Consider the following 115,983-nt stretch of genomic DNA (forward strand, 5'->3'; position numbering starts at 1 on the left):
CTTGTGCTTATATCAAAGCCAAAGCCTCAGGCTAATTTGGGAACTGATAGGACTCTGCTGATTCCTTACATAAATACAGGATCTGCATCTTGGCCTTCCAGGTCAGGGTCTTGGATAGACATCTGGAGCCTCCATTTGCCTCTGAATTTTCTGGAACCAGATTGCTTTTTTCTCTCATTTCAAGGTCCTAGGAAAGAGAACCAACAGCAAAGGCCATGTCTGGAAGCAATTTGAGTGGGGGAAGGTGTGTCTTAGGGCCTGCCCAGATCTTTTCACTTTGTTCAGCCTAGGGAATGGAGCCATGACTGCCCACTCAGGTCTCTTTTGTATTAAGTGCCCCCAGAAACCTGACTTCTAGAAAAAGTTAGCTTGCAACACATTCCAGACTCCCTGAACAGATAATGATCAGAAATGACTATTTTTCAAAGGAAGTATTTCAAGAGTGTTTGTAGTACCCAAAGAGCTGACTGCTTGCTTGCCCCTGAGCCCCTGATGAGGAGTTAGAAGAAATTAAGACCCCTGGGATTATGTATGTGACCAGAAGTCACATCAGATTCTGCCACAACTGGCAAGTGTGGCTGATATTCTTCCTACAGCCCCCCTGTTGTTCTCAGTTGGAATTGAGATCCAGACTCTGGGCCCTATGTCCACCCCTGCCACCACCCACAGCACAAAGCTACACTGAGCCACCAACCAGCACGCGTCCCAGAGCAGCCTCGATAATGAGCAGATGGGTCCATGCTTGCTGCTGAAGTGCCAGCACCCACTTCAGACTTTTACATGAGAAATAAACTTTCATTTTGTTCCAGCTGCTGTTGTCTTGTCTCTGTGGCTACATCAAAAGTTCTAATATCGTATATTTTAAAGGTGCTGAGAGAGTAGATCTTAAATATTCTCATCAAAAGAAAATAATTCGTCACTCTGTGAGGTAGTGATGCTAACTAAACTTACTGTGGTAATCGTGGTTCAATATATACATGTATCACATCATCATGTTGGACACCTTCAACTTTACAGTGTTATAACTAATGTGCTAATTGATAGTCAATGATATCTTAATAAAACTGAGGGAGTGGCAGGGGGGAGTTCTGGCCAACTGCGTAAGAAGCAGAAGAATTAGGTTCAAAGAAAGTGCTGCCAGTTCAGCAGTTATCTCTGGAGCCAGAAGGGAAGGGTCCAGGCAGCCCTCTCTCCACATCGCTCTGATGTGGAGCATTCCCCTGTTTCTCTAGTCTTGTCTGCCCGCATAGACCTCCCAGAGTCCAGCTTCCTGAGCTCCTCCAAAACTTCACCTTGGAAATATATTTAACTAACTCTATCTGACCATCAAGCCTATGTGACCTTGTGGGTCCAGGAAAAACAAAAAACAGAAAACGAACAAACAAACAAAAAACAATTAAAAAAACTAGCTACAGACTCCTGACTCTTGGTCCAAATTCTCAGTGGAGAGAAGTAGTCTCTTGAGTTTTGTGCATTGGCAGTATGGTAGCCAATGAGGTTTATCCAAGGCACAATTATTGCTTATTAAGAAATGTTCTCTGGCATCAGTGGATTGATTCCCTGCTTTTGAGTTAGGTGCTGGTATAGTCCTCTCTGGGATGGTAGGGAAACATGTCCACTCAGGGCCATGAGAGAGAAATCAGTTTCTCTAGGAACTGATTTGACATGTCTACCTGAGGAGAGAGAAGGGAAAGGCAAGACAGTTTCAAGGCTCCACATAAATCTCATTGGCCCCTTGGCTTCCTTCCTTTACGTGGCAGCCCAGAGCTCTTCCTGTGTGAACATCTTTGAAAAGACGGCTATCGGGGCGCCTGGGTGGCTCATTGGGTTAAGCCTCTGCCTTCGGCTCGGGTCATGATCTCAGGGTCCTGGGATCGAGCCCCGCATCGGGCTCTCTGCTCAGCACTGAGCCTGCTTCCTCCTCTCTCTGCCTGCCTCTCTGCCTACTTGTGATCTCTCTCTCTCTCTGTCGAATAAATAAACTCTTTAAAAAAAAAAAAAATGAAAAGACGGCTATCATCAGGTAGGCTGGGTGGGGTGAGCTAGGGGAAGGTAGAGGACCAGGATGGGGAAGTGTGTGATGTGGGACGGGGTGGGGGTGGAGGGGCGAACCCAATTGCCCAAGATCAAAGCTAGGGAAATCAAGTTTCATTGCCAAGTCCAAAGGTCAGGGGCAGTGGAAAATCGGACACAAAGCCAAGGTCAGGAGCCAGCAGAACTAGAAAAAAAAAAAAAAAATTGAACAGGGCAGGGAAGAAGCCTAGGCAATACATGGTGGCTGCTGAGGAGCTGGCAACAAGCCCAGCTTCACTTCTCATAATGTTACACTCATACACAGAAGTGTCACAATGAGGAAGACGGAGCCTGCCTGGGCTGAAGCCCTATCGCCGTGGAAAAAGGAGAAACCACTGTTTCTTTTTTTTTTTTTTAAGATTTTTTTTTTTTTTTTTTTTATTTGTCAGAGAGAGAGGGAGAGAGAGCGAGCACAGGCGGACAGAATGGCAGGCAGAGGCAGAGGGAGAAGCAGGCTCCCCGCCAAGCAAGGAGCCCAATGTGGGACTCGATCCCAGGACGCTGGGATCATGACCTGAGCCGAAGGCAGCTGCTTAACCAACTGAGCCACCCAGGCGTCCCAAAACCAGTGTTTCTTAACCCAAGTCCATAATCTCTGTAACTAACACAAGATTGTGTGCATTTGTGCGTTTTTCTGATATTGCTAAAGGGAACAGCGCCCCCAAGAGGGTTATTTGAAGGCCTGATTCCGGTCGTCCCGCGAGAGGGATCACTGCGGGATCTCCCGTCTTGGCACAGGCCTCGAGGGGCTGAAACTTTCGGGTTGCCCTCGAAAGGGGCGGAATCCCTCCCTCCTCGCCTGCCCTTGGGGCTCCCAGCAGCGCGGGTGCCATCTGAGCTAATTCCCCCAGGGAGAAAGAGGAAGAGTTAAGCCAGCGATGGAGGATGGACACACTCACGGAGGGACGAATTAAAAGAGGGGGACAGTGATTGGTGTCCCTCCTAACAAACGCACCCTCGCCCCTCTAGTGGGGTCCGGCTGGAGTCCCGACTCCGCGTTCCTGCCTCTGGGCCGTACAACCGCGCCCCCCAGCGCCAGCCCCCGCCCCCAGCCCGCCCCTCGGGGACCGTGGCGCGCCTGCGTGACGTGGCGCGTGTCTACGGCGGCGCACGCCGAGACGGAAGAGGCGCGGGCCGGGAAAGGAGCGGGCTGGTGGCTGGGGCGCCTCGGTCCCCATGGCGCTGTGGCGCGGCTCTGCGTATGCCGGCTTCCTGGCGCTGGCGGTGGGCTGTGTCCTCCTGCTGGAGCCGCAGCTGCCGGGCTCGGCGCTTCGCTCGCTATGGAGCTCGCTACAGCTGTCGCCCGCGCCCCCGGGACCCGGCTCCCCTGAGGGCCGCTTGGCGGCCGCCTGGGACGCGCTCATCGTACGGCCGGCCCGCCGCTGGCGCCGCGTGGCCGTGGGGTGAGTGCCTGCGGGGGCTGCGTCTCTGGGTCCTTCCAGGAAGTGCGGGTGCTTCGGGCCTCCGAGGGCCGCCTTGGCGGAGTTCGGACGGCTGGGGAACTGGGAGGTAGAACCGCGCGGAAATAGGGCTTCCCAGACGTTGCCGGGAAGGCTTCTCGGCGCTGGTGTCCACGCTGCCTCCTTGGCGAGAAGCGTCGGATGTCAGGGACCTGCCCTGTTCATCACTGATGCAGGGACTCAACAGACTGCTTTTTCCTCTTGCCTGGTCTCTGCGCCCCTCTGTCATCTCGGTAGGACCTAATAGCCTCTGCCAATCCCGCGCAGCCTGACACCCTCCTGTGCCAGTCTCCTTCAATCCTGTTACAGCTCTTTTGACGACTGCTTTTTTGCGGTCAAAGACACTTGGGTCTTAGCACTTTGAAGACACTCGCCCTCTTCTGAACGTCTTGAGTGAGTGGTGTGGTTCACTGCCTTTAGCTACCGACTTTATCTCCCTTGTTTCTCCTTAATACCGTAGTTTGGGAGACCGCCGCTATTGAAACTGCTCTCTCAAAGCTCACTGGTGATTTGTTGATTTTCCAATTCTGCTGCCCTTTTTTAGTCTTCGTTGTCAACCCTGTGCAGTCTTCCACGCGCTGAACGTGCCTTTCTCCTTGAAACTCTTTCCTTCCCTTGACTTCAGTGACATTGCATATTTACTGTTCTCCCAACTCACAGGGCCTCCTTTCTTTGTGTTCCTCATTGTTCCCTTCACACTAACTTTAAACCCTGTCTCAATTCGATTTAAATATCTTGCCATCACCTCAGAAGCATGATACAAAAGCAGACCTTCTATGAAGTACTCTGCTAGTTTTTGTGAGTGCTTGAGGCAAGGGTAGAGCAAAGTTATCCTGAAGATTAAACGAAATAATTGTGTAATCTTGCATGGTGTCTTCTGTAAAGAGCACACAAATGTTAGTATTTTTTTAATATTTATTTTGAGTCACCTCTACACTCATTGTGGGGCTCATACTTAATCCTGCGATCAAGAGTTGCATGCTTCCGGGCGACTGGGTGGCTCAGTCGGTTAAGCGTCTGCCTTCAGCTCAGGTCATGATTCCAGGGTCCTGGGATAGAGCCCCACGTCAGGCTCTCTGCTCAGCAAGGAGTTTGTTTCTCCCTCTCCCTCTGCATGTCGTTCCCCCAGCTTGTGCTCTCTCTCTCTCTGTCAAATAAATAAATAAAATTTAAAAAAAAAAAAGAGTTGCATGCTTCATGTACTGAGCTAACCAGGTACCCCATGTACTCTTTTTTTTTTTTTTAAACCAGCATATAGTTTCTTCAGATAATATTTCCTTTTATCTCTTCTCTCAAGTTCAGGCCCTTTCACCTACTTCCTTATGAGTTTCTTTTGGGTTTTGTTTGGTTGGTTTTTTGTTTTTAAAGATTTTATTTATTTTGCGAGAAAGTGCACAGGTGCAAGCCGGGGGGCCGGGTAGAGGTAGAGAGAGAATCTCAAGCAGACTCCGTGCTGAGTGCAGAGCCCAGCATGGGGCTCCATCTCATGACCCTGAGGTCATGACCTGAGCTGAAATCAAGAGTCAGATGCTTAATGAACTGAGTCTTCCAGGTGTTCCTCCTTATCAGTTTCTTAAGTGTCCTCCCTGGCTTTATGGACATTCAGCAAGTACCAGCAACTATATGGTATGTGTCAGGTCTGTGCTAGGCTCTGAGGATGCAAAAATGGGTGAAGACAAGGTATCCACCTCATTTGTTGAAGACAGATATATTCATTATTAGTGTTCAACCTGACATGACACAATACCACAGACTGGGTGACTTAAACAACAGGAATTTTCTCGTGGTTCTAGAGGCTGATAGTCTCAGAATGAGATCCTGACTAGCAGATGGCCTTCTTCCCACCAGTTACCTGTATGGACTTTCCTCTGTGCATGCACACTCCTGGTGTCTCTTCTTGTTATATGGAGATTATTCCTCTTGGATTATGGCCTCATTTAACCTTAATTATCTCTTTAAATAGTCTCTATCTCCAAAAACATTCACATTTGTGGTTAGGGCTTCAACATATGAATTGATGGGGGACAGGGGTACACAGTGCTGTCAATGACAATTTGAAAAGTGCTTTCAGGACTCATGGTTTAAAAAAAAAAAAGTCAGCCTTTGTGTCCCAAAGGATTATTAATTCTCCATCTAGTTAGATCTACTAATGGATCTAACTAATAGATCAACAGAGGAGTGGAGTAAGATAGGTTTCCAAAGTCAGAGTGAAGCCAGGTACGGGGAATGAACGCTAACTAGATCAACATTCTTACTGTATCCAGACACAGAGTTAATCCCTTCATCTGCATCTTTGCTTGTGCATGCTTCCTGTGAGGGCTTCAGTATCAGAGAAATCTGGGTTTGAACTTAGGCTCTTCCATTTGTGGCCTTTGGAATGGTAGTCAACCCCCAGCTTCAATTCTTCTCAGCTGAAAGCAGTGTGACTACTTCCCTGTCTTACCGCATTTTGCAATTGGTGTGGTCTCTTTGAAAATGCCTGTCTTACATTCAGTGCTTCCTAAATACCAGGCTGCTTTCTTTGTCCAGAGGGCCATCCAGACTTCACCCCAGGGACCACTGCCCTTCCCCTTTGGATTTTTCTTCTCTGCAGTTCTGCATCTTCTAATGATTATGATTACCTACTGCAGTATCTCAGGTATAATGTTAAAAAGCTAGAAAGAACCTAAAGAAACATTTTGCAGATAATGAAGCAGCAGGGAGGCAATGAAAATAACCATTCTTGCCTCTAAAGAACTTACAGTCTAGAGGGAGCACTGAGCCCCCTTCTTCCACCCCCCCAAGAGTCTCTGGCAGTAGGCTTGGAAGCCCAGGCTCCCCTAGCCTTCTAGCCCTTCCCCTTGTTTGGGCATTCAGCATCTGTTGTCTTGCTTTGTTTTCCAGTTATTTCATCTGTTTTCTCCAAACTCACACTATAATCTTAGACATTTCTTACTCAACTGTGAAATTCTGCCTAAAGTCACATGAGCATAATTTTCTCTTCTGGCTCTTTTGCTCCCTTCCTCCCTTTAATTCCCCTGAGAATAAAGTACCATAGGTGAGGTGCTTGTTACATTCTTGGATGCTTTTGAATTGAGGGAAGAGCAGAGGGAGATTCTTGCTCTGATTAAAGTATAAGTAGAAAGCACATTAGTTTGGTATCTGGTATGTAGATGTTCAGTGCTCTTTTTATTATGAAAAGCTACTGAATAAAATTTTTTCCTTTTTAAGTTTTTTTTTTTCCCCTTAGTATTCATGACATGATGAAGTGGGGGGAGGGTAGAAAATATTCCTATGGTAGGTACATATTTTTAACTCAAAATTGGTTCTGCTGGGTTTTGCCTTGTGTTGCAAAATATGTTGAACATTGTTCCTTTCCATTATGGGAGGGGGGTTGGTTTTGTTTTGTAATTTTTTTTTTTTTTTAAGATTTTATTTATTTGACACAGAGAGACATAGCGAGAGAGGGAACACAAGCAGCGGGAGAGGGTGAGGGAGAAGCAGGTTTCCTGATGAGCAGGGAGCCTGATGCAGGGCTGGATCCCAGGACTCTGGGATCATGACCTGACCTGAAGGCAGACGCTTATGACTGAGCCACCCAGGCCCCCCTTGTTTTGTAACTTTTGTAGACTTCCTCCATTCTCATCTTTAAAGACCCAGACCCTGTTCAAGGTCTTAGCGTATCACTGGGGATGAAGGTGATGTGTTTGTGCAAGCTGCTGTTTTCAGATGTGGGCATCCCTCAGTGTCTGAACTTTTGCTTTCCAGACTCCGGACCCAAATCCATTGGAAAACATTTTCTATATGGGCTGTTGGATGGAAATGGTGTCTCTCGCTATCAAAATTTGTATTATCTGAAACTCGGGAACCTACTTGCATCTGAGAGCCAGGGAAAGCTCTCCTATTTAAGAGTCCACCCTTGGGGCTCCTGGGTGACTTAGTCCTTTAGGCATCTGCCTTCGGCTCAGGTCATGATCCCAGGAGTCCTGGGATCGAGCCCCACATCGGGCTTCTTACTCAGCAGGGATCCTGCTTTTCCCTCTGCCTGCTGCCTTCCCTGCTTGTGCTGTGTATGCTCTCTTTCTCTGCCAAATAAATAAAATATTTTTTTAAGTCTACCCTTTAAACATCTAATATTACATCCAGTAGAAATAAAGAACTGAAGAACACCCTATATGGGTGTTCCTATATGGGGTGGAATTGAGACCAGTTTATAAGGTATGCTTGGTTTATAATCAGTAGGGCTGTGAAAGGAACGTATTTTAAACTTATCATTAAGCACCTGCCATATGAATGTCAATGTGTTTTATGCACAAAAAAGCATAGTAACTCTTGATTATGCCTTTCCAATTGATCAGAGTATGTATCTTTGTTTTAAAAGAATAAGAAAATTTGAGTATTTAAATTATGTTTGGTGGGCAGAAATCTTTTTACAAGCATGGGATCCATAGGGGAAAAATTAAAGAATCCTTATGATGTGGGTGCAGTGAGTTTGTGTCATTAGGAGAGATGTGTCTCTTTCTTGCCCTTGTAAACCTTGCTTGAGTGATGTTACTGATGTCTACCCTCCATATGAACCTTTTAAAAATTATTTATTTTTTAATTAACATGTACTATTTGTTTCAGAGGTACAGGTCTGTAATTTATCAGTCTTACACAATTCACAGCACTCACCATAGCACATACCCTCCCCAGTGTCCCTCACCCAGCCACCGAATCCCTCCCACCCCCAACCCCCAGCAACTCTCAGTTTGTTTCCTGAGATTAAGGGTCTCTTATGGTTTGTCTCCCTCTCTGGTTTCATCTTGTTTGATTTTTCCCTCCCTTCCCCTATGATCCTCTGTCTTGTTTCTCAAATTCCTTGTATCAGTGAGATCATATGATAATTGTTTTTTAATTATAAAGGTAATGCATGCTTATAAAAATCAGAAATACATCTAGCAAAATATAAAATTCCTCGCCCTTGCCCATCTCATTCCTCTTAGAGTTGACCACCATTAATGAATTCATGTGTTAATTTCCAGATCAAGATTTTTTTTTTTTTTAAGTGACTAGAAGGGAAATATAGCCATAGTCTACACCAGAATCCAATCGTTTGGGCCTTTCTTTCTTTCTTTATTTATTTGACAGACAGAGCTCACAAGTAGGCAGAGAGGCAGGCAGAGAAAGAGGGAGAAGCAGGCTCCCTGCCGAGCAGAGAGCCCGATGCGGGGCTCCATCCCAGGACTCTGGGATCATGACCCGAGCCGAAGGCAGAGGCTTAATCCACTGAGCCACCCAGGCGCCCCCGTTTGGGCCTTTCTTATGGATGAATATACTTTCTGCTTTTGAAGCTCTCAGAATTACCCTTGGAAGCCCATCCATCCTTATCGCCAGAAGCTGTTTGTTGGCCTGCTGTGAGCTTTGGCCTTCTCAGAAGCTTCCAGCTGCCTGTGTGGTCATCTAGTCCCACTGGCAAAAATGACATCCCCAGTAGGCCGAGGCAGGAATCAAGGTGACTGTGGGGTGGGGGACAGGAAGTCCCTCTCTAGGTACCAAATTATTTGACCCTTCTCTTCTAAGGGATGGCTTTTAGCAAAGTAACACTAAAAACATAAACCAGAACTTTTCTGGCTTATATTTTTATAGACAGGCCGCGCCACACAACCATAGTGCCTTATAATTTGTTTCCATAGAGACAACTAGGTAGTGCAGCACTGGCTTCTCACAGGCCCTTTAAAGGTCTTGGATTGGTCCAGTGAACACCTGCCAAGTGATGAATTGTTACCAGGCTACAGATGTGCCTCAGTCTTTAAGGCACCACTTAACTGTTGAAAAGTTTCAGGTAGGAGTATTTAGACGTTAGGTATTTAGGTATTTAGTGAGTCTTACCACCATCCTAATGTGTCTTTGAAAGGAAGATATCTAATATTTGCCCTTTGACCAAAACTTATATTTTGCTTACTTTGCACCAAGCATTGTTCCTAAGCATATACTAACTTAATCTTCAATACAGCTGTATGAGTCTAACACCCACATTACACCATAAATGAGGAAGTTGAGAAATTAAAGTGACTTGCCCAAGTCACAAAGCCAGTAGGAATCCAGACAGTTTGTCTCTGCCAACATTTTCTCAGAAATGCTGTATTTGTATTATGATAACTTTGTTCTCAAATGCTGAGCACCTGTTTGCTCTTTGTAGCTAGCGTAAAAGTTTGCCACACTGGGGATGCCTTGGTGTCTCGGTTAAGCGTCTGCCTTTAGCTCAGGTCATCATCCCAGAGTCCTGGAATCGAGTCTCACGTCGGCCTCCTTGCTTAGTGTCTCTCTCTTTCTCACAAATAAATAAAATCTTTAAGGAAAAAAAAAAAAAGTTTGCCATCCTGTTGGAAAGATTCCTGTGTTGTGATCTGAAGACGTTTGTCCAGATAAAGGAATCTTCCATCTGCCATAGGCTATTTATTTCCCTGTCCAGATTTCTATCCCACTTCCTTGGTTTTTCTGTTTGGATACAGTTCCTAGAAACATTTCTCTGTTGTTAAATGCAAAGTAACTTCCATGGTGCTGCTTCTCTTTTCTTTCACACTGCCTCTTTCCTCCTTCCTTCCAGAGTCAATGCCTGTGTGGATGTAGTGCTCTCAGGGGTGAAACTCTTAGAGGCGCTTGGCCGGAGTCCTGGGAATGGAAAAGATCACACCATTCTGCATTCAAGGAATGATTTGGAAGAAGCTTTTGTTCACTTCATGGGGAAGGGAGCCGCAGCTGAGCGCTTCTTCAGCGATAAGGAAGCTTTCCATGACATTGCCCAGACTGCATCAGAGCTCCCAGGAGCCCAGGTCTGTTTGGTTCACCAACAGTAAATTAAGATAAGGTGGGGAAAGATAGCTTTTTGTATAAGGTTCCTAGAAGCAACCAAGCAACTTTTCCTCAGCCTCTCTGGAGGGTGATTGTTAGGAATCCAGTTCCGTAGTATTTTCCCTTTCTGTCAAACTGTGTATCTGAACTTTTCATTAACTCCACTGTTTCTAGTCAGTTCAATTCATCCAACATTTAGGAAGCATAGTTACCAAAATTTTGGTCCTAGTTCATCTATCAAATTGCTCTTTTTTCATATTACCCAAGTTGAAGGTAGTAAAGATGCCCACTCTTGTTTGTGGCTGATGATGTGGAATAATCATAATAAACATAATATGGCTGAGTCCTTCCTGAGCAGGAGAATAAAGCCAAACACACAGAGTGCTAGTTGTAGCTTGGTGTAGCTCTGGTGGCCCAGAGCCAGGTTCCTTACCTCAGCAATACTGATGCTTTGAGTTGGATAATTCTTTGTGGTAGGGGCTGTCTGCACAGGTGAGATGTTCAGCAGCATCTCTCACATCTACCGACTGGATGACAGACAATAGCACTCTTTTCCTTCCCTAGCTGTGGCAGTTACAAAGGTCATGCTCAGTTGTTCCCAGGCTGGGGAGAGAAAGGAAGCAAAATCACATTGGTTGAGAAGCACTGGTCTAGATCAGTCATTCTCAGACCTAAAACACAGAATCACTTGTGGGGGGTAGTTAATGAAACAGATTCCTGGGCCTTACTCCCATAGTTCTGATTTAGTAGATGTAGGATGGGACTCAAGAACTTACTTCCCTACTGGGAAGTTTCCTGGGTACATTGATGCTCTTGTTCTGAGGACCTTGTTTTGAGAACCCCTGGTCTACAGGATAGGACCTGTCAGACCTAGGGGTCCCCAAGCCCACACGGTGATCATAAATAAAGACTTAGGGCCCACATGGTTCTGATACTTTCTTAAGGTTCACATGGAGTAAGAGGCAGTGCTGGGCCTGGAGATCCCAGGCCCTTAACTCCAGCATACCTGCAGCTACACATGCTCTCACACCTCTTGAGACTGAATTTTGATTGTTTATTTCAGTGTCTGTCCCCCACGCCCCCCCCCCCCCCCACGCCCCCAGTTCTTCCTACTCACCTAAAATCTTGCCTTGGCTAGTCACATCAGTCTAGATGTGGTTCTTGCTAGGGGAGCTCCTTAATGCCATTTTTAATTGGTACTTTTCATGGGCCATTCTTTATGACCACTTTTATTTTGAGAACTTTCAAGGTTTTAAAGTTCTTTTTGCTTTTGAAGCTTCCCATTTGAACATTAAAGTGGGCATGGGCGTTACCCAGCCAGGTTTGTAAAGCAGACAGCAAGCTGTTAAAATGTCAGCTGCAATCATTTTTATAGCTGAGCTCACTAGTGAGATTCTGATCTTTTATGAAAGTACCTCAGTAGTTCTAACATGATGACAAGTCTGCTGCTAAAAGTCTTTGTTATCATTGTATTTGAACCACTAATTCAATTTCTATTCTCTTCTGCCTTGATCCTGCCTTTTGTTTCATGATGCAAAAAAAAAAGTTTTTTCTATAAAGATAGCTTTTTGATTGTCCAAGTTATTTCTTAAAAGTATGAGGTCTAAAATGCTCTCCTTACCTTCCGTGAGGGCAACACTTCATTTGATGTCTTTTCAAACTCCCTTAAACTATAAGCAGATTGATAAAACAGTAGTTAATAATACTACATGAAAAATCTAAAATCCACTTCATAAAATCTTAATATTTCCCCCAAGATTTTTAGTAAATTCATCTGGCCATAATAGTCAAATAAAAATTCATGCTGAAATGTAAAAGACCAAATTTTAGCCTGTATCTCACAGAAAAGCTTTAAATTTACCTACAGGAAGCGGTTATTGTTTACTTGAATCTGGAGATTGGTCAACAGAAAGCTTAGGATGAAAGTGGTGTCTAGAATCTAGAATTGTTTAGTCTGTGCCTCTGCATGTGGTCGAGGGCTAGAAGGTGAGATAGTGGCGCTCCATCTGAGCAAGAGTATTGATCAGGCTTCTTAGTTTTCATAATGGAGCATCAGCCTTATCCTATTTGTCAGGTGTCCAAAGCATGTGGATCCATCCTTAGTCAGCAACATGGAATACCAGCCTTGAGTCATCTGCCTCTCCAGCACCAGGTCTGCAGCTGAAAGGAGTGGTGTTTTAGGAGACATAGGCCTACGTTAGGACCCTTAGACTTGCTCCTAGGAAAGCCTTTATATTTTCCATTACCCTTAGACTTGCTCCTAGGAAAGCCTTTATGTTTTCCAACACATCTTTCTTGAAATTTAGCAACAAACATTCACTGAGCACTTACTGTTGTAAGAGGAGAGCCAGTCCTGCGTTGAGGGAACTAGTCATGTACCCAGATGACAGTAGCCCAAGTGGACAAGGGCTTTAGTGGAATTCGAGTATAGGGATAGCAAGAGATCTCTAATCCTGTCTGGGAGGGCAGCTGTGGAGGCTGAGGTGGCAGTGGAGAAAGAGGGACAGCAGGCATGGCAGAAGAGGTGCATGCAGGTGATTCTTGAGAAGGAAGTGGGGATTTCCCAGTGCATGAGAAGGGCTGGGCATCCGGGAGAGAGAAAGCACGGGGTGGGGGACAGATAAAGAAAGGCCTGTATGCCTCACTTACAAGTTGAGTTTAGTTCATTGTAGTATCTATTGAATGATTTTTAGGAGGAGAGTAACACAGTCATACACTCATTTCAGTAGGACTGTGACTCAAAAGATAAGATCTGTCCACATTTTTCATGTTTCCTTTTTCTCTTCTAGCTTCCTGAAAGCTCAAGGCCAGATCTGATCTACAGTTAAGGCAGTTACACTAATTTTCATGGTTAATATATTTGGGTTTTTTTAGCCTTTGTTTATAATTCATTGTCTGTGAACCTAGGAGGTTAATATTTTTATTAAAACCTCATCTGTGTGTTATTGTTAAAAAGTAGCCTCAAAATTTTGGGAGGAAAAAGGACTATAAATTTAACAAATTAAAAAAATTACTAAGCTTGGGTAACATGGGTTGCTAAAATACTGTCTAATAACTTTGAAACTGTCTTACAGCACTATGTAGGAGGAAATGCAGCTTTAATTGGACAGAAATTTGCAGCCTACTCAGATTTAAAGGTAGGTCAAATTCCCAGATTAAAATCTGTATCTTTCACTAGTATTTGAATAATTTTGGGAGCAAGAATAAATATTCATCTTATGGACCACCTAGTATGTGCCAGGCCCTAGGTCTCTTGTTAGGAGGCAGTACGGTACTAGTGGGACAGTAGTAATAGCTAGTGTTTCCTCAGTGCTTACTGTGTGAGGACAGTACTTTGCATAGACAAGCTCTGTTAGTCCGACCCACACTGAGGCCAGTTGGTGCTGTGGTTGGTATTGTAATTTCTTGCTTTCCACATGAAGCTTGAGGCATAAAGAGAGTCATAGCTAATCAGAAATGGAGCTTTTCTAACCTAGAACCCTAGCCCCCATATTCTTAAATATTATATCACATGACAGTTGAGAGGATTTGGGCTGTGGAATCAGTACCTAGGACTAGGGAACACACTGAGGAGAGAAAAACATAGTTGGCTGTATTGATGATCCTGGATCCAGAGTGTTGGGAAATGAAGGCCTTTAGATGGAGGTTGATAGGGGAGGGTGTCTTCAGGTCTTAAACCATTTGGTTTAAACCAAATTAAAACTCACTGCTATATTCAAAATAACACGTGAGTAGGAAGGTTCTCTGCTATGAGTTGAATAGGGGGAGGCCAGCAAGGAGGTTTTTGCTCTTGCAGTATTGTAAAATGATTAACATTTGAATTTGAGCAGCCAGAAGGGGAGAAACAGATGTGTCTGAAGCCTAATAAAAATGGACTCACTTGGGGCGCCTGGGTGGCTCAGTGGTTAAAGCCTCTGCCTTCGGCTCAGGTCGTGATCTCAGGGTCCTGGGATCAAGTCCCGCATCGGGCTCTCTGCTCAGCAGGAAGCCTGCCTCCTCCTCCCCTCTCTCTCTGCCTCCCTCTCTGCCTACTTGTGATCTGTCTGTCAAATAAAAAAAAAAAAAATGGACTCACTTGAGGGGTGCCTGGGTGGCTCAGTCGGCTGAGTGTCTGACTCTAGACTTCTGCTCAGGTCATGATATCAGGGTCATGGGATGGAGCCCCATGTTGGGCTCCATGCTGGGTGTGGAGCATGTTTGAGATACTTTCCCTCTCCCTCTGCCCTGCTCCCACCGTGTACTTGTGTTTGTGTGCATGCTCTCAAAAAAAAGAAAAAAATGAATTAAGATAGAATCACTTGATGCTAGACCATACATGAGGACAAAGAAGATAGACTTGACAAAGATGATTCCAGAGTAAACAAACTTGAGAAGTGCAGAATAGATGTGGCTACTGATGACAGTGGGGAATCATGAGTAGTCCTCAAGTTTGTGGGACCTGGTCTGAAAATAGAAATATAGTTCAGGGGCACAGAATCAAAACCCCAGAGATACCCAGAGGTACAGATAATCAGCTATTTGAGGAGGAAAAATGCATATGGAGCCACATTGTACACCAAGAGATAGTTGTGGAGAGCATGTTAAAGTGTGAGCAGTGGCATTTTAATAAGAATTAAAGTTCTTATAAAACATTGGAATCGGAGGGCGCCTGGGTGGCTCAGTGGGTTAAGCCTCTGCCTTCGGCTCAGGTCATGATCTCAGGGTCCTGAGATCGAGTCCCACATCAGGCTCTCTGCTAGGCAGGGAACCTGCTTCCTCCTCTCTCTCTCTCTCTCTGCCTGCCTCTCTGCCTACTTGTGATCTCTCTCTGTCAAATGAATAAATAAATTCTTTAAAAAAAAAAACATTGGGATTGGAAATACAGATTTTTTTGTAGCCACTGTCTTTAAGGTACTAATTAACTCCCAAATAGAGATTGGAAGTTCTAGGACTGACTTTCAGAAATACCACCAGTTGATAGAAGACCAGTTATAAGCTCATTAGAGCCAGGCTCTTCCCATCAGAATCCTGGTCCCCAAAAGGCATTCTCATGACCCCGAGAAGTAATTCTGGCCTCTGAGAGGACCCCAAAAGTTCTGGGTGAATACAGGATTGACCTTTCAATATCGACCTCTTCAGAGGCCAGCATTTGCTCTTGGTTTCTGGAAAGGCCAGGCCTAGGACCAGTCCAATTGGAAGACATCCTGGTAAAGTAAGTCTGGCTTCGGTGGGAGATTGAGAAAAGAAAAGGGATTTTCGACACAGCCCTCATAACAGTCTGAAGAAGTAGGGTATTAAGACCCTTTTGAGCATGAGAAAGGAGGTTAAGCAATGAGCCTCAGGATACCTAGCCTGGAATTAACTGAGCCAGGATTCAAGTTCTGGCTCTCCATGACCTTAAGGACTCTACTAATCTCTTGGATTTAGTTTAACCTGCTGAAATGCTTCTCAACAAAGTGATCGTCTGAGATCAACCAGAGGTTAAGGGCTAGCTAGGTATTTTCCAAAGGTAATAATAAAAATAATAGTTAACACTTACATAGTTCTTATTATATGTCAGGCACTGTTTTTAGTGCTTTGTATATATATGAATTCATTTAACTTTATGATGCCCTATAAGAGAAGTCTTATTATTATCCTCACTTTGTAGATAGGAAAAATGAGGCATGAAGAAGTTGTAACTGTTCAAGGTGGCACACCCAGTAAGGGGTGGAGCTGGGATTTGAACCCAGGTATTACAGATCCAGAGTTCACATTTTTTTTTTTTTTAAGATTTTATTTATTTGCCAGAGAGAGAGAGAGAGTACACACAAGCAGGCAGAGAGGCAGGCAGAGGCAGCGAGAGAAGCAGGCTCCCTGCTGAGCAAGTAGCCCGATGCGGGACTCTATCCCAGAACCCTGGGATCATGCCTCTAGCCAAAGGCAGTGTTTAACCAACCAGGCATCCCCAGAGTTCACACTCTTAATGGCCATGCTGTATTGTGTCTCAGAAGCAGTATAGCAAAGGCAAATTTAGTGGAATGGTAGAATGGAAACTGTGCAGGGGTAGAGAGGGCCTTTAGAAAATGTATTTGTGTTGTTTAGCCAAGAATTAGGAATAGATATTGTATTTCGTCAAATACTGTTTTTGCATCTTTGGAGATGATTGAATGGTTTTCGCTTTTCAGTTTGATATATGGTAATTACATTGGTTTCCAGGTATTAAACCAACCTGCATCCTTAAGATAAACCTCACCTGGTTCAGATGTATTTTCATTTTTCATATTGATGGATTCAGTTTACAAAATTTTGCTTTAAAAATTTGCATCAGGCACCTGGGTGGCTCAGTTGGTTAGGCGACTGCCTTTGGCTCAGGTCATGATCCTGGAGTCCCGGGATCGAGGCCTGCATTGGGCTCACAGCTCTCCTTGTGGAGCTCTCCCTCTCTCAAAGAAATAAAATCTAAAAAAAATTAAAATTGGCATCAATTTCTATGAAGTCTGTACTTTCCTTGTATGTCTGCCTGGTTTTGGTATTGGGGTAATACTGACCTAATAGAATGAGTTGGGAACTGAGCCTGGGTAGCTCAGTTGTTAAATGTCTGCCTTCAGCTCAGGTCACGATTCCAGAATCCTGGGATCGAGCGCCAAATCAGGCACCCTACTCGGTGGGGAGCCTGCTTCTTCCTCTCTAGCTTCCCCGTGCTTGTGTTCCCTCTCTAGCTATCTCTCTCAGTCATAGATAAACAAAAATCTTTAACCAAAAAAAAAAAAAAAGTTGAGAAATATTTCCTTAATTGTTTGTAGAATTCACCAGTGAAACCCTTTAAGCCTGGAGTTTTTGATGTGGAAAGGTTTTTAACAACAAATGTGATTTCTTTAGTAGATATGGAGAAATTCAGATTTTGTTTCAAGGAATTTCAAGGAATTTGTCTATATCCTCTAATTTGGTGAATTTATTGGCATAAAATTGTATTCTCTTATCCTCTTAAGATCTATAGAATCTATAGTGATATCTCTTGTTCTTGATATTGGTAATTTATATTGTCCTTTTTTTCTGGGAAGTTCATCCTTTTCTTGAAGTACAGTTGACACAGAATATTACTTTTAGGTGTACAACATAGTAATTTGATATTTATATACGTTACAAAATGCCATGATAAGTATAATTGTCATCTGTCACCATACAAAGATACTATATTTTCTACTATATTTCCTATGCTCCCCATCCCTATGCCTTATTTTTTTTTTAAAGATTTTATTTATTTATTTGACAAAGAGCATAAGTAGAGCAGCAGGCAGAGGGAGAGGGAGAAGCAGGCTCTCTGCTGAGCAGGGAGCCTGATGTGGGACTTGATCCCAGGACCCTGGGATCATGACCTGAGCTGAAGGCAGCTGCTTAACCGACTGAACCACCTAGGTGCCTCTCTAGGACTTATTTTTACATGGAAGTTTGTACCCTATTCCCTTTACCTATGTTTGCCCATCCCTCTACTACCTTTCCCTCTGGCAGCCATGAGTTCGTTCTTTGTATTTAGGAATTTCATTTTGTTTGTTCTTATGTTTTGTTTTTCAGATTCCACATTGAAGTAAAATCAAATTCACTTAGCAGAATATCCTGTAGGCCCATCCATGTTGTTTTAGATGGCAAGGTTTCATTCTTTTTTATGGTTGAGTAATATCGCATTGTATATATATACCACATCTTCTTTAACCATTCATCTGTCAGGGATATTTAGACTGCTTCCATATCTTGGCTAAAGTAAATAATGCTGCAGTGACCATAAGGGTAGGTTTGTTTGTTTTTTTAAGTAGGCTCCATTCCTAGCACAGAGCCCAACACAGGGCTTGAACTCATGACCCTGAGATCAAGACCTGAATTGAAATCAAGAGTTGGATACTTAACCAACCGAGCCACCCAGGCATCCCATTATTCTTTTAGAATTAGTGTTTTCATTTTTTTTTTTTAACTTTTTTTTTTTTTAAGATTTTATTTATTTATTTGACAGAGATCACAAGTAGGTGGGGGTGGGGGGGCAGGCTTCCCGCTGAGCAGAGAGCCCTATGCGAGGCTCCATCCCAGGACCCTGAGATCATGACCTGAGCCGAAGACAGAGGCTTTAACCTACTGAGCCACCCAGGAGCCCTGATGCAAAACTTTTTTAGATTCATGTAGTCCCACTTGTTTATTTTTGCTTTTGTTGCCCTTGACTGAGGAGACAAATCAAAAAAATACTGCTAAGACTGATGTCCAAGAACTTATTGTCTGTTTTAGGAGTTTTATGGTTTCAGAACTTAGATTTAGAAGACCTAAATGTAACCCATTTTGAGTTTCCTTTTGGATATGATGGAAGAAAGTGGCCCAGTTCCATTCTTTTGCAGGTAGATGTCCAGTTCTCTCAACTAATTTATTGAAGGAACTCTTTTCTCCATTGTATATTCTTGCCTCCTTTGTCATTGATTGGCCATATAAGCATGGGTTTATTTCTGAGCTTTCTGTTTTGTTCCATTGATCTTTTATGCCAGTACCATACTGTTTCAATTACTATAGTATTGTGTAATGTAGCCTGAAGTCTGGGAGTGTGAGCCTCCAGCTTTGTTATTCTTTCTTGAGATTGCTTTAGCTATTCATGGTCTTTTCTGATACCATATAAATTTTAGTATTATTTGTTCTTAGTTCTGTGAAAACATGTTATTGGTACTTCAGTAGGGATTGCACTGAATCTGTAGATTGCTTTGGGTAGTATGGACATTTTTTTTTTTTTTTTTTTTTTTTTTTTTTTTTTTTTTTTTTAAAGATTTTATTTATTTATTTGACAGAGAGAAATCAGAAGTAGGCAGAGAGGCAGGCAGAGAGAGAGGAGGAAGCAGGCTCCCTGCTGAGCAGAGAGCCCGATGCGGGGCTCGATCCCAGGACCCTGGGATCATGACCTGAGCCGAAGGCAGAGGCTTAAACCACTGAGCCACCCAGGCGCCCCTAGTATGGACATTTTAACGATATTAATTTTTCCAGTCCAAGAGCATGGTATATCTTTGCATTTATTTATGTTGTCTTTGATTTCTTTCATCACTGTCTTACGGTTTTCAGAGTACAGGTTCTTCACCTCCTTGGCTAAATTGATTCCTAGACATTTTATTCTTTTTAATGATTCACTTTTTTCTTTTTTAACTTTTTTTTAACATTTTTTAACATTTTATTTATTTATTGTGAGAGGGAGAGAAAGAGCACAAGCAGGGGGAGCAGCAGGCAGAGGGAGAAGTAGGCTCCCCCCTGAGCAGGAAGCCTGATGTAGGACTCAGCTCAATCCCAGGACCTGAGCCAAAGCCAGAGGCTTAACCAGCTGAGCCACCCAGGTATCCTAACATTTTATTCTTTTTTTTTTTTTTTTTAATTTTTAAATTTTTTTTTATAAACATATAATGTATTTTTATCCCCAGGTTTACACATTTCACAGCACTCACCATAGCACATAACCCTACCCAATGTCCATAACCCCACCACCTTCTCCTGGCCCCCCTCCCCCCAGCAACCCTCAGTTTGTTTTGTGAGATTAACAGTCTCTTATGGTTTGTCTCCCTCCGGATCCCGTCTTGTTTCATTTATTCTTTTGCTACCCCCCAAACCCCCCATGTTGCATCTCCACTTCCTCATATCAGGGAGATCATATGATAGTTGTCTTTCTCCGATTGACTTATTTCGCTAAGCATGATACCCTCTAGTTCCATCCACTTCGTCACAAATGGCAAGATTTCATTTCCTTTGATGGCTGCATAGTATTCCATTGTATATATATACCACATCTTCTTTATCCATTCATCTGTTGATGGACATCTAGGTTCTTTCCATGGTTTGGCTATTGTGGACATTGCTGCTATAAATATTCTGGTGCATGTACCCCTTCGGATCACTACATTTGTATCTTTAGGGTATATACCCAGTAGTGCAATTGCTGGGTCATAGGGTAGTTCTATTTTCAACATTTTGAGGAACTTCCACGTTGTTTTCCAGAGTGGTTGCACCAGCTTGCATTCCCACCAACAGTGTAGGAGGGTTCCCCTTTCTCCGCATCCTCGCCAGCATCTGTCATTTCCTCACTTGTTAATTTTAGTCATTCTGACTGGTGTGAGGTGGTATCTCATTGTGGTTTTGATTTGTATTTCCCTGATGCCAAGTGATGTGGAGCGTTTTTTCATGTGTCTGTTGGCCATCTGGATGTCTTCTTTGCAGAAATGTCTGTTCATGTCCTCTGCCCATTTCTCGATTGGATTATTTGTTCTTGGGATGTTGAGTTTGCTGAGCCCTTTATAGATTGTGGATACTAGCCCTTTGTCCGATATGTCGTTTGCAAATATTTTCTCCCATTCTGTCAGTTGTCTTTTGGTTTTGTTGACTGTTTCCTTTACTGTACAGAAACTTTTGATCTTGATGAAGTCCCAATAGTTCATTTTTGCCCTTGCTTCCCTTGCCTTTGGTGATGTTCCTAGGAAGAAGTTGCTGCGGCTGAGGTCGAAGAGGTTGCTGCATGTATTCTCCTCAAGGATTTTGATGGATTCCTTTCTCACATTGAGGTCTTTCATCCATTTTGAATCTATTTTCGTGTGTGGTGTAAGGAAATGGTCCAATTTCATTTTTCTGCATGTGGCTGTCCAATTTTCCCAACACCATTTGTTGAAGAGGCTGTCTTTTTTCCATTGGACATTCCTTCCTGCTTTGTCGAAGATGACCATAGAGTTGAGGGTCTTTTTCTGGGCTCTCTATTCTGTTCCATTGATCTATGTGTCTGTTTTTGTGCCAGTACCATACTGTCTTGATGATGACAGCTTTGTAATAGAGCTTGAAGTCTGGAATTGTGATGCCACCAACCTTGGCTTTCTTTTTCAATATTCCTTTGGCTATTCGAGGTCTTTTCTGGTTCCATCTTAATTTTAGGATCATTTGTTCCCTTTCTTTGAAAAAAATGGGTGGGATTTTGATAGGGATTGCATTAAATGTGTAGATTGCTTTAGGTAGCTTAGCCATTTTCACAATATTTGTTCTTCCAATCCAGGAGCATGGAACATTTTTCCATTTCTTTGTGTCTTCCTCAATTTCTTTCTTGAGTTCTTTATAGTTTTCTGAGTATAGGTTGTTTGCCTCTTTGGTTAGGTTTATTCCTAGGTATCTTATGGTTTTGGGTGCAATTGTAAATGGGATTGACTCCTTAATTTCTCTTTCTTCTGTTTTGTTGTTGGTGTAAAGAAATGCAACTGATTTCTGTACATTGATTTTATATCCTGACACTTTACTCAATTCCTGTACAAGTTCTAGCAGTTTTGGAGTGGAGCCTTTTGGGTTTCCACATGTAGTATCATATCATCTGTAAAGAGTGGTAGTTTGACTTCTTCTTTCCTGATTTGGATGCCTTTAATTCCTTTTTGTTGTCTGATTGCTGATGCTAAGACTTCTAGTACTATGTTGAATAGCAGTGGTGATAACGGACATCCCTGCTGTGTTCCTGACCTTAGCAGAAAAGCTTTCAGTTTTTCTCCATTGAGAATGATATTTGCAGTGGTTTTTTCATAGATGGCTTTGATAATATTGAGGTGTGTGCCCTCTATCCCTACACTTTGAAGAGTTTTAATCAGGAAGGGATGTCATAGTTTGTCTAATGCTTTTTCAGCATCTGTTGAGAGTATCATATGGTTTTTGTTCTTTTATTAATGTATTGTATCACATTGATTGATTTGCGGATGTTGAACCAACCTTGCAGACCTGGAATAAATCCCACTTGGTTGGGGCGCCTGGGTGGCTCAGTGGGTTAAAGCCTCTGCCTTCGGCTCGGGTCATGAATCTCAGGGTCCTGGGATCGAGCCCCGCATCGGGCTCTCTGCTCGGCGGGGAGCCTGCTTCCCCCTCTCTCTCTGCCTCTCTGCCTACTTGTGGCCTCTGTCTGTCAAATAAATAAATAATCTTAAAAAAAAAATCCCACTTGGTTGTGGTGACTAATCCTTTTATGCTGTTGGATCCTATTGGCTAGTATTTTGGTGAGAATTTTTGCATCTGTGTTCATCAAGGATATTGGTCTGTAATTCTCTTTTTTGATGGGATCCTTGTCTGGTTTTGGGACCAAGGTAATGCTGGCCTCATAAAATGAGTTTGGAAGTTTTCCTTCCATTTCTATTTTTGGAACAGTTTCAGGAGAATAGAATTAATTCTTCTTTAAATGTTTGGTAGAATTTCCCTGGGAAGCCATCTGGCCCTGGGCTTTTGTTTGGAGATTTTTGATGATTGTTTCAATCTCCTTACTGGTTATGGGTCTGTTCAGGTTATCTATTTCTTCCTGGTTCAATTGTGGTAGTTTATATGTCTCTAGGAATGTATCCATTTCTTCCAGGTTGTCGAATTTGTTGGCGTAGAGTTGCTCATAGTATGTTCTTATAATTGTTTGTATTTCTTTGGTGTTGGTTGTGATCTCTCCTCTTTCATTCATGATTTTATTGATTTGGGTCCTTTCTCTTTTCTTTTTGAGAAGTCTGGCCAGGGATTTATCAATCTTATTAATTCTTTCAAAGAACCAGCTCCTAGTTTCGTTGATTTGTTCTATTGTTTTTTTAGTTTCTATTTCATTGATTTCTGCTCTGATCTTTATGATTTCTCTTCTCCTGCTGGATTTAGGGTTTTTTTCTTGTTCTTTCTCCACCTCCTTTAGCTATAGGGTTAGGTTGTGTATTTGAAACCTTTTTTGTTTCTTGAGAAAGGCTTGTATTGCTATATATTTTCCTCTCAGGACTGCCTTTGCTGTGTCCCACAGATTTTGAACCATTGTGTTTTTATTATCATTTGTTTCCATGAATTTTTTCAATTCTTCTTTAATTTCATGGTTGACCCATTCATTCTTTAGAAGGTTGCTGTTTAGTCTCCATGTATTTGGGTTCTTTTCAAATTTCCTCTTGTGATTGAGTTCTAGATTCAGAGCATTGTGATCTGAAAATATGCAGGGAATGATCCCAATCTTTTGATACCAGTTGAGACCTAATTTATGACCCAGGATGTGATCTATTCTGGAGAATGTTCCGTGTGCACTAGAGAAGAATGTGTATTCTGTTGCTTTGGGATAGAATGTTCTGAATATATCTGTGATGTCCATCTGGTCCAGTGTGTCATTTAAGGCCTTGATTTCCTTGTTGATCTTTTGCTTGGATGATCTGTCCATTTCAGTGAGGGGAGTGTTAAAGTCCCCTACTATTGTATTATTGTCGAAGTGTTTCTTTGGTTTTGTTATTAATTGGTTTATATAATTGGCTGCTCCCATGTTAGGGGCATAGATCTTTAAAATTGTTAGATCTTCTTGTTGGACAGACCCTTTGACTATGATATAGTGTCCTTCCTCATCTCTTATTACAGTCTTTGTTTTAAAATCTAATTTGTCTGATATAAGGATTGCCACCCCAGCTTTCTTCTGATGTCCATTAGCATGGTAAATTGTTTTCCACCCCCTCACTTTATTTTTTTTTTTAAGATTTTATTTATTTATTTGACAGAGAGAGATCACAAGTAGGCAGAGCAGCAGGCAGAGAGAGAGGGAAGCAGGCTCCCTGCTGAGCAGAGAGCCCGATGCAGGGCTTGATCCCAGGACCCTGAGATCATGACCTGAGCCGAAGGCAGAGACTTTAACCCACTGAGCCACCCAGGCGCCCCCACCCCCTCACTTTAAATCTGGAGGTGTCTTTGGGTCTAAAATGAGTTTCTTGTAAGCAGCATATTGATGGGTTTTGTTTTTTTATCCATTCTGATACCCTGTGTCTTTTTTTTTTTTTAAGATTTTATTTATTTGACACAGATCACAAGTAGGCAGAGAGGCAGGCAGAGAGAGAGAGAGAGAGAGAGGAAAGCAGGCTCCCCGCTGAGCAGAGAGCCCGATGTGGGACTCGATCCCAGGACCCTGAGATCATGACCTGAGCCAAAGGCAGCGGCTTAACCCACTGAGCCACCCAGGTGCGCCCCCCTGTGTCTTTTGATTGGGGTATTTAGCCCATTTACATTCAGGGTAACTATTGAGAGGTATGAATTTAGTGCCATTGTATGGCCTGTAAGGTGACTGTTATTGTATATTGTCTCTGTTCCTTTCTGATCTACTACTTTTAGGGTCTCTCTGCTTAGAGGCCACCTTTCAATATTTGTAGAGCTAGTTTGGTGTTTGCAAATTCTTCCAGTTTTTGTTTGTCCTGGAAGCTTTTTATCTCTTCTTCTATTTTCAATGATAGCCTAGCTGGATATAGTATTCTTGGCTGCATGTTTTTCTCGTTTAGTGCTCTGAATATATCATGCCAGTTCTTTCTGGCCTGCCAGGTCTCTGTGGATAAGTCCATTGCCAATCTAATGTTTTTACCATTGTATGTTACAGACTTCTTTTCCTGGGCTGCTTTTAGGATTTTCTCTTTGTTCCTAAGACTTGTAAATTTTACTATTAGGTGATGGGGTGTGGACCTATTTTTATTGATTTTGAGGGGGGTTCTCTGCATCTCCTGGATTTTGATGTTTGTTCCCTTTGCCATATTAGGGAAATTCTCTACAATAATTCTGTCCAATATATCTTCTGCTCCCCTCTCTCTTTCTTCTTCTGGAATCCTAATTATTCTAATGTTGTTTTGTCTTATGGTGTCACTTATCTCTCGAATTCTCCCCTCGTGGTCCAGTGTTTGTCTCTCTTTTGTTCAGCTTCTTTATTCTCTGTCACTTGGTCTTCTATATCACTAATTCTTTCTTCTGTCTCATTTATCCTAGCAGTAAGAGCCTCCATTTTTTATTGGATCTCATTAATAGCTCTTTTTATTTCAACTTGGTTAGATTTTAGTTCTTTTATTTCTCCAGAAAGGGCTTTTATCTCTCCGGAGGGGGTTTCTCTGATATCTTCCATGCCTTTTTCGAGCCCGGCTAGAACCTTGAGAATCGTCATTCTGAACTCTAGATCTGACATATTACCAATGTCCGTATTGATTAGGTCCCTAGCCTTCAGTACTGCCTCTTTTTCTTTTTTTTATGTAGTGAGTTTTTCTGCCTTGTCATTTTGTCCAGATAAGATTATATGAAGGAACAAATAAAATACTAAAAGGGTGGCAAAGACCCCAGTAAAATGTGCTTTAACCAAATCAGTAGAGACCCCAAATCGTGGGAGGGAGAAAGGGGATAAAAAGAAGTTCAGGAAAAAAAGTTAAAAAAAGAAAACAAATACAGAAAAAATATTTAAAAAGAAAAAAATATTATTTTGGTCTAAGATATATATAGATATAGATATAGATATATATATATATATTAGACTGGTGACTAGAACAGGGTCACGCACTTAATTTTGGGAGTATTTTGGTCTCTTAGAAGAAACTACCTCCCAAAATTTTAAAGAATGGAAAACATATATAAGGGTAGACACAATGAAGGGATGGAATATGCCTATAAAGATAAGAAAAAAAAATTTTTTAATTTCTAAAAAAGGAATTGATAAAGTAAGTTGGTTGGGAGAATAAAGAAAAAGAAAGTGGAGAGAATTTGCTTGGGCTGGAGACTAGAACAAGCCTGGAGCTAGATTTAGGGTATATTTTGTTCTATTAGGAGAAGTTGTACCCCAAATTTTTTAGAAGAAAAAACTCTATGTGTATACAAAAAATATAGTTAGATTCCATGAAGCATAAAATATTACTGTAATAATGAAGGTTCAAAAAAGATTATTATTTTTTTTGAAAGGTATTGTTAAGATAAACTAGTTTAAAAAACAAAAGAGGAAGGGTAAAAGTTAAAAAATTTAGCAGAAGAAAAAAAAATTAACTGCAAGACTAAAGAATCACGGGGAGAAAGCCATGAATTCTTGCTTTCTCTTCTGGAATTCCACTGTTCTCTTTGCTAAGTGAGCTTGGTCTTGGCTGGATTTCTTGTTGATCTTCTGGGGGAGGGGCCTGTTGTAGTGATTCTCAAGAGTCTTTGCCTGAGGTGGAATTACCCCACCCTAACCTGGGGCCAGGCTGAGTAATCCGCTCTGGTTGGCTTTCGGGAGCTTTTGTTCCCTGAACGCTTTCCATAGAGTTCCAGAGGATGGGAATGAAAATGGCGGCTTCCCAATCTCGGATTGGGAGGAGCCGAGAGCTCAGGGCTCCGCTCCTCAGTGCACTCTCAGAGAAAAGCACCCAATTGCTCCCCTCTCTCTGGCCTCAGGCTGCGCTCGGAGCTCATCCAGCCTGTGACCAGTTCACGGTAACCCTGAGTTGCAAGCTTACTCCTCGGCTTTGTCTGTGTAGCCGGTTTGCCCCCTCTAATACCTGCGAGCTCTGCAACACTTAGATACCCCGGATCCTTCTGTCACTCCGCGGGACCTGGGGCCTCGCTGACCCCACGTGGGCTTCACCCCGGTTTAGCCTTTTGAGCGATGTCCCTCAGTGGAGCAGACTTTTAAAAGTCCTGATTTTATGCTCCGTTGTTCTGCCGCTTGCCGGGAACCGGCCCCTCCCCCCGCAGTCTCTCTTCCCATCGCTTTGGATTCACTTCTCCGCCAGCCCTACCTTTCAGAAAGTGGTCCATTTTCTGTTTCTAGAATTGTTGCTCTTCTTCTCTTCGATCTCCTGTTGGATTTATAGGTGTTTGCAATGGTTTGATAAGCTATCTAGCTGATCTCCTGCTACTTGATGTAGTCTCAGCCTGCTACTTCTCTGCCATCTTGACTCCTCCCCATTTTATTCTTTTTAATGCAATTGTAAATGGTATTTTTTTCTTAATTTTTTTTTCTGCTAGTTTGTTTCCATATAGAATGCAACAGATTTCTGTATATTTTGTGTACTGTGACTTTACTGAATTAGATCCCAGTTTTTTTGGTGGAGTCTTTGGTGTTTTCTAAATATAGCATTATGTCATCTGCAAATAGTGACTGTTTTAGTTCTTCCTTGACAGTCTAGATGCCTTCTATTTCATTTTCTTCTCTGATTGCTGTAGCTAGAACTTCCAGTACTGTATTGAATAAAAGTTGGGAGAGATGCATCCTTGTCTTGTTCCTGATCCTGTCTTATTCCTGATCCGTTGAGTATGATGTTAACTGTGGGTTTGTCATATATGATGGCCTTAATTATGATGAGTTGTTTCCTCTCTACCCATTTTGTTAAAAGTTTTTATATTTTGTCAAATGCTTTTTTTGCATCTGTTGATGATCATATGATTTTTAGCTTTCATTTTGTTAATGTGGTATATTACATTGAGTGGTTTGCAGAAATTAAATCATTCTTGCATTCCTGGAATAAATCCCACTTGGTTGTGGTGAAACTTTTTTTTTCCCCCTAGATTCTTGCTTTATTTTCTTGAGTCAGGATTTCTAACTATCTTGCCAGAACATGCACATTTGAACTTTCATTGTTGTTGTTTTCTTTTTTTCATTTTGTTTTATCCATCATTCTTAGTTGTTAGTTTCTTTTTAAGTTTTTATTTAAATTCCAGGTAGTTAACATATAGGGTAATACTAGTCTCCCTAGTCGAATTCTGTGAGTCACCATTTCCATACAGCACCCAGTCTCCTCACAAATGCCCTCCCAATACTTGTCATGCATTTAGCCCATCCCCCTGCCACCTTCCCCAGGCAAACCACAGTTTGACTTCTTCCTTGCCCATTTGGATGCCTTTTATTTCTTTTTGTTGTCTGATTGCTGAGGCTAGGTCTGAATGATCTTTTTAATGTACTTGAAATGCAGTTTGTTAATATTTTGTTGAGGATTTTTACATCTGTGTTCGTCAGTGATACTGGCCTGTAATTTTCTGTTTTTGTAGTGTTTTTGGTTTCCGGGTAGTGTTGGCCTAATAGAATTAATTGGACATGTTCCTTTCTCTCTTTTTAATAGTTTGAGAAAGAGGTTGTAACTATTTTTTAAATGTTTGGTAGAATTCACCTGTGATTTCATCTGATCCTGGACTTTTGTTGGTTGGAAGTTTTTTGATTACTGATTTAATTTCATTACTAATAATTGGTCTGTTCAGGCTGTTTCTTCCTGTTGCACTCTTAGAAGATGGTTTCTAGAAATTTGTCCATTTCTTCTAGTTTGTCAGCAGTCCCCTCTTTTTTTTCTTGATGACTGGCTAAAAGTTTATCACTTTTATGTTTTCAGAGAACTAACCCTTAGTTTCATTGATGTTCTCTGTTCTTTCAGTCTCTATTTCATTTATTTCTACCCTACTCTTTGGTATCATTTCCTTCCTTCTGCTTTGGGTTTTTATTGTTACCCTTTTTCTAGTTTCTTTTGGTCAAGGTTAAATTGTTTATTTGAGGGCCGAGTGGATGGCTCAGTCATTAAACATCTGCCTTCACCTCAGGTCATGATCCCAGAGTCCTGGGATCGAGCCCTGCATCAGGCTCACAGCTCACTGGGGAGTCTGTTTCTCCCTCTCCCACTCCCCCTGCTTGTGTTCCCTCTCTCTCTGTCAAATAAATAAAATCTTTAACAAAAAATTTTTTGAGTTTTTCTTATTTTTTGATGTAGGCTGTATTGCTATAAACTTCCTTCCTAGAACCGCTTTTGCTGTGCCCCAAAGATTTTAAAAATACTGTGTTTCCATTTTCATTCGTCTCAAGGTATTTTTTTAATTTCCCCTGATTTATTTGTTGACCCATTGGTTGTTTAGTAGTATGTTGTTTGGCTTCTACATAGTTTTTTCCACTTTTTTTCTTGGAATGGATTTCCAGTTACCATACCATTATAGTCTAAAAAGATGCTTGATATGATTTTGGTCTTAAATATATTGAGACTTGTTTTGTGGCCGAACATTAATTAGCCTGAAGAATGTTCCAGATGCACATGAAAAGAATGTGTATTCTGCTATATTTAGGTGGAATGTTCTATGTATATCTGTTAAGTCCACCTGGGCTAATTTGTCATTCAAACCCACTTTCCTTACTGACTTTTGGTCTAGATGGTCTATCTGTTGATGTAAATGGGGTGTTAAAATCCCCTACTGTTATTGTATTACTATCAATTTCTCCCTTTATGTCTGTTAATATTTGCTTTATATATCTACATATATAGGTTTCCTATGTTGGATGCATAGATATTTACAACTGTTACATCCTCTTGTGAGATTGGCCCCTTTATCATTATGTAATGCCCTTTGTCTTGTGATAGTCTTTGTTTAAAAATCTGTTTTGGGGGCGCCTGGGTGGCTCAGTGGGTTAAGCCGCTGCCTTCGGCTCAGGTCATGATCTCAGGGTCCTGGGATCGAGTCCCGCATTGGGTTCTCTGCTCGTCAGAGATCCTGCTTCCCTCTCTCTCTCTCTGCCTGCCTCTCCATCTACTTGTGATCTCTCTCTGTCAAATAAATAAATAAAATCTTTAAAATAAATAAATAAATAAATAAAAATCTGTTTTGTCTCATTTAGTATTGCTACTCCAGCTTTTTTGTTTCCCTTTGCATGGAAATCTTTTTTCTTCCCTTCACTTTCAGTTTGTATTTATCTTTAGGTCTGAAGTGGGTCTCTTGTAGGCAGTGTATTGATGGTTCTGGTGTTTTCATCCAGGCACCCTGTGTCTTTTGATTGGAGCATTTAGTGCATTTACATTTGAAGTAATTATTGATAGGTATGTACTTATTATCATTTTGTTCTTGTTTTCTGGTTGTTTTTGTAGTTACTCTCTGTTCTTTTGCTCTCTTCCCTTGTGACTTGATGGCTTTCTTTAGTGTTGCACTTGGATTATTTTTGTGTGTGTGTATCTCTTGTAGGTTTTTGTTTTGTGGCTACCGTGAGGTTCATATATAACATCCCATATATATAGCATTCTATTTTAAGTTGATGGTTGGACACATTTTAAAAGCACTATATTTTACTCCCCCCACATCCCATGTTTTATGTATTTGGAATCATATTTTACATTTTTTAAAAATTCTGTGTGTCTCTTAACTACTTATTATAGATTTAGTTGATTTTACTCTTTTTTTTTTTTAAGATTTTATTTATTTCTTTGACAGAGAGATCACAAGTAGGCAGAGAGGCAGGCGGGGGTGGGGTGGGGAAGCAGGCTCCCTGCTGAGCAGAGAGCCCGATGTGGAGCTCAATCCCAGGGCCCCGAGATCATTACCTGAGCTGAAGGCAGAGGCTTTAACCCACGGAGCCACCCAGGCACCCCTGATTTTACTCTTACCGTCTTTTAACTTTCACACTAACTTTATAAGTGACTACTACCTTCACTATATGTTTGCTTTTTTTTTTTACTTTTTTAAAAATATTTTTTATTAACATATAATGTATTATTTGCCCCAGGGGTACAGGTCTGTGAATCATCAGGCTTACACAATTCACAGTACTCACCATAGCACATACCCTCCCCAATGTCCATAACCCAACCACCCTCTCCCTACCCCCCCAACCCCTGAGCAACCCTTAGTTTGTTTCCTGAGATTAAGAGTCTCTTATGGTTTGTCTCCCTCCTTTACCAGTGAGATTTTTTTCCTTTCATAATTTTCTTCTAGTTTTGACCTCTTCATTTCTGCTTTAAAAAGTCAACATTTCTTAGAAGATTAGATTAGTGGTAGTGAACACCTTTTAACTTTTGTTTGTCTGGGAAATATCGCTCCTTCAATTCTGAATGACAGTTCTGCAGGGTATCCTAGTAATAGTTCTCCAGGGTACCATATCCTTAGTATCTTTGGTCATAGGTGGTTTCCTTTCAGCTCTTTGAATATGTCATAGGACTCCTTTCTGGCCTGCATAGTTTCTGCTCAAAAATCAGCCAGTAGTCTTATAGGTCTTCCTATAAGCAACCAGTTACCTTTCTCCTGTTGCTTTTAAGATTTTCTCTTTAATTTTTGACATTTTAATTATTATGTGTCTTGGAGGACTCCTTGGCTTCATCTTGCTTGGGGCTGTCTGTGCTTTCTGGACCTGGGCTGGCTGTTTCCTCCCCCGGGTTGGAAAAGAGAAGTTTTCAGCTGTTAGGTCTTCAAGTAAGTTTTCTATCCCTTGGTCTCTTCTTCTGAGACTCCTATAATGCTGATGTTATGTCCCTTGATACTGTCCCAGAGGTCCCTTAATCTGTCCTCATTTTTTTTTTCTTTCTTTTTGCTGTTCAGTTTGGGTGGTTTCTACTACCTGCCTACCAGAGCACTGATCCATTCTCTGCAGTCTCCAGTCTGCTGTTGATTTCCTCTGGTGTATTTTTCATTGCAGTTACTGCTCAGCTCTGATTAGTTCTTTTTATATTTTCTGTCTCTTTGTTGAAGTTACACTGAGTTCGTCCACTCCCAAGTTCAGTGAACGTCTCTGTAACCATTAATTACATTGAACTCTATCAGTTCGATTGCTTTTTTCTGTTTTATTTAGTTCTTTTTTCTGAGGTCTTTCTTCTGAACATATTTTTCTGTCTCATTTTGTCTGTCTCTCTCTTTGTTCCTATGTATTTTGTAGTTCATTCACATCTTCTGGTCTTGAAGGTGGTGGCCTTGTGTAGAAGGTATCCTTTGGGGCCCAGAAGTGCAGTCACCGCTAGTCCAGCAGAGTCACTCTGGAGTGTTGCCTCTTGGGCTGCACATACCATCTCTTGTGCTGGGCTGCAAGTGCTGTAGGCACGCTGGTGGTCGGGGTTTGCCTGGCTAGCTCAGAGGCTATGGCTGGTGCAGGGGCCCTGGTGGTTGGGGCTGGCCTCCCCTTCCCGGGGCAGGAGTGGCTTTGGAGAGGTGCAGATCCCAGATGAGGCTGCCCACCAGGTGTGGTGGGGCAAGAGCCACTTTGGAGGGGGTACCTGCCGGGGTGGGCAGGTCTGCAGGGGGATGGCAGGAACAGGGTGATCAGTGGTAGTGAAGTAGATAGAAAGTGCTACAACTTTTGTTCCTAGTGTCAGGCCAGCTAGGCTGAAGGAGGACAAAAAATGGTACGTGCTAATGCTTCTATTCACAGAGGAAGTTCCTCTAGATCCCTTCCCCTCCAGGACACATCCTAAAATTAGTCAGATCTCTTCCATGGCCCAGGTGCTTTTCAAACTGCTGCCCTGCCCTGGGTCTTGGCGTGAGTGAGATTCTGTGTACACCCGGTCAGTAGCAAAGTATCAGTCTACTGTAACCCTGTTGTTCTGTAGAGTTAAGCCCCCCTGATTTTCAGAGCCTGGCATTATAGAGGCTCCTCCTTCCAGTGCAGATCCTAGGGCAGGGGGTGCCCAGTGTAGGGAGTGAACCCCTCACTCCTCAGGACCTTCACACCTGTGCTCTGCCTCCCACTTATGGGTCAGGACTCCAGGGGTTTGGATCCCAGCCAAACTGTGTCTCTGTCCCTTCTGCCCTTCTCAGTATGTCTTTTTCTTTATGTCTTTAATATGGAAGAGTTGTTTTGCTAATCTTCAGTTGTTCTCAGAGAGAGTTGCTCTGTGTATTGTTGCAGGTTCATTGTGTCTGTGGGAGGAGACGAGCTCAGGATCTTTCTGCAGTTTCCCCTTGTGATCTTTTTTTTTTTTTCCTCTATCAGTTTGCTTAGAGTTTTATCAGTTTTACTGATCTTTGCAATAAATAATGAATATTAGGTTTCATTGATTTTTCTCTTGTGTTTCATTAGTCTTGTTCATGTTTAACTTGCTCTTCTTTTTCAAGTTTAAGGTAGAAGCTGAGGTCTGATTTGAGACTACTTTCTGATATAGATCTTTAGTGCTATAAATTTCCCCTTAAGTACTTCTTTAGCTGCATCCCACAGATTTTGATAATTGTAGTTTTCATTGAATTCAAAGTAGTTTCTAATAACCCTGTGATTTCTTGAACTATTTCTTGTGTGATCTCATTTCTAAAGTACTTGGGGATAGCTAAATACTTCCAGATACCTTTCTACTAATGATTTCTTTCTTTTTATTTTAAAAAAGATTTGTATTTATTTATTTGAAAGAGAGATTGAAAGAATGAGTGGGAGGAGGGGCAGAGGAAAGCAGACTGCCTGCAAGCAGAGAGCCCTATGAGGGACTCAATCCCAGAACCCCATGATCATGACCTGAGCCAAAGACAGATGCTTAATCGGCTGAGCCACCCAGGCACCCTTTGCTAATGATTTCTATTTTAATTACATTGTGGTCAGAGAATATACTTCTCTTGATCTGTTCAATTTACTGAGACTTTTTCTATGACCTAGAATGTGGTATATCTTAGTAAAGTTTTTTTTTTTTTTTTTTAGATTTTGTTTATTTGATAGCATGTGTGCCAGGGAGAATGGGGGTGGGGGGTAGAGGAAGAGGAAAAGTATATTCTGTTGTTGGATGGATAGAAATGTCAGGCCAAGTGGGTTGGTAGTATTGTTAGGTCTATATTCTTACTGATTTTGTGTCTATTGAGAAGCAAGTATTAACATTATCATCTATAGTTAACATTCTCATCTATTTCCTTTACAGTTCTATAACTTTGTGCTTCGTGTATTTTTTTTTAAAGATTTTATTTATTTATTTGACAGAGATCACAAGTAGGCAGAGAGGCAGGCAGAGAGAGAGGAGAAAGCAGGCTCCCTGCTGAGCAGAGAGCCGATGCGGGGCTCGATCCCAGGACCCTGGGATCATGACCTGAGCCGAAGGCAGAGGCTTTAACCCACTGAGCCACCCAGGCGCCCCTGCTTCGTGTATTTTTAGGCCCTGTCATTAAGTGTATATCTAACTATTTCTGATTGCTGTATCTTCTTTATGAATTGACCTCTCTGTCGTTGCCAGGGATAAGGAAAATCATTTCAAAGTATTTGCTCTGAAATCTGTTTTGATTAAAATGGCCTTTGTAGCTCACTTTTGATTAGCGTTAGTGTGACTTAACTTTTTCCATTTTTGTGTTTTAACCTATTGGTGTCTTTACATTTAAGTGTATTTCTTGGGCAGTGGGAGGATGAGCAAAATGGATGAAGGGTAGTGGGAGGTATAGGCCTCCAGTTAATGGAATGAAAAAGCTATGGAGATGAAAGGTACAGCATAGGGAATTCTAGTCAATGGTATTGTTATAGTGTTGGTATTGTTATATAACAATTGATTGGTGTTATGTAACAGTGGTATTGTTATCGTGTTGGTGACAGGTGGTAGCTACACCTGTGGTGAGCATAGCATAACGTATAGATTGGTTGCATCACTATATTATACACTTGAAACTAATGTAACATTTTGTGTCAACTATACATCAATTAAAAACAAAATGAGAAGACAGTAGTAATGTTTCCAGATAAAAACAACATACTAGTCTGTTGCAAAGTAAATAAAAAGGTGACTTAGATTTCATAATTAATAAATAAATATTTCTTGTAGGCAGCATATATTTAGGGCTTGCTTTTTAATCCACTTTGACAATCTCCTTTAATTGGACTGTTTAGGCCATTTACACTTAATGTGTTTGTTAATAAATTAGATTGGGTTTAAGTCTGACATCTTGCTCTTTGTTTTCTGTTTGTCCCACCTCTTTATCTTCCCTTTTTCTTCTTTTTTAGTGGTTGCTTTAAGATTTATAGGGTACATTTTTAGCCATCACAGTCTGTGGTCAGTGATGTCATACCTCATGTATAATCTGAGGACTTTATAATAAACAAGTGCATCCATTTCTCTTCTCTGGTCTTTATAGTGTTGTTGTCATATGGTTTACTTCTGTGTATGTTGTAAACCTCATCCTGTGTTGTTAATACTGCTCTTTGAACAGTTGATTATCTTTTAAAGAGATTTCAATAGTAAGAAAAAGATCTTAGGTACTTATCCAGAGTTACTATTTCTGGTGCTCCTCATTCCATTGTTTAGATCTTTATTTCCATCTGGTATCATTTGACTTCTGCCTGAAGGATTTCCTTTAACATTTCTTATAGTGCAAGTCCACTGATGATGAACTCTTTCAGATTTTGTCTATCTGGAAACTCCTTTAAGGTAATTTCATGTGGCATTTGTAGGTCTTACTCAGTTCATTTTTTTCCTGTTAGGAATCACTGTTCTTTGTTGTTGTATCCAAATGTTGTAAAAACCATTGTTTCTTATATTTTGTCTGTTTTTGTTGTTTTGGGGAAAGGAGGGAAAATTTGGCCTGTGTTCTCTCATCTTGAAGGCTGAAGTTCTGACCAGGAATTAGACAAAAGAAGTAAAGTGGCAGCTGTACAAGCAAGCAGTTAATTATCAAGTAAAATGCCTTTGGAAGCCTCTCTCTGGGTGGGGCACATTAAATCCGAAATCATGTTGATCATCTCTGGGAACTTTCCTTTACATCCCTGCCCAAGCCTCATTGTTTGGTGGTTATGAGCAGGTTGGCCTGGCTGTGAGTGGGGTCCAGAGCTGGTGTGGCAGGAGCAGCAGCTTGTGAGGAACATCAGTAGATGTGAAATGACTTCTAGAAGGAATAGGCAGGGAGAGGCCCAGGTTGGAGTTGAAAAGGTTTAGGAAGTTTCAGAGCACCTCCCCTCCAACTTGCTGAATTGAGGTGCTCTTTAATTCCCATCTCTGGAAGGCTATCCTGTTCACATAACAGCCAAATATAATAGGGGCCTGATCCCACAAATTAGGTCCTGTGATTGGGGGCCATATTGTGATCCCGAGGCTCTTTTCTAAACTCTGTAAGATTCAGACAGAATTGTCCTCATCAGGCAAGCTCTGAGCAATTTGCCATCTCTGTTTGCCTACATAGGATGAGTGAGTAAAGAAAAGAAAGGGGGAGTGGGGTGTGTCTTAGCCGTAATAACAAAATGCCATTGGCTGGGTGGCTTCAACAACGGAAATTTATTTTGTCACAATTCTGAGGCTGGAAAGTCCAAGATCAAGATTCCAGCAGGGTCCAGTTTCTGGTGAGGGCTTCTTTCCTGGCATGCAGCCACCTTCTGGTGTGTCCTGACATGGCCTTTCTTCAGTGGGTAAGTTGGAAAGAGAGAGATCTAGCTCTCACTTTTCCTTTTCTTATGAGGCCACCGATCTTCTTGGATTAGGACCCCACCTGTATGACCTCATTGGACCTTAGTTGCCTCCTGAAAGCCCTGTCTCCAAATACTGTCACATCAGCAGTTAGGCTTCAATATAGGACTTTGGGGAGGACAAAAATATTCAGTCCCTTGCAGAGTGTATGAGATTCCACAGCTACGGAGGTATCTAACAGGTATGACTCAGGTCTCTTGTCAGCCCCTCATTTCTGGTGGCCATTCCCTCCATAGGGATATATGTGATAGCAATAGTAATAGCCCCTCTACTACATACCTCCAAACTAAAGCATTTAAAATAAGATTTGGATTCCAGTTTTTGGTTGAAATGAATAGAAGCATCCTGAATGTACCTTTTTGGTCACGGTATAGATTCAGTGGGAACAGGGACAGGTCTCCTGATAGATTTCCTGTGTCTTGTCTCCAGGTTCTTCTTTGCGGTCCAGTTGGTCCAAAGCTGCATGAACTTCTTGATGATAATGTATTTGTTCCACCAGAGTCATTGCAGGAAGTGGATGAGTTCCACCTTATTTTAGAATATCAAGCAGGTAAGAGAAATGAGTACGTAATGGTGAGAGACTGGACAGGGAACTGTGTGTTGTCAGATTGGGGTGTGACTGTGCTAGAAATTGATCTTTGTAAGTTGACAGGACCGTTTCTTTCCTTACGAGTTCCCTGACCTCTTGGTTCTGCTGAGCTGAAACTGGCCATTGTCTCAGAATAGAGAGTAGTGTAAATTGAAGAAAATTCCCAGATCTACAGACAAAACTGATCTGAATCCAAGAGAAGTTCAGCTCTAGGAAAACTGGCATCTTGAATAAAAGTGAGAATGTGTTAAACACACATATAGGAAGTTTTTCTTTATTACTAAGGAAAGAGAAGGGCACTATGCTGGATTCTGCCCTAGGCTTTTCTGGCCAACTGTTCCAAGCCGTTTGGGATTGATTCCAGGCCTCTGGCAAATTTCCTTTGAAGGGTTTTATTTTCCCTGGGGTGTGGTAGTGAAGTGTTTGTATTTAGCAACACTTACATTATTTTCCATTATATAATGTTCCGGCACTCATGAGTCCAAATCCAGCCCACCCAGCGTCACTCCCAGTAGATTTTTTGTCACAAAGACTACAGTTCTGATTCTTAGAGAATCCTAAATACCTAAACACATTTTAACTCTTTAATTCTGTGTATTTGCTGTTGTCTCTTTCCTCTGCTTAGAACTCAGACTCTTGAATGTCTGACTCAACACATGATTAACTCAAAGACTCACACATCTAAACAGACTAATTGGTCCCTTAAAGCACTGCTTTAATAGGCTTCAGTGAGCTGCTTCCACGCTGATTAAGAGAAGCTCACCTGCTAGAGTAATTCATGTGAGACAGGAAGTAGAGTGCTCCTTGAAAATTACGTTTTCTATGTGCATAAAAAGAATTGTTTGTCTCTGGTTCTCTTCGGGGTGTTTATTGGATCAGGGAGTTGGGAAGGGCTAGGTCTGAACATTATGGACAGACCGTTGCAGTAGGCAGTTCACATTTCCTTGTGTGCAAGTTTGGAGTTTCTCGGAAACTCAGAATGATAGCTCTTACTGCTAAGACTGTGGCAAGGGTCCAGAGGTACTGTGCACTCCTTCAGTGAAAGGCATGAACCCGACTGTTGACAGGAAGGGTCTGGAAGAGCTAAAGATGTGCCTTGGAAGTGCTGCTGCTGCCAGTTCCAGATTCCTCTCCCTTGTACCCTGCTGGTGCTCCCCTCCTGACCCGGGGACCTTCCTGGTTCCTAGTTTCTGTCATCTTCCCTGGTGACTGCAGGGTGGAGAGACTGCTCTCTTCAGCCAGATTTTGCTGTTGGATTTGACAGCTGTGCCTCGTGTGGAGGTAAGCAGACAGCACAGCTAATCTTGAAAGGAGACCGTCTCCATCCTTGGATTTATAAACCCCACACTTTAGTTTTTCTTTTCTGTGCCTTATTTTGTTAGTACAAAGCAGGGCCCCCCATTAAACTTTATTTGAAATTACATTTTCACTGACCCCTGGAGGGAACCTAGTCTGGTGGCAGAAGCCCTCGGATCACTTGTCTTCACAGAAATCCATCCCCAGCTTCTGAATAAAAAGAGGATTTGTCACCAATCATTTCGTCCTTTTCCCCTACCAGACTTGCCCAGGGAAGCTTGTTTTCAGGCTTTGGGCTGGGGATCTACTGAGTCACACATAGTGGCCAAAGGGCAGGACGGTAAATTGAGAGAAGGGATCACTCAGAGAAACACATTCCGAGCTCTGCGAGAACAAGGGGGCTTTGAGGTTCCAGACTCGTCCTGTCTGCATTCTAGTCGGTTCGCCTCTCAGGCCTCTCTGTCAGTCCTGTGTCCTGTGGGAACAGTCAGGGAGCAGCTCTCCACTTCCCTTCTCTTCTTTGCCTTGCAGAGGCCTATTTATTTTGCTTCTCTCACTTTTTCCCTGAGGAAATTCATTTACTCCAAGTGCCGTGAAGCTCTCCTGGGTGAATTAGGCAGTGCTTCCCAGCAGCTCACTCCAGAGGGGACAGTCCCAGGTCCTGCCCTCGGGAGGACTCTGATGTGGCTTTCTCCCCTTGTGCAGAGTCTCATCAGTGGGGGAGATGTTGAATTTGGAGTCCTACCCATATTCTTTGTTGTCACAGGCCATCGAAGTCCTCAGTCTTTTCCTCTCGTTCGCTTGTTCCTTTGCCCATTCATTCGTTCACACGCTGCTTGCAGGGATGGTGTGAGGCAGGATGAACTGGTGACGGAAGGCGTGGGCCCGGTGCTCAGCTCACTGCGGGGCATGGGCTCTTGAGCAGAGGATGACAAAAGCATGTGCCCCGTCCTTAAGAAGTACTAGCAGTGGCCCAGGGGAGGAAGCAGCTGCATCTGGTGGGGTTGGCAGAGTTAGGAGATTTGAAATTTCTAATTTCACATTTAGGAATGTGAAATTAGGTCCTGTGACCTAATTTCACAGGGGTGAGGCCATGAAATTAGGAGAGGCTTCGCAGGGGAGGCTGCCCTTGCTTTGGGTGTTTGGAGATAAAACGGGTTCAGAGTGTTGCACTCAGCTGTGTGGACCATTATTGGATGATTGCTGTGGACAAATGATAAGGCGTGGACCAGGAATTAAAGGACTGTGGCATTTTAACCGACATAACCATTGTGTTGGGGATTGTAAGTAGGAAATGTCTTTTTCTGCTTTCAGAGATTTTTATATGAATGACCCACATATAAAATGTTTTTCAGAGGAATGGAATCAGTAAAGCTGAACTCACAGTAAAGGGAAGCTGGGCCCTGCCAGCCTTGACCCTCTTTCCAGAGTAAGCCCTGCACATGCATGCACACTCCCCTTGGAGAGGCAAGGCTTCTGCGCAGAGAGGCCCGTTGTAGGAAGGAGGAAGCGGTTTGCTGATGACAGCACATCAGCCAGCAGTGTGAGGAAACCCTCTGCTGCAGTTTGTCTGCCTTAAGAAAAAACTTTCTGAAGGAGTGTCCAGTAACTATGATAGAAACCAGTGAAAAACGAGCTTTCAGTGTATGAACTCTAATTTTGTAAATGAGATGAATTCTTTACTTGGAGGGAAAGCTCTAGAAACCCAGCTCCTAAGTCTTGCCCCTCAGTCTCTGGCAAAGCCCCCATGCTGGCTGGGGGTCAGGGTAGTCATTTGGGAATTGCCTGAAGTAGATGCAGAATCTAGGTGGCCCTTGCACTGACTGAGTTTCAAGATTTGCTTGGCAGAAGCATGAGTGGTAAGGCTTCTCCAAGTGAACCCGGGGAAGGCCTCTGTCACTTGCCCTGCTTTAAGGACACCTGCCATAGCGCACACCTCTCAAATGCTTGGCCACTGTGGGGTCTGTGGAGTAGTTCTCCACATATGTGCACATCAGGATCTCTGGAGGTGGGCCTCGCCACCTGCACATTTAAAACTCAGCTCCCCAGGAGATTCTGACTCTGATGCGGAGCCTGTGGGGAGAGCCATTCCTGTGGTGGGCACAGATCCCAAACTGCTCCCCCCACCAGAAGACCCACCCACAAGTGGCTCTAGCCTCCCTCGGCTTGGATCCATTGAGCAGATGCTGAGTGGGCCCTCTCTGCAGGGCCTGGGCCAAGTGCTTGGAGAATCCGAGACATACAGTGTTCCCTTCAAGGAGCTGGCATTCTGTGTGGGGAGATGGGGCACAGATGTGAGGGAAGTTAAGTAATGGTCTGAGTACTCATTCAGAACTGTAGAAGAGGTAGTTCAAAGCAAAATGATATTCCCCAAACCATATGAAGGGAAGCCTCTGTGGATGTTCAAAGCAGTGAAAGTGCACCTCGAGTTGGAGCAGTCAGCAGTCACTTAGGGAGGAGGTAGCACTTGAACTTGGTCTTGAGCAGGCATTATTCCAAAGCAGCAGCTCGATCAGAGGAGGCTAGAGCAGCCACACGCTACCTTCTGGATCGAGTGCCGGGAAACCATCAGTGGGCAGCGGGGAGGAGGGGCCGCTGTCAGCTTGACTTGTGGAATTCCAGGCTCCGTGGGGCCCAGCTGTGAGGTGGGAAGTGCTTCAAGAAAGGTCATGTGTCCCATGTGCACGGTGCACACTGGGTGCTGGTATCTGGAGGTTGTGCTGCCGCTCTGTAGCGGGGAAGGGACCCAGGCATCCTGTGTGAGAGCTCAGTGGGCAGTAGAACTTTTCTGGGACTAACTGGCAGCCCCCTGAAAAATGCGTAGCGCACCCACGCTGTGTTTGTTGTTTTGTTGGGTTGGGTTGGGATCCAGTCCTGTTCATTTGTTTCTTAACCGAGCACGGTCCTCTTGGCTGCAGCGCCGTGCATGGCTAGGCCATCATAGCCAGGCTTCAGTCAGCCGGAAGCCAGCCTGCCCAGGGCCGGGGCTCCAGGAAGGCCCCCTCCAGCCCCCTCAGCTAGGAGACTTAAAGCCTCTTCCTTTTCTTCCCATTGTGTTGACTGGGCTTCTCTAGGGGAGGAGTGGGGCCGGTTAAAAGCTCCCCATGCCAACCGATTCATCTTCTCCCACGACCTCTCCAACGGGGCCATGAATATGCTGGAGGTGTTTGTGTCTAGCCTGGAGGAGTTTCAGCCAGACCTGGTGGTCCTCTCTGGATTGCACATGATGGAGGGACAAAGCAAGGAGCTCCAAAGGAAGAGGCTCTTGGAGGTAATAGCACTGTCACAGAATTTCCCAGATCTCGGCTAGCGTTTTTCCTCAGGTTCCCGCTGCTCTAGGCCTCTGCAGCTCGAGCTGCCTGGGCCTCTCTCTGGCCCCCCAGGATGATTCACGGCTGCCGCCACGGGGAGGCACCTCCCAGTGCCCCTTTGGCCACGGTGGCAGCTCGAGTAGGACAGGGCAGAACCTCCTCTTGCCTGAGCCTCTGTGCCCTGCGCTACGCTGAGTGTGGCTCCAGCCATGGTGTGTGTGGTCTGTGTCTTCTGTGTCCTGTGTGTCATCTCCTCACATCAGCTGTGTTGCGGTTCCTCGGGGTAGGCCCCGGGAATAGGCTGCTCCCTTAGTACACAGGGGCGGTTCTTGGTGTCCGGAGTTTGTGACCCTGGCTCCTCCCTGTCAGCAAGAGCATCCCTCGTCCGGAGGCTGTGGTGACCCCCGGGGCTTAGGCTTTCATCATGATGCAAAAAAGGCCATGACCCTTTCTTCCCTCTTGGTGAGTTCTGCTTCTGATGGCACCACTGTGCTCTTCTCTTGGCAGGTCGTGAGCTCCATTTCTGACATCCCTGCTGGTATTCCCGTCCACCTCGAGCTGGCCAGTATGACCAACAAGGAGCTCATGAGGAGCATCGTGCATCAGGTAAGCACAGGGGCAGTGTGTGCGGCCTTCTATGGCCCTCACCCTCAAGGGGCCTCGCAGAGAAGTGCCCTTGTCCAGTGGGGCCAGCTCTTGGGGCTCAGGGGCCGGCTCCCTGAGGTAGGGATGTTCTGTCGCTCAGACCTGTTCCACAGAGATCCAGAGGAGGAGCCAGAGCCGTTGTGGACCAGGACCTCCTACTAGGTTAGAAATGTTGCAGCATCACCAGTGGATCTGTGGGTCCTGTTTCTCCTGGAATGGAGAAGTTGGAGTGAATGGTTTTTGTAGTAGAACCCAAAGGAGAAAACAGAAAGCCCAGCTCAGCTGCTTTCAGTTGAAGTTCCAGACGCTCAGAGGAGAGCAAATTCAGGGGAGCTTCACTTCCTCACCACCAGGCACTAAGGTGTTCGCCTCCTGCTTCTGGAAGGCAGGCGCGATCAGACCCCGGAGTACAGTGCATCTGGACACAGGCTTCAGAAGCTGGGGTTAGAGTGACAGCTTTGCCATTCTCTAGCTTTCTGGACTTCAGCCAGTTATGTAACCTTTTATTTTTTTATTATTTAACCTTTTTAAGCGATTAAAAGCTTATTCATATGGTTCAAACCCCAGTAATACTAAGATACACAGTGAAGTCTCCCACCACCTGTACGCACTGTTAGGAATCTTCTTGGTTTCATCCTTACGCCTCCAGAGTCTCTGTACAGATAGAAGCAAACATGGGAATGTAGCTTTAATGTTTGGTTCCTTTTTACCCCAAAAGGTAGCACAGTGTTCAGAATATAGACTGTTCTGCACTTGGCTTTTTTTCACTGATTGGATTTGGAGGGCTTTTCTCCGTCATCACCGGGGAGCATCCTGCCATTTCACAACCAGGTGATGAAAGGGAGTATGGGGGTCCCTGGGTTATTCACCCTGCACCATCTTGGTGGGCGTCTTGGTTTCTGACCTTTGCTATCCCAGGCGGTGGTACAGCAGAGAACTTCGTACATGACTTTCATTTCCCCTGAGCAGGTACCTGTGTCCGATGAATTCGCAGGAGTACAACTGCCAGGGGCAGCCGAGAAGGCCTTTGTAAGTTTAATGCTGCCAGGATGCCCTCCGCGAGAGCTGTCCCCGTTCACCTCCACTAGAACCCTTTACAAGTGCTCATTTCCTCGTATCTTTGGCACCAGGACGTGATTAGAAACACGCATTCTTTGACCAGTCTGACAGGTGAAAAATATTTGAGAATAGTTTTTGGTTGTTTTAATAGACTTTACCTTTTAGGGTAGTTTCAAGTTCGTAGCAAAAGTGAGTAGCATGTGGTGAGTTCCCAAATAGACACCACGCACAGCCACCGCCTCCCCCGCTGCAGACAGTGTCACCTGCAGTGTCGCTGCCGTGCGCGCCTGCCCCTCACTCACACACGTGGTCACCGCCCACACTCCGCCATTTATGTCAGGGTTCACACTTGGTCTCTCTCAGTAGAGGTTTTAATTTGCATTTCCCCTTTATGGTTACCTTTCCACTTTTTAAAAAAGCCGTGTTTACTTCATTTTCTGTGTATCTATTTAACCTCTCTGAGCCTCGGTCCCCATAGCTGGTAAATGGAGGCGATTCCTCCTGCTCTGGGAGGGTTATGGGAAGAATTGAATGAGCAAAAGCCTGGCACAGCATATGCCCCAAGTGGAAGAGCTCTTACGTTAGCAAAGCCACATGCACCCACACATACCCCTTCCCTTCCCCGTGTATGCGGTGCTCTGGCTCCGAGGAGAGGAGCACCAGGTCAGAGAGCAGGAGGTCGTGGACAGAGCAGCTCCCCTTAAGACTAAAACCGGCTCAGCAGCTCCTATGCAGTACCCCATGCACACCATCAGCTCTAAATACAGCCTTCCCTACCCCCGCCTGCTTAAAATCTTAGCTCTAACAGGAGACCTTTCTCGCTGCTTCTTGGCATGTACCCGGAACCACGTGAGCCTGTGTGCTGCCAGGGCCTTCTCTTTTCCACTGGCCCGGTGCCTGCCGGCGTTCGGGAATATGTCCCACGGGTAGGCAAGGGTCTGCTGTGCCTGCAAAGTCTCAAGCGAGGCGCCATGGACAGAAATAGGAAGTAGGTGCCTCTCTGTCCTTTGAGTGAATATAACAGAAGACCAAGTCCACAGCAGTGTCACTGTCACTTTCTGGATTTATCCCAAGGGATAATGAAGGTACAGTTTGAGGTGTCATGGCCAAAGCAGTACCTGTGACCATCACTTCTGGGACAGGGAGTCTCATGGGAAGGAAGAAGAACACCGTTCTGCCTGCCTTCCCTGACTGTAGTCACTGGCTGTGTCCTCGGGTCTCTTGGGAGCGAGGTGTCCATCAGAAAGAGACCTCCGTTGTGTTTCTGTTAGCAGGTCTTTCCTGCGGTGACTTCTCTTGGCCTGAACGAACAGGAGCTGCTGTTCCTCAGCCAGGCGGCATCTGGCCCTCACTCCTCTCTCTCTTCGTGGAATGGCATCCCCGACGTGGGCATGGTCAGTGACATCCTCTTTTGGATCTTGAAGGAACACGGGAGGAGTAAAAGCAGAGCCTCGGACCTCACCAGGATCCATTTCCACACGCTAGTCTACCACATCCTGGCGACAGTTGACGGACACTGGGCCAATCAGCTAGCGGCTGTGGCTGCGGGCGCTCGTGTGGCTGGGACACAGGCCTGTGCGACAGACACCATCGATGCCAGTCGAGTGTCCCTGCGGGCACCCCGTGAGTTCATGACCTCCCATTCGGAGGCAGGCTCGAGGATCGTAATAAACCCCAACGAGCCAGTAGCCGAGTGGCACAGGGAGGGCATATCCTTCCACTTCACACCAGTACTGGTGTGTAAAGATCCCATTCGAACAGTGGGCCTTGGAGATGCCATTTCCGCCGAAGGCCTCTTCTACTCAGAAGTCCACCCTCACTCCTAGGAAGGTGGCTGTGGGTGATTTTTCCGAAGGAGAGCTACCCGGTTTAAATTACAGGAAACATAGGATGGAGGGATGTCCAAACAGTTTCTAGATCTATTTGAAGGATAGATAGCCAAAGAAACAACAGATTCAACTGTATCAGATACATTCCAGCCTGTTGACGATTACACAGAAACATTTCAGGTTTTAATCAGAATTTAGCTATCTACTAACGAGACTGGATTTGGGGGGTTTTTTATGTTGTGTGTTACAGGGGTAAAACTTGATTGCCGTGTCCCCATTTTGTGCAGCGTTGTCAAGTATTTCGGCCAGACCCCGCTCTGGAGAGCGTGTCTGCTGAAGAAAGCATTTCCCCTGGGGCCCAGGGCGGAAGCGTGCACTTGCTCTCCTGGGCTCTCGGCCCCTGTGGAGCCCAGCACGAGGGTCTCGTGTTCTCTCTCCACTCAGTGCTCATGGGCAGGATCACAATTTCCATTCAGTGTTACAACGAAAATGTTTAATGAGCACACCTTCTTAGTCTTCTGCTCTCAAAGTGCAGACAGAGCCCCAAGTCAGGACAGAACAGTTGTCCTCGTGGCTTCATAGTCACAGCTGAGGCTCTGTGCCGCCTTTGAGGAAGGCCTTCATTTTCTGCCTTTGCTCAGAGGCCTGGCTCGCCTGTGGAGTGGCCTTGGGGACTGCCAGGCCTGCCTTCTGCCCCCCACGGTTGTAGGCTGGTCCAGAGCCCACCATGCCTGGGCCCAGTCTCAGCCCCCGGCTCTGGATACACTTTCCACAGTGGAAGACTGATCTTTGTTCGTTCTGATCGTTGAAGGAATTTGCTTTTACAACTGGAATATGCTCTGCGTGTGTAACAGATCATGTCTGTGTTACATTGACACACCACATGCATTAAAAAGTTTTACCTCATCAGAGCCCCAGAATCATGAATAAATCTGCCATGTTATGTATTTATTTTTTTATAAGTCAAGGAGACTTCTGTGTGCTTTTAAAAATATTAAAAACAATTTACATTTCGGGAATCCTAAGTCTGCTTGTGATTGAGTCTCTCTCTCCCAGCCCCACTCTGGAGCTGAAAAAGTATGATCATTTCTGATCTTGACTAGGACATAAGTTGTATGTTACTCTGCTCCTGAGGTGTTTATCTTTTCCCCACCGCTGAGCCCGAGCTATAGGTCTGTCGTCTGTTGGTTTAAGGTGACAGAAGACAGTGGTACCAAGACAGAGTAGCCAAGCCACTGTGGAACAGCCATTTGGAAGAGTGCGGTGAGCCTTCTCAGCTGTTCGAAGAGCGGTGTGAACATGGCAGCTGCTGGCAGGCTGACTTGGGTCAGGGGTAATCAGTTCATACCTGGCTCTTAGCAGCTTCTGGAACCTCAAAACTACCTCGGGTTCTTCGTGTATGGCCTCCCCTGCCCGCTGTGGGTAAGAAGGAAAGGCTTGATCACTTCAAAGAGAATTTAAACCTAGAGCTTGAAATTCAAAGCAAGTCGCTTATTAAGGGAATTTCTGGCTGCTACCCCATCAGTCTCTGCCTCCAGGCTCCATTAGAAATAATTAAACACCAAGCTCCTAGCCTATTTGTATTAGAAAGGCTGAAGTGGGAAGAGCTTTCTGTTTTTCCAAGAAGAGCTGGAATAACTCCTCACTAATGTTACATAAACCCAAGACAACTGTGAGAATACTGAGGTGTTTCCCACGGGGCTTTTTCTTAGTCTGGCTCCGAGCTGTCTGCTCCCCCTCCCCTTAGTATATATGGTCCCCGGTTTGTATGGGGGATGTCCGGAATGTGTAATCAGCACGTACCGTAGAGCAGTGGTTTTCTAGTCAGTGTGGTGGTTAACACAGAGCGTCCCAGTGCATCGTGCGCGCGGGCAAGTATTCCTTCCCGTCTTGAGAAGCTTTCCTTGTGCCTGAATGAGCTGCACGGAGTCAGGAATGCGCACAGGGGCCCCCCCGAACGTCCCACCTTTTCGAGAAGGCAGCTAAACTTCAGCAGGAAGCTTGGACTCCAGCACTTGGGAGAGGCTTTGCAGAAGTGAGCTGCCAGGATAAGCTGCAGGTGCAGCCTCGGGCCTCCACCCTGCGCCCGGAGCTGGATGGTACAGCGCTTTCCGCGTGGGCCTTGGTTGGAGGTTGGAAAATTGACTGGACTAGAAAAGGGGGCCTGGTGAGAAAGGAGCCTCCCTACAGATGCTATTAACACTCACTCATACTTGCTTGAAATGGTTTAATGCCCGGGGGAAAGCGCCAGCCACGCCAAACTGTTGAGAGGACAGTTTGGCCCCAGATCAATCACCCCCATCATGCAGACTGAGTTTGCATTTTTATTCTGGCTAGTGGGAAGGGGAGCTCATTGGGGGAAACTCGCATTCTGTGCAGGGTGTCGAGAGGCGGTATCATGTGACGCATATGATCCTCCTGAGCCTCACTTCGCTCATCGATGAAGTGGGTGCATGGTGGCCCCTCGGGGTTCTTAGTGTACGTGTAAAGGAGAGTGCTGTGCAAGACAGTACAGTACACGGCATGTGTTTCAGAGCTTAGTAATTATGACTTACAATTCCCAAACTGAACTGGCAATTTTCTGGGTCTCTTTAGTACTATTTTAAAACGTTGAAAAGCTACCACAGTGACTCTGGAGTCTTGTCGTAGGTAAAAATTTTCATACAGTGGAGCTACACAGATGACAAGTGTATCATTTGGTGGTTTTGACAAACGTGTACACCTGTCTAACCCAAATGCCTATTCAGGTACAGAATGTTCCCGTCCCTCCAAAGTGACTGAACCGTTTTACTCCCACCAATGATGTGTGACAGTTCCGGAGGCTTCTCGCTGGCACCAGGATTCGGGGGTGTCCATGCTTAATTGTAGCCATCTTGAAGGTAAGTAGTGGTATTTCACTGTAGTCTAATTTTGCATCTTCCTGATGGTGAATAGTGTTTTTTACATGATTATTGGCCATTCATGTATCTTTGTGAAGTGTCCAAATCTGCCTACTCCTTTATTCCCCCCCCAGCTGGGTGGTTTTGTAAACATTGTTGTTTGGGTGGTTAGTTTTATTACTGAGTTGAAAGAGTTCTTTCTATGTTCCCAGTCTGTAGACAGATACTCATTTTCTTCCTGGCTCACTGGTCCGAAGCATTGGAACTCTTCCTGTCATGCCTGTAGTCTCATTCTTTTCTTCTAAGAGCTTTGCAGTTTTAGGTTTTACACTTCAGTCTGTAATCCATTTTGAGTGACTTTTTGTGGGTGGTGGTAGGTTGGGATCAGATTCACTGTTTTCTACACAGCTATCTGGTTGGTCTGGCTCTGACTTTCCTTCCCCCACTGCATTGCTTTCAGGCCTTTATCAACAATGACTGGATAAGTGTGGGTCTATTTACGGATCTATTTGTCTGTCCTGATGCCAGTGTCACATAATTGCTATTTTGGTCAAGCCCTGAAGTGAGATAGTGAGTGTAAGTCCTTCAGCTTTGTTCAAGATCACCTTGGATGCACTAAGTCCTTTGTATCTTCCTCACACTTTTAAGATTTTTTTTAAATATTTTATTTATTTATTTGACAGAGATCACAACTAGGCAGAGAGGTAGGCAGAGAGAGAGGAGGATGCAGGCTCACGGATGAGCGGAGAGCCCGACGTGGGGCTCGATCCCAGGACCCCGGGATTATGGCCCGAGCCGAAGGCAGAGGCCTAACCCACTGAGCCACCCAGGCACCCCTTCTTTTAAGATTTTATTTATTTATTTGACAGAGACACAGCAAGAGAGGGAACACAAGCAGGAGTGGGAGAGGGAGAAGCAGGCTCTCTGCTCAGCAGGGAGCCCAATGCGGGGCTAGATCCCAGGATCCCTGAATCATGATCTGAGCCAAAGGCAGACACTTAACAACTGAGCCACCCAGGCATCCCCCTTCCTCACATTTTAGAACCAGCTTGGCACTTTCTACCCCAAATCTTGTTGAGCTTGTGATAGGAATCCATAGATCTATTTGGAAAGAATTTTTACCTCAACAAGAGTTAGTTTTCTAGCACGTCAACATGGCCTAGCTTTCCCTCTTGGTCTTTTTCCAATGCTTTGTAGTTTTCAGGGTACAGGGGCTGCATGTTTTAAGTTCATTCCTAAGTATTTCACATCAATAGTTCTTGACAGTTTTGTAAATGGATTTTTTTGAATTTCATTTTCAAACTCTCCCTTGGTGGTATGTAACAGTATCATGGATTTTTGTCAGTTCCAGTTATCCCTTGTTATTTACTTATTTTTAGGATTCCTTGGGTTTTCCTACATAAGCGACCATGTCCTTTGTGAAGTTTTCTGTCTATACCTTTTTATTTCTTGCCTTTGTAGCACTGACTAGAACTTCTAGAATAACGTTGAACAAAACTTACAAGTGGACAACCTTGCCTTGGTCCTGATCTTAGTGGCAGGGTGGTGAGTGTTTTACTACTAAATGTGATACTCACTGCACCCTTTTCCATAGATGCCTTTTCTTAAGTTGATGTTCCTTCCTATGCCTGATTAGCTGTGTTCTTATGACGGCTTTTTAAAAATTGCTTTTTCTGTATCCTACTGAAATCATAGGACTTTCTCATTTATTTTGTTAACATATGAAAGTACTTTGATTTTCAAACAGTAAACCAAGAGTTAATTAAATTTAAAATTATTCTGGGATAACCCCTACTCAGTCATGATGTATGTAGTAACCTTTTTATATTCTGCTAGATTTTATGTGCTAATATTAATTTGCTAATACATTAAGAATTTTTGTACCCATGGTCATGCAGAATAATGGGTATCGTTTCCTTATTGTAATGTCTTTGTCCGGTTTTGGTATCAGGATTATGCTGGCCTCATACAAACAAGTTGGGAAGCTTTTGTTCCTATTCTCTAAAAATTTTTGTAAAGTTGAATTTAGTAAAATTTGCCAGCTAAATCATCTGGGCCAAGAGTTTGCTTCAGATTATAAATGGTTCATAATGTTCCTTGATCTTTCTGATTTCTGTAGGATCTATAATGGTGTTCCCTTCATTCCTGTTATCTTTATATCCTGATTTGTCTCCTCCTTTTTCCTTCATCAGTTTAGCTGGGGATTTTTTTTTTTTTCCATAGAACTTCTAGCTTTTTAGATCTTTAATATTGGTCTGCTCTGTAGTTATTTAGGGTTTATTTTGCTCTTTTAAGGTAGGAACCTCTATCACTGGTTTTCTGCCTTTCTTATGTTCTAATAGAAGCATTTACAGCCATAAGTTTCCTATAAGCACTGCTTTTAGCTGAGTCCTACAAATCATGATTTGTTTTCATTATTCAAAATATTTTCTCTTTTGGTTTCTTTCTTGACTTAAGAGTTATTACAAGTATGTGTTTAGTGTCTAAATACTTAGGGGTTTTCTACATGTCTTTTTAATAATTTTTCTTACTATATTCGATTAGCCAACATACAGTACATCATTAGCTTTTGACGTAAGTGTTCAACGATTCATTAGTTGCGTGTTAACACCCAGTGCTCATCACCACACATGCCCACCGTAATACCCATCACCCAGTTACCCCCTCCCTCCATCCCCTCCCTTCTGTAACCTTCAGTTTGGTTCCCAGAGTCGAGAGTCTCTCATGGTTTGTCTCCCTCTCTGATTTCTTAGCAATTTTCCCTCCCTTCCCTTGTGGTCCTCCGTGCTGTTCCTTATGTTCCACATATGAGTGAAACCATATGGGAATTGTCTTTCTTGGCTTGGCTTATTTCACTCAGCAGAGTCACCTCCAGTTCCATCCATGTCGATACAGAAGTTGGGTATTCATCCTTTCTGCTGGCTGAGTAATAGTGCATTGTATATATGGACCATATCTTCTTTATCCATTCATCTGTTGAAGGGCATCTCGGCTCTTTCCACAGTTTGACTATTGTGGCTATTGCTGCTATGAACATTGGGGTGCAGGTGCCTTTCTTTTCACTATGTCTGTATCTTTGTAGTGAATACCTACTAGTGCAATTGCTGGGTCGTAGGGTAGCTCTAATTTTAACATCTTGAGGAATCTCCACAGTTTTCCAGAGTGGCTGTACCAGCTTGCTTTCCCACCAACAGTGTAAGGGGGAATCCCCTCTCTCCACATCCTCACCGAGATCTGTCGTTTCCTGTCTTGTTAATTTTGGTCACTCTGACTGGTGTGAGGTAGTATCTCATTGTGGTTTTGATTTGAATTTCCCTGATGCCGAGTGATGTTGAACATTTTTTCATGTGTCTGTCAGCCATTTGTATGTCTTCTCTGGAGAAGTGAGTGCTCATGTCTTCTGTACATTTACTGACTGGATTATTTGTTTAGGGAGAAGATACATGCAAATGACATTATAGATAAAGGGCTGGTATCCAAGATCTGTAAAGAACTTCTCAAACTCAACACCCAAAAAAACAAATAAGCCAGTTAACAAATGGGCAGAAGACAATGGACACTTCTCCAAAGAAGACATACAATTGTTATCAATTTCTAATAGAATTTAATTGTGGTCAGGGAACAGATTGTGTAAATTTCAGTCTTTTCACTTTGAGACCTATGGCTGGCCCAGTCCATGGTCTGTCCTGCTGCATGTACTAGGAGCACTTGTGGAGAATGTGTAGTCTGCAGCTGTTGGCTATACTGTTCTGTAAATGTCAATTCAGTCAAGGTGGCTTGTATGTCCTTTTTATACTTATTGTCTAACAACTGCTGAAAGAAGGAGTGCTAACATAGCCAACCAAGATTGTGGATTTAACTATCAATTTTTGCTTCGTGTATTTTGAAGTAATGCTGTTAGGTGCATAAATATTTGTTATGTTTCTTCTACTGAATTGAACTTTTTATTATTATAAAATGTCCCTCTTTATTTCTGGTAATGCTCCTTGTTTTGAAGTCTTCTTTAGCGGACATTAATACAGCTCTCCAGACTTAGACCTGTAGCTTGAATGGTATCACTTTTTCCATCCTTCTGCTTTCAGTGACAGATTTACCCTTTCTCTACTTTTTAATTGGAATGTACAATCCAATTACTTTTTTTTTTTAAGATTTTATTTATTTGACAGAGATCAGAAGCAGGCAGAGAGGCAGGCGGGGGGGGGGGGGGCGGGGAGCAGGCTCCCCGCTGAGCAGAGCACCCGATGTGGGGCTCAATTCCAGGACCCTGAGATCATGACCAGAGCCGAAGGCAGAGGCTTAACCCACTGAGCCACCCAGGCCCTGTTACTTTTTAGTCTGATAATGTTTTAATGTAATTACGGACTTGATTGGATTCACATTAACATTTTATTTCTTATTTTGTCTTTCTCCCATCTTTTTTTGTTGTTGTTCCTTGGTTTTTCCCTTCCTGCCCTTTAGGGGAGGTGGGTACTAATTGAATATTTTTTAGAATTTTAATTTTCAGAGGCACCTGACTGGCTCAATCGGAAGAGTGTGCAACTCTTAATCTCAGGGTCATGAGTTTGAGCCCCATGTTGGGTATAGAGATTGCTTTAAAAAAATAAAATCTTAGGGATGCCTGGATGGCTCAGGCGGGTTAAGCATCCAATCTTGATTTTGGCTCAGGTCATGATCTCAGCGTTGAGATCAAGCCTTGAGATCCAGCCTCATCGGCTCCGTGTTAGGTGTGTTGCTGCTTAAGATTCTGTCTCTCCCTCTGCCCCTCCCCCACTCTTGAAAACAAAATGATTATAATCCTACATCCCGAAGCTTTACTATCTTTGGGATGCAGTTTTGTACTAATTTAACATTACTCTGTTAAAAGGGCACTTTTCCCATACGCTAGTTCATCCTTGCACTTTCCTGCCTCAGTTCAAGTCATCTAAAACCACGTGTGCTGTGATGATGTAGTTTGCCTCATTTTCCTAATTCTGTGAAAAATTGTGACACAAGCAACACCCATATTAGAAATTAGAATAGCTCCTTTCTCACCAGAGTTAAACAAGAAGCTGTGAATCCACATGCCCAAAAGACCAGGCAGTGCGACCTAGTACGGCTGAGCCCCAGACAACGTGGGCTTTCTTCAGTAAATGCATTGGAAGATTTTTTTGGACATCTGTGACAATTTGAAAAAACTCAGATGAACCACGTAGCTTAAGAAATATAAAAAAAATTTTTTTAAGAAAAAGGTTTATCATGAATGCATGGATAACAGGTAAGAGCAGGAGCTCTGCATCCAGACCTGGGTTCAAATCCTGATCCACCATTTTCCTTGGAAAACTCATTTTTACCTCTCAACCTCCACCACCTCCTTTACAGATAGAGGATAATAGTGTTGCTCTTTTGGGAGCGGTCAGGGAGACCAATCCCTTCCTGAGCCCATCCTTCCCTGGCCTCCCCGAACACCACTGTCCTGGGTTTGTCTCTTTGGTCACTGTCACTTGCTTCTGTCTCCTTTGTCAGCTCTTCTGCTTCTCCCTTTAAATACTGGTTTCCCGTTTTTGGTACCCCCCCACCCCGCCCCATCATCTTGTTCCTAGCTTTCTTCTGGGGACTCCTTTCAAATCTATGGTTTCAGCGATCACCCAAATCAAGTTACTCCTGCATCTTTTCCTTCAAGCCAGATTTCACACCTGAAAACTAGCTGTCCCAGTATCTGATATCACCTTCTGGATGTCTTGAAGGCAAACATGTCTACAACTAGACTCCACAACCCTGCACCTGAGTCCCCTCAATGTTCCTCTTCTCTGGTTTGTGTAACTCTCCCCAGCAGCGCGTGCCCCCGCGATGTCTGTTCTCACCTGCTATATCCAGCCCCCTCCTGTTGATTTGACCTCCTGAATCTCTCCCAGAGTCCCCTCTCCTCTTAGCTTATACCCTATTACCTCCCACCAACACCTTCCAGTCACAGGGACACCGGACTCCACATCGAGCCAGAGGTGAGCTTTCTCAGTGGCACAGACATAGACCACGGGTCTGCCACACACTTGCCGAGGGGCACTTGCTGCCGCTATGCTGCCCTGGATCTCTGAGACCCAAGAACCACGGGGTTTTCTGCTCTTGTAGCTGCTGCCTCAATGTCGAAACAGACCCAGTCGTAATACAAAAAACTCCTTAGTTCAGTTTGGCAGTAGGTCTGTCGTCACCTTCAAATTTTGGTGATTTTAGGCCATCTTAAGTGCAAAATGGGGACTGGGCCTCACACAGACTGCTGGCTCACCATCCCTCAGGGCAGCAGCAGAAGCTATGCTGGCCCTAAGCATGAACTTGGCCGTGAGGTGCCTTCTCTAGTTTCAAACTACTTTTGGAAGTAGGGAAGAGGAGACTAATCACAAGTTCTTTTAAAAAGGTTTTATTGTGATTTCTTCTTTTTACACCTAAGTAACAACTTTCCCTAAAGGAATGATAATACATAATCTTTATTCTAAAAAGGACGTGTAGATGATGTATTGATAGCATCTGGACAGGGGTATCATTGATTGTTTTAAATCAAAATTAAGAAACTCTTTTTTTCCCTTTTCATCCTTGGTGCTGATACCAGCCCAGCCCTTCACTCCTGCTGCTTGTACCGACATGATCTGGCTCTCTGCACACTCTGACTTCTCTCAAGAACAAGACACGGGGGACTTGTTCGGGATTCCCTTGGACAGGTGCAGCTCGGAGAGCCAACAGGCTGGGCCTCAACTTAACAGAAGTTTGTTCATCATTTTGTTCCCTCAGACTGTTAGAGCTGGATTACTAATCCAGGATTTGTGTTTGCCTTCAGGGCTGCCAAGCCCCACAGCCTGAGGATCACGTTGGCTAAGCCGAGCTTCGCCATAACCGGATTCCTGAGCATGGGTCTGCCTCAGACTTTCCCTCCACAGAGGATGGGGTCAGTCATCCAGGAGGCCCAAGTCATTTCAAAAGGAAACAGCATCATGTGCCCTGTTGGCATTTGGAGCTACACACACAGAGCCATGAGCCTTGCACTTAATTCTTAAAGGACCTGTCCGGGCTCCATTCTCTTTCCAGGCTGACTGGGCGAACAGGAGGCCATATCGGCTGCAGGTCCCTTGGGATCATTGTCACACACACCTGGTACCCAGGGAACACGCTGGCCTCTTTGCTGCCTGTGTCACGTGAGCTTTCCTAATCTGCTACATCCTCACCAAAGAAACCCCTACTCTGGGGTCATCCTGCTCCTATTTTTCTCTTATTTGTGCTGACGCTTCCGTTGGATGTGCTTCCGTAGTGGGCTCTGGCTCCAGAGGCAGAGATGGTGGCTTTGGGAGCTGGGAGACTCCTCCCACACCTGGTAACAGAACAGGCAGCTTGAGTTCCCACTTCCACAATTTGGGAGGAAATGATTTTTATTGTCAAATTTCAAGAAGAAACCCCATATCTTCTAGGACCAGTGGGACTGTGGCATATCTTTGCAGCTGGGAAGTTAGGCCATAGCCAAGAATTACAGCAACAGTCCAGTTTGCCTTTAGTGACTCACTAAGATACATCCTCAGTTACCTGACCCATGCCGACTGATACAGTCTTGCTGGAATTTTCCCTGCTTTACCATAACAGAAAGTACTGTCATGCATTGCTAACCCTGAATCGTGTAAAGCCCCAGTGTTTTAACCACTCACCTGAGCCTGCCAGTCACTGTTCCCCACTGCACAACTTGCCTTAAGAAAGCACGTGCCAGTTTGGCCAGCATATGGCTTTTTTCCCCTTCCAGGAAACGCAACTTATACGTGTTCTCAGTCTGAAAAGTGTAAGCCTCACTTAAAGCTGTCCTCTCTCTGCTGGCACATGCAGCTTGTACCCCCAAGGACTCCATGAGCTGTGTGGCGCCTCCTACCTGAGGGAAGCTTCCTGTGTGCAGCTGCTGAAGACATCGCCTGGCCCAGAGCTTGATTAGAGCCCAGAGGCTGCTGGAAACCACCAGCTTTGCTGGCTGAAGTGGTTCGGTGCTTTGACTTGGTATCTTTAACTGGTTTCGTCCAGACTAGTGCCTCCCCGACCTGGAGAGCAGCTCCCAGTTTCTGGGCCATTTCTACCATCTTGTGGCCATGTGGGAAGAAAAAAAAGAGCCACAGATATCACTGGCAGAGTCAAGCCTGCCTACTGCTTCCCAGAAGCCTTCCACCTGGGAGTATTCAGCTGAAATTGTGTCTGCCAATACTAGGGTTTGAGAGAGGCAGTATTTATTGCACGGAAATCATTCTCCAACAGCGGAGAATACAGATCCCCTTTAGTGGGCGGCACGGTAACGCACACAGGATCTCAGAACCCAACGATTCAAGGTCAGCACATTATAGGGTCTAATTCATGCCTTTCCCAATGAGGGGAAGTGGGAGGAAGCCGCAAAGAGACACAGACCTCAACTCAGTTCTATTCTATCAATAACATAACTCAGCCTGAATTTCCCCTATTTTCTTGCTAGGAAGGTTTCTCCTCAGGCTGTGACTAACTGAAGATTTCATGCTGCCAGGAACATCAAAGCCAAAACAGGTATGAACCTTTAGAATACCTTGTATCTGGATTATTTGGGCTTGACTCAAAAGTCCCCAGACAGCCTCGGAGCTAATAAAAGACATACCTCAGAGTCAAACTCCAGAGAGCTGCTGTCCTTGAGCAGGTTGACTTTCTTCTCCATCTCCTGGTACTGGGCCAGGGCCCCCTTCTTCTCGCCCTGGTTGTACAGCAGCACGGCATAGTTCAGGTTTACTAAGGGGTTACACCTGTGCCAAACAGGGATTCTGTGAGGCTTGGGATCTGCAACCCATGCTCATTCAGAGATCCTTCCCATTGTACAAAAAAACCCACAAAAAGTGGTTAAGTAGAGACTTCCCCTTCTACTGCAAGGTGAGAACACGTGTGTGTGGGCCTCTGGAGAAGCATCAAGGAAGTAACTGCCCAGCCAGCCAAGCAGAAGGTAGTGGGAGCAGCAAGTCTGACGTCCCAGCCCTTAACAGGGAAACCAGGGCAGGGGATTCCCGGGCCCACTGCTGGGCAGATGCCCATGGAATGAATCCCGGGAGAGTTGTTTATCTCAAACTAAGCTCAGCGCCTCATCTGCTATTCCAGCCAGCCCATGGCTGTCAGCAGCCCAAGCCCACTGCCAGCGCCTTCTCTGGCTCCTAACTGCTGACTCGGGGCTGGAGGCCTTGTCCGTTCCAGCAGAGCCGCCATAGCGTGCTCAGGGCCCACGTCCTTCCACAGCAAGGCAGCAAGAGCAACACCTGGGCTGTGGCGCCACCTGGTGGTTTCGGAGAGTCCAGTCCGCCCCCACGACCACTCCCGACAGAGCAGCTTACTTGTCCAGGCGGACGGCTTCTGCGTAGGCTCTCTTGGCATTCTCCGGATCTTCCAGGTTGGTCAGAGCCACTGCAACAGAGAAAGTGGGCACCGTGGCTGGAGAGCCCAGCATAGAAAACACAAGGAATGTTTCAAGACTACTGTTCATTCATCACCCCCCCCCCTTTGCCATATCAGCTCCTGGGGCCACCACTAGCCCCTGTGTCATCGGCTTCAACGACCCCTGCCCACAGTCAGCAGTGGCTGAGGCCTCCGAATCCTCTTAGTTGCGCTTTCTTTTCTGATACCGTCCTTGTTAAGGTGCAAGTTGTTTCAGGCTTGCCATTTTATCCCCACAGCAGTGTCCCCACCAGCCCCAAAGATCCCCATGTCACCATCTGACTTAAGAATCCTCACTGGTTTGCCATCACCCATAACCATGATCTTTAACTTTCATTTAGCAACAGAACATAATCTCCTTTTTAATCAGTATTATCTGGAAGCCTGTTCAATAAAACAAAGGAAACAGAGCTGTCTGGAAGGCAGGCCCACTCCACCTCCCCACCAGCCCTACATTCACTTCCACCGAACACAAAAGAGGCCTAGGAATACAACTGGAAAACCTCAGCCTCTAAATAAAGGCCAAAGCCCTTCCAAAGGCATTCCACTCATGCCATCTGTGATGTGGCCCCAGACCATCTCTCCTGACCACCCCCTCACTGCGCTCCACACACACCTGCCGCACCCACGCTGCCATTCCGGGCTGCACGACTTGCTCCCGGCTCCTCAGCCACACTGTGCCAGTGAATTCTACTTTGTGAAGTCAGAAATGCTGCTCATGCCTTACAGTAGGGCTGTCTGTTCCCATTCCTGCATCCCCATCAGAATGGAGCTCACTTCATATTCAGGCAACCCACAGTGAACCATTCAATCTGCTTTGGCAACCTTCTTACAGAAAAGAGGAAACCCCACAATAATGATTTTTAAAAACCCACCAGGGGGCGCCTGGGTGGCTCAGTGGGTTAAAGCCTCTGCCTTTGGCTCAGGTCATGATCTCAGGGTCCTGGGAACGAGCCGCGCACTGGGCTCTGTACTCAGCAGGGAGCCTGCTCCCCCCACCCCCTACCTGCCTCTCTGCCTACTTGTGATCTCTGTCAAATAAATAAATTAAAAATCTTAAAAAAAAAATCACCAGAAGACCACACTGTCAGAATATGGAAAGTGCTTTTGGGCTTACATTTAGTAAGTCTTATATGTGGAGAAATACCCCAGAAAGAATATTACTTTAATAACAACAAACCAATTATGTAATGATAATAAAACCAATACTTAATATTCATTGGTTGTTTAATTACGTAATCCTCCCTCTCTACTGTGAGTTCTAACCAGTACGTAGTAGAAGGAGGACCCTTCCTAAAGCCCAAGCTGTTAACACTCAGTGGTATCTGGAACTTAGTTGGACTCCTTGTTTCTCCCTTTCTCTCTCTTTTTGTAAATAAACGGTCAAGTCACAGAAAACAACTGGTAAAAGATGAACTAGGCTTAACCCACTGAGCCACCCAGGCGCCGGTAAAAGATGAACTAGGAATGATCTTGATTTAACCTGTTGGTCTCTGAGTGAAACACCTCCAAGCTAGAAGAAACCAGATATTCTGTCTTTTTCAAGCTCCAGGGCACTCAACTAGGCTCCAATGGGATCTGTGAGGCAATGGCTTCTACGGGACATTTAACCACTGGGCTCGTATGATTCTAGATCATTTTCCATCATCACAGACTATAGGGGGGCTCTCCCCACAAATGTCTCTTACCAGCCAAGAGCATGTAGAGCTCCCCCATCTTTGGCTGGAGGTTGATGGCTGCGCTGAGGAAATGGAAAGCCGACGCATACTGCTGCATGGTCAGGTGGACGAGGCCCAAATTATATAGAATCTTCCAATCGAAGGGAGCCAAGTAGTTGGCTCGCTTCAGGCAGCTGATAGCCTGCAGGGAGAGGGCGTACTCGATGAGCAGCTGGGACAAGCCTGGCAGCCCCAGGAACTGCCTCTATGAACACAAACAAGGACGATGGGGAGACACTCACTGCCACATATTTCTTCTTGCCAAAGAAACACATTCCAATGTTATTCCAGAGTGGAGGACTTTCTGGAACAGCACAAGCTACAACTCTGTATTTCGTGAGGGCAACATCAAAGTCCCCATGGGTCTGCATCATGCTGCCTGCCGCCAAGATGGCCTGAAAACAAAGGACATGAAAAGCTGGTAATTGAGCCATTCCCCAAAGCCTTTCGCAGTGAAGCGGTGGTTCTGGGTGTACTCAGCGGGCCCGTCAGCAAGGACAGAACTCCACACTTCTTCCAGAACACAGAAAATATATTCAGGCTCTCGGGACAGATGCTTGGGAGGCATGTCCCTGTGCCCCCTGGCTTTCTTTGGCACAGTAAAGAGGAAGAAAAAAAAATGTCAGTGACTTGCACTGGCTCATCTGTTCCTACTTCTAGTCCAGGAAGTCAGTATTTCAGAAAGTCAAGGCCCTTTCAGTGAAAACAGCCTTTCATCTGTTCCCCATGGCCCCTGCTTCGTACACCAAATGCTCCAGACAACCCAGAAACTGCTGTCTGGCCACTTAAGGTCCAGCTCCTCTGGCACCACCCAGGGGTGATGCCTATGTCTTCCACGATGGAAGAGATAGGGCCAGGTCTGCGCCCTTCTTCAAAGCCTGTTTTGCTGCATCTCCCTCCACGACGTACATCCACTGCACGATCTCAGCCCCAAAGTCCTATCTGGGCAAGAGTTGTCCTCACAAATTCATGAAGAACCCAGAAGTCACTTCCCCAGAGTCTCCTCGGACAGCAGTGTGGAGACTCTGCTCATTTCCTGAGTAACACAAGGACCTTCACCAGTGTGACAGTTTCACTGTCTGCATGACAGGCCTGTGACAGCAAATGTGCACTCCTAGAAAATAAGAGCGCGAACTTTACCATGTGTTACCATATGTTCATCAAGAAGGGCCATATCTGTTTGTAATTTTTCCAAGAAACAGGTATTTCTCAGGTATCCAAAATGCTTTCTAGGGCCAGATCACCTCTGGCAGCAGTGGGAGCAGCTATGTGAAGGCTCCGGCGTTGGACAGCCTACAATACCTTGTAGTTGGTAGGGTCATAAGTCAGTGCATTTCCAAGGTGTTCAAATGCCTTCTGGTAAATGCCGAGCTTGGAGAAAAAGCAAACCAGAGAATTACATTGGGGGGAGATAGCAGTCTGGCCAACCACACCTCAAACAGCGACACCCAGGCTTTTGGGTTGTCATGGCAAAAAAAAAAGCTACAGATACAAGCTTGAAAAAAAAACTAAAAACCCCCATATTTGTTGATTTGTCCCCTGAAGGTCAAAGTATCTATGCGCCAGAGCCACATCTGGTGCACACTCCGGTGTTCCACAACACTTCGCTGGCAGGAAATGGGCCGGTGAGCCTCAATCCAGGGAGTGGGGGGGTGTGTAGCCTCTAAGCCAAAGCCAAGAATGTCCAGGGTTAAGCTCCTGATTCCGTTTCAAGAAGAACAAAAGATGGAAAGGCCACCCCTGAGGCTGAGCAGAGAACTGGAGGAGCTTGGAGGGGGCAGGACAGGGCGAGAGCCTCAAGGGTCCCCACCAGGCCTGCAGGTGGTACAGAGAAGTGGAGGCGCTAAAAAAAAGCCATTCACATGTGGAGAAACGCAGAGGGTAGAGGAGATTTCTTACTCTAGACAATGCTCTGCCACCTCTTTCCCAGAGGACCTGGCTGGGCAGAGGCAGCAAGGTAAGTGGCCTCCAGCCCTGTGGGTGCTCACCTGCTCCCAGCTTCTCCTGCTGCAACACGATGCCAGCTCCCCGCCCCCCACCAGTTCTCTGCTCTGCCCTTTCCTTACATAGGTAAGAATTCCAACGGCAGTAGCCTCGAACAAACTTATTTGCCTGATTCGAATGCAGAAAAGTGATTCCTTTAGCAAACAAAGAATATCAAATGCGGAGACGGAGGCTCATGTGCTTCCTACGACCTTCAGCAGAATGTGTTAAAGTAAAAGCAAAGCACAGGGATGCCACAATCCATACAAATCCAAAAGCATTTCTAACATCAGTGCATAAATAGAGTTCTCATTACCTGTAAATAGAGTAGTCCTAAAGTTGTGAGAAGTTCCGTATTTTCTGGCGAGAACCTGCAACACATGGACCCACATGGAGCACTCAGAGGGAAACAAGATGCGTATGACACACCGAGAACCCCGCCTGCTGACGCGCCCTCGCGCCGCACCTGGAGACACCCTGGCGCCTTCTGCTCCCCCCGAAAATTCCTGAAGCTGATTTGGGAATTTCCTTCAAAAGTTGGTCCTCTCAACTCCAGCTACAAGACCGACTGCTCAGCAAGAAAGAAACGGGACTTAGAATCCAGACTCCTTTGTCAGGGCCCTTCCTTAGGGCCAAAGTCCTAAGAACCACCTATGGAATATTCGCTGTGACTGTCCTGATTATACTGACACAATTCAAGACTGATGCTCCATGAATCAAGTCCGTCTGAAACACACAGTTGTAGCCAGTTCCCTCTCGGAGGTTTGGGGGCGGTGGTTGCTGTTTTGTTTTTCTGGCCTCACTGTACTGACAATGCCAGCAGTTTTCTGTGTGTTTAACATCCCAGTGGCCCTAATGCTCTGCTCTCCACATTAAACAAAAAATCATACTAAACAACCAAACTAAAAAAAGAGGGAAGATACAAACCAGCTCAAGGAAAAAATTAGCCTTTGGCTTTGGGGAGTAAACACTGACTTAAGTAAAAAATGATTTGCTTCCCCAGTCCCTCACTGATCCTTGCCTTTGTCATAAAACCTAAGCCACACTGAGCTGAGCTGTTCTGTCTGTAGGACCATCAGCAGTTTCAACAGTGAAAATGCCAAAAGGCAAGGAGCAGCGCCTCCTGCTTCTAAGGAATGAGTGGGGCACTGGTTACCTAGGGGGATATCAGACCAGAGGGGCCAAAGCCCCAGCCAGCAGGCACCTGAGCTGGCCAGAGCTTACTCAGTTCAACAGAGTATCTGCCCTTCACTTTCTGCCATAGCAAATAACCACTCTGATCACCTCCCTCCCACAAACCAATTATGTAACTTCTTTGATTTTGGTGGTAACCAAAATGTGGTTACCATCTCCATAGCAATGGGTCATAAACAATGGTCTCCATTTTCAGTGATGTTCCAGATGTTCAGCTGTCCCCTTTTTCCCTTGGGAATTTTACTGACTTAAGTCCTTGATGAGCCCCTGGAAGAATGTCACCCTCCAGATTTCTGTGAGCTAATCGCAAAGAGACAACTTTAAAAGGCAGAAGTTGGGGATCAAGGCTTCCATCCAGCACCACAGAAGCTTAAAATATGCTACAGGAGCTCCTTCCTACATGTCCCTGTAAACTTAGCCTCTTGCTGACAAATCTTTTGTAGCTTAACAAATCAAGTCATTTGTTAAAGAGAAGGAGAGAAAGAGCACGAAGTAGGGAGGGACAGAGGAAGAGAGAGACTCTCAAGCAGGCTGCCTGAGTGGGAAGCCCAACGAGAGGCTTCATCTCACAACCCTGAGATCATGACCTGAGCCAAAATCATGAGTTAACCAACTGAGCCACACACATGTCCCAAACCAAGGGATTTTTATATCTTTTTAGACACAAAATGTGGTTGAAAAAAATTCAGAAGAGTGTTGCAACTGGTATGATCAGAAAAGTGACTGCTATGGTAGAAAACAAAGGTAATTAACAGAATTCTAAGTTTAGTTCAGAGACTAATTATCAGGAATTACACACTGTGGCCACACATCCTGTTAAGTGACAAAACAAACAAGACCCTATACAAAAAAGAAAAGACAGTATGTGTCCCTAGAGAAGAAACATTGAACACCATCCTGGAAAAGGAGTCCATTCCATTATCAACAGGGGTTTGGCCTACCCTCATGATGTTTAAACAAAAAACAAGATATTGGTCTCATGCTAATAAAGGCCACACGTTTATTAGTGAATCAAGAGATTTCTGACTCCAGTGTCTCTGGAAACAAGATCTGCTATAAAGTTTAAAACCACAATGGCAGACTACCAGCTGACTGCAAAATCTATCCGCTCCTTCCTCCTAAGCACACGTGTACCCACCTCCCTTGCAGCTAGTGGCCGCCTCGCCTCATGAACCATGGGATATGAGCAGGAATGAGGTGTGCAACTTTTGAACCATTAAGATACTCTGAGCTGCTAACTCAGTGGTTTCCTCTACCACCACCCTTCACCACAGCCTGGACCATGGATCTACCTTAAGTAGCTTCAACCACACAGGTGAAGGCAACAACTGGAGGAATGGTGAATCCCGGATTGATCTTGTGGAGCAAAGCTCCAGGCAGACTAGCCAGACTGACAGGTGAGAAACACACATCTTCCTTATGTAAGCAAGCCTCTGGGAGCTTCGAACCTTAGCTTGAGTTTTACTCTAACTTACATAACTAGGAATCCATCATAGTAATCCGTACTCAGTCTTAAGCTTAGGGGTTCCTATGTCTGCTCCCACTGATTTTCTCATTGCCTTAAAACAGACACACTTACTCTACTGCCTTCTTGTAGATTTCGATGGCCTTGTCCAAGTCCCCCTCTAGCAAGTGGATCTTCCCCAGCATTATGTAAGTCAGGTCGTGCCTGTTAAGATGGAGGGCGTTGTGCAGCTGCTCTTGTGCCTGACAAGATTGACGGGAGTAAAGAGAACCAAATCACTACCACAAAAGGACAATTAATGGTTTGGTGTGGCTATCAGAAAGAGCTCCCCCTGTACTCAGGCAGGAGCATGACATCTCAGCAAACAGCTCCCACTACCCAAAACCCCTAAAACATACCAAAACCGCTTGCTGATAGGACAGCTGGCAACATAAGGTGTCTGCCTCTGGAGCCATGAGGGAGAGTTTTTTATACAAGATAACCTTTCTGAGTGTCTTCTGCTTCTTGATACCCACACCCATGACTCATACTTCCTAATTCAAAGGAGTGTCAGAGTACAGAATAGAACACTGCCCCGAACTCCATCCCAGCTGCACCGCTGACCAACTCCACAGCCTTCCCCCGGGTGGACCTCATTTTCCTCACCAGTATTTTGATAAATGAATGAACGGACTGTTCTCATTTATTCGCTCAACATGTATCCACTGAGTACCTATTCTAGGTACTAGGGATACCAGAGCTAATAAAACAAACCCCTTGCTCTGGAAGAGCTTTATCCTAATCGATGACCAAAAGAATTTAAGTCATTAACTGATTTAACAAGTATTTACATAATTGTCAAGTATTATATTTGCTCTGTCAGCCTTACAGTAAAATCTAAATATAATTCTCCTAATCAGTACAGGTCTGACCAAAGACCAATCCCACCTCTCCCCTGGCTCAGAATAATCCTATGAATAGAAATGTACTTGCTTGGAATATTCTCTGAGGAGAAAAAACACTCCTAAGCAAGCATGTAACACTGTGGATCTGCCCAGGAAACAAGGAGACCCACTAAAAATATAAGTTCTCAGATGGAAAGTAACATTAAAAACGTTAACTGTCAGAAATCAAATCCACTTAAAACTTACATTCATTTCCAGTAATCTTAAAAACTGAAATCATTTGCTGACAGACAGTAAGATAGCTCACACAATCATGATTACATTTTTAAGACCTAAGGGTTCACTTTTGATATCTAAGTTTTACTGAACATTTGTTTCTATACTGGAAAATCACACTAGGGATGGAAGAGAAGAGGGGAGAGAAGTGATTCGATTGCCATTCCCTCATAATATTTCTAAAGTTTGTCATTTTCTTGCTAAAATCAGAAATGAAAAAAAAAAACTGGAAAAACAGATGGATGAAAAATGAGAATAAATATGGGGATAAACGTATGGCACTTTCAATTTTGGCTGCCAAAACCTCTACAAGCACTTCTCAGGAATACTACACCACAAGTGATGGCGTCCCCTGCAACAGGCGGCCCCTTGGTGGGCGCCCCAGCCCGGCACTCAACCGCCACCACCATTCCCACACATTACCTTACTGAACTGTTTCAGATAAATGTAGCAGACTCCCAGATTGTGACAGATCTCCTACACACAGAAGAAAGTAAAACAGCACAGGTGTAAACTCCACAGTTACTAACAGAATGATACAACAGGCATCTAGGGACTGTTACTGTCCAGCAAAGCTGACATTTTAAATGACACTATAGGTAGTTTTTACTAGATTTCATACTTAAATATATTTAATTCTACAAAATGGGTTAATATTAAAAACTCAGTTTATAAGAGATAAAAGCAGAATAAACAAGTGATCTTCCTGGATCCTAGAGATACATATGCAGCCCTAGGCCTTTCTTCTCTAAGAGCTGCCCCCTGCCCTCTTCTCCAAAGAGACCGCCCATAGCTCCTGCTCCCACCCCTGATGTGGGGGAGAGAGAGAGAGAGAGAGCGCGCGCGAGTATGTGCGCACATGCGCACATTGGTGTGCCAACCAGATTCCTTCTCCTAGGAATCTGGGACTTGACGAGGTGATGTGGGCTCGGGAACCAACATCACCTCTGGAGGCCGCTGAGGCGGAATACATGTCATTGGAGCCAGTCTGCTGAAGTCTATAAACGCTGGCCCACGGGCCAAATCCATCCTCTGCTTTTCTTGTAAATGAAGTTTTACTGGAGCACAGACACAACCACTTGTTACACATCGCCTACAGAACTTTCATGCTTAACTTTAGAGTTAAGTAGCTGCAGTAGAGACTGTATGAAGCCACAACGCTTAAAATATTCACTAGGCCCTTTACAGAAAGTTTGCCAGGCACTGACCTACAGAAAGAAAAACTGAAGCAGAAATGCAGAGTAGCTGGTGACTGACAGCTGTCCAGGTCCAGTTCCCTGTAAGACGAGCCTGCATGTCCTGACCTTGAGTTATACAGAGTCTCTTAAGTTCCCTTGTATTGAATCTCCCTTTATCTGCAGTAGCTTCAGAGAAAGGGGGAAGCAAGGTGAGGAAAGTAGGAAGCAGTGAGGACTTCTTAGTAGTAGTGGAGAGGTGTGGAAGCACATTTAGACCCAGAAGTGTCCCTGATGGAAGAAACACGGACCCCAGGGCTCAGAGACAAATGGTTTACAATGTGTTCTAAGTCCCCTAAAATAACAACAAAATAGGGATCATTGATGGAGTACCTACTTCACATCAGGCTCTGTGCCAGATGGTTTTCATATATTATTACTTTAATTTCCCCAGCAAACCTGAAACACAGGTATAACGACTTTGATATGAGAGGTAAGAAAATTGAAGGTCAGAGAGGTTAAGTAGTTTGCCTAACTTAAGACAAAGTGTTAGTACTAGGATACTTTGTCCTTTTTTAGGTCTAAATCTTCAGGAGAATTTCAACTATACATAAAGGTAGACAGAATCACCATGGATTCATCACTCTGTTCCTTTAAAAAAAAAAAAAGAAAGAAAGAAAGACCTTATCCCTTAGAAATACATACTGAAACGTTTGTGGATGTTCTGCTGGTATTTTGTGAAGTGGGGCAGATGGGAGTATGGATTAGATTGTTGTAGGGACAGAGCCCGATTCAGGGCTCGGTCCCACGACCCAGGGATCATGAGCTGAGCCAAAGGTAGAAGCGTAACAACTGAGCCTCCCAGGTGCCCCAGTCATCACCTTTATATTGTTGACTCCAAAATGTACATCTCTAGCCCGGAACACTTGAGTTTCAGATTCTGTATCCAGGCATGCACTGGCCACATCTCAATTTAGATATCCTACCAGACGCTAAAACTCCTCATGTCCATAATCTTAAAGACAGGATTTAGCTCTGACTGGCTATCATCCTCCTCTCCCAAAACTGCCTTCTCTTCCTTCCTGTATTTCCTGTTCTAGGTGATTGTCCCATAATCCCCCAATCCATCTTTGCATCTCTAAGGCATAGCCCAGTGCCTATCATGTAGCAGACACTCATTTGTTGGAAGAATGACTAAATGAATGAAAGAGTAAATGAATCTTCCCTTATCTGTGGCTTCACTTTGGACTTCAGCCATAAAGTATTGGTGGCTTCCCTGTCTTCAGACCTCTTACAGAAGTGACCAACAAATTGAAACTTCTCAAAAGTAATCATGCCGTAAGAATTGCAGGGAACTCCATGCTCACTCTTCGTACTAACCAATCAAATCCTTCACACACAGGTCTTTCCAAGAGTCCTCAGCTACTTGGGGAAAAAAAAAAAAAAAAGCAACCAACAGCCTGAGAAAGAAGAACCAAAACAAAGAGAGGAAGGAAAAGATAACTCTGGAAGACAGAACAAAACTTCAAGAGTCAGAGACATGGAGAGGCTATGTCCCTGAATGTACAGCAAAAAGACAATGAGGGAGAACACGTGCGATGCAAGTGAAGAGCCACAGGGAACAAGTACAGAACACGCTGAATACAGGGGAAAACAGTGTGGCACCTGCCGCTGCTTAATATGCACTCTCCTTGCTGTCCTTCCTTTAAGACCTGAACTTTGTTTACAGTGTCAATGTGTCCAATGTAAAAACTACACTTCCCATCCCCCCTTAAAGGGGTCAGGGTGGTTGACATCACACAAGTGGCAGTCTGTTGGGAAATTCTGGGAAAGCTATACTTTCCTAATACAGGCCATGTCTTTGTCTCCTTGTTGCTTCCTTTTTCTCCCTGCCTGGAATGATGATGTGATCTTAGAACTGCAGCAGACACCTTGTGACTATGAAGAAAAAGCTTCAGCCCTGACATCCTTGGACCACGAAGCAACTACTCACCTGGATCTGTTTCATGAGAAAAAATAAACCCCTAATTGGTAAAGCCAATGATTAGTCAAAAATTTTATTGCTGATACAAAGAGATAGATAATGGAGGAGAAGGAAAAAAAAAATCAAAGAACTACTCAAAATTTCCCTGACCCCAAAGGGGTCAAGGATCCTTAGAGAAAAGCCAACTGGGTCCACAGATAAGGGGGGAAAAAAGAAAAGAAACACTTTTAGACAACTCTGACTGGTATTTCAGAACTCCAATGATAAAGAGAAAATACTTGAAGCTTCTAGAGAGGAAAGCAGAGTTATCAACAAGAATCAGACTGGTAAGAGACTGCCATAAAATCAAGTAGTAATGTCTGCTAAGTTATGAGGCAACATGATTTTTGATCTTACATTTAGTTAAACCATCAGTCAAGTGTGAGGATAAAATAAAGATAATTTGGGCATGTAGGTATTTAGTAGCTGTAACAAAAGTCTTATGACAAATGGAACCATTAGCACACCACTAATGACAAAGAACTTCAAGTTCTCCACTTACCCAATCTTTCTGGTTAAGTTTAGCTGCTTCATTATAGACTTCAGTGGCAGCTTTATGTTTTCCCAAAAGAAATCTGTGGAAGAGATACATTTTCTGGAATTAACTCGAAGCTTTTACAGGACTAACTCCACTAGTCCCTCATTTGGCTTATATTCCAGCCTTGCAGAGAATTCTGCAAGCCTCTTCCCTATTAGCTAGGACTAATAATACAGGACTAACTCCACTAGTCCCTCATTATGTTCCAACCAGGAGAGAATTCTGCAAGCCTCTTTCCTTTTAGCTGGCTGTGCTATTCTGGCCAATGAAGCTGGCCTATGTCAATAATAGAAGCTCTTTTGGTAGAAGCTGCACTGACTGCTGTCCCAGGCTCTTGGTCTCTACACCAATTTTAGTGAAAGTCTTATGTAATTTATTTTCTGTAATGTACCACCAACATAGAACAAAAAAGAAACAAGCTAAAGTAAATATACCAGTTAAGCAAGGACTGCCAGTCAGCATTCATCACCACCATCTACTTAAGGGACATCCCCTTCCCTTCCAAGATTAAATCTTTTGCCTTGATATTGACCACAATTCTAAAGAGAGGAAAAGGCAATCTGGGCCTCTATGCAAAGACAGTGCAAGTATGAATGACAGTAGGTAAGAAAGTGGGGGTGGGAACCCCATGGGACACCTTAAGGCTCCAGAATTGAAAAACCACCAGTATACCTAACAGCTTATGAAGACTGGAGGTTGCTTGCATCCGAGAGCTGTCAGGGCATCCACTCACAAACACTATGTCAAGTATTATACTACTGTATAATAATATACATAATAAATACTGTATATAATAACGCTGTACACTATATACAACACTACTGTGTTGGAACAGCAGATGCAAAAAATGCTACAGATGCCAGCAGCATAAGGGGACTGAGGGAACAAGATGTCACCACTTATACGATAAACAGTATCAGTCTTCCCCCATCACACTACACCATACAATGTTTGAAATACTCATTGTTAACTCATCTTCTCAAATTTCAAAATCCATCCACTCTTCAAAGTGGGTCCCAGTCTCCCTATTGAGCAATTCTCCCTCTCTGCATCAAGGTGCTCAGGCGGCCAGAAGCAGCCCCTGCCTGAGAACACGCTCCACAGTGTTCTCTGTGAGTGTGCCGGGGCTTGCTGGCAGCAAATACTCACAAAGATCTGGCCACCTGCTTGAGGTTACCGGCACACTGAGGGCTGAGAACCGCACACGTCTGAAAGAGTTCTAGGGATTCCTGGATGTTTCCTTCCAAGCGAAATATTAAAGCTGCCAAGAGACAGAAAACACACGCACAAACCATCATATTCTGGGGAGAAAAGAGTCTGGTATCAGAAAAACTGGAGAAGAGGGAATTAAAAAATCATACCAAAGAAATCCTTTGGATAATTATATCTTTAATACAGTCAGATAGACCTAAACCCTCAGGTAGGCCGAAACAAAATAGCAAAGGGGTTGACAATCGAAAACTTTTTTTAAATAAGATTATCTCAAACCTACCTACTCCTCCATTCCCAGTATCCACCATGCAGATAATGAGGTGCCTTGCAAATTATCCTACAAATTCTTCATAGTAAGGACATTCCTGGGCTTCCCCATCAAACACTCCACTTATCATGATAATTCAGACTTCGGTCTATCAATTTCCAGAGTATACCCAAACAGGGCAAGTGCAATCAGGGAGATTCTGGCTGCGAATGCACTCTGGCTGCAATGCATACTAACCAAGTATGCTAGACTTGGTTTCAGTATAGCAACCACTCTGAACCAGTAATTTTTCCCAGGCTTAAATTTTTGGAAGAATTTATATGTTTAAGTATTATGAGGTGCTGAGAGTCTGAAACTTGTACTATTGAAAATAAAAGAGTTTTGTGGTTTTTTTTGCCATGATGTCCTAGATGTGTCAATATCTTACCAATTACGTCAGAAAACCGTATGTTAATCTGAAGGCTGCCAATCCAGTGAGTGGTAAACAAAATCATTCATCACACCAAAGAATGAAAAGGGGAGTTCCCAGGAAAACTGAAGATGCTAGAGAGTAAAATTTCAGTCGGTGGTTGCTATATTCGGTTTCTGATAAATTTCATCTATTCTCTGCCTTACCCTCTACACCTCTAGGCTTTTTCCCTTCATCCTAAGACCCTTATAAAAAATCCTCAAGCCTTTCCTCATCATTTTTTACTCAGCATTTCTACCTCATTTTTAGCCTGACCATAAGGAGAACTTCCAGAAGCCCCTTCTGGACTTGAAGCTGCTGCCTGAGGCAGAGACCCTAACACCCACTCTGAAAACACTAGCTGGACATTAGAGAATAGGGGGAACGACAGCAGCAAAAAAACAGTCATTTCTGAGGTCAAATCCCATATAAGAATTATGTTCTGATTTCAAACAACATAATACTGAATAAGACCTTTGTAGAATATTTGACTTTGAAGTGTTTATAGGTAGTTTGCTCTTCTTTCAGAACCTAGGCAAAGTATGCATTTCTCTATCAAGAAGAGAAGAAATATATGTCTTACCTTGGACATAGATAGCATATTCACATAAGCCCTGAGTCTCCTGAAGCTGCTCTTTGATAACAGCCTGAAGGAGGAAGAAAAATACTTCTGAGTAGTAGTTCAGTGTCTTGAGGTGTTTTTAAGAAAAGGAAGGTACAGGCTGTGAGACAGGAATCTATCAAAATCCTAAAGGAGAACAGAGGCAGCAACCTCTTTGACCTCAGCCACAGCAACTTCTTGGTAGACACGCCTCCATAGGCAAGGGAAACAAAAGCAAAAATGAACTACTGGGACTTCATTAGGATAAAAAGCTTTTGCACAGCAAATGAAACAGTCGACAAAACTAAAAGGCAACCCATAGAATGGGAGAAGATATTTGCAAATATCAGATAAAGGGCTGGTATCCAACATCTATTAAGAACTTATCAAACTCAATACCCAAAACACAAAAAGTCCAGTCAAGAAATGGGCAGAAGACACGAACACTTCTCCAAAGAAGACATCTAAATGGTCAACAGACACATGAAAAGATGCTCTACCTCACTGGGCATCAGAGAAATACAAATCAAAACCACAATGAGATACCAGCTCACACCAGACAGAATAGCTAAAATTAACAAGTCAGTAAACAATAGGGGTTGGTGAGCATGCGGAGAAAGGGGAGCCCTCTTACACTGTTGGGAATGCAAACTGATGCAGCCACTGTGGAAGACAATATGGAGGTTCCTCAAAGAGTTAAAAATAGAGCTACCCTACCACCCAGCAATTGCATTACTAGGTATTTATCCAAAGGATACAGAACATGATTCCAAGGGGCACCTGCACCCCACCGTTTATAGCAGCAATGTCCACAACAGCCAAACTATGGAAAAAGCTCTGATGTCCCCTGACAGATGAATGATTAAAAAAGATGTGGGGTATATACACAATGGAATATTACTCCGTCATCAAAAAGAATGAAATCTTGCCATTTGCAACGATGTGGATGAACTACAGGGTATTATGCTAAGCAAAAAAAGTCAAAGAAAGACAAATACCATACGATTTCACTTATATGTAGAATTTAAGAAACAAAACAGATGAGGCACCTGGGTGGCTCAGTCAGTTGGATGTTTGCCTTTAGCTCAGATCATCATCCAGGGTCCTGGGATCAAGCCCCGCACTGGGCTTCCTGCTCAGTGGGGAGTCTGCTTCTTCCTCTCCCTCTGCCCCTCCCCACCTCTTGTGCTCTCTCTCTCAAATAAATAAATAAAATCTTAAAAAAAAAAAAAAAAAAGAAAAAGAAAAGAAATAAAACAGATGAACACAGGGGAAAGGAAAAAAAAAGATGAAAACAGAGAGGGAGGCAAACCAAAAGACTCTTAACTGTAGGAAAGCTGAGGAGAGCTGGGTGGGGTGTGGGATAACTGGGTGATGGATATTAAGGAGGGCACTTGATATAATGAGCACTGAGTGTTATATGCAACTGATGAACCACTAAATTCTACCCCTGAAACTAATAATACAGTATATGTTAACTAAACTGAATTTAAATTAAAAATTAAAAAAAAAAAAAAAAGGTAGACATGGCAAGGAGATACGGAAGAAATCTATAGAATACAAATAACTACTAATAATGTTCGTCTGGAATTTTTTTTAAATCTCAACTCTCTTGTGGTTACTTATTATAGAACAGGGGTCAGCAAACTATGGCCCACAGGCCAACTCTAGGCCACACAGTCTGTTTTTGTAAAGCTCTCAAACTAAGAGTAGTTTGCATATTTTTAAAGGGTTATAAAAAAAAAAAGAAATAAGAGAAGATGAAGAACATGAAACAGAGACTGTGGCCTACAAAGCCCAAAATATTTACCATCTGGCTCCTTACAGAAAAGCTTGCCAACCCTCATCTAGAATCTAGGCAAGCTAAAGAAAATATGAAAAGAGTTCCAGGCATCACTGTAGATGCCAGGGACTGTCTGATACCGAAATATAGGCTCGCTCTTCCTCCTGTGACAGGCTAAGCTCAGGATGAGCTAGGAGTTCAGAGAACTCCTGAGTCTAACTTAAGAGAATCAAGGAAAGCCTTCTGGAGTCAACAGTTTTAAAATCCTGTGTTGGCAGGGATTGGAGGAGAAGCTGGGTGGCTAAGAGTGTCAGGGAGAAAAAGGCTTCAAATGCCATGCTAAAAAAGTTGAAAGCAATGGGAGAATCTTGGTAAGTTTTAAGCAGGAAGTAACCTGATTCTACTTGCTTTATAGAAAAGTCATTTTTGGAGCACTGTTGAAAACAGATGGAAAGGAGGCAAGATTAGTAAAAGGATTCTTACAGTAATTTAAACAGAAAATGATGGAAATTAACTAAGGCCTAGAAAGAGAAGAAAGTGGACAATTTCAAGAGATAATAGACAAGGATTTCCAGAATGTAATGATTATTTATAATACATTAGGGAAAATGGGTCAGGGGATTCTGACACAGACAGATGGATGAATGATGGTACCTGTCCCTGCAACAGCGTACAAGAGAAAGAACAGGTCTGGAGGAAAGCAGATTAATTCAGCTACAGAAAAGCTAAACCTGAAACACCTGTGAAGCACCAGTAGGTATCAGCTTGGTCTGAAGACCAAGAGCAAATGTATGAAATGCTCAGAAAAAGGGGTCAAGGATGGGACCTAGGAACATCCCCAGCTCTTAAGAAATAAAGGGGAGAGAAGCCAAAATTAGGAAATGGAAAAAGGAGAAGGGAAACAATAAAGGGACAATATCACAGAACGAAAGAAAGAAACCTTTTAAGATTCATGCTGGTACTAAACATTGCTAGATCTGCCTGCCTCTCACGGTCTCTATCGTTACACTCACTCACCTTGCATGCTTCATAATCCTTCCGGATATAGTGGAGATGTATTAACCAGTTCTGCTTCTCCAAAATCGGAAACTCTTGACCTGGGCAGCATATTTTAGCAAAACAAACAACACACTCGTTATTAGATTTTCCCCTTAAGCATTGTGCTCACATGTAACTACAGACATACTGCAGTATCACATTAAATCCTTCATGCTGCTGCCCACAAGAATATCATCTAAATATACACATCTAAATGTGTAGATTTTTAAACTACAAGATACTTGTCCTACTATTACACATTGAATATATGCTTCTCCTCAGTTTTTGTGGCTTGATGTCAGTTTCTCAGATCACAACTTGGCCTAAAAAAATAAAATCATCCTTTGTCTCTTCTCTCTTTCTCTCTCCCTGGTTATTGAAGGTGAGTAAGATGACTCTCTAAAGGGTATTTCAGGAATATTACCAACATCTAATGTCCCGTCTGATAGATCAGAGGACTAAAAATAGTTAAACACAGTCCTAGCAATAGGAAGGTAAAATATTATACACTGCTGCCCAGGAATGAGAAGGCAACAATGACAAAAAAATCTACCGGAGTCACTGAAAACGATTTATGATAAACCCTAAAATGTTACTATCCCTTTGAATTCAAAAGTTTAAAAATATGGGTAAAAATTCATTAAGAGAGGCGCCTGGGTGGCTCAGTCGTTTAAGCGGCTGTTTTTCGGCTTGGGTCATACATGATCTCAGTGTCCTGGGATTGAGACCCACATCAGGCTCCCTGCTCAGCGGGGAGCCTGCTTCTCCCTCCCCCTCTGCCTGCCACTCTACTTGTGCTTTCTCTCTATATATAAAATAAATAAAATCTTTTTAAAAAATTTATTAAGAAATTACTTTTCTGGGCGCCTGGGTGGCTCAGTGGGTTAAGCCGCTGCCTTCGGCTCAGGTCATGATCTCAAGGTCCTGGGATCGAGTCCCGCATCCGGCTCTCTGCTCAGCAAGAAGCCTGCTTCCCTCTCTCTCTCTGCCTGCCTCTCTGTCTACTTGTGATCTCTCTCTGTCAAATAAATAAATAAAATCTTTAAAAAAAAAAAAAAAGAAATTACTTTTCTGTGGAGAAAAAAGAGAAAGAGAAGGTTTCACACCAAACTCAGAACAGTGGTGAGGAAGGGGGAGGGAGGAAAGTTTTAAAAAGGAGACTTCGGGGGGCACCTGGGTGGCTCAGTAGGTTAAGCCTCTGCCTTCGGCCAGGGTTATGATCTCAGGGTCCTGGGATCGAGCCCCACATCGGGCTCTCTGCTCAGCAGGAGGCCCGCTTCCCCCTCTCTCTCTGCCTGCCTCTCTGCCTACTTGTGATCTCTCTCTCTCTAATAAATATTAAAAAAAAAAAAAAAAAAAAGGAGACTTCGGGGCACCTGCATGGCTCAGCTGGTTAAGCATCTGACTCTTGATTTTGGCTCAGGTCATGATCTCAGGGTCATGGGATCCAGCCCCATATCCGGCTCCACACTAGGAGTGGAACCTGAGTCTCTCTCAGGACACCTGGGTGGCTCAGTCGTTTAGCATCTGCCTTCAGCTCAGGTCATGGTCCCAGGGTCCTGGGATCAAGCCCCGCATTGGGCTCTGTGCTCCACAGGTAGTCTACCTCTGCCGATCTCCCAGCTTGTGTTCCCGCTCTCACTCTCTCTGCCAAGTGAATAAATAAAATCTTCAAAAAAAAAAGTCTCTCTCTCCCTCTGCTCCTCCACAACCTACTCTTTTTTTTTTTAATTTTATTTTTTATAAACATATATTTTTATCCCCAGGGGTACAGGTCTGTGAATCGCCAGGTTTACACACTTCACAGCACTCACCATAGCACATACCCTCCCCAATGTCCATAACCCCACCCCCCCTCTCCCAACCCCCCTCCCCCCATCAACCCTCAGTTTGTTTTGTGAGATTAAGAGTCACTTATGGTTTGTCTCCCTCCCAATCCCATCTTGTTTCATTTACTCTTCTCCTACCCCCTTAACCCCCCATGTTGCATCTCCTCTCCCTCATATCAGGGAGATCATATGATAGTTGTCTTTCTCCGATTGACTTATTTCGCTAAGCATGATACCCTCTAGTTCCATCCACGTCGTCGCAAATGGCAAGATTTCATTTCCTTTGATGGCTGCATAGTATTCCATTGTGTATATATACCACATCTTCTTTATCCATTCGTCTGATGATGGACATCTAGGTTCTTTCCATAGTTTGGCTATTGTAGACATTGCTGCTATAAACATTCGGGTGCACGTGCCCCTTCGGATCACTACGTTTGTATCTTTAGGGTAAATACCCAGCAGTGCAATTGCTGGGTCATAGGGTAGTTCTATTTTCAACATTTTGAGGAACCTCCATGCTGTTTTCCCACAACCCACTCTTAAAAAAGGGGTGGGGGGAGACCTTAGTTCTTTAATGCTTTAATTTCTCAAAAAAAATAAAAATCACTAAAGGATACGTGACTAAATGTTTATATTTATTAAATCTGGCCAGTGAGTACATGGAGGTTCGTATTTTTCTATGCACTTTAATACATATTTGAAATATTCTCTCTTAAAAATGTAAAAGAAAGAATATAGCAGGAAACATGATGGAAATTATTTCTAATTATTTGCAATCATTTGTTTCATAACCTTAGGAGATACATTAATGGAAAACCTAAGACTTATAGGTCCATAAAATGACAGGAAGGAAAAAAAGCCTTACTGTGACCCAGAGTCAGTGGAGCCAGAACACAGTAGGCAATATCAATGGAATTTATAAGATAAAATTATGACAAGAAAGTACGGATATGGTTTTCTATGCCAGAAGGAAGGAAAAAAAGGTAAAATGTCAAGCAGTGGACTCATCTTCCAGTAAGCCATACTCAGGGTGGGACCACCCTTCTAGTCAGCAAGGGCCTATCTGAGGTTCTTCGATTACTTTTGTTTCCTTCCTTCCCTTTCCTCAAGCCCCATCAGTCAACACATCTTAAGCCATTTACATTCCACCTGACCACTTCTAGAATTAAATTTCCTATTAAAGGCCATACAGGGGTGCCTGGGTGGCTCAGTGGGTTAAAGCCTCTGCCTTTGGCTCAGGTCATGATCCCAGGGTCCCGCATCGGGGTCTCTTTTCAGCAGGGAGCCTGCTTCCCTTCCTCTCTCTCTCTGCCTGCCTCTTTGCCTACTTGTGATCTCTTGTCTGTCAAATAAATAAATAAAATCTTTAAAAAAATAAAAATAAAAAAATAAAGGCCATACAAATCACTAAGCTTAGAGGTGGGTGTGGGTGAAGCGGTGTGTGCGCACACACACATGCATGTAAAGTGGGTAGAGAGCTACATTGTAAGTGTAGTTCTGGGATAAGTGGCTCAATGAGTCATCTAGGGCTAAGTCTCATTTGTACAGCCTACCACTCTGTCACCTACCCTCTGAAGGGCAAGAGTAGAAGGAGACACTGAAATCTCTGAGTTCAAAATATCATGAAGTATCACTGCTTCCACAGCTTTCAGCTGTAGAAAAAATTCATAAAAAGCAAATCTGAGTTTTGCTACTATTAAAATCTCACAATGAAAGATGAGTAATTTTCTCCGTTTCCTGGATGAAAATGGAGAAAAAAATATTCAATTTGCAGGGCAGCTTGAGCCCAAAGTCTTATGCAAGGAAGACCTAGAGATTAGAAGAAGGGAAGGCATCATCAAATCCAAAGGCTTAACGGTCATTTCACACTCCTGGAGACATAGTTTGTCTAAATGCTAAGAGAATTTTACCTTCATCAGAGATTTTAGAAATCATTTCAGTGCCCCATAACTGTCCTATTATTGTATGATTTGGGGAAATATACAGTTAACCCATCTATAAAACAGAGAGTCATTCATTCATTCAACAAATATTCACTGAGTATCTACCATGTGCCAGGTACTGTTCTAGGCACTGGGGATACAAAGGTGAACAAAGCTGACCTCCTGCCTTAAATCGGTGGGGACAGATTTGGGGGGAATTCAGAGAGTGCTAGCGGAAGGGATAGATGATAATAAAATAAGTTATATATGAGTGATATTTTTCTATGGAAAAAAAGCAGAGAAGAGGGACAAGGAGTATAGAGTAAGGGGTTACACTTTTAAGTAGGAGGGTCAAGGAATAAAACACCCTCACAGAGTTGCGAAGATTGAAAGACAATATAGAGGTTCAATTTCTGGCACACAGTAAGTCCTACAAGTGTGAACTGTTGTTGCTATTTTTATTATCTGTATTATTAGTTATTTTTCAAAGATGAGGGAATTCTGGATGCCTTAGAAAGAGTCTATAAATCTTGAGTCTATAGTTAGAATTTACCTGTAAATGTGTGAATTGAATTTCTTGTATTCCAAACCATTGCCCACTCCAATTCCCAATTCCATTGCCCACTCCAATACAAACAGGAGTACTGGTTTCTACATGTTTTCACAAGTATTATGAGAATTACCTACACGAATGATTCTCTAAAAAAAGATAGGCACAATAAAGGCAAAGTCAAGCCTCCTCTATTTTACAGTGGAGAATGGCGGTCATTTCTGATGCTACACTTCAGGAGCCTCTATTACCACAGAGATCAGGGGGCCAGCTGCTGAGACGAAGACAAGGTGATGTCTTTCAGCTCTTGTACAAAAACTTCATCCATATCTCCAGTTCCCACACTGCCTTTTCGCCATCACCAAGGCAGTGTGGGTGGAAGGCTGGCAACCTGGCAACCATACTGCCTTGGCCCTTCTCTTCTCCTGATCCCATTCTACTCTTTTGTGACATCCCTCCTCTTTCCCTCCCCCTCTAAGGCTGCACTAGACTTCTATGGGTAACAACTACATAACCAAATAAACGTGACAACTGTAAGAATCCTTCTCCCTTGTAATTTGCCCTAGATGCCAAATTCTCTCAGTAATGGCCCTAACTCATATGTTCTATTACACTTTGATTAATGCTAGGAAATAACATCCTGGATATATGAAGGCTGAGCAGAAAGTTATTGTGCTTTGAACTTTCAGTTGAAAATTTTTCTAAAACGACTAACACTTTTTTAAGTACATCATAAATGAAGCCTTCTTTGATAAAGGATCTCTTCCAGGATGAGCAGACATAGCACATGGTTTTTTTATGTAGAATTCCCATCCCGATTCAGTACCAGCCTTCTCGGGACCTACAGCAAATTATTTAACTTCTCTGGGACTCCATTTTTCCCTCAATAACTTTCAGTGGAGGGCGCCTGGCTTGCTCAGTCTGTTAAGCGTCTGCCTTCGGCTCAGGTCATGATCCCAGGGTTCTGGGATTGAGCCCCACATCGGGCTCTCTGCTCTGGAGCCTGCTTCCCCCACCCCCCGCCCCGCCTGCCTCTCTGCCTACTTGTGATCTCTGTCAAATAAATAAATAAAATCTTTAAAAATAATAATAATTTTCAGTGGAAAATTATGAAAAATCTGAAAGTGGCCATTCAACAAATGCTAATTTCCTCATGTTATAACAGGACTAATAATACTTTTCTACCTCCATATATTATTTGGGACATTGGAAGATACGACAAATCTTCTCCTGAGGCAAGGGAAATAAAAGTAAAAATAAACTATTGGGACTACATCAAAATAAAAAGCTCCTGGACAGCAAAGGAAACCAACAAAACTGGAAGACAAGACAACCTACTGAATGGGAGAAGATATTTGTAAATGACATATCTGGTAAGGGGTTAGTATCCAAATACATAAAGACCTTACACAACTTAACACCCCAAAAGTAATCCAATTTAAAAATGGGCAGAAGAGGGACGCCTGGGTGGCTCAGTTGGTTAAGCAGCTGCCTTCGGCTCAGGTCATGATCCCAGCGTCCTGGGATCGAGTCCCACGTCGGGCTCCTTGCTCATCGGGGAGCCTGCTTCTCCCTCTGCCTCTGCCTGCCATTCTGTCTGCCTGTGCTTGCTCTCTCCCTCTCTCTCTCTGACAAATAAATAAATAAAATCTTTAAAAATGGGCAGAAGAAAAAAAAAAATGGGCAGAAGACATGAACATTTTTCCAAAGACATATAGATGGCTAACAGATACATGAAAAGATGCTTAACCCTACTCATCATCAGATAAATGCAAATCAAAACCACAATGAGCTATCACTTGACAACTGTCAGAATCAACAACACAAGAAGCAACAAGTGTTGGTGAGGATGTGGAGAAAAAGGAACCCTTGCGAGCTGTTGGTGGGAATGCAAACTGGTGCAGCCACTGTGGAAGACAGTATGGAGATTCATCAAAAAGTTAAAAACAGAATTACCATATGATCTAATAATTCCACTACTAGGTATTGACCCCCAAAACACGGAAACACTAATTCAAAAAAATACATGCACTCCTATGTTTATTGCAGTATTTAAAATAGCCAGATTATGGAAGCAGCCCAAGTGTCCATCGACAGATGGATGGATAAAGAAGATGTGGGGTGTGTGTGTGTGTGTGTGTATACATGTGTGCATGGAATATTACTGCCATAAAAAAGAATGAAATCTTGCCATTTGCGGCAGCATGGATGGATCTAAGAAGTATAATGTTAAGTGAAATAAGTCAGTCAGAAAAAGACAAATACCACATGATTTCACTCATATGAGGAATTTAAGAATCAAAACGAACAAAGGGGGGAAAAACAGACAAACCAAAAACAGACTCTCAACTATAGAGAGCAAACCGACCATGCCGGGGTGGGAAAAAGTAAAGGGATTAAGAGTACACTTACCTTGATGAGCACTGAGTAATATATGGAACTGCTGAATCACTATACTGTACACTCGAAACTAATATAACACTGTATGTTAACTATACCAGAATTTTTAGAAAGAGGACAAATCTTGAAACAAATGTAAATGTAAGACATTTTTAATACTATCAATCTGAGCTTTGTATCAGTCAGGGTCTAACAAGGGAACATGAGAACCACTTGAGAATTTAAAACAGAGCGACTTCAATGCAGTGAACAGGTGATGAAAGAAATGAGAGGCCCACCAGGGAATGGTGGGGCAAATCAGAGGTTAGCATGGGAGCAAAAAAATCTACCACTGGAAGAAAAAAGGGGAGGAAATGTGTTGTTACCAGTATCCAAGGCTGAAGTTACCAGGGAGAAACTAAAAACAAGATGGCCTGACTGGTAGAAGCAACAGAAGAGATGCTTCCAGAGACCACCCACTCCTCCAACTTCGCCAAGCAAAAACAAAGGGAGGAAAACCCTGGGTTCTTCTTCCTCCTGCCCTCTAATCTCCTTCCAGTTCCTCTCACTTGCTAACCCAGACAGAAACTGCTGACACAGAGGCCTGTTAAGGAAAGAAGTCTGCAAGGGTCAGCTCTTCACAAGACACAGCAAAGAAGGGAAGGGTGAGGAATGGATCTGAGGGCAAATAGGTCCAGGATCAGCAGAAACATCGACTCTGTTCATAAATGATGATGGAGAAGGAAGAGGACACAAGACCAAGTCAGTACTCACCCCATATAAATGCCAGAAGCTAGCTTTTAAAAAGTTATTATTCTTTTTTTTAAAGTTATTATTCTTAAATTATTTCCTATCTAATTTGTGTGCTTCTTGTAAGCTTAAAATAGATGTGGAAGAAAGAAAAAGTCATATAAAAAGATCAATTATGACCCAAAAAAAAGTCAATTATGGTTTTACTACATATCCTATTTTACTTACTCAAATCAAAATTTAACAATTACATTTATCCTTTTTAGGGATGCATGGGTATGTATGTATCCTCCCATTTATATCAATAAATTCTTATTATTATATATTGATTCATATGAATTACTTATATTCTCTAAGTATACAGAATATATTAGAATATATAATTTATTTACATATATTTCATATATATCCACATCAAAGTGTTTTCCTCCTCTACTATTCCACTGACTGGTCCTTTGAGGCTAGCAAGTTCTATAACTCATGGACTATTCCAACACAGCAGATGAGGAAATTAAGACTCCAGAGGCTAAGTGATTTGCTCACTTTCACCAGCTAATTAATGAATGAGGCAGGGCTATAACCCAAATCTTCATGGTTACTCATTAAACTACATCAAGTTTCTGCCCAACTATTAAAGATTTTCCAATTTTAAAATGTTTTTGTGCTGTCAACTAGAAGTAACTTAGCAACACAAAATTAAATTAGATTTAAAGGTTTTTCTGTGATAGGAAAAGCAGAAGAGAACTTTTTATTTTTAAGGAATTTCTATGCCTATAGAAATGCATGGGGACAAATGCACATGTGTACATGCATACAAAAGAGATTAAACATATCTGGAAACTGCTTATATCTACTGAACCTAAATCTATCCTTCCACTGACCAAGCAATCCTACTCCTAAGTACATATGTATACCCAAATAACTTCATGGTGGTATTATGCATAACACCTTAAAATCAAAGTATCCCAAATGTTCATCAAGAGTAAACGAACAGGGGCATCTGGGTAGCTCAGTCTGTTAAGCATCTGCCTTCAGCTCAGGTTCCTGGGATCAAGCCCCACATTAGGCTCTCTGCTCAGCAGGGAGTCTGCTTCTCCCTTCTCCCACTGCCCCTCCCCTGCTGCTCACTCCCTCTCATAAATAAATAAAAACGTAAAAATAAACAAAGAGTAAACTGAATAAACTAGGGTATAGCCTCACAGTGGAATACTATATAACAAATGAAAAAGATACAAAAAGATATTTTTTAAGTACATACTAAATGATTCTGTTTATATTAAGTTCAAAAGCACAGCAAAACTGATCTACATACTGTAAGTCAGATATAAGTAACCACATTTGGGAGTAGTTAATGACTAGTAGGGAGCATGAGGGAGGGCCTCTGGGATGCTGATGATGTTCCGTATCTTAATCAAAGTGGACCACTTTGATATATCCACATCCACCTTGTGAAAATTTATTGAGCTATACAATTATGATTTATGCACTTTTTAATGTATGCTATATACTGATTTTTAAAAGTCTCATGAATCAAAGCAAATACCTCCTTCACAAAAAGAATTAATTTCTACAATACCAGTACAGAAGAGGAGGGGGCACAAAACTCAGTCTGTGACTAAGGGTAAAATCCTCAAGACACAAAAAGCATTAATCATAAAGAAAAAAAACATAAATCAGCCTCATCAAAATTAAAACTTCTAAAAATTAAAATCATCAAAATATGCATTAAGAAAGTGAACAGGAAAGAATCAGTCGGGGGGGAATCATAATATGTAGAACAGACGAAAGAATTTGATTCCCAGTACAGAATTCTTACAAATCAATAAGAAGAAAACAAATAACCCAATTTAAAAATAGGCAAAAGCCTTGAATATTTCTTTCACAAAAGTGTTCAGTAAGCATTGTTGAAAAAGTGTTCAACATCACCAGTCATAAATTTAAAGCAAATTAAAGTCACAATAAGATACTATAACATATTTACCAGCATGTCTAATATGAAAAAGACTGACAGTATCAAAGATTTTATAGCAACCAGTCTGGCAGGCTCATTTAAAGTTAAAACATACAGTTTATATATGACCCAGCAATTTCATTCCCTAGGTACTTACTGTTGAGAGATTAAAACACATGTCACCCACACACAAAAAGATACATAAATGAATGTTCACAGAAGCTTTTACATAACAGTGAAAAACTGGAAACAACACAAATGTTCATCAATAAGAGAATGGATATGGGCGCCTGGGTGGCTCAGTGGGTTAAGCCGCTGCCTTTGGCTCAGGTCATGATCCCAGGGTCCTGGGATCAAGTCCCGCATCGGGCTCGCTGCTCAGCAGGAAGCCTGCTTCCCTTCCTCTCTCTCTCTGCCTGCCTCTCTGCCTACTTGTGATCTCTCTCTGTCAAATAAATAAATAAAATCTTTAAAAAAAAAAAAGAATGGATAAACTCTGGTATATTAAGACATACAATGGAATATTAGCACTTTTAAATTAAAAACTAAAAAACTGGGGCGCCTGGGTGGCTCAGTGGGTTAAGCCGCTGCCTTCGGCTCAGGTCATGATCCCAGGTCCTGGGTTTGGGCCCCACATCGGGCTTTCTGCTCAGCAGGGAGCCTGCTTCCTCCTCTCTCTCTGCCTGCCTCTCTGCCTACTTGTGATTTCTGTCAAATAAATAAATAAAATCTTTAAAAAAAAATTTAAAAAAATAAAAACTAAAAAACTACTGATACATTACAGCAACATGGATGAATCTCAAAAACGGAGGAAAACAGAACTGAAGCTAAATAGTACGTATTATTCATTCCCCCTGTAAGAACTTCAAGCACAGACAAAATTAATTTATAGGGACAGAAATCAAAATGGGTCCTCCTAGAGAACCAAAGGGAGGACTGCTTGGAAAGGGGCATGAGGAAACTTTCTGGATGACAAAGACATTTAATTTGTTCTGAGTAATGATTACATGAGTACATATGTTTGTCAAAATTCAAGAGTTGGGCACTTAAGGGACACCAGGGTGGCTCAGTCAGTTAGGCATCCAACTCCTGATTTTGGCTCAGGTCATGATCTCAGGGTTGTGAGATCAACCCCATCTCAGGCTCTACACTCAGTGGGGAGTTTGCTTGAGATTCTCTCTCTTCCTCTCCCTCTGCCCCACCCTCATGCATGCATTCTCTCTCTCATTCTCTATCCAAAAAAAAAAGGACACCTGGGTGACTCAGTGGGTTAAACGTCTGCCTTTCGCTCAGGTCATGATCCCAGGGTCCTGGGATTAAGTCTCACATCAGGCTCCCTGCTTAGCAGGGAGTCTGCTTCTCCCTCTGCTTGCTGCTCTCCCTGCTTGTGTTCTCTCTCTCCCCCCCACGTCTCTCTACCTCTCTGACAAATAAATAAATAAAATCTTCAAAAAAAAAAAAGACTTGGACACTTAGGATCTATAGATCTTATTAGCACTTCCATTTAAATGAAAAGTCAGCATTGTTCCTTAAAAAACAACAACAACAACAATAAAACAGAATTACCACATGATCCAGCAATTCCACTATTAAGTATACACCCAAAAGAAATGAAAGCAGGGAGCCGTTTCTGCATTTGCTGCTAAAAGAGTCCTTCCAAAGAAGCTAAGGCCATGTTGGGGCAAAGCCCCCACTTCATCCCGTGAACAGCCTGGCAGCTGCCAGCCCAACACTTTCACCGGCATCTCCTGGGCCCTCCTCCTGCACAATGAGGAGGTGACGGTTACGGAAGTTACAATCAATGCTCTCATCAACACAGCCAAAGTAAATGCTGAACCTCTCTGACCAGGCTTGTGTGCAAAGACTCTGGCCATCGTCTACATGGGAGTCTCATCTGCAAAGGGTGGCGGACCTGCCCCCTTCACCACTGTGGCCTCAGCTGAGGAAAGAAAGTGAACCATAGAAAGAAGAACCTGAGGAGGTTGACAGCATGCACTTTGGTCTATTTGACTAAACCTCTTTTATAACATGTTCAATAAAAAGCTGAACTCTTAAAAAAAAAAAAAGAATGAATGAAAGAAAGAGAAAAGAAAAACAGGGACTCAGACACTTGTACACCAATGTTCATAGCAGTGTTACTGACAATAGAAGGTGAATCAACTCAAATGTCAATCAATGACTGAATGGATAAATAAAATGTGGTATATTATGGAATACGGAATGGAGTATTACTCAGCCTTAAAGAGGAATTAAATTCTAACACATGTACAACATGGATGAACCCTGAAGATATTACTGCTAACTACAATAAGCCAGAAACAAAGGACAAATACCATGATTCCACTTATATGATGTAAACCTGGACTAATCAAGAGACAGAAAGTAGAATATTATTGATAAAGAAAATGTGATACACACACACACACACACACACACACACACACACACACACAGGAATACTATTCAGCCACAAAAAAAGATTCTTTTTTTTCCATTCATGACATGGATGGGCCTAGAGGACATTATGATAAGTCAAGTAAAGTCATACAGAAAGATAAACTGTATGATCTCACTGATATGCAGAAGCTAAAAGGAAAAAAATCAAACTCATAGAGAACAGATTGGTGGTTGCCAGTAGTGGGGGTGAAGGGTGGGCAAAAGCATGAGGGAAGTCAAAAGGTATAAACTTCCAGTTATAAGATAAATAAGTTCTGGGATGTAAAGTACAGCACAGTGACTAATGTAAACAATACAGTAACCATATATCTGAAAGTACTAAGAGATCTTAAAAGTTCTCATCTCACACACACACAGAAATTTTGAAATTATATGAGGATGTTAACTAAACTTACTGCAGTAATCATTTTGCAATATACACACTATCAAATCATCATTATATAATATAATATCATGTCAACTTTATCTCAATAAAACTGGGGAAAAAAAGAAAAAGAGAAAAAGGAAAAAGAAAGTATAATGGTGAGTCCCAGGTGGACTTGCCGAGGAAGGGAGTAATGCGGAGTTATTGTTTAATGGGTACAAAGATTCAGTCTGAGCCCTTTCTGCCTCTCCTGCCGCCACGGCGCCCGTGAAAGAGTTTGTGGCGAAGGGGGGCAAAAAAAGAAAGCAAGTTCTAAAGTTTACCCTTGATTGCACCCACCCTGTAGAAGATGGTATCATGGATGCTGCCAATTTTGAGCAGTTTTCTTAGAGAGAATCAAAGTGAATGGAAAAGCTGGAAATCTCAGTGGAAGGGTGGTAACAACTGAAAGGAGCAAAAGCAAGATTACCGTAACTTCTGAGGCGCCTTTTTCCAAAAGGTGTTTGAAATATCTCACCAAAACACACCTGAAGAAGAACAACCTCCGTGACTGGCTGCACGCAGTCGCTAACAGCAAGGAGAGTTATGCATTATATTACTTCCGGATTAACCAAGATAAGGAAGAGGAGGAAGATGAGGATTACAACTCATTTATCTGGAATATTTTGTATAATTTAAAATAAAATTTAGGAAACAAAAAAAAAAAGATTCAGTTTGAGAAAATGGAAAGGTTTGGACATGGACGGTGGTGACAGCACCTAAACAATGTGAATGTACTTAATGCCACAAAACTATACACTTGAAAATGGCTAAGATGATAAATTTCATGTTCTGTATATTTTACCACAATAAAAAAAATGCCAATGCTCAGCTCAATTTAATCAGTGAAGTGGTAGGGCAAAAGCCAGATTACAATAGACTAAGAAAACAGAGCTGAAGATATGGAGACAATTAAGATTAACTATCTCTTCAAAAAGCAAATCAATAAAAGTCATTCACTATTACAGGCGAAACACTGAAGTGAGATAACTGTTTATCAAAGATGTTGTGAGAGCAATCTCATGTGAACTGTAAAATGAATTAGATAACAACTAAACTACCTTCTGACTCTACAATTCTGTGTACGCAAGAATGGAAACATAGGAAAAGGGAACAGTATTAATGAAGTCAAAAGCACCTATCTATAAAATCAGTACTGGAAACCAAAAAACAGAGAGTAATTACTTTGTAGAACAAATTGTTATACACAGCATAGAAAATGACATATTTCCAGAATATCTGTAACATTCCTAACCTCCACAACCTTTATATTCTTTAATACTGACACATTATGGGGCGCCTGGGTGGCACAGTGGGTTGGGCATTGGTTTTGACTGGGGGTCTGACCTCGGGGTCATGGGTTCGAGCTCCATACCAGGCTCTGGTCTCAGTGGGGAGTCTGCCTGGGATTCTCTCTTCCTCTGCCCCTCTCCCCACTCTAAAATAAATAAATAAACCTTAAAACAAACCTGACACATTAAAAATAGTCTATGGAGGGGCGCCTGGGTGGCTCAGTGGGTTAAGCCGCTGCCTTCGGCTCAGGTCATGATCTCAGAGTCCTGGGATTGAGCCCCGCATCGGGCTCTCTGCTCAGCGGGGAGCCTGCTTCCTCCTCTCTCTCTGCCTGCCTCTCTGCCTGCTTGTGATCACTCTGTCAAATAAATAAAAATAAAATCTTTAAAAAAAAAAATAGTCTATGGAGGGGCAGCTGGCTAGACAGTAGAGCGTAACACTCTTAAGCTCAGGGCCGTGATTTTAAGCCCCACATTGGGTGGGGAGCCTACCTAAAATTTAAAAAAATTTTTTTTTAATTCAAAAGAAAAAATCTGGGCACCTGGGTGGCTCAGTGGGTTAAGCCGCTGCCTTCGGCTCAGGTCATGATCCCGGGTCCTGGGTTTGGGCCCCACATCGGGCTTTCTGCTCAGCAGGGAGCCTGCTTCCTCCTCTCTCTCTGCCTGTCTCTCTGCCTACTTGTGATTTCTCTCTGTCAAATAAATAAATAAAATCTTTAAAAAAAAAAAAAGAAAAAAAATCTCGGGGCGCCTGGGTGGCTCAGTGGGTTAAGCCGCTGCCTTCAGCTCAGGTCATGATCTCGGAGTCCTGGGATCGAGTCCCGCATCAGGCTCTCTGCTCAGCGGGGAGCCTGCTTCCTCCTGTCTCTCTGCCTGCCTCTCTGCCTGCTTGTGATCTCTCTCTGTCAAATAAATAAATAAAATCTTTAAAAAAAAAAAAAAAAAGAAAAAATCTCTATGGAAGCAACCCAAATATCCATCAATAAACTGATAAACAAAATGTGGTATATACATACAATGGAATATTATTCAGCCTTAAAAGGGAATGGAATTCCATACAACATGCTACAACACAGATGAACCTTGAAAACATTATGCTAAGTGGAATAAAAGCAAGATACAAAAAGGCAAATATTATATGATTTTGCTTATATGAAACAACTAGAAGAGGCAAATTCAGAGAAACAAAGTAGAACAGAGGTTATCAGGGCTTAGAGGTGAGGAAGAAATGGAGAGTTATTATTTAATGGGTACATCATGTTTGTATATGGTGATGAAACAGGTTTTGAAATAGTGGTTATGGTTGTACAACACAGTGAATGCAATTAATGCCACTAAATTGTACATCTACAAATGTTTAAAGAGGTAAATTTTATGTTACATATATTTTGCCTCAATAAAAAAAATGTCTTCTATTAAAAAAATACCCTGAAAGCAAACCTCAAGCTGAGACCAAGTTTCTCACAAGTAAATATATTGTCTCAGGTTGTACACAAAATTCATGCTGGGCTATAGCTACCCCCAAATGGAAAAGGCATCCAGTGGAAACTCCTTAAACAAAGGAAATATACCCATGAAGTAAATCAATTCACTCACCTCAATGATGGATAGTGTCCTCAACTGAAAGCCAGAAGAAAGTCACCTGAGGTCATACCACAGGAAAAAATAAGAGGACTTAAGTAGCCCTATGTAGGATATTATTTTCTCAGAACCATCAAGTAATTCTGGTAAACAATTCCAAACAAGAAGTTCCTTGTTCGTGAATAAGTCCAGATATATTTGGACAAAAATCCCAAATGGAAAGTCATTTACCCCTTCTACAGCTGGCAGTCACCATCCTCAAGACCAGAGTCAAATGAGGATTACAAGCCTCTCAGACTGAGGGGTGGATGTCTTTGGGAGACAACATCCAAGTCCAGACTCAGAGATGCTCAGTCAAAATGCCCTCAACTATTCCTTGTTAGATGAAGTCATTCTGCTTGCTAATTCAACATCTGTGTGAACTCTTCATGTTAAATTTATCAGTTTCCTGCCTTCCACCTTCAAGTGTCGTACTGTTTAAACAGAGCAGTGGTTCTCAACTAGGAATAATTTTGGAACTGAGAGATATACGGCAATGTCTGGAGACGTTTGATTATCACAACTGGGAACTACTAACTTGTACTAGGTAGAGGCTAGTGATGCTGTTAACATCCTACAACACAGAGGTTAATCTCCCACCATAAAGAATTATTGTGCCCAAAATGTCAATAGTGTCAAGGTTGAGAAAATCTGAACTACAGGTTAATAAGACACGCAAGGATTTCACAGTGAAAAGTGAAAGCATTTTGTGCAAAATACTACTTTAATCTTTAATTTTTCTTTTTTTTTTTTTTAAGATTTTATTTATTTATTTGACAGAGAGATCACAAGCAGGCAGAGAGGCAGGCAGAGAGAGAGGAGGAAGCAGGCTCCCTGCTGAGCAGACAGTCCGATGCGGGGCTCGATCCCAGGACTCTGAGATCATGACCTGAGCCGAAGGCAGCGGCTTAACCACTGAGCCACCCAGGTGCCCCTAATCTTTAATTTTTCAACTAAAGTTCATTAGTTCTTAAGGCTGATATTTATCCTGTTTTCTTTATATTCTTTATATTTTCCAAATTTCTATGATGAACTTTTGTTGATTTTTCTGATTTTATTTTAAAATAAAATAAATAAAATAAGAACCATTATCCTTTCCTTTTTCTGTAATAGTCTATTTGCCTAAAGACAATTCCTGCAGGTTGGCATTGTACATTTTTTCTACTCACATTTTATTCTTTATTGCTCTGTATGTGGAGCAGTAGTGACCAAAACTTGAGTTTACCGTACCATTTTTTTTTAATTTTTTTTTTTAATAAACATATATTTTTATCCCCAGGGGTACAGGTCTGTGAATCGCAAGGTTTACACACTTCACAGCACTCACCATAGCACATACCCTCCCCAATGTCCGTAATCCCACCCCCCCTCTCCCAACCCCCCTCCCCCCACCAACCCTCAGTTTGTTTTGTGAGATTAAGAGTCACTTATGGTTTGTCTCCCTCCCAATCCCATCTTGTTTCATTTACTCTTCTCCTACCCCCTTAACCCCCCATGTTGCATCTCCTCTCCCTCATATCAGGGAGATCATATGATAGTTGTCTTTCTCCGATTGACTTATTTCGCTAAGCATGATATACTCTAGTTCCATCCACATCGTCGCAAATGGCAAGATTTCATTTCTTTTGATGGCTGCATAGTATTCCATTGTGTATATATACCACATCTTCTTTATCCATTCGTCTGATGATGGACATCTAGGTTCTTTCCATAGTTTGGCTATTGTAGACATTGCTGCTATAAACATTCGGGTGCACGTGCCCCTTCGGATCACTACGTTTGTATCTTTAGGGTAAATACCCAGCAGTGCAATTGCTGGGTCATAGGGTAGTTCTATTTTCAACATTTTGAGGAACCTCCATGCTGTTTTCCAGAGTGGTTGCACCAGCTTGCATTCCCACCAACAGTGTAGGAGGGTTCCCCTTTCTCCGCGTCCTCGCCAGCATCTGTCATTTCCTGACTTGTTAATTTTAGCCATTCTGACTGGTGTGAGGTGATATCTCATTGTGGTTTTGATTTGTATTTCCCTGATGCCGAGTGATGTGGAGCACTTTTTCATGTGTCTGTTGGCCATCTGGATGTCTTCTTTGCAGAAATGTCTGTTCATGTCCTCTGCCCATTTCTTGATTGGATTATTTGTTCTTTGGGTGTTGAGTTTGCTAAGTTCTTTATAGATTTTGGACACTAGCCCTTTATCTGATATGTCATTTGCAAATATCTTCTCCCATTCTGTCAGTTGTCTTTTGGTTTTGTTAACTGTTTCCTTTGCTGTGCAAAAGCTTTTGATCTTGATAAAGTGCCAATAGTTCATTTTTGCCCTTGCTTCCCTTGCCTTTGGTGAGGTTCCTAGGAAGATGTGGCTGCAGCTGAGGTCGAAGAGGTTGCTCCCTGTGTTCTCCTCAAGGATTTTGATGGATTCCTTTCTCACATTGAGGTCCTTCCTCCATTTTGAGTTTATTTTCGTGTGTGGTGTAAGGAAATGATCCAATTTCATTTTTCTGCATGTGGCTGTCCAATTTTCCCAACACCATTTATTGAAGAGGCTGTCTTTTTTCCATTGGACATTCTTTCCTGCTTTGTCGAAGATGAGTTGACCATAGAGTTGAGGGTCCATTTCTGGGCTCTCTATTCTGTTCCATTGATCTATGTGTCTGTTTTTGTGCCAGTACCATGCTGTCTTGATGATGACAGCTTTGTAATAGAGCTTGAAGTCCGGAATTGTGATGCCACCAACTTTGGCTTTCTTTTTCAATATTCCTTTGGCTATTCGAGGTCTTTTCTGGTTCCATATAAATTTTAGGACTATTTGTTCCATTTCTTTGAAAAAAATGGATGGTACTTTGGTAGGAATTGCATTAAATGTGTAGACTGCTTTAGGTAGCATAGACATTTTCACACTATTTATTCTTCCAATCCAGGAGCATGGAACATTTTTCCATTTCTTTGTGTCTTCCTCAATTTCTTTCATGAGTACTTTATAGTTTTCTGTGTATAGATTCTTAGTCTCTTTGGTTAGGTTTATTCCTAGGTATCTTATAGATTTGGGTGCAATTGTAAATGGGATTGACTCCTTAATTTCTCTTTCTTCCGTCTTATTGTTGGTGTAGAGAAATGCAACTGATTTCTGTGCATTGATTTTATATCCTGACACTTTACTGAATTCCTGTACAAGTTCTAGCAGTTTTGGAGTGGAGTCTTTTGGGTTTTCCACATATAGTATCATATCATCTGCAAAGAGTGATAGTTTGACTTCTTCTTTGCCGATTTGGATGCCTTTAATTTCCTTTTGTTGTCTGATTGCTGAGGCTAGGACTTCTAGTACTATGTTGAATAGCAGTGGTGATAACGGACATCCCTGCCGTGTTCCTGACCTTAGCGGAAAAGCTTTCAGTTTTTCTCCATTGAGAATGATATTTGCGGTGGGTTTTTCATAGATGGCTTTGATAATACTGAGGTATGTGCCCTCTATCCCCACACTTTGAAGAGTTTTGATCAGGAAGGGATGCTGTACTTTGTCAAATGCTTTTTCAGCATCTATGGAGAGGATCATATGGTTCTTGTTCTTTCTTTTATTAATGTGTTGTATCACATTGATTTGCGGACGTTGAACCAACCTTGCAGCCCTGGAATAAATCCACTTGGTCGTGGTGAATAATCCTTTTAATGTACTGTTGAATCCTATTGGCTAGTATTTTGGCGAGAATTTTTGCATCTGTGTTCATCAAGGATATTGGTCTGTAGTTCTCTTTTTTGATGGGATCCTTGTCTGGTTTTGGCATCAAGGTGATGCTGGCCTCATAAAATGAGTTTGGAAGTTTTCCTTCCATTTCTATTTTTTGGAACAGTTTCAGGAGAATAGGAATTAGTTCTTCTTTAAATGTTTGGTAGAATTCCCCTGGGAAGCCATCTGGCCCTGGGCTTTTGTTTGTTTGGAGATTTTTGATGACTGTTTCAATCTCCTTACTGGTTATGGGTCTGTTCAGGCTTTCTATTTCTCCCTGGTTCAGTTGTGGTAGTTTATATGTCTCTAGGAATGCATCCATTTCTTCCAGATTGTCAAATTTGTTGGCGTAGAGTTGCTCATAGTATGTTCTTATAATTGTATTTCTTTGGTGTTAGTTGTGATCTCTCCTCTTTCATTCATGATTTTATTTATGTGGGTCCTTTCTCTTTTCTTTTTGATAAGTCTGGCCAGGGGTTTATCAATCTTATTAATTCTTTCAAAGAACCAGCTCCTAGTTTCGTTGATTTGTTCTATTGTTTTTTTAGTTTCTATTTCATTAATTTCTGCTCTGATCTTTATGATTTCTCTTCTCCTGCTGGGTTTAGGCTTTCTTTCTTGTTCTTTCTCCAGCTCTTTTTGGTTTAGGGTTAGGTTGTGTACCTGAGACCTTCTTGTTTCTTGAGAAAGGCTTGTACCGCTATATATTTTCCTCTCAGGACAGCCTTTGTTGTGTCCCACAGATTTTGAACCGTTGTGTTTTCATTATCATTTGTTTCCATGAATTTTTTCAATTCTTCTTTAATTTCCTGGTTCACCCATTCATTCTTTTTTTTTTTTTAAAGATGTTATTTATTTATTTGACAGAGAGAAATCACAAGTAGACGGAGAGGCAGGCAGAGAGAGAGGGAAGCAGGCTTCCCGCCCAGCAGAGAGCCCGATGCGGGACTCGATCCCAGGAGCCGGAGATCACGACCTGAGCCGAAGGCAGCGGCTTAACCCACTGAGCCACCCAGGCGCCCCGACCCATTCATTCTTTAGAAGGATGCTGTTTAGTCTCCATGTATTTGGGTTCTTTCCAAATTTCCTCTTGTGATTGAGTTCTAGCTTCAGAGCATTGTGGTCTGAAAATATGCAAGGAATGATGCCAATCTTTTCATAACGGTTGAGACCTGATTTAGGACCAAGAATGTGATCTATTCTGGAGAATGTTCCATGTGCACTAGAGAAGAATGTGTATTCTGTTGCTTTGGGATGAAATGTTCTGAATATATCTGTGATGTCCATCTGGTCCAGTGTGTCATTTAAGGCCTTTATTTCCTTGTTGATCTTTTGCTTGGATGATCTGTCCATTTCAGTGAGGGGAGTGTTAAAGTCCCCTACTATTGTTGTATTATTGTCGATGTGTTTCTTTGTTATTAATTGGTTTATATAGCTGGCTGCTCCCACGTTAGGGGCATAGATATTTAAAATTGTTAGATCTTCTTGTTGGACAGTTCCTTTGAGTATGATATAGTGTCCTTCCTCATCTCTTATTATATATAGTCTTTGGCTTAAAATCTAATTGATCTGATATAAAGATTGCCACCCCTGCTTTCTTCTGATGTCCATTAGCATGGTAAATTCTTTCCACCCCCTCACTTTAAATCTGGAGGTGTCTTCGGGTTTAAGACAAGTTTCTTGTAGGCAACATATAGATGGGTTTTTTTAATCCATTCTGATACCCTGTGTCTTTTGATTGGGGCATTTAGCCTATTAACATTCAGGGTAAGTACTGAGAGATATGAATTTAGTGCCATTGTATTGCATTTAAGGTGACTGTTATTGTATATTGTCTCTGTTTCTTTCTGATCTACTACTTTTAGGGTCTCTTTTTGCTTAGAGGACCCCTTTCAATATTTCCTGTAGAGCTGGTTTGGTATTTGCAAATTCTTTCAGTTTTTGTTTGTCCTGGAAGCTTTTAATCTCTCCTTCTATTTTCAATGATAGCCTAGCTGGATATAGTATTCTTGGCTGCATGTTTTTCTCGTTTAGTACTCTGAATATATCATGCCAGCTCTTTCTGGCCTGCCAGGTCTCTGTGGATAAGTCTGCTGCCAATCTAATATTTTTACCATTGTACGTTACAGACTTCTTTTCCCGGGCTGCTTTCAGGATCTTCTCTTTGTCACTAAGACTTGTAAATTTTACTATTAGGTGACGGGGTGTGGACCTATTCTTTTTGATTTTGGGGGGGGGGGGGTTCACTGAACCTCCTGGATTTTGATGCTTGTTCCCTTTGCCATATTGGGGAAATTCTCTCCAATAATTCTCTCCAATATACCTTCTGCTCCCCTCTCTGTTTCCTCTTCTTCTGGAATCCCAATTATTCTAATGTTGTTTCGTCTTATGGTGTCACTTATCTCTCGTGGTCCAGTAGCTGTTTGTCCCTCTTTTGCTCAGCTTCTTTATTCTCTGTCATTTGGTCTTCTATATCGCTAATTCTTTCTTCTGCCTCATTTATCCTAGCAGTGAGAGCCTCCATTTTTGATTGCACCTCATTAATAGCTTTTTTGATTTCAACTTGGTTAGATTTTAGTTCTTTTATTTCTCCAGAAAGGGCTTTTATATCTCCCGAGAGGGTTTCTCTAATATCTTCCATGCCTTTTTCGATCCCGGCTAGAACCTTGAGAATCATCATTCTGAACTCTAGATCTGACATATTACCAATGTCTGTATTGATTAGGTCCATAGCCTTTGGTACTGCCTCTTTGTTCTTTTTTTTGTGGTGAATTTTTCCGCCTTGTCATTTTGTCCAGATAAGAGTATATGAAGGAGCAAGTAAAATACTAAAAGGGTGGCAACAACCCCAGGAAAATATGCTTTAGCCAAATCAGAAGAGATCCCAAATCGTGAGGGGGGAGAAAAGGGATAAAAAGAGGTTCAGAAAGAAAAGAAAAAGAAACAATTAAAAAAAGAAAACCAGGGACACCTGGGTGGCTCAGTCCGTTAAGCGGCTGCCTTTGGCTCAGGTCACAATCCCAGCATCCTGGGATTGAGTCCCACATTGGGCTCCTTGCTCCGCGGGGAGCCTGCTTCTCCCTCTGACTCTGCCTGCCACTCTGCCTGCCTGTACTCTATCTCTCTGACAAATAAATAAAATAAAATTTAAAAAAATCTTTAAAAAAAAAAAGAAAACCAATAAAGAAAAAATATAAAAAGGAAAAAATATATATATATTTATCTATATTAGATAAACTAGTTAAAAAAACGTTAAAAAAGAAAAGGGTAAAAGTTAAAAAAATTTAGCAGAAGAAGAAAAAAAAATTGAAAAAGAAAAAAAAATTAAATTAACTGCAAGGCTGAAGAATCATGGGGAAAAAGCTGTGAGTTCCGTGCTTTGCTTTCTCCTCCTCTGGAATTCCGCTGCTCTCCTTGGTATTGAAACTGCACTCCTTGGTAGGTGAACTTGGTCCTGGCTGGGTTTCTTGTTGATCTTCTGGGGGAGGGGCCTGTTGTAGTGATCTCAAGTGTCTTTGCCCCAGGCGGAGTTGCACCGCCCTTACCCGGGGCCAGTCTGAGTAATCCGCTCGAGTTTGCTTTCGGGAGCTTTTGTTCCCTGAATGCTTTCCGTAGAGTTCCGGAGGGCAGGAATGAAGATGGCGGCCTCCCGGTCTCCGGCCCGGAGGAGCCGAGAGCCCGGGGCCCCACTCCTCAGTGCGCCACAGAGAACAGCGCCCAATTACTCCCGTCACCCTGGACTCCGGCCGCTCCGAGCTGACCGAGCCTGCGACCGGTTCGAGGTAACCCCAAGCTTAGAGCTCACTCCTAGGCTCTGTCTCTGTAGCCGGCTTCCCCGTTCTAATACCTGTAAGCTCTGCGACACTCAAACACCCCCGATCCTTCTGTGACCCTGCGGGACCTGAGGCCACGCTGACCCTGCGTGGGCTTCACCCCGGTTAAGCCTCTGGAGCGGTGTCCCTCAGCGGAACAGACTTTTATTTTATTTTTTAAAAGATTTTATTTATTTATTTGACAGACAGAGATCACAAGTAGGCGAGAGGCAGGCAGAGAGAGAGAGGAGGAAGCAGGCTCCCTGCTGAGCAGAGAGCCCGATGCGGGGCTCGATCCCAGGACCCTGGGATTATGACCTGAGCCGAAGGCAGAGGCTTTAACCCACTGAGCCACCCAGGCGCCCCGGAACAGACTTTTAAAAGTTCTGATTTTGTGCTCCGTTGCTCCGCCGCTTGCCAGGAGCCAGCCCCTCCCCCCGCAGTCTATCTTCCCGTCGCTTTGGATTCACTTCTCCGCCAGTCCTACCTTTCAGAAAGTGGTTGATTTTCTGTTTCTAGAGTTGCTGTTCTTCTTCTCTTCGATCTCCCGTTGGATTTGTAGGTGTTTGCAATCTTTAGATAAGCTATCTAGATGATCTCCCGCTACCTGAAGTAGTCTCAGCCTGCTACTTCTCTGCCATCTTGACTCCTCCCCCAAGTTTACTGTACCTTCTTAACTGGAAGCCCAATTTCATATCAGAATTCAAGAGAAATTACTGAGTAATATTAAAGCAAGTTTTATACAAAACAAACTATTTTCTGATATTCTATTTTTCAGAGTCAATCATTTTACAAACCCGTACAATATTAAAATGTGTGATTCAGATATTTACACTATTTAAAATGTTTTTGTTGGGGCGCCTGGGTGGCTCAGTGGGTTAAGCCTCTGCCTTCAGCTCAGGTCATGATCTCAGGGTCCTGGGATCGAGCCCTGCGTCGGGCTCTCTGCTCAGTGGGGAGCCGGCTTTCCTCTCTCTCTCTGCCTGCCTCTCTGCCTACTTGTGATCTCTGTCAAATGAATAAAATCTTTAAAAAAATAATAAAAAGTAAATTAATTAATTAAATAAAATGTTTTTGTCATAAAAGGCAAAAGAAAGGAAAAGAGAAGTAATCAGTAGCAGCAGCACTACAAGCAAAGAGACAGAATAAACAGAAAGAGAAAAACAGAGATGATGCAGATAATGGAAAGAGAAGCAAGCTCAGCACTAATGATTCCTAAAACACTATGCCAGAGGGAGGACAGTCTGACAGCCTCGCCTGCAGCCTCATTTATATATCCATATACCACTTACATGTTTGTGCTCTGCAGCCAGCAATGATTACCCTGACTCCTCAAAATTCACTCCTTATCAATTGATTACATTAAACTAATCATGGTCATCCTATCTCCCTTGCCCATGACTCGCAGGCCTATCAATCTGACCCAATGAAAAGAGTATTCCTAAGAGGTTCTGGGGAAAAAAAGGCCTTTCTTATTTTTAAAAGAGAACCATAGGAAGCCAGATCATATCTCTGGCATTGAAACGACAGATGCCTAATGCTAATGGCAGCTTTAATTCAGGAAAAAGCAGGCATCGCAGAGCAGAGTGGAAAAGCAGAAATAACTCAGGGCTTTATATATCATTGAATTGTGTGACCAATGCTAGAGCCCATTCTAATTCTGGACTTCTCTTATATTAGCTGAAAAAATTTCTTATTATTTAAGCCACTTTGAGTTGGATTTTCTGTTATTTACTACTGAAAATATAGAAAGGAACAACAAAAAAAATTAAAACCTCACATGTTCACACTACTCACAGATAATCATGATATTCATAATTATGGTTATCAATTTATTGTATTTCTTCCTAATCCTTTTGTATGTGCATTTTAAGAAAAATATTTGTCTGTAGACAATTCTAAATCCTTTTAAAAAAATAAACATTATATGGGGCGCCTGGGTGGCTCAGTGGGTTAAAGCCTCTGCCTTCGGCTCAGGTCATGATCCCAGGGTCCTGGGATCGAGCCCCGCATCAGGCTCTCTGCTCAGTGGGGAGCCTGCTTCCTCCTCTCTCTCTGCCTGCTTCTCTGCCTACTTGTGATCTCTGTCAAAAATAAATAAATAAATAAAAATAAAAAATAAACATTATTTTAAATAGCTACTTAGTATTTATTTGCATGAATGAATAATCACTTAGCTTGTTTTATTGGTGAATATGTAGATTGTTTCCAATAAATCACTACTATCAATAATTCTGTAATGAATATTTTGCTTAAGAAAAAAATTACAGGGCGCCTGGGTGGCTCAGTGGGTTAAGCCACTGCCTTCGGCTCGGGTCGTGATCTCAGGGTCCTGGGATCGAGTCCCGTATCAGGCTTTCTGCTCAGCGGGGAGCCTGCTTCCCCCTCTCTCTCTCTGCCTACTTCTCCGTCTACTTGTGATCTCTCTCTGTCAAATAAAAAAAAAAAAAAAAAGAAAGAAAGAAAAAAAAAGAAAAAAATTACATATGTGATGAGGATACTTTGTTAGGATAGATTCTTAGAACAGGAAGTACTAAGTTAAATAATACGAACTTTTTTACAGTTCCTGATACTGACAAACTTTTGCTCAGAAGTATTATGTCAATTCACACATATTTCTCTGCACACAAGAGGTGCCTTGATAATTTTTAAATATAAAAAACTTGCTCATCACTCCAGTTCTACATGACACTAAAGAGGAAAAAGAGGACAATGCTTAGCTAAAACTTTACCTCCAAAATTAAATCAAGACTAGACTTTTAATTCCTTTAAATCTGTCTTTCTTTTCAGACTGAAGAGAGAGAAAAAAATGTTGGCTTTTTTAAACTAAATGGTACTGTATAAATGGCTAACGACACATGAAAAAAATATTCATCATCATTAGCCATCAGGGAAATTCAAATCAAAACCACACTCAGGGCACCTGGGTGGCTCAGTTGGTTAAGTGACTGCCTTCAGCTCAGGTCATGATCCTGGAGTCCCGGGATCGAGTCCCACGTTGGGCTTCCTGCTTGGCAGGGAATCTACTTCTCCCTCTGACCCTCCCTCTTCTCATGCTCTCTCTCTCATTCTCTCTCTCAAATAAACAAATAAAATCTAAAAAAAAAAAAAAAAACACACATACTGAGATACCACCTCACACCAGTTAGGATGGCAAAAATTGACAAAGCAAGAAAAAACAAATGTTGAAGAGGCTGTAAAGAAAGGGGATCCCTCTTACACTGTTGGTGGAAATGCAAGGTGGTGCAGCCACTCTGGAAAACAATGTGGCAGTTCCTCAAAAAAAATTAAAAATAGAGCTACCCTATGACCCAGCAATTGCACTACTGGGTATCTACCCCAAAGATACAGATGCAGTGAAAAGAAGGGCCATGTGCACCCCAATGTTCATAGCAGCAATGGCCACAATAGCCAAACTGTGGAAAGAGCAGAGATGCCCTTCAACAGACAAATGGGTAAAGATGTGGTCCATATATACAATGGAATACTACTCAGCCATCAGGAAGGATGAATGCCCAACTTTTGCATCAACATGGATGGGACTGGAGATTATGCTAAGTGAAATAAGTCAAGCAGAGAAAGTCAATCATTGTATGGTTTCAGTTATTTGAGGAACATAAGGAATAGCATGGAGGACATTAGGAGAAGGAAGGGAAAAATGAAGTGGTGGAGATTCAGAGGGGGAGATGAAACATGAGAGACCACAGACTCCGAGAAACTGAGGGTTTTAGAAGGGAGGAGGATGGGGGGATGGGTTAGTCCAGTGATAGGTATTAAGGAGGGCACGTACTGCATGGAGCACTGGGTGTTAATATGCAAACAATGAATCATGGAACACTACATCAAAAACTAATGATGTACTGTATGGCGACTAACATCACATAATAAAAAACCGTACTGTATAAGGTTCTCAGAATCAAATTTTTAAATAAAATCCTGAGATAACTGAAGCAAATAACTTAAAATAAAAAAAGAAGACATGAATCAATCACTAATAAAATAAGTCAATAACCTCAAAAATTACCTCAACAACAAAAAGACAACTCACTGTAGAAATGGGTAAAGCATTTGATGGACAGCTCTACAAAGAACAAATCCAAATGGCCAATAAGAACATGAGAAGAAATGCCCAATATCTTTCATCATTATGGAAATGTAAATGGTAACCACAATGAAATACTACTTCACACCTACTAGGATAGCTATGTTTAAAAAAAAAAAAAAAAGGCAGCAGAAAAAACAGTGTTGGCAAGGATGTGGAGAAATTAGAGCCTTTGCAAATGCAGCTGTTGTATTAGACAATCTGGCATTTCCTCAAAAAACTAAACATAGAATTACTGTAGGATCCAGCAATTCCATTCCTAGATACACACCCAAAAGTAATGAAAGCAGAATCTCACAATGTTCACTGCAGCATTATTCACAACAACCTAAAGTTGAAAACCACCCATGTCCGTTAAAAAATGAATGGATTAAAAAAATGTGGATTATCATTCAGCCTTAAAAAAGAATGAATTCTGTATAACCTGTTGCAGCACAGATGAACCTTTAAAACATTATGCTAAATGTAATAAGCTAGACACAAAAGGACAAATATTGTACGATTCTGAGTATACCAAATATCTAGAAGAGGTAAATTTCATAGAGACAGAAAGTAGAGGTTACTAGGAACTAGGGGGAAGGTACAACAGAAAATTATTGCTTAATGGGCACAAAGTTTCGAATTTGGGATGAAAGTTTTGGAAATAGTGGTGATGGTTGCACAACACCGTAAATGTAACTAATGCCACTGGACTGTATGCTTAAAAAAGGTCAGGGGCACCTGGGTGGTTCAGTGGGTTAAAGCCTCTGCCTTTGGCACAGGTCATGATCCTGGGGTCCTGGGATCGAGCCCCACATCGGGCTCTCTGCTCGGCAGGGAGCCTGCTTCCTCCTCTCTCTCTGCCTGCCTCTCTGCCTACGTGTGATCTCGGTCTGTCAAATAAATAAACAAAATCTTTTAAAAAAAACTTTTTTTTTTTTTCCTGGGGGCACCTGGCTGGCTCAGTTGGAAGAGCATGCGACTCCTGATCTCAGAGTTGTTAAATTCAAGGCCCATACTGGGCGTAGAGATTACTAAAACTAAATAAACTTTTAAAAAAAGATGTTTTTCAGGGCGTCTAGGTGGCTCAGTGGGCTAAAGCCTCTGCCTTCGGCTCAGGTCATGATCCCAGAGTCCTCGGATCAAGCCCCGAATCGGGCTCTCTGCGCCACAGGGAGCCTGCTTCTTCCTCTCTCTGCCTGCCTCTCTGCCTACTTGTGATCTCTGTCAAATAAATAAATAAAATCTTAAAAAAAAAAAAAAAAGATTTTTTTCTGCTCCAGAATCATCTAAGACCATATGTTACAGTTAGCTGTCATGTCTCTTTAGTCTTCTTTAATTTTTGTCTTCCATTACCTTGACATTTTTCTTTTTAATGCAGGCTAGTTATTTTGTAGACTCTCTCTCAATTTGGGTTCATCTAATATTTCTTCAAGATTTTTGGCAAGAATACCACAGAAGTGATTTAGAAAGCATAGGATACTGATGTGCTCCACCACTGTGACGTTTAACTTACATTATTTGGTCAAGGTAGTGTCTGGCAAATTTTTCCACTATGAAGTTATTACTACTTTATAATTAAAATGTATCTTATGGAGAGATATTTAAAGACTTAAGTAAAGATCCTGTTTCCCATCAAACTTTTACCCACTAGTTTAGATCCACTGAGTTTTGCATGAATCGATTATTGCTATGATGGCTGCCAAACGATAATTTTCTATCATTCATTCTACCTTACTAGTTATCATTCTATTTTAAAAGAGTGTTTCCTTTTCCGTATTAGTATACTTCTATCAGTATGCACTGGTGCATTCTTATTTTATTCCATGTGTTATAAACCACTGCTATATTGCTGAAGGCTTAAATCACTCCAGAACTAGCCAGTGGACAGAGAAAGCCCTTCAAACCCACTTCTGCGTCCTTCTGACAAACTTTCTGACACAAGATATCCCAGGTTCATCTTGTACTCTCCTAGCCTTACTTACGGAATTAGGTAGAATTTCTCTAAGGAACCCTGGTTCTTTTTACTGGAAAACACTACATAGAAACTAAGATCTGGGTGCTAAACGTGCTCATAGCTACTAGGATGTCATTGCTGCTAACCCTTCTCAGTGGACAGAAGTAGGAAAAAAATATATTCTATTAACTATGTATCTATATTAAAAGCCATGTTGCAATACTGATATCTTCGATTCCAATCTAATCCATTAGGGTTTAATCTCACCCCTCCCTTTTCTGTATTATGTAACCCCCTACTCCAACAATAAGAAAACTTGACTCTAATAAACCATAGCATATTTGCTTTTGCTCGCATTTTATTTTTAAGATTTTTGTTTTTTGGGCGCCTGGGTGGCTCAGTGGGTTAAGCCTCTGCCTTCGATGCCCCTCCCCTTCTTTCTTATAAAAATGTAGTATACAGCAACTTCTCCTTTATACTGTTTTGTTTTTTTTTAAGACAATTTATCTTGGGGCGCCTGGGTGGCTCAGTGGTCCTGGGATCTCAGTGTCCAGTGATCTCAGGGTCCTGGGATCGAGCCCCGCATCGGGCTCTCTGCTCCGTAGGGAGCCTGCTTCCCCCTCTCTCTCTGCCTGCCTCTCTGCCTACTTGTGATCTCTGTCAAATAAATAAAAATAAAATCTTTAAAAAAATAAAAAATAAAAAAAAAATAAAGAAAATTTATCTTGGAAATCACTCTATATCAAATCATATTAATCTTTTTTTTAAAGATTTTATTTATCTTTAATAAATAGTAATCCAGCAATCCTGTTCCAAGACACTTCACAAATGAAATAAAAATATGTTCACACAAAACCCTCTAGGCAAATATTTCTATAGCAGCTGTATTTGTAATAGTCAAAAACCCAAATGTCCTTTGGTGAATGGATGGATGAACGAACTGCAGTATACACACACAACTGAATACTACTCATCAATAAAAAGAAACTCATGGGCGCCTGGGTGGCTCAGTGGGTTAAGCCGCTGCCTTTGGCTCAGGTCATGATCTCAGGGTCCTGGGATCGAGTCCCGCATCGGGCTCTCTGCTCAGCAGGGAGCCTGCTTCCCTTCCTCTCTCTCTGCCTGCCTCTCTGCCTACTTGTGATCTCTGTCTGTCAAATAAATAAATAAAATCTTTAAAAAAAAAAAAAAAAGAAACTCAAACACAAAACATGGATAAATCTCAAAAATATTACACTAGGTGAAAAAAGCCACTGAAGAGGTTACATAATGTATGCTTCATTTAAATGATATTCTCGGGGCACTTTGAGTGGCTGAGTTGGTTAAGCATCTGCCTTAGAGTAAGGTCATGATCTCAGGGTTCTGGGATAGAACCCTGTATCCAGTTCCTGGCTCCTCAAGGAGCCTGGTTCTCCCTCTCCCTCTGCCTGCCATTTCCCCTGCTTGTGAGCTTGCTCCTACTCTTTCTCAAATAAATAGAATCTTAAAAATATATAAATAAATGATATTCTCCAAGAGACAAAACTATAGGTAGAAAAAAATCAGTGATTGCCAACAACTGGAAGTGGAAGAAGTGGTTTACTACAAAGTCAAGGTCAATTTTTGAGAGTGATCAAGCTGTTCCACACCTTAATAGAGGTGATAGTGGTAGTCACATGACTATTTTCACTTGTCAAAACTCCCAGAACTTTATGTTTAAAAAAAAAAAAAGGTGAATTTGACTGTATGTAAACTACGCATTACCATACAAACACTAATCAAAGCAAAACTGGAACAGCTCTATTATCATCAGACAAAGCTGACTTCAAATAAGGAATATTATCAGGAATAGAAGAGAGACATTCCATAATGATAAAAGAGCCAATTCACCAAGGACTCAAACAACCCTAAATGTTTTTGCATCCAACAACAGATCTTCAAAATGCACAAAGTAAAAATTGATAGGTTTTTTTTAAATTTTTATTTATTTGTCAGAGAGAGTGAGCACAGGCAGACAGAGTGGCAGGCAGAGGCAGAGGGAGAAGCAGGCTCCCTGCTGAGCAAGGAGCCTGATGTGAGACTCGATCCCAGGACGCTGGGATCATGATCTGAGCCAAAGGCAGCCGCTTAACCAACTGAGTCACCCAGGCATCCCAGAAATTGATAGATCTTTAAGTAGAAACAAACAAACCCATAATTATATGTGCCTACTTCAACACTTTTCTCTCATAAAGGGTTATCAGTATCTTCTCGATAAGGATATTAATATCTGTATCAATAAGTACAAAGATGAACATTATTGAACAACTTGACCTGACATTTATAGATTACTCCATCCAACAGAACAATACACCTTTTTTTCAAAGCACATGGAATATTCAGCAACATAGACCACATTCTGGGCCATAAAACAAATCATATATAAAACAAGTATGTTTTTTAACAATAACTAGAATTAAACTAGAAACCAGTAACAACAACAAAAAAAAATATCTGGAAAAATCCCATATTTAGGGAAATTAATCAATACTTTTCTTCATTGTACATGGGTTAAAGGGGAGCACAAAGGAAATTTTAAAATATTTAGAAGTTTATAAAAGTCAAAACATAACATTTGAAATGTATATGAACCAGTTAAACAGTGTTTAGCAGGAAATGTAAAGCACTAAATGCTTACAACAGAAAAGAAGACCTCAAACCAATAATCTAAGTTTCTACCTTAAGAAACTGCAGAAAGAAAAAAGAAACTGCAAATTAAACACAATATTAGATAAGAGCAGACATCAATGAAATTGAAACAGAAAAGAGAGAAGAAAAAATAAAATCAAAAGTTGCTTGTTTGAAAAGATCAGTAAAGTGGATAAACCTCTAGCCAAGCTGACCAAGAAAAAAAAGACAGTAGACATAAACATCAAAATCAGGAACAGAGGGACTACCACAACGCATCCTAAAAGGAAGGTCTAAAAAGACATTAAAAGAAAAATACAGGAGTATCATGACCTTTATGCCAATAAATTTGATAACTGAGATGAAATGGACAAAATTTCTTTGAAAGAAAAACATTACCAAAGCTCTCCCTGAAGAAATACATATAATCTGGGGCACCTGGGTGGTTCAGTGGGTTAAGCCTCTGCCTTCGGCTTAGGTCATGGTCTCTGGGTCCTGGGATCCAGCCCTGCATTGGGCTCTCTGCTTAGAGGGGAGCCAGCTTCCCTTCCTCTCTGTCTGCCTACCTCTCTACCTATTTGTGATCTCTATCAAATAAATAAAATCTTAAAAAAAAATACATACAATCTGAATAGCCCCATATCTATTAAAGAAACTGAGTTTGTACTTAAATGCCTTCCAACAAAGAGAAATCCAGACATAGACTGCTTCACTGTCACACTCTAGCAAACATTTAAGACACAACACCAATTCTATACGAAATCTTCCAGGAAAGAGAAGAGGGAATAGCTCCCAACTTGTTTTGAGGCCAGCATAACCCTGATACCAAAAAAAGACAAAAGCATTGCAAAAAAAAAAAAAAGAACAATAATAACAAAGCCCTCATGAACAGAGCAAAAGTCCTTAACAAAAATTAGCAAATTGAATCTAGTAACATATAAAAAGGTTAATACATCATGACCATGTGGGGTTTACCCCAGGAATTCAAAAGCTAGCACAACATTCCAAAGAGTCAATGTAATTCACCATACTGACAGATAAAATCTTGGGCTGTGGAACCCAGAAATTAAGGAAGGTTAAGAGGTATACCCTCGATATTTTAGGTGCCTGTGACACTTCTCTGCACAACTCCAAAGGTATCATTTACACTGTAGTCATCGTATTCTACATGAATGATACCCCTCGAACTGTAAAATGTAGTGGTATTGCAAATGTGTAAAACGGGTGACCAAAAGGCAATTAGACTTTGTGCTGGACTAAAAGAAATAAAAGATCCAGATGAAGAGATTTTTACCTTCCAGACATTCCACTTGGTCTTGTTCACACCTGAAATATTCTGTTTAGTCCTGACCTTTATACTTACAGGGGGAACAATGAATTTCACCAGAGAACCAAAGCAATAATGGCAAAGAGTTCTAGACATTTCATACAAAAAGAGTTGAAAAAACTGGAAGGCATACACTACACTTCAATAATTTGCTTATATCTTCTATGTCCTGAAGACTGCCAATCCCTGAGGGCAGAATCCATGCCCTATTAATCTTTGTATTCCTGATACCTATCACTGGTCCTGGAACTGTTAAGTACTCATGTATGAAGGATTCAAGAACAGGAAAAACCAAATTTTTTTCAAGAACAGGAAAAACCAAAAAAAAAAACACACAGAAATCAGGAAGTGGGAAGAAAGGATTAGATGGGGCACTACAGCACTGTTACTTCCTTCTTATTTTTAAAAATTTTTTTAAATTAACATATAATGTACTATTAGCCCCAGGGATACAGGTCTGTGAATTGCCAGGGTTACACACCTCACAGCACTCACCATAACACATACCTTCCCCAATGTCCATAACCCAACCACCCTCTCTCCCTCCCCTCCCCCGCCAGCAACCCTCAGTTTGTTTTGTGAGATTAAGATTCTCTTATGGGGGGCGCCTGGGTGGCTCAGTGGGTTGGGCCTCTGCCTTCGGCTCGGGTCATGGTCTCAGGGTCCTGGGGTCGAGCCCCGCGTCGGGCTCTCTGCTCGGCGGGGAGCCTGCTTCCTCCTCTCTCTCTGCCTGCCTCTCTGCCTACTTGTGATCTCTGTCTGTCAAATAAATAAATAAAATCTTTAAAAAAAAAAAAAAAAAAAGAGTCTCTTATGGTTTGTTTCCCTCCCAATCCCATCTTGTTTCATTTATTCTTTTCCTACCCCCCCAAGCTCCCCACATTGCCTCTCAACTAGCACTAGCACTGTTACTTCTTATAGCATAACGTGTCAAATGTGACCCTTTACCCCACAGCTATCAGCTTTGTATCTCATTAGCCTGAATTGGGGACAGGCCAATTTTTTACTGGTATATACTAATTAGAGCTCTCCTGGACTGGGAGTCAGTCAAACCATGGAGTCTGACTCTGGAGGAAGATGGAAAGAACACTGGAGAAATAATCATAATACCCACTAGCCCCTACCTACCTAACTAGCCAAATACATCAGCATTTAAACGGAGTGAGAAACATCACAGCAAGATGGTTCTCATGTCCAGAAATGATGTAAAAAATATTAGCAACTATGTTAGATATTAGAAGAAACACCTACGCTTCACAAATAATCTAAATTATAGATGTAATGCTCTTTCAATGAAAGAGGTATTCCTGAAAAACTCTGAAAACAAATTCTGAAGGCAATCATACGTTCCAACAACTTGTATTATAATTTCAGAGGAACAGAAATTCCCCAAGTAAGCTAAACAATTTACTGGCAAATGAAATTTAAAAATCTTAGCAGGGGCGCCTGGGTGGCTCAGTGGGTTAAAGCCTCTGCCTTCAGCTCGGGTCGTGATCCTGGGGTCCTGGGATCGAGCCCCACGTCGGGCTCTCTGCTCCGCGGGGAGCCTGCTTGCCCCTCTCTCTCTGCCTGCCTCTCTGCCTACTTGTGATCTCTGTCTGTCAAATAAATAAATAAAATCTTTAAAAAAAAAATAATAAAAATCTTAGCAGACAACAGGAAAACACATGCTGCAAAAGGACGTATTGCCTGTTAAACATAACTCATAATGCAGACAAGAACTACACCCATGACCCTGGATAAGTCATGCCCCTTCCCTCAACCTTGGTTTCCTCATCTAGAAAATAATAAATACATGGGTAAATAATAAAATAGATGGTCTTTTCTGCTAAGTAAAAAGTTTGGGTATTTTCTAAGTTTGTTAGGCATTAGACATGCTTATTAGACATTAACAGAATATCCAATATAGTGCACTGCAATTTGATACAAGCCTTACTAAGACTTTACTATAAGTTAACAAATTAAGGAATCCTATTCCTCTAAATAAAATAGAACATATCTCTATCAGATTTTTAAATGCAGTTCTTCACAGTATATGCCCTTACCTAGTCTTCACAGACTCAATTTTCATAAAACCTCATACTTACTTAACATAGACATGAGATTATATGAGGTCTGATATGTACCATGGGAACTTCACAGTGTTTTTTTCCACAAGAAGAAAATACATACTTACATAATAATAAAGGCCCATTTAAACATATTTACAGGCAAAATCAATCCCAAAATATCTAACAACTCCATAAAATAAGAGCGTGGTGTGGAGGAATATTTAGACGATTACTGCTTTTCTCCAAAAGTCACATTTTTAAAAGCTCTAACGCATACACAACAAAGAATCAATAGAAATTCTGTGCAAATAGACACATACAATGAAACTGCATACCAACCTTTCTTCAGCCGGGGTTTCTGAGATTCAGCAGATGCAGGAAAGGGAGTTCTCTGAAAACAGAGAAGTCTATGTTAAGCCATCACCATAAATTTTGCTAACTTAAAAAAGCATTCAAACAACCATAATCAGTAGCTCTCCAATCATGCAATTAATCCATCAACTACATACAGGCACAAAGAAAAATTAAATATCATTTTTAATGTGGTTTAAAAAGCAAATGTCAAGTCATACATTTGCTATCCAAACTATTAATAACGTGTAATGCATACCTATAATATATACTTACGTGTAATATATAATTATACATATTTTTAAGGTTTTATTTATTTATTTGAGAGAGAGGATGAGCGGGAGGAGGGAGAAGGTGAGGGAATCTCAAGCAAACTCTAGACAAGTGAGGAAACTGATGTGGGGCTTGATCCTATGACCCCAAGCTCATGACTCAAGCAGAAACCAAGAGTCAGACATTTAACCAACTGAGCCACCTAGACACCCTGTGTAATAAATAATTATAATGCATAAAATGTGCACAAATAAATGTACTAAGTTCTTAGACACTGAATATTAGCATTATACTTAATGCTATACATCTTAACAACCAAACCAAAAAAGTAGTAACTTTGATAAAAAGAAGTTTATGAGGTCATCTATACAGAAATTACCTAGCACTCAACTCAAGGGGTTGGGTTTTTGTTTGTTTTTTAAGATTTACTTAATTCAGAGAGGGAGAGAGCAAGTATGAGCAAGGGGGAGGGGCAAAGGGAGAGGGAGAGAGAATCCTCAAGCAGACTCCCTGCTGAGCATGTAGCCTGATGCAGGGATTGATCCCAGGACCCTGAGATCATGACCTGAGCTGAAATCAGAGTTGGCTGCGTAACCAAATGAGTCACTCAGCGCCCCCACGAGGGCATTTTTTTTTAAAGGGGCATTGTTGAATATAGTAAATACTATCTTATGCTCTAACTTTGCAGGAAATCTTCAAATGGATTTTTTTGGTAACTACTTCCTATGTTACATATGATATGGTAAGATATAAGCAAAAATAATGGTTGAAAATTTCCAGAAGTAATGAGAGACACTAATCTTTAGATTCAGAATGCTCAACCAATCCTGACCAGGTTAAATGAAAATAAACCCACATTTGTATATATCACAAGGACCTGCAACCAGAGACAAAAGTTCTTAAAAGCATCCAAAAAAAAAAGTATCACCAGATGAGCTATACAGAAAGGACAATTAGACTGACAGCTGGCGTCTCAACAACTGAAAATGGTAAGTAATATCACATAAAGATATGATAAGAAAAATCACTCCCATGTCTAAGGTGCTAAGTAAAATGAATGTTAATCTAAACACAAGGTCAGCAAACTATGGCCTGCAGGTCAAACAAGTTCAGCCCATTTTTATATGACCAACAAACTAATAATGTCTTTTACATTTTTTTAAAAGATTTTATTTACTTACTTATTTACTTATTTATTTAGAGAGAGAGAGAGCAAGTGAGCACGCATGCTTGTGTGAGCAGGCAAGGGCATGGGGGAAAGAATCTGAAGTAGACCAGGGAGCCTGATGCAGGGCTCAATCCCACGAGCATGAGATCATGACCTGAGTCAAAACCAAGAGTCAGACACTCAAACAATAGGGCTACCGAGGCACCCGTGTTTTTACTTTTTTTTTTCTTTTTTTAGAAAGGCAGACTGCCACGTGCAGCGCCTCATTTGGATGTGTCTGGAGTCTTGGAAGCTTGACTACCCTACGTTCTCCTACAAATGGACCTTGAGAGCTTGTTTGGAGGTTCTAGCAGGGGAGCGCATCTACTCGTATACCCTTGACGGAAGAACGGTCCTCTCCTCTATCGGGGAAGGTCGTCCTCTTCCACCGAGCGCGCAGCTTCGGGAGGGACGCACATGGAGCGGTGAGGGAGGAAGGGGACACCCGCCTAGCCAGCCAGATCAGCCGAATCAACCCTGGCGATCAATGGGGTGACAGATGTCGCAGCCAGATCGCCCTCACATCCACATTTTTAATGGTTTTTACATTTTTTATTATTTTTTAACTCCTGAAAATTGTATAAAATTCAAATTTAAGTGTCTAAAATAAAATTTTATCAGAACACCATCACACACACGTTTATTTATTGTCTATGGTTGTTTCCACACTACAACTGCATAGCTGAGTTACTTGCAACAGAGACTGGCTCACAAAGCCCAAAATATTTATTACTGGCCCTTTTAAAAAATGGTTTGCCAACCTCAGATCTAAACTCTTACATCTATCAAAACTAACTTTCATGGCACCTGGCTGGCTCAGTTGGAAGAGAATGTGACTCTTGATATCTCAGTGTTTTAAGTCTGAGCCCCATGCTGGGTGTAGAGATTACTTAAGGAAAAAAAAAAAAAAAAACCTGAAAAAAAAAAATGTTGTTTAAATAAACTTTTTAAAGGATACACATTAGGAAAAAGGAAAAGAACCCCAGAGGCGCCTGGTTGGCTCAGTCGTTAGGTGTCTGCCTTCGCTTCAGGTCATGACCCCAGGGTCCTGGGATCAACCCCTGCATCAGGCTCCCTGCTCCACAGGAAGCCTGTTCTCCCTCTCCCACTCTCCCTTTTTGTGTTCCCTCTCTCACTATGTCTGTCAGAAAAATAAATAAAATCTTAAAAAAAGAAGAAGAAGAAGAACCCCAGAATGAAGGAGTGGAATGAGCAAAGGAATTGGTAAAATATGGAAGTATTCTAAATATTCTCTGACTAAATAAAACAAAAGTGTAATCTGTGGTGTTGAGAAACACAAAAACTACAAAACTGAACAACAGTTGCACGAACTGGCAGAAGGTAATAAAGCATTTGATAATCCCTACATTACTGAATTTTAAATTTGAACTTCCAGTTCAATATGTAATATTAAAAAATTGTATATAACTTACAAGTAATTAAATGAGAAGAGGAGAGAGAAAAAAGAAACTCAGCAAAAAAGAAAAAAAGAAGGCAAGAAAAGAAGGAGAAAAAAATCAAATTCTCCAGTTAAATTATCAGGATAGATGTTTTTAAAAATCTAGATGTATGCTATTTATATAAAGACACATCTAAAATAGAAAAGCAGGGCGCCTGGGTGGCTCAGTGGGTTAAGCCGCTGCCTTCGGCTCAGGTCATGATCTCAGGGTCCTGGGATCGAGGCCCGCATCGGGCTCTCTGCTCAGCGGGGAGCCTGCTTCCCTCTCTCTCTCTCTCTCTCTGCCTGCCTCTCTGTCTACTTGTGATCTTTCTCTGTCAAATAAATAAATAAAATCTTTTAAAAAAAAAAATAGAAAAGCAAAGTAAATGATAGAAAAATTTACACCAGGAAAACAGAAACAAAAAGAAAACTAAAGTAGCAATATTAACATTAAACAAAACAGACTTCAAGAGATAAAGCTTTATAAGGGAAATTAAAATGAATTAAGATAAATAGAAGACTAAAATGAACAAGGCAAATTTAAAAAACCTCTAGAGAAAATATAGGCTAGGGAAAGATTACTTCAGGAAGATATAAAAGCACAAACCAATTGAGAAAAGATCTAAATACTCAACTACATTAAAATTAAGAACTTCTGTTCCAAAAAGGAAGACCGAAAACTAAGAGCAGATATATGCAATACAAAACCAAAAAAAAGAAAAAAAAAAAAAAGATAAGAATTAACAGCCAGAAATTCTAACTACAAAACAAACAATAAAAAGAAAATAAGAAAAACATCGAAGTAGAAAAATAAGCAAAACATGGGGCTCCTGGGTGGCTCAGTCAGTAAAGTGTCTTCCTTAGGCTCAGGTCATGATCCCAGGGTCCTGGGATGGAGCCCCACATCAGGCTTCCTGCTCAACCAGGAGTCTGCTCCTCCCTCTCCCTCTACCCTTCCCTCCTCTTCTGTCCTTCCCCCACCCCTCCTGTTCTCCCTCACTAGCTCTGCTCTCTCAAATAAGTAAAAATTCTTAAAAAAAGAAGAAAGAAAAAGCAGCAAAATATATGAACCAGGCATTGAACAAAAAAGGAAAAGGGGCAACCACTACTGCCTCCACCTCATTAATAATCAGGTAAATGTCAGTTAAAATAACATTAAGATTTGGGATGCCTGGGTGGCTCAGTCGGTTAAGTGACTGCCTTCAGCTCAGGTCAGGATCCGTATCCTGGGATCAAGCTGTGCTCAGCTGGGAACCTGCTTCACCCTCTCCCTCTGCCTGCCACTCCCCCTCTGCTTGCACTATCTCTGTCAAATAAAGAAATAAAAACTTTTTTTTTTAAGTCTCAATTAAAAAAAATCAGGGGCACCTGGGTGGCTCAGTTGTTGGGCATCTGCCTTCGGCTTGGGTCATGATCCCAGAGCCCTGGGACCGAGCCCCGTATGGGGCTCCCTGCTCAGCAGGAGCCTTCTTCTCCCTCTCCCTCTGTCCCTGCTTCCATTCTTTCTCTCACTGTGTCTCTGTCAAATAAATAAAATCTTTAATAAAAAAAAAAAAAAAATCACCCAATAAGTATTAGCGAGGTAACATGCCTGACAGACCCCTACCATCATCTAAAGGAAAGTGATCTTGCAATAACCAAACTTTTTGTCTAGTATAACTTCCCTGTCCCACTCCTTTCTGCCTATGAAAGCCTTCCATTTTGTACAGAATGAATGCCGTAATCATTAATTCATTAAGTCACTGATTAATTCATTAATCACTGAATAAAGCCAATAAGATCTTTAAAGTCTATTCAGTTAAATTCTGTTTAACACTCCACTCCATATCTAGCTTTTTAAAAATGTGTACCATCCCCATCAACATATATAGTGCTAACACTTTTTTTTAAAGATTTTTAAAATTTATTTATTTAGCAGAAAGAGAGAGTGAGAGAGGGAACACAAGTAGGGGGAGTGGAGGAGGGAGAAGCAGGCTCCCCACTGAGCAGGGAGCCCAATGTGGGGCTCCATCCCAAGACCCTGGGATCATGACCTGAGCTGAAGGCAGACAACGACTAAGCCACACAGGCATCCCCAGTTCTAATAACACTTTTTTATAGCTGCATAATAATTCTCAGAATAGAAGTATCAGAAGTCATCTATTACCCTATTAACGGGTATTCACCTTGTCTCTGGTATTTTGTCATTATAAACCATATTGCAATGAATACCCTTGCACTATATGCTTATATTCTGCTTTTATTTCAGTGGGATACTGGTCAGTTGATTGAATGAGATTGTTAGGCCCTTTTAATTTTATTACAAGATACCAGATCGCTTCCAAAAAAGGGCAGAAATTCAAATCTCCCTGCAGCAGTAATGTGAAAAGCTGAAATTACTACAAATAAAACACTGCCAGCAATAAACTTGACAATAATGAAAATGAACAGCTAACTTCAGGTTTAAGTGCTACAGTCATACTGGACAGCCATTCTCTTTAGAACACCATTAGATTCAAAAGTACTGGACAATTCTGCCATCACAGAAATCAAGTTCATATTCTATTTATGATCATACCTGCAATGAGCACTAGAGAATAAGCTCTATTTACAACAGTGTTAGCAGTATAACTTACATTTCTGTAGGTGAAGTATTTTCTTTCATGTTTCTAATATCTAAAACCCAGTAACACTAATCATGCTATTTAATTTTTTTTTTAATTTACAGCTTAAAAGTCTTTGCTTTGGGCCTCCTTCCCTGTATTCAGAATTGTATGATTACACCAAAACTAATCTGACTTCTCTGGACATGAAAGAGAATAGAAAACAAAACCCACTGATAGACAGTATTGGCCTTGCTCCTTAACGGCCAAAACTAAGTTGTAAAACCCTCAGCCCAAAACTGCTATTTTGTCTCCTGTATTTTCCAGGGTGTTTTTCAAAGTTCCAAATAAATAACTAATAAAGTCTTTTTTTTTTTTTTTTTAACAGAGATCACAAGTAGGCAGAGGCAGGCGGGGCGGGGCGGGGGGTTGGCGGGCAGGCGGGGAAGCAGGCTCCCCACTGAGCAGAGAGCTCGATGCGAGGGCTCCATCCCAAGAGCCTGGGATCGTGACTGGAGCCGAAGGTAGAGGCCCAACCCACTGAGCCACCCAGGTGCTCCTAATAAAGTCATTCTAACAAATGAGTAGAACATGCTTTGAAACCGAACACTAAAGCAAAGCAGACACGTTTTCACACTTACAACTTTAGATCCAATTATAACATTAGATCCAATTATAAATATACACTTCAAAAATAACTACCACTGGGTTATCCCGAACTTATCTGGACTACTTTGTATTAGCAGTTCTGTGGAGTCTAATGCCTAACTCAAGCTTCAGCTGAATCCCCAAACAGCCCTTTCCCAAACTAAATTACAACAGAGAAAACATGGTCCCGACCCACCGGCAGAAGGCAGTGACGCTCAAAGTTGCCAGGCTTCGTCATAGTCAACTCCTAATCCAGGGGATTAACACAAACTGTCTCTGCACAAACGGTAGGGTTCCTTTCCAAAACTCGTGAGAAGGGAAAGACAGGACTAGGAAAAGAGCCATTTCTGATGAAAATCTCCCTTTTTCGTCCAGCGCACCCCAAGAGGGACCACAAGCCCAGCACAGGCCCAGCGCCGCAAAGAAGTCCGCCTTACGCAGGCGGACCAGCTCCCAGGAGTGGGGCCGTGTCGCCCCGCGCACCCCGAGCGGCTCCAGAGCCCGCTCCGCATTCCCCACGGGAAAACAAACCGCCAGCCTGCCTCGCCTCTCCGCTCCGCCCCGGGCGGCCCTACCCCGCCTGACGGCCGGGACACTAAGGAGAATCTCCGCGCTCACCATCGCACGCCTCTCCTCAGCCATCTTGGCTCCGCCCCACCCCCTGCTTCGCGGCCGGAAGTTGGCGGTTTCCCAGATGACCAGGCAAACGGAAGTCATGGAGCTGGGGAAGCTGGGCGGGGGAACTAAAGCGGTCCTTGGGCAGGACGCTTCACCTGGGAGGGTTCTCGGGAAACCTGGACAGGGTGGGGTGCTGCTTCACCCACTGCTTGACGCTATTGGGCCGGGTGAGGGAATACAGAGGCAGTTCTCTTCCTCTAGGGCAACCCTTGACCGCCCTGGGCACTGCTA

The 115,983-nt window shown here is 42.5% G+C and overlaps 2 protein-coding genes and 1 non-coding gene across 7 annotated transcripts; 2 read left to right on the forward strand and 1 right to left on the reverse strand.

Annotated features, from left to right (window-relative positions):
• The first annotated feature begins 1,463 nt into the window (after positions 1 to 1,463).
• On the forward strand, positions 1,464 to 1,599 carry LOC125105736 (U4 spliceosomal RNA). Its single transcript, XR_007129003.1, has one exon. It is a non-coding gene; the product is annotated as a U4 spliceosomal RNA (small nuclear RNA).
• A 1,584-nt stretch (positions 1,600 to 3,183) lies between these two features.
• ADPGK (ADP dependent glucokinase) lies at positions 3,184 to 45,920 on the forward strand. Of its 4 annotated transcripts, none has more exons than XM_047735624.1 (7): positions 3,185 to 3,476; positions 10,102 to 10,327; positions 13,421 to 13,483; positions 36,602 to 36,722; positions 41,132 to 41,328; positions 41,876 to 41,974; positions 44,344 to 45,920. In XM_047735624.1, exons 1-7 carry the CDS (start codon positions 3,250 to 3,252, stop codon positions 44,896 to 44,898), a joined length of 1,488 nt encoding a protein of 495 aa, XP_047591580.1. In that variant the 5' UTR covers positions 3,185 to 3,249; the 3' UTR covers positions 44,899 to 45,920. The 4 variants fall into 4 exon arrangements, with proteins under 4 accessions (XP_047591582.1, XP_047591583.1, XP_047591580.1 ...); XM_047735625.1 differs by having other exon boundaries at positions 44,347 to 45,920; XM_047735626.1 differs by lacking the exons at positions 36,602 to 36,722; positions 41,132 to 41,328 and having other exon boundaries at positions 3,184 to 3,476.
• Positions 45,921 to 54,155: 8,235 nt separating this feature from the next.
• On the reverse strand, positions 54,156 to 115,743 carry BBS4 (Bardet-Biedl syndrome 4). 2 transcript variants are annotated; one of them, XM_047735623.1, is made up of 16 exons: positions 115,693 to 115,743; positions 108,912 to 108,963; positions 73,801 to 73,880; positions 70,983 to 71,046; positions 69,621 to 69,732; positions 68,436 to 68,508; positions 65,159 to 65,212; positions 63,690 to 63,817; positions 61,233 to 61,287; positions 60,236 to 60,304; positions 59,176 to 59,328; positions 58,904 to 59,075; positions 57,116 to 57,185; positions 56,398 to 56,539; positions 55,657 to 55,858; positions 54,156 to 55,113 (listed from the first exon to the last, which is right to left on the reverse strand). In XM_047735623.1, the coding sequence occupies exons 1-16, from the start codon at positions 115,714 to 115,716 to the stop codon at positions 55,004 to 55,006; spliced, it is 1,560 nt and encodes a 519-aa protein (XP_047591579.1). In that variant the 5' UTR covers positions 115,717 to 115,743; the 3' UTR covers positions 54,156 to 55,003. The 2 variants fall into 2 exon arrangements, with proteins under 2 accessions (XP_047591579.1, XP_047591578.1); XM_047735622.1 differs by lacking the exon at positions 115,693 to 115,743 and adding an exon at positions 115,271 to 115,629.
• Positions 115,744 to 115,983: the final 240 nt, after the last annotated feature.

This window comes from Lutra lutra, chromosome 7 (genome assembly GCF_902655055.1).
Source record: "Lutra lutra chromosome 7, mLutLut1.2, whole genome shotgun sequence".
NCBI classification, from domain to species: domain Eukaryota; kingdom Metazoa; phylum Chordata; class Mammalia; order Carnivora; family Mustelidae; genus Lutra; species Lutra lutra.

Bases quoted from the DNA above. Each gene is read 5' to 3' on its own strand.
- BBS4 (XM_047735622.1), bottom strand. From the start codon at position 115,312: ATGACGAAGCCTGGCAACTTTGAGCGTCACTGCCTTCTGCCG. The intron at 60,305-61,232 runs GTAATGAGAACT...TTTTTCTCCAAG, and splicing joins TAGGACTACTCTATTTACAG to CTCGGCATTTACCAGAAGGC. The intron at 57,186-58,903 runs GTAAGAGACATT...TCTCTGTTGCAG, and splicing joins GCTCTACATGCTCTTGGCTG to TGGCTCTGACCAACCTGGAA.
- ADPGK (XM_047735624.1), top strand. From the start codon at position 3,250: ATGGCGCTGTGGCGCGGCTCTGCGTATGCCGGCTTCCTGGCGCTGGCG. The intron at 3,477-10,101 runs GTGAGTGCCTGC...CCTTCCTTCCAG, and splicing joins TGGCGCCGCGTGGCCGTGGG to AGTCAATGCCTGTGTGGATG. The intron at 10,328-13,420 runs GTCTGTTTGGTT...ACTGTCTTACAG, and splicing joins CAGAGCTCCCAGGAGCCCAG to CACTATGTAGGAGGAAATGC.